At 37.6% G+C, this 144179-nt stretch overlaps 1 protein-coding gene across 1 annotated transcript; it reads left to right on the forward strand.

Annotated features, from left to right (window-relative positions):
* The first annotated feature begins 5283 nt into the window (after positions 1–5283).
* Positions 5284–102236, forward strand: TACR3 (tachykinin receptor 3). The gene is made up of 5 exons (XM_036764738.1): positions 5284–5855; positions 40752–40940; positions 44146–44296; positions 94952–95148; positions 101924–102236. The coding sequence occupies exons 1-5, from the start codon at positions 5284–5286 to the stop codon at positions 102234–102236; spliced, it is 1422 nt and encodes a 473-aa protein (XP_036620633.1).
* The last annotated feature ends 41943 nt before the right edge of the window (positions 102237–144179 follow it).

Consider the following 144179-nt stretch of genomic DNA (forward strand, 5'->3'; position numbering starts at 1 on the left):
CTTGTCAGAGTCATACAGACAGTATGTGTCTAAGGCAAAACTTGAACCCACACCCGCCTCACTGCCAGATCAGCTCTCTATCTACTGTGCCATACTGTCTCTCTCATCAAGAATACTCTTAAAATTTGAAGAGGTATAGTGGTTAGAATGTGGAGGTAAGGAATATTCCCTACCCTGGTCAGTCGACATCTAGAAAATCATATTGAGGTCTGGCCATCACATCATAAAAAGGAGCTATTACAAATTGGCATATATATATATATTCATATGTATTTATACACACACATATATACACATATATATATATACATATATATATATATATATATATATATATATATATATATATATATATATATATATATATAAAAGAAGAAAGTGCCCAGTAATCATAAGGAGGAACTGAAGCCATGATTGAAAGAACAGGAAATGTTTAGCCTAGAGAAAAGATGGGTAGGGGACATGATCATTTTATCCCAGTATTTGAATACAGTGTCATATGTAAGGGAGATTAGATTTCATCTGTGTCCATTGAGAATTATGAACAAAGAGAGGTAGGTAAGCAGATTTAGATTCAACATAAAGATGGTCAATTAGAGAATACTATAAATGGAATTACTAAGTTCTCTGGTATTGAAGTATTCAAGCAGAGTTTATGACTGTCATTTGTTGGATATATTATGGAAAAAAAGTCATAGAAAGTCAAACTAGATGACTTATAATGTCCTTCCAATTTCAAGACTCTATGATTTTAATATACTTTCAATAACATCTTCTATTGAAATAAAGTACCTATCTCTGCAAGCGATTCTTTTCTGAAATTTTGGGAAACATATTTCTCTGTGTCTTTGTTCCTTAGATCCTTTATCAATAAACCAATGATATCATTTTTTCTTCCAACTGAGATTTTTTTTAACTATTGAGATAATTGATTGGCACAACCTTTAAAAAATTGTTTGAAAGAACTATAATAGATATTATTATAATTTTAATTCCGTTTCTTAATGTTTTTAGAAATAACAAATACACACAACTCAGCAGTTTGTAAGTAGGGAGGAATAAACAGGGAAATTAAATCCAAATGTGAAAGAAATCATGCAGTTTCTCCTAGTCAGCCATAGGAAAAAAAGAAAATTCCAGTTCAATATGTATATTTTATATTCCAGAGGAACATAGGGTGAAATGGTGGGGGAACAAAGCATGAAATTCACTGGGAAGATTAAGTATAATGGTAAAATAATATGACTATCTAATTAGTCAATTAAGAAATTGCTCTTCTAGCCTACCAAAAAATGCATTGTACCATGAAACAAGTGATATTCACTATATATAATAGCAAATGCTCGTGATCTGCAAATCCCCTGTGGTTTCTTAAGGCAATACATTGATACTATTGACTGCAACAAGATGCCAGGAAAATCAACATCCCCTTGGTGAGAAAAAATAATTGATACACACAAATCTAATAGAGCATCTTTGTTTAGCAATTTGCAAGATCATTATCAGATATATTTTCTTTCAAACATAGGTTTGAAATAGAAGGTGAGATCACATTTACAAGACACAATTCACTCCCACAAATGGCCCACTTAAAAACCAAAACTTCAGTCCTTTTGTCACTTACATATTTTTTAAAGTACTTATCAAGTTTAATTAAAGGACTGGAACAGGACAATGTCCCCTTCATCCTATCCTCAAGATAGGCAGCTAGGTAAATAGAGTGCTGGGCCTGGAGTTAGGAAGACCTCAGTTCAAAGGAGATAAACATAGTCCTAGGCTTACGTATCACTTTTGAGGAGGATGGGGCACTCAACACATGCAGGATATGTGGGGGTCTGCCAGGAGCCATCCTAGGAGAGGTGTTGGATCTCCAACTGACCTGCCAGTACCCAAGAGCTAAGACGCTAGAGGTGGGAGGTGGACTATAAGATCCTCTCAGGACCAAAGAGATAATTGGGAGACAAACATATGCACTCATGCCTAGGCTTAGGTATCACTTGATGAGACTCTATGGTTCAAGGCATTGTTTTTTTATTTGCAAGGCATTCAGGGGCTTGCCCAGTAAAACACAGCTGGTAAGTTTTAAGTGTCTGAGGCTAGATATTTTTCTGAGGGGTTCAAGGAGTTATTGATCTAGTTGTCCACACTTTATATGTAGAAAGATTTTATGTATATAGGGAGAAGATCAGGAGAGTTCCTTGATTCATATAATGAATTTAATTTGGGTGCTGAGTGAAGTTAAGACTCAGATTGTATCTTCTTGACATAGACATATCCCTATGTGTCACCTGTAGGATAGATTTCACTGGTGAGATTGTCCTGAGAAATATGATCCTGGAATCTAGCACTCTCAAGCAAGAGCAGAGGAGAAGAGGATCATCTACGTGGTTCTCATAGCTGAAGGATCAGTAAGAGTCTACAGCCTTAACACGTGGGATCAAAAGAACTGAACTTGTACCTCTACTATCAACATGAATTATTCAAACTGCACAAATCCCCTGGGAAAGGAGATTGTCTGCCTAGCAAACCCAAGTTCATTTTCCTTTAAAGAGGAGTCCAAACTGTAAGATAGTGCTATACACCTTCATGATATTAGAACCCTGGGGAAAAGTGAAGTCCTCTAGAGAGGAAGGAAAACTATCATTTATGAATGAATGACTGAGTCCATTATGTTATTTTGCATTCTCTCTGACAGGGAGTAAACTGTTATGAATTGTATATGTTTTATTAACCTCAGTGCTTGTTTGAGGAAGAGGAGGTTTTTACTGTGTGAAGAAATTGAACTACAATATAGACCGAGGCTTCCCAGAGGCAACTCTGAGTGCCACAAGCCAAAGGGGAAAAGAGGAAAAGGAGAAAGACAGAAGAGGAGAAGGATAATTTAAGAAAAAGTAAGGATGAGATAATTTGCAGAACACATTCATGGAGATAAAATTAAAATTTCTCATACTTGTGAAAGATGATTAAAATTAAAATTATAACCAGTAGTAATTTATATGCACTGGCTGCTGTCAAACAAAAATATAGGAAAAAAAGGGAGGATACCTTTAACCTAGTCATATCACTAGAAGGGTGAGAAACAATCAGTAGTTAGGATAAGTGGTTTCTACTAAGCAAATGAAAAATCCCATCTTCATTGCTAATAGTAGCTAATAGTTGCCTTTAGAGTTATAATCCATTGGGCCAGTATATTTTAATGAGGGTCCTGCTAAAGTGGTTGTTGATAAGGTTTGTGAGTGCATGAAAGGTGCAAAGGGAAGGATCAGGAGAGTAATTGGCATGTTCTTAGGGATGTATTGCCTTGTCTTCATTCCTCTCTAGTTTGGAATCTTGACTCTCCACATGATTTACTCCATCACGTCAGAAATCTGGAAGCTCATTCCACTTTTGAACTACTTCGAATACTGGCCGTACCTTCTGTCTCTGTGCCTTCTCCCTCTCATTGTCTGGTTCGTCCTAGAATTTCCATTTTAAGGAGGATGTTCAGGCCAACCAGGTCTTCGTTCCTCTCCATCCTATATTTCTCACTGTCGACTTTCTCTACCCTCATTTCTTCTTCTCTGATCTTTTCAGCTTTCTTTTCTGTGTTGTCTTCCTCCACTAGAATATAAACTCCTTGAGGGCAGAGACTGTATTTATATTTCCAGAGTGTAACAAAATGCCTGGCATGTAGGAAGAGCTTGATAAATGTTTGTTGACGATTTTTCTTCACGTTTCGGTGTCTCCAAGATATTTTCTAGAACTATAAATTGCAGAGCATATGCGGATTAGTCTTAGGAGACAGATTGCTCCCAGATAGATCCCCACACAAAAGAACCACTGGTCTGGTTCAAAACAAACAAACAAAAACAGTAAACACCCACCAACAAAACTCTTCGTAGAAGAAAGCTGCTCTATTGACGTGGCCAGAAGTTGTAAGTTTGCTCGAGTAGCCCAGACTCTGACTGTGGGTAAAAGGCCTGAGTGTGTGCCCCTATTATCTCTTTGGTCCTGAGATCTCATATTCCGCCTCCCAGCTCTAGCCCCTTAGCTCCTGTATTTGGCTGCCCAGCTGGAGATCCAACACCTCTCCTAGGATGGCTCCTGGCACGTACCCGGCATGAGTTTAGTGCCCCACCCCCCTCACGGTGCCCAGCCAATCACCATTGGGCACGCCGAGTCCAAATGCCTGGAACTCCATCCTCCAGATAACCTCCGAAAGAAATCGAGCTTCAGGCTGCCCCTGCTCCTCGGCGCTAATGTTGGCTTTACTAAAGAATTCGGAACCTTTGATCTGAGTACCTATTTCCACGCAGTAGTTTCTTCAGCCTGACAGTGGAAGAAGTAGGGAGAAAGAAGTATACAGATCTCGAGGCTGGGAGAGTGGAAGGAACAGCCTTGGGAGGAGAGAGGGAAAAAAGGATTCTACTCTAAGCACAAAGTTTAATGCGCAATGCCACAGAAGACCACATAAGTCTGGGACTTGGGGGAATGCAGACTTCTCTTTCCACTCCCTGCAAGAGCCCCGATAAGACGCTTTAAAAATCACCCGGGAAGGCATTTGGCTAGAGACAATTTCCTAGAGCACGGAGTGCTTTGAATTGGTGCCTTCTATAGATAGGTACAGTGGGAGTACTAAAGAGTAACCAAAGCAGCCAAGAGCTGGAAGTGAATGACCCTCACAGCTTCAAGAGGGTTTTAAGAGAGCGAGGACCAAAGTCCCTCCAGCTCACCGGCACATCCCACCAAGCAGCAGGTAATGCATGAAAGGCGGGGACCGGGAGCCAACGGTTCAGCCTACGGAGCCTCAGGCCTCCCTTCTCTCTGACGTAGGCGAGAGCAGGTTCTGTCTATAAAGGGAATACAGGCTGCTGCAGCTCGGTTACTTCAACCCCAGGGCGAAAGATGACTTGAGCTGGACTCGATCCCACCCCAACCCCGGCCAAAAGGACGCTGACACCTTCCGCAATCTCCGTGGCTCCGTTAAACACTTTAAGAGCAACACACTCCTCCTCCCTCGCATCTAGCCTTCAACCTCCCCTCCTGCTCCTGTCCCTCCATCTCTCCGCCCCGAACTCTCCCGCGGCTGTAGAAGCGCGTTTTGCTGCCCATACGGCTCAGTTCTCAACACATCACTTTGCTTTCCAAGGGGTAGAATACGACGTTTGCATTGCTACCCTGGAAGGAGGAGAGAGAAGAGGAAAGAAGGAGGGAATCAGGAATAAGAGAAGTCTGAGAGGGTCCAAGGTTTGGTGGCAGGTGTGTGTGGGGGGGGAGAGTTGAGGCACCTCAGCAGCAATTGCGATGATGGCATCTCTCTCTGGATCTACAAACTGGACAGATGGGGGTGGTGGAGGCAGCACCACAGACTGGGGCAACCTGAGCTCTGCTGTCCCAGGAGCTCTGGAGGCAGCGGGAGTCTCAAGAGGCGACTGGATGCAACTGGTGGCGCAGGCGGGGAACCTCTCTTCATCCTTGCCGCCCCTGGATCTATTCGGGGGACCCTTGGCCACTACCTCCCCAGCGCCTTTGCAACCAACCGCAAATCTCACCAACCAGTTTGTGCAGCCGTCCTGGCGCATCGCGCTGTGGTCCCTGGCCTATGGCATGGTGGTGGCGGTGGCTGTCTTTGGGAACCTGATCGTAATCTGGATCATCCTGGCCCACAAACGCATGAGAACGGTAACCAACTACTTTCTAGTAAATCTGGCTTTCTCAGACGCCTCCATGGCCGCCTTCAACACCTTAGTCAACTTCATCTACGCTCTGCACAATGAATGGTACTTCGGGGCCAACTACTGTCGTTTCCACAACTTTTTCCCGATCACCGCCGTTTTCGCCAGCATCTACTCCATGACTGCCATTGCGGTGGACAGGTAAGAAGGAAGAAGGGAAGGGAGAGAGGTGAGGTGAGCAGGACCGTGAGCGAGAGTTCAAAAAGAGATTAGGTAACATCCAGGGAAGAAGCCTAGAGCTGGCAACCTGTTTGTAACAAAGGGCAGTTATTGGGGAGCGGAGCGGAGAAACCAAAGAGAGGGGGAAATGAGGGTTTTGAAAGCAAAAATACCAGCAGGTTGCATTCCCCCGGAAAGAAAGAGTTCCTTCTTTTGCTCTTTCTTTGCCAAAGATGAGGGTCCTGAATCGTAGCCCTCTTTCTTCTTCCAGTAGTCCTAGCTCTTAGGACCTTAGATCTCAAGCTGGGACTTCGAAGAACATACAATCCAATTCCCTTATTTCACAGATGAGCACGGAGCGCTGGGGAGCAAGATCACAGGTGGTGCCAGGCAATTTTTGAACGCTGATTCTTAGACTCCAGAATTATTTCTCTTTCCGCTGCACCATGCTGCCTTTTAGTCTCATTTTTCTCCCAAGTGCCTGTCACCAATCTGTACAGCAGTTCGTCTTCGCTAGCCTGGCTTGCAGTTATATAGAAGAACTCTCTCATTTATCTAGGCCACTAGAGGCTGAGGGAGTAGGTGGGCTGGGGAGCAATGAATATGACCTTGAATTCCTTCTCTACCTTTGTGGAATGGGTAGAGTTTAACCAAAATTTAATTATTAGCGCAAACCTAATCAATCTGGCTAACATTCCTTGGGCTGGTGCTTGGTGTTTCTTTTACCTGTTGCTGGTTTAAACTTTATTTGCTCTAGTCCTGGGACTCTGCCGGAACCTCTCCAACCTTCTTCCACACAGCATTCTGTGCTTGCAATATCTATAGCTTGGGTATTTAAAGCCCCCCCTCCTCTTTGCATGGCCCTCAGCCCAACCCCAGCTTGAGACTGGTGGCTCTTTCTCTGCTTCAGAAATCTTCCCTGCGTTTGGTGCAGGACCCACAGCAGAGCTCCAGGCAGAGAGAGAAAAGGCGTCGGAGAGGCTCAACACTGCCCCGCTCTCTCCCGCCCAACCCCTCCCTGGCCACAAGCGAGGAAGCATGCCCACAGGACTTGTCCTGCAGTTTTCCAACGCAATAACCTGCTCAGGGGTTTGGACTATCACGCCTTCTCTCTGTTTCTAGCTTATATCTTTTCTTTCTATCTGTCATGTACCATCTATCTCCTATTATCTATCTATCATCCATCTTCTACCTATCTCTTTCTCTTTTTATCACTTTCTTTTTTCTATCTCTCTATCTTGCAGGGACATCGTGGATAAAGAGCTAGAAGAACTGGGTTCAATCCCCCCTCTGACATACCAGTGTACAGTACTAGGAACATCACTCACCTTTTCCTAGGTCGTGGGGTGAGGAACCTGCCCCCTTGAGGCCGCACGTGGCCCTCTAGGTCCTCAAATGTGGCCCTTTGACTGAATCCAAACTTCACAGGACAAATCCCCTTAATAAAAAGATTTGTTCTGTAAAACTTGGACTCAGTCAAAAGGCCACACCCAAAGACCAAGAAGGCCACATGTAGCCTTGAGGCCACAGGTCCCCCATCCCCATCCCTGTCTAGGAGATGGGCAGCAAAACTCTGCACTTAGATAGGAGCAAAGGAAATGGATCACATGCTTGCCAGTCATAAAGACTGCATTGCTTCCTTATAAATTACGATACTTCTATTTGTAGAATACCTCTAACTTTTCAAAGCCCTTTCACATCATTAGTTCATTTCAGGGTAGGTAATGCCCTCTCCCAAGATGCTTAAGTTATTAATGTTACATAAGCACTGTCCCCTTTAAAAACAGCCACAATATAAAAAAATTAATCTCCATTCTCAGTATGAACACATCCAAGGAAAAGCAACTGTGAAATTTTTTTCTATCAATGGAAGTTGCTTGCACAAAGATTCAGTCCAACCTGAAGCATTATGGCTATATTAGGCAAATATTGTAGATGCATAAATGTATGGGTGTATAAATGTATACAGAGAGGGACTGCTTCTGTGATTTCTTTGATCTAGGAGACTCTACCAATGCAGGTCAGCAGCTTCTCTACAATTTACTTACCATCTTAGAGAGTTACTTAGACTAGCACTAACTTGAGAACAGCAACTTGCCCAGCATCCCAGTGGTGAGATTTGAACTGAGGTCTTTCCACTTTGGAGACCAGCTCTCTGATCACTATAGAAGTGTTGCCTCTCAATGTAATATATAAATATACAGAAATATGGATAAATATATTGATATATGATTTGAGTTGAAATAACTGTAACATCCATCTATCACCTACCTCTCTATCCTATTTAAGCTGAATGAACCCTAACATTCATCCGTGTGTCTATGTACATGTGTGTATCCATCATAAATCTTCAGTTATCTATCTGTTTCTTTTTCTATTATCTATCTTCTTTCTAACATTTATCTTCTCCCAGTCTATACAACTCTCTAAGATTTCAAAGTTACAGAGACCTGGATAGGTAGAGGGAATTTCCTCAAAGAGGTCCTCATAGCAGTGAAGTCATAGGTCTAGTCTAGTCTAGTCCCTAACCCACCCACACCCCAAACACACACATGTGGGCACGCGCGCACACACACGGACACACACACTGTTACACTGTTGTGTTTTCCAGTTTGGACATTCAGAGTGACATTGGCTAAATCACTCAGAAACTTAGGCCTGATATGTTTTACTTTCTTTCTGTGAAAGGGGATGAAAGAATTATTGTCCCTAAATCAGAGGGTTGTTTTGAGATTAAAAGGAAATCTTATGCTTCATTTATCCCACTCTTTCCATCACCTTACCTTCCCCATTTGAGAAGGAAATTAAGAACGGTTTTCCTGCATAATAGCTCTTTTCCTGGGGGCCACTCCCTCCCTCCCACTGTGTTGAAACAATAACCACCTTGCTCTTGGGGCCTTTTAAAAAACATCAATCAACAGAAGCTGCTAAGGATTAAACCAGAGGAACCAGGACTGCTTGCCACAGGCTGGGATAAGGAGAATGAATCAGAGTTTACTGCTCTGATCCTACAGTTGCCTCTTCTTTGGTCATATCTCTTATCTTTGCTTCCTTCCCACCCACTCCCCTCCATTGAGCTGGTTGCTAGTGCACTGAGCTTGGTCAGTAGAGAACTGTTAATTGCCAATAAACAGGTTCTGCCTTGGTAAATAGTGAATATTGGCTCCTTTGTGAATTGGTTGTACATTCCAAAGCATTTCCAATCTAATGGAGTAGTGAGTTGCTATTATAATTGCTTGTTATTCCTTAAGGTACTGGAGGGAAAAAGTTTTATTCCTTTAGTCAATTTTCCTGAGTGTCTCTGTCTCTCTCTGTCTCTCTCTGTCTCTCTCTGTCTCTCTCTGTCTCTCTCTGTCTCTCTCTGTCTCTCTCTCTCTCTCTCTCTCTCTCTCTCTTCCCCCTTCCCTTCCTCCCTCCCCTTCCCCCTTCCTCCTCCTCGCTCCTCCTTTAACCCCCTCTCTCATCACTTCTCTCTCCCTTCCTCCCTCCCCTCCCTTATCTCTCCCCTCAACCCTCTCGTTCTCTCTTCTTTTTCTCTACCTTGCTTCCTTTTCCTCCCTCTCCTACTCCTCTTCTTTCCCTCAATTTCCCTGTCTATGCTCATAGCACGTACTAATATGTACAGGTCTCACCTTCCTAACCAACCTATCCACTATTGTGTTTCCTGATTCCTTTATGACAATCAGAGCAATCTAGAAGGCAAGGAATAAGGAGAGTTGTTGGTCATTCTAGAGATCAGAATTATATGCTTATTGATAATAGATTTTTTGCTTTTGACAGCTTGCCCCACAATAGAAATAGATTCTACATCTTTGTGACTGGCTTGTGTTTTCAACAATTAGAAACTGAACCAAAGGTTTACTATGTCTAAGATCTTGGGGATTGATCCTGTGGGTTGAAGTATGATAATATTTGTGATTAATAAAGTCAAATGTTACTTTTAGCAAGTTGTTTCACAGAAACATTTTCTTCCGTAGTATAGTTTTGATCAGTCTCAGAATCTCTTTCTCAAAAATACATGCATTAGCTCCACATTGCCTCCTAATGAAGACTAAACACCTTATCCTGGCATTCACGGTCCGCCAAAATTTAGACCCAGCCTCCTTTTTTTTGTTTTCTCTCTTACTATTCTCCTAACATGCCATTATCCAAACATGCCAAGCACATTCCTATCTCAATGGCCTTACCATTCCTTCAGCCTGAGATATTTTTTCTAGCCATCTTCAATAATAAAAATCCCAGTCATCCTTCAAGTTCTGGCTTCATTACCAGTTCCTCTATATTGCCTTCTCCAATTGATCTAAAAGGAAATATTTCTTCCTTCCTCTAAAATAATATGACATTTGACATTTTTTGAGAATTTAATGCATTCTGCTCTATATTGTTATGTATGTAGCAGGTTGTTAGACTAAAGAACTTCTCATGGAGACGTACACTCTGACTCTTTGCTACAAGTGCTATCTCATTGGAAGGGGCTTGAATGCCTACCCAGCTCCTTGGGGAATGGTCAGTCCTATGTATATACATACATACATACACACATATACAAACACATACACATATATGTATACATATGTATACAAACCTTCTATGTGTATATTTATATCTACACATGCATGCACACATATACATGCATATATATACATACACAGACATATATACATATATACGTAGATATGTGTGTATCTTGATCTGCCGCAGATAATTTATGAGTCGAGAATTATAAGAGGCAGTATGCTCCTAGTGACCCTGACAACATAAGCCTGCCCCCACGTCCTTGATGACTACCTGCTGCTATTGTCATGAGCTTCATCCCACAATAGAACCTTCTTTTCCAAGGAACATAAACAAACCCCAGTCGTATCCATTGGCCAAATGAATTTGACCCTGGACTCATCACATAAAAGCTATATATCAAGGAGAAGAAGAGTGCGCTAACCAAGGTTTCAGGAGCTATGTTTTTGGGTTTCTAGTCTTTCTGAATAGCTATGAAATCCCAAATCAGTCACTTTGACAATACTGTCAAAGTATTTTCAAAGCTGGGGCAGCTAGATTTTTTTGTTGTTCTTCTGGACCTGTGGGCTCATTGGTAAAGGTATATATGAGTGATTAAATTCCCTCTACTGGTTCATCTACAACTGTTTTGCAACTGACATTTGTTTAGATTTTCCTGGGACATTGAGAGATTAAATGATTTCCCAGGTTCACAAAGCCAGTATGTGTCAGTGCTGGGAAGACAGCTCCAATGCTACCTTCTGTAAGAGGCCTCTCTCATTTCCCTCAGATACGAGTGCCCTGTCTTTGCTTTTTCTTTCTATATCAAGAGCTTAGCACAGTGCCTGTCACATATTATGTGCTTAAAAATTTTTTATTGATTGATTGGTTGATTGATTGAACCTGGGTTTTCCTGACTTTTCAGCCCTCAGAACATTTCCAGGTGGCTGGATATGTGAAAAAATAACAATGAATGAGATCCATTTGCTGGTTCTGACACTGCTCACTGAATTGGCAGATACTTGTTCCATTATGCTGTACTGATTGGAGGAGTAATTATGACATAGCTAGCCTCTACAGCATTAGCAGTTAGAGGCACCATCAAACTCCTCTCCTATCTAATTCCTTGTTTGAAATCTAGCATTTGTGCCAAAAGTTCTATTTCATAAAACTACTTAAGATGCTATTTTAACCACCCTACCAGATTTCCAGCAATTAAAAAGCCCCTGAGACTTTTTAAAAGGACCAAACCCTCCTAACCCCAAGCCCTTGTGAATAAATCTTTAAAGAAAGATGTTCAATATTTAGTAACAATAGAATAAAATGAAACAGAAAAGCTATATCAATGCAAATATCTGCCGATAATTACCTTGATTTTTCATTTAAACCCATTCAAAGTAGACTATTCCTCCATGAGGTGGATAACAGTACATAAGCATTATTACATGGGACAAAATTTAAATGACATGAGCTTTTAGGGTCCCTTTTAACTTTAAGATTATGTGATTCCATGACTGGAAAGTACATGTAACAAAGATAAGGAGAATATACTAAAGTAAATGTTAATGCATTTGGACTATTCCAAGTATGAAGTGGATAGTGGAGATGCTTTATAAAACATAGACATAAAGGTTCATTGTTGCATTAGCTTACATAATGCTGAGATCAATAGGTTATAGCAGAAGAACATAGTTGTGACTTTGTTGGCTAAGTTTTTGGACCATGAGAGTTTTTAGGAGTCATTTATTCATTCAACACATGTCAATTTAGTGCCCAATATATGTAAGACATTGCTTCAAAGAATATCATGACAAATTACACATGGTCCCTGCCCTCAGGTTATTTACAGTCATTACTATCTGTGTGTTTGTAGGAAAAGGAAGGATTATAGATTATTATTTCAATGATCTAAATACTAGCATGATATTTAGAAAGAGTTGATGTAGCTTCCAAATATGCCCAATTTAATTGTTAAAATAATAAAGGAACCATGTTCCCTGAAAGCCATTTACAAAATGATAGCCTAGCGAACTATATTATGCTTCCTATGTAATGGGGATGTTATGCTATATTATTATATGTTTTATATATATATATATATGTTATGTTACGCTATTTTATGTTATTTTGTGTCACATCAATTTATGTTGTTATAATTATGTGATTGAGATAGTAATGATTATGTAAGTTGGTCAGTTTCACCAGAATACGTTAATATCTATTCCTATACCATTTGAAGGAAAAATAGTTGTAACAGCAAGCAAAGTGGGACTTTTTGTTGTCTTTTGTTTTGGAGTGCTTCTCAGCACTAGGCCAATCAAGTGCCTTTGATTAAGTGGCCTTTTTTTGTAGGAAGGCCCACACCCTTTTTCTAGTTGGGTCAGGAGAAGTGTGAAACCCTCAAGGGGCCTGAAACCCTCAAGAGGTATGAAGCATTCTGACTCTGAAAAGGGTATATATACTCTGAGTTTAGCATTTTGCTTGGAGCTCACTCATTGGAAGAATGTCGGTGTAAGGGTATCCATTAAGGAGCTGCGCCACCCCCCCCACCCTGGCTTTGAAAAACCCAGATGTCAGTGCTTCTATCTCTGGTAACTATTTATATAATGTCTTGGTCACACAGCTAGAAATCATGTCTGTTGGTTTGTGTTTTTCTGCTCTGTTTATATCATTTCTGAATGTGTGTTGTCTGAAGTTCAGGGTGCTGGCTTTTTCCCCTTAAATAAGTGTATGGTGTATGCATGTTTAATTAAAGCAAGATTGTAAACCCCTTAAAGTTGCTTTCCTTAAAGAAGCAGATCAAAAACCTGTGTTAGCAGCCCTCCTGTGTGCTGCTATTATTGGCCTTACACCTCCACAGCAGCTACTAGCAGCATTGTTGTTACAATCATTCAATCTTTTTAAAGATATTTAGGAAATTTGGGAAACTGAAATCCCATTTTCAGGTCCCTAGGCTATCATTTTGTAAATGGCTTTCAGGGAACATGGTCCCTTCATTATTTTAACATTTAAATTGGGCATTTCTGGAGGCTACATTAACTCTTTCTAAATACCAGATTACGATTTAGGGCATTGAAATAATAATTTATTGTATGATACTTAGAAGGTGAAGTATTAATACAGTTTTCAATAATAAATTTAGTTACCTCATTGTTTGGAGAATCTAGCCCATTAACACAATTTATTTAACCTAAGAGATCTGAGTAAACATTCTCATGAGTCAAAGGCACACAAAAAAAATTATTCAACATTTGGTGCTTTGTGGAGAAAGTATTTCCCTTCCATGATTTTTAGTACATGAACAGTATTCAAAGCATCACTGCAGCTGGTGTTTCTATGAATTTATTATGCAGGCATAAAACAAAGAAGGCCTTAACCTTGGAATAAATCATCCAAAATATTTTGATATGGTTTAAATGATCATTTCAAATATTTTAAGCACAAAAATTTTCACCAACCACACACAAAAATATTAGCACCCCTCTTTGTCCTAAAATACAACTACTCTTTCATTCATTGTCACTTCCATTCTGGGAAGAATCATTGTCAATAAAATATATTATGTTATCATCCTTTGTTTTTTGTACCGTGTAGCCTAAGTCATTACTTAATCCAGGTAAAGGAATAGACTAACTTAAGTTACAATGTTATTTTCCTGATGACAATTAGGAACCACCAGAGCTGTCCAAGGTCACACAAGTTGGAAGTTTCTGAACCTGGATTTGAACTCAATGTTCTATAACTGTGCCACCTAGATACTACATACACACACACACACACACACACATTCAAGGTCAGCCCCCTTACAACTATGTCACACTGTCTCTAAATAATACATACATACATTTTATACATGTATGTACGTACGTATGTATGTATGTGTGTATTTTTAAGAGGGCTGGCCTTGAAGTCAGTAAAACATTACTTAAGCACCTGATGCCCTAGGGAACTAGCAATTCAGTAAACATTTATTAAGCACCTGATATGTGCCAGGTATTGTGCTAAGCACTGAAGATACAAAAAAGAGGCAAAAGATAGTCTGTGGCCTCAAGGAGCTTACAATCTAATTAGGGCAAGAGACTACAATCACAGTTTAATTCCCTATATGCATCAGTAAAGGGAGTTCCCTCACTGCTTGCTCCCTACAGCACTGGAGTTATGAATATGAACTATCACTTCAAATAACTATTTTAAATAAAAAAGTTTTCCAAAAGTGGAGGGTTTTAGGGACCCTGAAGTCAGAATCACCTGATGAAATCCTGCCTCTAACAAAAAGGGGTCTTTAACCTTCTGTTGTTGTTGTTTTTGTTCTTGTTATTTCATTTATATAGCTCTTTGGCAGTCTAGTGATGCCTCAGGATTCCTTAGAATAATGTGTTTAGATGGAGAAAATTAAAACATTGGCTTACAAGGGAAACCAATTATATTAAACTAGAGTTATCGTTAGGTGTGTGTCTATGTGTGTGCACACACACACATGTAGGTAGGCATCTAGATATGTATGTATATTTCACAGACCCCAGGTTAAGAACTTGGGTTAGCACATATTGTCCATGTGACCATAGGCAAATCACTTGACCTCTGAGTGCCCCCAACAACTCTCTAAAATTTTCATTTATAGGAGCTCAGAATGATTAAAGGCTTGTCCATGATCACACAGTTGAGGCAGGATTTGAATTCAAGCCATGAGATTAGAAGGTCAGTGTTCTATCACTAGCCAGCCAAGTGGCCCCTCCACAAATAACCCATGCGCCTATTTACCATTTTTGTTCAATACCTATTCAACACGTTACTCCATATTTGATCACAAACTAGGAAAACAATGACTGGAAGAATACTTCTATTCTCCAACCTGACTTTTAGAGAGGGTTTTAATGAAGAGTGAAATGGTTCAAATACAAGCATCCAAGGAAAAGTAACAAGGAAGACAAGGGCATGAGAAATTCAACTTTGGTAATAAGATTAGAACTATAATTATAATAGCTTAAATTATAATTATAACTATAATTATAATGGCTTAAATAATTAACTTACACTTGCTGAAGACAGGATTTTTGCTAGAAATTGGAGGAAGCCAGAGAATCCAAGAAATGGAGATGAGGAGGAAAAGAATTCAGGTTATGGGGAGAGCCAGGGAAAATGGCCAGAATTGCAAGATAAAGTGTCTTGTCCAAGGAACAACAAGAAAGTCAGTGTCATTGGATCAAAGAATACATGAGGGAGGAAGAGTTTCTTACTGAATCATGACAAGCAGATGTCATAGAGATATAATTTAGTGGAAGAATAACAAAATAAACAGTGTCAACATACAGCAAGTTAACTGAGGAGGAGAAAAAAAATCCAGAATCTCTGTTATATAATTTGCGTTGAGTTATTGAAAACATAAGTCATCCTTATGTAGAACTTTAAGGTTTATACACTACTTTTCACATACAAATCTTTTGGCGAAGGGAGTAAAAGTATTATTGATGACATTTTAAAGATGAAAAAACTGAGATTCAGAGAGGTCAACACACATATCGTAAACAGTTCGTGGATTTTCAGTGAATGTGTCCAAGCCAGTATCTGAATCCAGGTTATCCATAGACTCATAGATTTAGACCTGAAAGAGATCTTAGAGATTGCTGAGTCCAGTGGATTGAGAAAACTGAGGCCCAGAGAGAATAAATAATTTGTTCAATAGTCACACAGATAGCAAAGAGTAGAACTAACATTTAAATCCAAATCCTTTGACTCCAAATCCTGTGTGCTTACCCTCATGCTATATTACCTTTTTAATGGTGCTGGGGCTAAAAGTTTACTTAGAGAAGATAGGAGATGGCATTTTGGAAGAAAGAGTGAAGCAGGATAGAATGAGAAATAAATAATTTTGAGACATGTTGGAAATTAATAGATTATAGAATAAACCAGAAAATTAAGGTTCCACATTGGATTTACTTTTTTGTTCCCTTGTGTAAAGCAGTTACACACTTTTTATTCATACATTCTTTCATTTGGCAAATACCTATTAATTACCTACTATATGCAGTACGTGGTTAGACTCTGGTACTCTCTCACTCTCTCTCTTTCCACATGTGTGTATACATAGATATAGATATATGTGTATATGTATGCTGCTGTATACATATAGTCATCCATCCCTCCATCCATTTATATTTATTTGTTTGTAAAAAGACAAAAAAAATGGTCCCTCTCCCAAAATAGTCTAAAGGAAATAAAATTGGCCCAGAAATATTTATAATACAATTTTTATCTGATAAGTGTATAAGAAATGTCAAAAATACAATAATCCTTCCTGAACATTCCTCAAAGCTAAAATCCTGAACTCAGCCAATCCAAAAGACTGATTTGGTTATCAAGAAATATGATAAAGGAGACAAGGTACTTACTTGGCTGCTCCTAAATTCAGATACAAATTTAATGAATTGCTTTCTTGAATGATATTTAATGAATAACTTACTTGATGAATGATTTTTATTTAAACCCTGGAAAGGTCTGATTTATTGAGAGATAAATTAGTAGCTTTATTTATTATATAAATATAAATTTATTATATTTAATGAAAAAATTACTATGTGTTCAAGACTTTAAAATATCTATCAGTACTTAAATTATCTGAATTAAATATCTATCAGTATTTTTAAATTCTGTGTTTAAGCTGTTTCTCTTTGAGCCTTCTCCTTTTCTCTCAGAAGTTACAGCAATAAGGAAAAAGTTTCAGGTTCAACAGTAAGAATCTCTCCAATGATAAGAAATCTCTGCATACAGGAAATCAGAACTGCAGGGCACTATCTGAGAATTTTAATAGAAACAAAGTCATGTACAATACACAATTGCATAACTTATCTACCATTTAATGTTCCCTTATAGAAAATTCAGTCATTCACTAAATAGCTATTACACGCCTATTAGGTGCAAGGCTGTGGGCAAGATCTTGTATAGAATACAAAACTGCAAAAAACATGGTCCCAGAATGCAAGAACACATTCGACTAAGCTCAAATTGGAATGGATGTGGTGAAAGGATGTGGGGAAGAAATGATGATATATCTCTGCATGCACAGGAAACATCCTTCAAGTCAGCCATAAGGATGCAATGACTTCCCATGTAGGAGAGAAAAAGCAAAACTATATTGAAACAGGGTAATGATGCTCTCGCCTAAATTCTAGCTGCTCAATTTAGTCATTCTTTAAGGCTGTCCACCCTTTGGCAGGCTAGTTTACCCACCTATAAAATTATCACAACAAATGTCACTGTAACTAATGTCTATAAAGTTCCACAATCCATGAGTCTTATATAAACACACGTACACAATGTAACTATAATGAAAGTAAAAATTGTTTCATTGGAAGGATAATAGCTTATATCAAACAAATTTTCTATAAAGAAAACACTATTTATTCTTTCCATTAGAACTATCTCTGAAGCTATTGCTTGGGCCACTAAAGAAAATGAGTTTCTGACAAAGTATGGTATTACCTCTAGCTTCATAAAGCATAATCGTCACAAGCTGGCTTGAAAGACTTTTGATTCTTTCAAAAAAATCAAATCGATTCTCAAAGAATGTGACATAGCCATAACTAGGGCCAGCGCCTAAGGGGAGTGCCTAAATTGTCGTGTGTGATTTCAATAAGAATTATAATAAGAATATAGCCTGCCATGGGAACTGCATTATAGGAGTAGCACTGATTTGGATGTCTCAATTTAGCTATGTTTCTATAAAGTCTCTTTATCTTATAATCACTTCCACAGTAGATGAAGATCAGGATTGGACCTGTGATTTCATAGAGGGAGGATAGAAGGGAATAAGTATTTATTAAGCATCTACTGTGTTTTAAGAGGACAGCTACATGGTGTAGTAGATAGAGCACCAGGTTTGGAGTCAGAAAGATCTGAGTTTAAATCTGGCCTGAGATACTTACTATCTGTGTGGCCCTGGGCAAGTCACTTAACCCTTATTTGCCTCGGTTCCTCATCGATAAAATGGGGGCACACTGGAGAAGGAAATGGCAAACTACTCCAGTATCTTTGCCAAGAAAACCCCATGGACAAAAGTCCACTGGGTCATATAGAGTTGTATATGACTTCTTGTTGTTTGTCCTTTTTTTCTTGAAGGGGACCATAACATCAGGAAGGTGATGCCTTGACTTGCAACTGAATTGGATTTAAGTGATCGAGAGCTGTGCAAAGTCACCAGCCTCATTTTCTCCTCTGGAGCCTTCTAGGTCCAGTGGCCAGATATAGATCAGGAGAACTAGAGGTAGCCCTGGGAGCAGTGGGAGACCTTAGCCTTTTTAAGCTAAGGTCTTTAGTAGGTTTCAGTTTGACTGAGGCAACTCCCAATCAGTGATTAAGGCTAGGTAAAAAATTAGTCTGAGTGCTGGGGCTTCATAATACAATATCAGACGTGGAATTGTCCCTGCCCTTAGGAAGTTAACATTCTCTTCAGAGAAAACAGCATATACAGACAGAAGTACAAAATAATTTCTAGGGGAAGGGCCCAAATCAAATATGAAAGGAAGTTTATAATGATGAAATGGAGATTCCATGGGGCACAATGGAAGGATAGAGCATGATGGGATAGGGACGCAGAAGGGATCAATGGATAAGAAGGAGTAGCAAGTGGTGATTAGTGAAAGGAACTTCTGCCTAGGCAACCTATAACTCAGAGATCTCAATCTCTGGGATGTTGGGGATTCTGAATAGAAGTACAGGGTGATAGTCATGACTTTCCCAATGTAGTGGTAATGTAAATTTCATAATTAATCCCTGAGTAACAGGGGGAAAGTGGCAGTTGGTGCATTATGCACAATAGGGTAAATGTCAAGTCCCTGGTTCTTCTTGATGGCCAGAGAAGGGGTCAATGGACTCCTAGGGCTTGACTGGTTGCAAGAAAGTGAAGTAATATTCACCCTCCCAATTCTCAATCAGTTCAACTCCACTTAAAAGCTCCTTCCAATGTTGAGTAGATTGTCTCTCCCAGGGTATATATATGGGGGAAGGGGTAGGAACCTCAAGAGTGTCTTTGTTTCTAGACAAGTAGCTAGTGTCTAGGGTAGGGGTGACAGCATTACAAATTCTATAGTTATTTTGAGGTACAACTTGGAAATTGACATGCCTGGTCTTATCCTTCAACATACTTCTCCTACTTCATGGCGTTCCCATACTGATGTAAAAATGTTTAAGGTTTTAGTGTACTTCAAGGTTAATATGAACCAAAAATATATCACAGAAGTATGAAAAGCTAGGCTGTTTTATTGAAATTTGAAGCCCAGAATAAAGGAGGTGATGGTTGCCATACTCAGCTATGATCAGATCATCTGTATTAATAACTGTGACTTTACAGTGGCTTATTGGAGAAAAGAGCTCCAATCTGACCCTCCTGTCTGCTTTCCCTTTCATTTAGCAACAAAAGTTTTCTATGAGTGACTTTGTATTAAGCCAGTGAATATACCAGAGAAACAACATCTCACATGCAAAATTTACATGTCTGGATCAAGATGAAATTTGAGGCTTTGATGGGCTAATGCTTGGCTTTCTGCAAAATTGCTGGTATGTGGTATTGATTTGGGGCACTGGGCATTTTGAACTAAAGACATGATTTGCAATTCCACTGCTTATCGCACTGACATAAGTACCAATATCTGGGAATCACATCAAAGAAAAAAAAGCAGCAGCCAATAGGTGGAGGTATTGGCCCTTTCTTACATACAGAGGAAAACTGACCTTCTTCATGTGGGCTATGACATTGCCAACAGTTTTCTTCACTTCTCAATGTGGGTTAGGTCTTTGCAGCATCTTAACCAGTGGGAAGGTAATGTGTTTTACATTACCTCCAATCTGAATCTATATTTTGGGATCTTTTGAGCATTACATTTGTTGAAGGGGTATAAAAGGAGGAAAAAGGAACTAAAGAGAGATGAAGAGAGTCTGGTTCACTTCATGGCTAACCCTGCAAATGTATTCACTGGACAGAGATTAGGACCTTGAACTTGGGTCTGTTAGACTTTTGATCTGTGCAATCATAGAACCAAGAGCAATGAAGAAAAGTGTGAAGAAAGGTGCCATCAAGTTTTTCTAAGGCTTGAATTATTTAACTCTCTTAAACATTGACCCCAACTAGCCTCTAGGTTTTAAATAATGCTATCTAAGTGTGAGGGTGGGTGGGGAGAAAATGGACATTGACTTAGATATTTTATTCAGCATTTTATCTTTGGAGCATTTTGCTATTAGATGAATCAGCAGACAAGTATAGAAGGCTAAAAAATGCCAAACTCATGGAAAATCAAGCTAAAATGGATGCAAATAACAAACAATATGGGGGGCAATATAGTTTAACAGAAAGATCACTGGAGTAGAATGTAATAAGCTCTTTGAGGGGAAAGTATTTTTTGTGGTTTTGTTATTGTTTTGCTTTTTATCTTTTATCCCCAGCACCTTTTGTAGAATATTGACATCAAAGGTTGTTCATAGAAGATTGTTGTCTATTAAATTGAATTTGAGTCAGAGGACTTGAGTTCAAATCCTGGCTATGGCCCTTACTCCCTGGACTAGATAGCTCCAAAGGCTTTTCTTAGAGCTTCTAGCTTTCAACCCATAGCGGAGAGGAGAGGCATTCAAAACCATGTTATACAAGGATTATTTGCAGAAATTGAAGGTGTTTACCTTGGAGAAAAAGGAGATGACTGGGTCACCTGTTTGCTGTCTTCAAATATTTCAATTTGGAATTTTTGTGTAACTGAGTTTCCTGTCTTTGGAGGTATTCTACTAGATGAAGAAGCTAGATGTGCCTCTTTGGGGATGTTGCAGAGAGGAGTCATGCTTCAGGTAGGGATTTTATTAGATCTCTGAGGTCTCTTCCAACTCCAAAATTCTATGACCTTATGATTTCTTATTTACAATCTATATGGATAATATTCTTCTTGGTAGCAGAACTATACAGTTGTAGGTAATTTGATTCAAACATAGATCTATGACTAATCTCCCCAAAACTTGGTTGCGAGTTCCTTGAAGGTACAAAATATGTCTTTCTCTTCTAATATATTTCTATGATGCAAAAAAGATTTTGAGCCGAAGTGTAAAAATACCCCATTAATTCCCATTCATTATACAATACCCTATGCTAGCCTGACTTCTCTCAGGGCTGGCCTGCTCACACATACTTTGATGTCAAAGCTTATTTTTGTTGATATTTGCAAAGCTGGGCTATTCATAAGCAAGAACTTCCCAACAGCAAAATACTATTGCCAATATAACAGATTATAATGAAAGGTTGTTGAATCTCCTTCTGGGGAAACTTAAGAATTCTTCCATCTGTCTAGGGTGGTTTCAGTGAAGGTTATTTATAAGAAGAGGTATTAACCAGGACCGTGTTTCTACCATTAGATTATTGTAGGCAGGTGGTACAGATTTTAACAGATTGTATTTTCATTGTCATTTCAGTCTTGCTATTAGTTCCCAAAATGAACATTTATTTTTTCACTCATGTTTCAATAACAAGTTCAGTTTTTATTTTCTTATACACACTTCTTTGAGCCGATGACAAAGGGTAGAAGGTGATTCTGCTTCAGTTAACAATATATCTCTTCCAAATAATTCTTTTAATTTGCTCAGGCCTACAATTTTAGAACATGAATGGTTCCACTAAAGGTACTGCGTGCAGAATCTATTCTTTCTCCATTTCACAAGAGTAAAGAAGAATTTCCCACAGATTTTAGATACCACATACTCATTTCAGTAGGAGAAAAGGGCTTTAAAAAATCCTTTCAAAGATGAACTCAAGAATATCACATTTATATTAAGCTGAATACTGTTATTTTATCAGTAGATAGGCTCTATGAATAAGAAAAATATTTTCTTTAAAAAAAAAACTTGAGTTTCCAAATAAAGGAAAAAAAAGCAGTTTTGGTTATAGTCCACAAAAAAGTTACCATCTATTCAAACAAAGAATTAAGTTTCCATGCTGAACAGAACTTCTTAATTTCCATCAAGACAGCCCTTCTGAAATTCCAAAATACAAGACTACAAAATAATTCTAATTTTTAAATTTGCATCCATACAAGAAGGGCTGCAGCACAATGGCACTAGTCTAAAGATGTCCAATCAATTATAAACTTTTAACCCAGGAATCTTAAACCTTCATTACATTTAGCTTTTATCCTTAACTGTATTAAATACAGATATTTTCAAGGTTTCATCAAAAAAAGATTTAGATTATCTAACATTCAGAATGAGGACTACAAAATTTTTATCAAGAGGGATTAAAGTAATCCAATTTCAGCTACAAAAGAAAGGATTAAAGTGAATAGCTTTCCTTTGTAAGCTACTAGTGACAGCCAGCATTCCACAGCCTTGGATAATGATCAGCAGTGAACAATAAGTTAGACAAGACTCCTTGGAAACAAATCAGAGAAAACTACCATGTTAAGCTGCAGCAACTCATAAATGGAGCATAAATCTCAAAGATGAAAAGAGCTTTCGATTTCCAGACAGATGAGTAATCATATTCCAAATATCACAGAAATAACCACTTTTGTTTTTGACAGGGTTTTTTTTAGAGCATCCTACGCAATTCTAACTGGTTGATTAGTTTCAATCATACAATTGAAGCAGGTATAAACATTCTTGTTACAAAAAAATATTATCAAAGGCATGAATTACATTATAGTATAATGGAGGAAAAAATGTCAACTGAAACTAAATAACCCCCAATGATGTGGGCTTCCACACAAAAGTTCAAAATTGTTTTGTTTTTCCCAACATCAGAGTTTTTTCTCTAGATAAAAGATACTTAACCAGGGTCTACAAACTTTGGGGTATTGTATAAATATCTCATTCTTTCCAACTGGACTTTGAACATGTCAGAACATACATTGTTTTGGCTTGCAAGCTTTTCCTTCTCAGGCAATATAAAGCATTTATAATCTGTGTAAATAAGCTGATCAGTCTCTGGTTCATTTCAGGTCCTCCTTTTTGTGACTGGAGTTTCTTCTGTTTAACAGTTCACAGGGGTTTTTCTTTAACAATACCCACAGTGCAATTTCTTGAAGGAGTTGGGAAGCCTGTTATCCACATTTGGGGAAACCTAGATTAAACAAAAAAAGGAGAAAGGGAGGAAATTTAGGCAGATACTAGGAAGAAAGTCCCAGGAAACCAAGGAAATGAGGAGTTAAGGCTCTTTGGTACACAAATCAGAAGGCATTTTTGGTGATAAACAGTCCATAGTTCAAGATGTTTCCAAAACCAGGATATTCCAAGAGCTCCATACCCAAAGTTAGGAGAATCTCTGGAGACAGGTTTGTCTCAAAGAAAACCATAAAACAGGATGTATCTATAGTCTCATAACCTATAGACAGGATATTCTTTGAAGACAGGGACATCTCTTGAAGGTACATAAATCACTAAACGGCTCAGGGTCTGCTTCAAAGATGGTATGAGCTTCCAGCTGGGTTTTACTGCAAAGGGTTGTTGGTATGTCAAGCAGCCTTAGGCATCAGAAGTGTTCTGATTGATTAATTGTTGTGCTATTCCCTTGTCTGATTCCCCTTTGAAAAAGGGAAGTTCTAGCATATTTAATTGGATAGTACAAGCATTACAGAGCCCATCACAGTATCAAGTACTGAACAACATTTATTTTATTCACCACTGCAAATATAAAACATGCAAAGGACTCCTGGGAGCCTATCTACAAAAGCATTCAAATATTCCATTAGTCAGTCAATGAACATCTATTGAGCATCTGCTGTGTGCTGGCACTGTGCCTAGTTCTAGGGAAACAAAAAGGTAAAAGAGGGTCCCTTCCCCAGAGGAGTTTACAGCCTAATGGAGGAGACAAAATACAGACAAGTCATATATAGGATAAATTGGAAATAATCAATGAAGGGAAGGTGTTCGAATTAAGACAGATTATGGGATGGGAGGATGGGATTTTTGGCTGGAACTTAAAGGAAGCCAGGAGGCAGAGATGAGGAGGGAGAATATTCCAGTCATGAGGGATAGCCAGTGAAAATGCCTAGAGTAGAGAGGAGAGAGTCTTGTTTGAGGGACAACAGCAAAGAGGCCAGTGTGGCTGGGTCAGAGTATGTGGGGATGGTGAGATGTTAGGTAGAAGAAGACTGGAAAGGTGAAGGCAGGTAGGTAATGAAGGGTTTTGAATACCAAACAGAGGATTATTAGTCTCCTCCTGGAAGATGAATCCAATTCAAGGGTCTGCTGAGCAAGTGATCCCTATTCACCCTGCACATTGTTTGAGCAACTCACCCTAAGAGCATTGAGGTAAGGTCCAAATCTCTAGACTCCCTAAAGCATGGCTTTAATCCTTTAACTATAGGATTGTTCTCTTTCTTCTCCAAGGGATATGCTGTTGAGGAACTCTTCCACTAGGGGGCTGGCCTCTGAAAGCTAGAACTAAAGAACTTTGGAATTCAGGGTATGCTGTCTTAGTACAGACTTAGGAAAGTGTAGAATACTAAAAGCCAAGTATCAGGAAACTCGGAGCTCACCACAAGACAGCTAAATAAACCATGTTTATTGAGGGGAAAGTCTCACAGTATGAAGGACAGTCAGGGAAGATGGAAATGACATTCTACTGATGTCTCAGAGGGAAGGAGACACCTTCCCCAAATGAATAACGTCTGGTGGGGTTTTTTAGAGTTCTTATTTGGGTCTAGCAGTTCCAGGCATTGGTCAAATTGTATAAGGAGCCTGGATCCAGGGACTGATGAAAATTTGTGCTAATGGGGGAAGAAAGATGCCTGAAGAATTGGAGGCTAATTGATTTTCAAACAGCCTCCATGGGTATATACACATTGACTTCTTGTCTCCACCATTAGAATGTAAGCTTATTGTGAGTAAGGACTGTTTCACTCTTTGTGCTACATTATCTAACACAGTTCCTGGCACATAGTAAGAATTTAATAAATACTTGATTGATTGAACAAATGAGACTATCTTGAGAAAAATGTCATTGAAACTATAAAAATCATGGTTAGCTTTTAGGTAAATGTAGAACAAAGTACACAGTTACTAGATAATCTTTATGTTTCATCATACTTGATTAGTGAAGCATGTCATACAAATTTAGAAACAGTTCAGGTGAATGGCATGCAGCCACACTAGGATGTGTTAGAATGCTTTATTAATACTCACAACCAAGCCCAGGATAGAAGAGTATAGACAAATGAACAGTGATTGTGTCAGGGGTAGAGTCACATGCATCCTCCCTGCCTCCTGGATAGCATAAAGGGTGGTGGTCCTGAGGAGCCCTGGATATGCCCTTCCTTTAGAAGCCCATAAAAATGTTGGGACCATTGGTTTATAAGGCATTTTCAGACAAAGGGCCAACTGTGGTAGCTATTGTGTTTCAAGTGGGATGCTGGGGTCAAGAAATATGGACCAGTAAGAAAAGAAGTCTTTAAAAATCAATATTTCTGAGGGGCAGCAACCAGGCAGCCAATGCATTATTGTGAAATCCATAAGATGAGCAATTTATGGTACATTTATCTTGTCATGTCCTCCTGTAGCTTAATAATTGTGTCACTACACAGACTCAGCCAGACATCCCTAAACTCATCAAACAACAAGCTGGGGACTTCTCTAGCAGTTGTAACCTTTGCAATATAACAAGGACTCTTTTTTATTGTGGTAGCAAAAAATAATAATAATTTGGAAAAGGTGGTTATCTATCAGTTGGGAATGATCAAACAACCTGTAGTGAAGAAATATCATGAATATTATTGAGCCATGAGAAATAACAACGAATGAATGAAAAAGTATTTATTAAGTGATAAATACTATGCTAAGCATTAGGGATACAAATGCAAAAGTGAGACAGAATTTGCCCTAGAAGAGGTTATCCTCTGAAAGATGAAGGTAAAATAGATAGGTAGGTGGGTGGGTAGGTAGGTAGGTAGGTAGCCACAGGGATTGATAAATTGGAACCAATGGTCAGTTAACTAAGTTTTCTATGCCCATCCCAGGTGCAGTGACAATACTAATTATTTTTATGGTCAGAGTAAGAGTTGGAAAAGGATGTGGGGGAGGGAGGTGCAGCAAAGCTGGGATGCTGACAAGACATCATAGATGAATGACTAGATGGAATGTGAAATGTGGATTGGTTTGGGACTAGATTTAATAGATTATCCAGCTAGACAAGACTCAAGGCAGTTCCAAAACTGGATGGATTAATTCCCATAAGGATTGACAGCATGGTTTCTAACCAGAGAGTAATATTTTAGTGGGGCAGAAACAAGGCAGATGGCAGGTAAACAGCTGGATGGGATAAGAAATTTAAGAAATATGAGGAGACTTAGGAGTTATTGCAAAGCAAAGTAAGCAGGACTTAGAGATCCAAATATATAGCAACTGTAGCGATGTCAACTAAAAAACCATGAAAAGGCAGCCAATGTCTGATTGATCCCAATGACAAATCATTGTCCTAAAGAAAAAAAGAGGAAACACACTTTCCTCCTCTTGGTAGAGAGGTAGAGGATGATGGGTATGAAATGATGCCTATGCTGTCAGCACATGTATGTTCCTTTTGTTGGTTTTTGCTAATGCTTTTTTTGTTGTTGTTACAAAGGAGGGTTAGTACTGGGAGTGGGGTTGTGTATCAGAAAATGACTGTGATATAAAAGACAAGTCATCAATGGTGTTTCTTAAAGTGGTGTAGCTTTGAAGGCTCAGGGGCTGCCAGTAATTTGATTGGAGGTTTTGATGTCACTTTAGTAAAGTCGTGATGGGCTTGGCTAGGCTTTCCATGCTCACCTGCCATACCACCCCACAGAGAGCTTTGAACACACCTATTGGCCTGTCATCCAGGACACTTAGTTTTTTTCTTTCTTGAAGCTGGGTTTTATATCACATTTACACCAAACTCCTTCCCTTCCAAGTGAGCTTTCCCTTGTATCAAAGATTTTGAAAGAAAAAGATTTCCTAACAGTTCAACAAAGCCAACTAACACACAGAAGACAGATGATTAGATGCAAATAGCAGGACATTCAGGCCAGCGAAGAAGTACAGTCTAAAAGGCACCATAACTATGGTCACCCCTTCCAGCATATACCTCTGAGGAACTGTGACACTGATCTGAACCCATGCCTGCCTTCTCCCAGGAATGATTTCACCTTCTCAGTGTTATTGGATTAATTTAATTATAACTCATGCCTGATTACACCTAATGTAGTTAAGATAACTACATTCTTTTCTTGAAAGATATTGCATGCATGCTTATGTTGTAATGCATAAAAAATCTCCCTCCTAGTACAAATGAGCATGAGGCCCATATTATCTCAGCAGTTTCAAATTACTTTAAGTATGGTTGGGCAAAGTCTATAAAATTCTGTATTAATTAAAATATAGATGTCTGTTATGAAGAGTGATGTTCAAATTACTTCTAGTATCATCAAGATGGCAGAGCAGTAATTGTAAAAGTATTTCTTGTCACTGGTACCATCCTGCTACTAATAAGCAAGTCCCCTAGGTAAGAAGGTAAAAAAAAAAAGACAAACAAAAACATCCTTGTAACCATTAATCTGGAGTTACCTTGGCCATGCAGGTTGCCAATCATAGCTTCATTTTTAAGTTCTATATGTAGAAAAGTATGGTCCTTAAAACTAGATGTTATCCAGAATACACAGAAAGGACTAAATAGAGGCTTCTATCTTGCCTTTTTGGTTCTAGATTGAGAGCAGTGTGGAATTATAGATACTTGTCAATTTCAAATACACTATTAATGGCAGCTTGATTGATGGGTAGCTAGGTGGTGCCACAGTGCATAGAATGCTGGGCCTGGAGTCAGGAAGACTCATCATTCTGAGTGACACTTACTAGCTATGTGACTCAGAGCAAGTCACTTAACCTTGTTTGCTTCAGTTTCCTCATCTGTAAAATGAACAGGTGAAGGAAATGGCAAAGTACTTTAGTGTCTTTGCCAAGAAAACCCCAAATGAGGTCACAAAGAGTCAGACACACCTGATAAATGACTGAACGACAACAATGGAAGCTTGGTGTAGTGGATGGAGATGTAGCCTTAGAGTCAGAAACATCTGGACTCCAGTCCTGCCTCTGAGAATCAAGCCATAGTCAAAAAGCATTTGTTAGTCATTTAATACATTTGAGACATTGTATTAAGGACTGGGGACATTAGCCCTTGCCCTCACATTCTACTGGAGGAGACAACATACAACAATCATACTCATATAAGATAAACACTGTATAAGTGGGAGGTCATCTCAAAGGGAAGGCACTAGGGTGGAGGTGACCGCAAAAGGCCTCCTCCAGGACATAGGATTTTAGCTGAGGCTTGAAGAAAATAATGAGGTCAAAGGTGAGTCAGCAGAGTATAGGGGACAGTGAAAAGACATAGTGGGAGATGGAGTGTCATGTGCAAGGAATGGCTAGAAGGCCGGTGTCCCTGTGACACATACTGGCAATGTGACCTCCAGCAAGTCATTCAATTTTTCTGAGTACCAGGCAACCGTAAGCTAGCAGAATCGATATTAATCTGCATGGGTAAAGGGAGTCCATCACTTGGAGCTCCTCATACCAATAAAATCGCAGGCCCAGTGAAGACAAACAAACAGAAACAAAACACCTTATCCCACCTCCTGCTTAATGTGCATCCTAATGTCCTCAGTTTTCAGGTACATATTACTGCCCTTACCTGCCAGGTTTTGGTCTCAATGTCACATTGTCCCCCACCTCATCTAAGGCCTGCACAAGGAATCTCTGTCAAGAGTCTAGAGTTCTTAGCCTCAGGGAGGCCATTCTCTTACTGTTTCCTTGACTCCCAACCTCAGGGACAACCGCCTACATACATATATTACAGCAGGGTTTTTGAGGAGAGAATCAGATTTGGCTTAACATCCATTCAACTTAGAGTACTTTTGATCAAAACTTAAAAGGTTGTGAACTTACACTGTTCATATTCTCATGAGAAAGCCAGCTTTCAAGTCAATTTTAATATGTGATCAAAATATGAAGGGTAGGTGGGGGCAGGGAGCAGTGAAAAGGAGGGGAAAGGAGGTGGGGATGATAGAAGAGAGATGCTAGAAATCAAATTCTGGTTAATTGCAGCTAGAACAAGATTATTCAGTGTCAACAACAGAGAGTCAATATGGCTGCAGAAAAGTCATTTATTGTTTCATAATGCCTCATCAGTGTTAAGCCAGCTAACTTCAGATTTCACATCTTTTTTAAATTACTGAAATGTTAAAAGCATTAGGAAATTGCCACACTGCAGGCTATTTATGAATATTTTTTAATCACCTCTACCTCTGAGCCTAAAATTTGGAGGGAGAAATCATTTAAATCAGAAAATGGTAAGTTACTGTCATTTTTACAAAGTCACTTGTGATTACTATTGCTAATTACAATTTAAGAAAGGATTAAATTTCCTCTTTGAGGTTGCTACTGCTCTTAGCTTCGAGGCTTAATTTAAAGTTCTTGTGCAAATTAATTTCATTACCATAAACAGCAAGGGCATATGAGATTCTGCTACAATTTTACTAGAACTTGATGTCATCTCCTTCTAAAGGGATTACTATCTTTATACTTCTAAAAAGGGGGATTTGATTAAAACTGATAAAGAGTGATCAGTTTGATTCCATTTCCCTTTGGAGTTTGATGTCCTTTCCTTCTTTAGATTCAGTAATTTTAGAAAATATCTAAATCCAGTTTGGATTTGAACCATTTCATAAGGTTTGGGTTTTAAAAAAAACAAGCAAAAGTTTGGTTCTAATGGAACATCAGAAACAATATTTGGATTCACTTCATGGCTTAAAAAGTTAATTGATTCATCATAGTTTGAAGATCAAGAGGTCTAGAAAACAGAGACAACTTTTTTTTGTCCTAGGAGATAGGAAAAGGCAATTTATTTTTTTCAGTTGTTAAAGAAGGCCAAAAAACATTCTTCATGTCAAATCTGATGAATTCAAATTTCATGGATCATGGGCAACTACAGTAGTAGCCACTAATCTTTATGATGAGAAGGAAAATCACCAGGCTTCATTCTACATTGGGCGTTAGAGATTAAAACATTTTGTACAGGAGCCAGAAGCAAATGGGAACACAGTCAGGTCCTTATAATACAAACAAATGTGCTCTGCCTGGTTAGCCCTACCACCAGGAGCCTGCAAATGCATCATGAATTCAGAGAAGAAATGACAAGCAGCCAAAGAAAAGCATATTACAGTAATCTCACCTACAGGTTTTCCAGAGATATAAAAAAGTAAATGCATTGAGGAAGCTGAAGTTGACTTAATAATGGTAGCAACAGAGGAACTTGGCAAAAATTACCAAGTACAATGACGCAGAAAAGCAAAGAAGGTTCAGAGAAATGGAAGATAAGAGTTAATAAGAATAACTAAGATTTATACAGTATTTAACATGTACCAGTGTATTGGGGATCCTTGAAGAGTTTGGCCTTTGTTTCCTTTGATTAATTCAGTGTCTTTGATTGAGTCTTACTAGGTGCTAAGCCCCAGGCCCAAACCCCTATCTACTAGGTGCTAAGCCTATGTGGGTGTGAATTGGTTACTAAGGTGGGGCTCCAGGTGGGGTCAATGAAGGGAGGTGCTAACTCCAGAACCAATCATAGGAGCCTAAGTTCTGGTCGCTCAGATGACATTTGATGATGTCTGAAACCATATAACAAGGGAGAACAGAGCTATTTGCTTAGGGCTCTCACTCTTGGTGGTGCCCTGACGTGGAGATTCCAGGCAGCTGTAGCTAAGAGCCCTCCAGCTTGTAAACCCGGATGTTGGGACTTTGTTAAATTCTGGTAACTATGTATTGGGATTTGAATAAGACAAGGTCTGTCTGTTGATGTTTGTAATTTGTTTGTATTTGCTCTGAAGTTAATGGTGCTGGCTTTTTCCCCTGGACTAAGTGAATGATGTCTATATGCTGAATTAAAGTAAGCTTGTCAGCCCCTTAACGTTGCTTTCCTTAGTAAAGCAGATCAAAAGAACCTGGGCTTGCAGTGTTCTGTGAGCTGGTTGTTGCTGGTTTTACACTCCCACAGCTGCTGCTAGCCTCATTGTTGAAACAACCAGGCACCACGCTAAGTGCTTATTTTCTCATTCGATCCTCACAAACAGAATGAGAAGTAGATGCTATTATCATCCTCATTTTTACAGGTGAGGAAACAGACAGTCAGGGTTAAGTGATTTGCCCAAAGTCACACAGCAAATAATTGTCTGAAGCTAGATTTGAACTCAGGTCCAGGGATCAGTGCAGGGTTCTGTCTACTACAAAACCTAGCTGCCCCCCAAAAAGATATTTTAAAAAAGACATTATAATATCTTATAGGGAAACTAAAAGTAATTTTCAAGAAGGTCAAGGATGAGAACAAGTGAAAAGAAAATTGAACTTCTGTATGGACACTGCAAAGATGAGTTTAACTTTTTTTTAAATCTATCTCTATAAAAGAAAATGAACAATAACTCTGAAATACTCTTGGCAGCATTAGTTTGGAGAGAGAGGAACTTAGTTTTAATAGAGAATGGTCTGGTTAAAGATTATTTAAGCCTGTTGTGTTGGTGCAGGCCTATAATCCCCATGGAGGCTGAGGTTGGTGGATTGCTTAAGCTCTGGTGGTCTAAATAAGTCGCTAAATAAGAATTGGGTCTCCACACTAAGTCTAGAGCCAACAGAGGAAGGGAATAAGAATAAGCATTTATTAAACACCTATTATATGCTGAGCTCTGTGCTAAGCGCTTTAAAAATATCTCATTTCATCCACACAATAATCCTGGGAGGTTAGCGCTATCCTTATCCCCACTTTATAGCTGAGAAAAGTGAGGCAGACAAAATTTAAGTGACTTGCCCAGAATCAGATGGCTAGGAAGTATCTGAGGCCAGATACAAACTCAAGTCTTCCCACCTCCAGTACTCTATCTACTACTCCACCTGGCTGCTTATAGTGAATCTCTAGGGTAAGGGTGGGGAACCTGTGGCCTTCTAGGTCCTCCAGTGTGGCCTTTTGACTGAGTCCAAGTTTTATAGCACAAATAAATTCTTTTATTAAGGGGATTTGTTCTGTGAAGTTTGGATTCAGTCAAAGGGCAGCACTTGAGGACCTAGAAGGCCACATGTGGCCTCAAGGCTGCAGGTTCCCCACCCCTGCTCCAGGGAGTAGAGGACCACCAGGCTTCCTAAAAAGAGATGAAAAGATGCTGGGGAAAATATGGATCAAGTTATAGCTTCTGTGCTCATCAGATCAGTGCTGATCACAGGGCCTTGCAAGTGGCCCCTGCTCTTCAATCCTGGGAGAGATAGGGAGACCCAGTCTCAAAAAAAATACATAAATAAATAAAAACAAACATTTAAGCAAATTAGATTTTACTTACGGTAACAATTTTACTAAAGACAGAGACACTATGTTTATTAAGAATCTGAGGAATACTGGAGAGGAAATAAGGGTCTTTAAATGATTAACTAACAAGAAAGAGATACAGAGACAGAGACTGAAAGGCAGATTACATGTCTATAATATATTAAAATTTATATATATATAATATGTGCTACATATGTTTATATATTATGTGTTACATATAATATTTAAGTTTATATATGAAGAAAGATCCATTGAGTATGAGAGAGAAACATATCTGGTCCAGGGAGATTTACAAGTGAATTTTATTTAAGTATTTAAAAAACAAGTAAATCTATGCAACTCTAAGCCCTACATAGGGAAAAAAGAGAGGTTATCTTGAGTGAGATGTTCCCATGTCAATTTCCACTGTTCCACACTCATGTCTTCCAGAACAGTAGTGTTTGCCAGTCATCACGGAGCTGCCCATGCTCAGACAATCCAGAATGGAATCCCAGAAGATGCTCCATTTTGATCAGCAGTCACTATACTAAGGCACTTGTGTTTAAGTGCTTTGCTTCTCCATAGGGCTACCACTTCTCTGCCAAAGTCTCTTCAAGGTCAAAATCCACAGGAACTTGGGAACCTTTGAGAATGTCTGCCCATCTATAGACAGACACTCCTGTTTCACTAAGTCAACATGGTAATGTGTCTAGGGGAGAGAGGAGATCTGAACTGAGACAAAGATTACACTACAATAACTATTTGTAATAACTGAGAAGGAAGACACGAGAGTACCTTCCCTTTATGATTAGAACATGGTCCAGATTACCCAACAAGGGAGGGGTAAAGGAGAGAAAAAAGAGCTAAGGAATAATTCTTTTAGTTATTATTGATGAAAATCTAAAATAAAGTTGTAGCAAAGAGATTACAGCAATATATATCAGGTATTACTTATTATGACCATGTTCAATTTATACCTTGGATTCAATAGAATATAAAAAATTAGCATAATTTGTCACATAAACTGTAAAAACACTTATACTATTATATCAGTAAATAGAAAAATGCCTTTGACAAAATTATTTTTAAAAAACTCATTTATATTTAAAATGTTGAAAGAAAAGAACTTGACTTTAATATGAAAAACAAAATGCATCAAAACCCACAACATCACATTCTTTGCAATGAAGAAATACTTTGTTTTTCTATTATATATGTGGTTAAAGCAAGCATGCAAGTTTTTCCCAACATTATTTGATATCATTCTGAAAATGCTTGCCACTGCAATATAAGAGAGAAAAAGTAAAGGTAAGACATAAACACAGGCAAAGAGGAGGCAAAAATTGTAACTCTTTATAGGTGACATGATGAATACTTAGAAAATCACAACAAATCAGCATAGAAGCTAATAAAGATGATTAATAGTATCAATGAAGTAAAAAGATAGAAGATAAATCCACAAAACCTTTTTTTTTAAAAAAGGGAACGACAGATGAGAAATCCATTCAAAATGAGCACAAAATGCAGAAATATCTAGTAATAAAGTTCATAATGCACACAAAACCAGAACTTATACAAATATCACAACGAACTATTCCTTTCAGAAATAAAGGAGGATAGATCATTCACAAGATTTACAAATGTTTTGGGATTATGCCAACATAATGAAATGATGTTACTGGTCATTAATTTATAAATGTTACGTAATGCTATATAATATACAGATTGACAACCCCATGAAATTCACTACTCCAAGAAAGACCATAAAAATATAGCCCTAGCATTTGCTGTCACTAACCTAAGATTGTTTTTTCTGGAATTGTCTCATACTGTTTGACTTTTGAAACAACAATTCAGTTAATCTGCTATAGATGACATACTCTTCAAAACCAGAGAAGAAAACAGTTATACACACATGTGTGTGTATATATGTAAATATATTATATATACACAGACAAGACACACACATACACATATATATAGATATATGTATTATTAAATTTTCATTTTTCTTATTCTGAACTTAACCTAGACCAGATGAGTATCTCCATGTACAAAGTAGAGGATTGCACATGAAAACCATGAATATCTTTTAAGTACCTCTTGCTCTTATGTATATAATATGTAAATCATGTAATGTTAATGCTGTCCTATTTACATTTCCTTCTGTCTATCCTTCTGTTTAATTTATTTGCAATACCTCTAATGAAAAAAGAAAAAAAACAACAACCTTAAAGTTTATATGCATGGACAAGCAAAACAAATGCCTCATTCTGCAATGTGAGTCCATCACCACTCAGTCAGAAGGTAGTTAGCATACTTTATTATTTATCTTTGAGATGATGGTTACTCATCAGCATTCCTAAGTCTTTCAAAGTGGTTTTTCTTTACAATGTCATTGAATAAATTTTTCTCCAGGTTCTGCTTACTTCACTTTTTATCAGCTCATAAATGTCTTCTGAGTTTTCTCTGAATCCATTTTTTCATAATTTCTTAATAATATTCCATTATGTTCATATACCAAAGCCATTCCACCTTTGATGAGTATCTCCTTAGTTTCCTGTTCTTTGCTATTACAGAAAGAGCTGTTATCAATATTTTGTACATATTAAGTGAAAAAAACACTCTCCAAGACATAGAAGGAAAACTGTGAAAAGGGAACTTCTTCAGACTTGACTCTTGTTAATGAGAGGCTACTGAGGGCATAATTGGTCCTTTAGCCAACCGATCACTGTGCCCCATCAATTGCCATTGTCCAATGGCCAATACCATTAGGTTGATTGAGGAAGTCCTATTATGTTATCAGACTATTTTGGAAACTTATTCAGTATGTTGACAAGTTAAGTAATTGTTTTATACTTTCTTGTAGCTTATTTATGAAAATTCCATTAAGGAACTTCATCACTTTGATCATCAATTAACACACTATCATGTTATCAGGTTGTTTAGAAAGAAATTTTAACACTTCATTTACATTTTAAAAGTACTATTCTAATAATCATGTAGAGAGGTAAAAGAACCCAAACTGGGATGTTTGCAGTGGTGGTAGAAAAGAAGAAACATAGAAAGATGTATTGTGAAAATAGAAATGTGGGATTTGTAAACTGAATGGATGTAGGGGTTGAAGGAAAGAAGACAGTAAAACAAGATTCTGAAGTCTTATACTTGTTTTAAAAAGAATAAGTAAAGGGAAATAGTCTTTGATTTAGGCATTGACAGAGACATGACCTAGTAGTGTTCAGTAACTTTCATCATCTAGACATCTGCTTGAGCTCTCTCTGTGAGCTGCTAAAAACATCTTGATATGCCTTAAAGATAATTTTTTTCTTCAAAATGTGGAAGAATCGAGAGATGTTGTAAAATTTAGAATCATAAATTTAGAACTAGGAGAGAATGTAAGGCCATGAAGTAAAACTCCTTCATTCTACAAATGAAGCAATTAAGAGTCATAGAGATTAAATTACTTGCCTAGGGTCACACAGCTACTAAGTGTGTGAGGCAGGACTTGGACTCTTGTTCTTCTGACTCTTAAGTCCAGTATTCTACTAAGCATGTTACCTAGCTGCCCATAAGGGGAAATTATGCTCAGGGTCAGATTGTTACCAATGGCATGAATTGGCTGCTGGGATAGACATACAGGGAATTCCTGATGGGAAGTTACCCCTACATCTTAAAGTTTATGATGGAAAAGGAGAGGAAAGTAAAACACAATCTCTAAAATATTCACTCTGGAGTTTGGGAGAATATATTAAAAAGATCCAGAAGAAGGATAGGTAGAATCCTTTGGGCCAAAATTCTAGAAAAGAAGTCTTCCTGGGAAACTCCCAAGGATGAAATTATGAAGATATGATAGGAAATATTTTCTTATAAGGTAAAAAAGGAGCTCTCTTGAAGAGACCAATGTGAATGTGCAGATGACTCACCAACCAATTTATATTTTTAAAAGCTACGTAAAGAAGTTGAAAGAAAGGACAAGCACCACACAATCTTAACCAGTTCAATTATTCACTATCCCCGGTACTTGATATCCCTTTCCTGTCTGTTTTAGTTTAGTTCATTTAAAAGTATAGTATAATACCATAAGAATCATGTCAGGGATGTGAAAGCTTAAAATGTATTTGGAGTGTAAAAGAAAACAAATACGTATATAAAACTAATTTGGGGGAAAGGAGAATCAGAAAGAGGACGATTGCCCAGAGTGTATTGGAAAGTGATAACTAACATCTAGTAAAAGAAGATCTGTTCAATTGTTAATTTACTTATTTCTCAGACAAAGAATATTACCTTTGAACTCAAAAGGACAGAGCAAAAATAGCTAATAGGGAATTGCTATCCAGTATAAATAAGGAAAGAGTAAAAAAAGCTCCTAGTTTCATTTGACACTGAAAGACCTATCATTCATGATTGCTGAGCCATTGTCAAGAATATTTGAAAGAGCATGGTGATGGGGAGAAATGCCATGTCACTGAAGAAGGGCAAATATCCCAATTTTCAAAAAAGGAAAAAGCATAGAGATTTGAAAATTATCAAGCTTGACTGCAGTTTGGAGAGTGTCTAGAAAAGGAAACAGCAATGACAAAGAGACTTCAATAACAGGTCATACCAAAATAACCTTAAGTCCTTTTTTTGACAGTTTTCTAAATTGGTTGCTCAGAAGAATTTATAAATATATTTTGCCTAGGTTTAAGCAAAGAACTTAGTAAATCTCTCATGCTAGCATTGTGGAAAAGATGGAGTAATGTGGGCTAGACAATGCCATAATTAAATGGATTCAGAGGCAGCTGGGTGACAGGGGATAGAGTCCTGTCCCTGGAGTCAGGGAGACTTGAATTCAAATCTGGCCTGAGATGCTTATTAGCTGAGTGACCCTTGGCAAGTCACTTAACTTCTGCCTCAGTTTCCTCAACCTAAAATGAGAGTCAAAATAGAACCTACCTCCCAAGGTTGCTTTGAGGATCAAATGAGACAATATGTGTAAAACACTTAACAATGGCACATAGTAGGTATTTAATAAATACTTGTACCCTTGCCCTCCTTTTCCTCTTCCTTGGTTGAATGTCTTAATTCAAGAAATAGTTATTGAAAGTTTGATGTCAAACTTGTATAAATGAGTGTTGTAAACTAAAAATAAAAAAATTTTAAAAAGAAGTAGCTCTAAAGCTTAAAATTTAAAAGAAGAAAGTTTGATGTCAGCTTAGAAGGAAATAAGTAGGAAAGGGCTCTCAGGTACCTGTGCTTGGCCTGGTGCCATTTAACATTTTTAGCAATGACTTGAAGGCATCCTGATGCAAGCTAATCAAGTTTTCAAATTACATAACACTGAGAGGGCACTGAAAGGCAGAATAGAGATGCAAATAGGTTAGAACATTCTAGTGAATCAGAAAAGATGAAACTGAGTAGTAATAAATAAGCATTTTTATACTTAGGCTCAAAATATCAATTTTCCAAATACAAAATAACTAGACAATAACTTATCTTTAAAGATATCAGAGTTTTGGTGAATTTCAAGTTCAACATGAATCACAATATGATGTGTTAGCCAAAAAAAAGGGAATTAATTTCAGCAGAATGAAGGAGAGCACTGCTATTAGAAATGCTCAATCCTCACCTGGAGTCTTTTGTTTAGTCCAGGGAACCACATTTTACAAAGAACATTGATAAACTAAAGAAAATCCAGAATAATGAAGGGATTCAAGTTGACACCATATGAAGAAAGAAGCACAGATGTCAGATGTTTAGCTTGGAAAAAAGTCTTGGAGGACATGATGACTGTCTTCAAGTGTTTGAATTTATTTATTCAAATATTTGAATTCAATCTTGTTCTGTTTGTGCCCAGAAGGCAAAGTAGTTGAAAGTTGAAAGAGGCAATCTTGGGCAATCTTGGGCTTGATGTTGGGAAAGATTTAGTAATAATTAGACCTATCCATGAATAGAATTGGCTGACTTAAGAAGTAATGGGATCTCTTTCACCGAAGGTCTTCAGTCAAAGGTTGGATGACGATTAGTGAGGTAGTTTTTAGTGGGCTCCTTTTTGGAGCTGGACAAGATAAAAGACAATTGGACAAGATAAGATAGCCACTCGAGATCCCTTCCAGCCCTAAAATTCTGTGAATCTGTAATGTCCATATTATTTTGATCCAGTACCTAAAGATTGTGTTCTTATATTCAACCTGATTATGAGTATCAAGAAGATGAATACATATCCAGATTCAAGAAATAATCCATACCAGAAAGGAAGCCTGTTTTACTCAGGTATATTCTGTATAATTTGTGATTCATGATATAAACTTGGATCCTCAATGTACTCTGTTCTCTCTTAGTTTTCTGTTGTCAAAATCGAGGATATCTTTGATTTAGAAAGTGAATAGATGCCATTCACATTGTTTCAGGAGCATAAGCAATGTGGAATTGCTCTCAGGATGTAAGACTCAAAGGAAAAAAGAAAAAGAACCTATGTTCTAAAATAGTTATAGCACCATTTATGTGGTGGCAAAGAACTAGAAATTGAGGGGATGCCAATCAATTGGGGAACAGCTGAACAAGTTGTGGTATGTGATTATGATGGGATACTACTGTGCTATCAGAAATGATGAGCTCAAGGATCTTAGGAAAACATGGATAGACACAGAAAATAATGCAGAGAAAAATGAGCAGAACCAGGAGAACATTGTATATGGTAAAAGCAAAATTTTTAAGAACTACTTTGAGTGACTATGTTATTTTTACTACTATAAATTGCCAAATTAATTACAAAAGATGTATGAAGGAGGATGCTACCTTTATTCCAGAGAAAGAACTGATAAATAGAAGAATGTATGGAATGGTTTTACATAGTACACATATTTGTGTCTAACAGTAGCAATTTGGGGGGAGTGGAAAGGGAGGAAAATGAAAGTTAAATGATAACTTTATTATATATTTTAGAAGAATAGCAAGTTGTACATAATAGATTTGAGTTTCATGTATAATCATCTTTTTTCCCATTCTATTATGTTATGGAAATAATTGTTTTATTTAAGTTCAGAATAAAATATTTTTAAAAAAAGAAATATGTTTACCCATCACTATTGATTAGGTACCACATTTCTCTTATCAGATTGTCTAACATGACAAAACAGGAAAATGATAAATGCTGGAGAGGATGTAGGGAAAATTGGAACATTGTTACACTGTTGGTGAAGTTGTAAACTGATCCAGCCATTCTGGAGAGCAATTTGGAAATATGCCCAAAGGGCTATAAAAATGTGCATACCCTTAGACCCAGCAATACCACTTCTAGGGCTATATACCAAAGAGAACACACAAGTGGGAAATGGACCAGTACGTACAAAAATATTTATAGCAGCTCTTTTTGTGGTGGTAAAGAGTTGGAAATCAAGGGGATGCCCATCAGCTGGGGAATGGCTAAACAAATTGTGGTATGTAAATGTAAAGGAATACTATTGTGCTATAAAAAATGAGGAGCAGATGGACTTCATTATAATCTGAAAAGACTTATATGAACTGATGCTGAGTGAGGGGAGCAGAACCAGGAGATTGCAGGCACACAGTATCTGTAAGGATTAACTTTGATAGACTTGGCTCTTCTCATCAATGCAAGGTTCAAAGACAGTTACAAAAGACTCATGATGGAAAAAGCTATGCACATCCAGAGAAAGAATTATGGAGTCTGAATACAGATTGAGGCAAACTATTTGCTTTTTTTTTCCTTCTTTTTTGGTTTCATTTCTTCTTTCTCATGATTCATTCCATTGGTAATAATTCTTCTTTACAACCGGGCTATTATGTAAATAAGTCCAATGCAAAGGTATAAATAGCACCAATATTGGATTACATGCCATCTTGGGGGGGAGGGGGGAGGAGAAGGAGGGAGAGAAAATTTGGAACTCAAAAACTTGTGGAATTGAGTTGTAAACTAAAAATAAAAAATAAATTTTAAAAAAAGGAATAAATATGTTTACCCATCTTCTTTTTGTTTTTCAGCACAGAGAGAAGCTTAGTCACTGAACTTTGAACTTTTACTATATGAAACACATTTTACTAACAAGAATTTGATTTGTTCAAAACAGGTACATGGCCATTATACATCCCCTGAAACCCAGACTATCTGCAACTGCCACAAAAGTTGTCATTGGAAGCATTTGGATTCTGGCTTTCCTTCTTGCCCTTCCCCAGTGTCTTTACTCCAAAACAAGAGTGATGCCTGGTCGAACGCTTTGCTATGTACAATGGCCAAAAGGTCCAAAGCAGAATTTTACGTGAGTTAATTTCATCTTTTATCCTTCTTATAAATAAGATGAGGCTAGGAAAGACTCATGAAAGACATGGAATAGTAGGGTAGGCTTTAGAGTGCTTCATATTTCGGGTTTACATTTAAGAAAATCAAAAAGAGGAAATGTTCTTTTTTAAGGACTTGAATTTTAGACAATATATTCCATTGAATGATAAAGGGGATGAAAATATTCAGTTACACAATTCCTGGAAGTCTCAGATTTGAATTAACCCTCTGTTTTAACATATAAGGGGACCTGGGGGAAGTTGTAGGAATACTACCACTTGGTAGATGTTTTATTTTGTATTGCTACTTACCTTTACTCTTTCTGTGGTAGGAGTAAATGTTGTATACAGTAACATGCATGTGAGTATGTATAACAATATTTATATATCACTTAATTTCAACTGGAATTTCAGTATTTTCTCAACTAGAGTGATTTTTGCCTTTAGAAATAACAAATTATTCAACAATGATTGCCCTTTATTTATTTGTAATAATGCTGTCAACTGAATGCAGATTGAGGTATACTTTTTAAACTTCATTTTTCTTGGCTTTTTGAGGGGCAGGGAGGAGAGTCTGAGTTTTCTTTCACAACATAACTAATACGGAAATAAGTTTTGCATGACTGCATATGTATAACCCGTACCAAATTGCTTGCTTTCTCAATGAAGGGAGAGAAGAGGGAGAGAGAGGGAGAGGGAATTTGGAATTCAAAATTTTTTAAATGAATGTAAAAAAATTTTTTTAGATGTAATTGGGAAAAATAAAATATTTTTAAAAGAAAAATAATTTGGAATTTAAAAAATAATAATCCTGTCAATTAGTCTAGACCACCAAAAGATGCAATTGTAAGAAAAAAGTTAGGAAGATGTTTCAACAATTCAGCTAGCAGCTGTTGTGGGGACGAAAGACCAACACAAGTCCAACAACAAGAATACTGCCAGCACATGTTCTTTTGATCTGCTTTACTAAGGAAAGTAATGTTGAGGGGTTAACAATCTTATTTCAATCCAACATAAAAATATCATTCCCTTAGTTCAGGGGAAAAAGCCAGCACCCTGAACTGCATAGCAAACACAAACAATTACAAACATACATTATAAACAGACCAAATACAATTCATAGTTACAAAGAAGGCATCAACATCTGGGTTCACAAGCTGAAAGGCTTTTAACTACAGCTTCCAGAGTCTCCACATCAACGCTCCTCCAAGAAAAAGAGCCCCACACCCCTGCCCCCACAAATAGCTCTGTTCTCTCTTTTTATATACTCTTTAGCCATCATCAAACATCATCTGAGTGACCAGAACTTGGGCTCCTACTATTGGCTCTGGTCTTAGCAACTCCCCTTAGAACCCTGAGGGCTTCACACCCACATAGGCTTAGTACCTACTAGATAGGGGTTTGGGCCTGAGGCTTTGAACCTTGTAAGGCTCAATCAGAGACATTTAATTTATCATTCTAAAACAGTAAAAAGTCCCAACTTAATTGATATTACAGAAGATCTTAAGAAAAATTAGATAACAATAATTCATATTCAGTACACTAACCTTCAGAGCCCTTACTTTAATGATGTTAGCCCTTCATTTTTTAAATGTCAGCCACATGTCAATAGGATTATCAGGTGATCCTCAACCCACATATGTATATCATAGTAAGATAATAGAAGCTAATAGATTACATTTTCTCCCATCATACTCATCCCATCTATTTACGAGGACTTTTAAAATAAAAGGTCCCAGAACAGTTAAGGATGCTTCTTTCTATCTCTACCATCTAGAAATGGTTTGAGAAGCAAACAAATTTAGAAAGGAGGCAGCTCAGGCTGATAGACCATAGGATTTTCTCTTGCATTAGGAATTGTCCATGTAACTTCATCATTTTGTTTAGAATTGCTGTGAATTTTTCTCTTTCTATTTTTAAAAATAATTTATGCTGTCCTATTTTCCTCTATGAGAGTAACAGGTGTATACACCTAAACAACTTAAGGATGTAGTTCTGCTGGCTTGCTAAAAGACAAGTCAGTTATACTCTGACTTTAACAAGGGGTATAAACAATTGGTTCAAAATTGTTTCAGCAGATGGAAAATGAAGACTGATGGATCTATTTATGATATCTGAACCTATATATAATATTTGTATATTTATAAATATATGTATTTAGATAATATATATTTATTATATTATTTGTATTTAAGAATCGATTTATAATAACTGTTTTGATATATCTGACAGAAAGAGCAAAGTCCCAACCCACTTCAAAAAGGAAATGTGACAACTAGTTAGTTCCTTTTATTTCACATGGGCATAGTAAAAATTAATTGTGTTAATTCATTCATGTAGCTCTGGAGGACTAACTTTGCCATTCATTCAATAAGTACTTATTATGTGCAGGGCATTCTTTTAGTCACTGGGAACAAAAAGACAAAAAATAAAACAAGCTTTACCCTCAAGAAGCTTACATTCTATTAAGGTGAGGGTGGGGGGAGGCACTACATGCATGGAAAGATAAAGACAAAATAGAAAGTTTCTTCTAGTGAGAGGGCAGTAGCAACTAGGGGATCAGTCTGCGTAAGATGACACCAGCTGACCTTTGAAGAAGTTAGGAGGGATGGAGGAAGGAGCAAATGAATTCTAGGCATGGCCTGTATAAGGCATGGAGGTAAAAGATGGAATACCATATATGGAGAACAGCAAACAAGACAGTTTGTCATCTTCAGGTCATATGCTTCTTTCAGTTTTCATTACCTCACACTGTTAAGTGGCACAATGGATAGAGCACTGGGTCTATAATCAAGAAGCCTGCTCTCTTTCCATGAGTTCAAATCTGGCCTCAGACACTTATTAGATGTGTGACCCTTGACACTTAACCCTGCTTGTCTCAGTTCCTCATCTGTAAAATGAGCTAGAGAAGGAAATGGCAAATTGCTCCAGTATCTCTGCCAAGAAAACTCCAAATGAGGTCACAAAGAGTCAGACGCGACTGAAAAAATGACTCAACAGCAACAAAAACATTGTTTAGATTGCTTGGTGTGCATAGTGTTTTGTTTTGTTTTTAAATGAGAGAACAACATTCAGAGGATGAGGTCATAGCTTTTTTGAAGTTTTCCTCTTTGATTCATAGCCAGAGCCAATTCAACTATGTCTTTTCCTAGGGTGCTTTTATAACCTTTGTCTTTTCCATTGCAGGTACCATATTATTGTGACTGTGCTGGTGTATTGCTTCCCATTACTTGTCATGGGCATCACCTACACCATTGTGGGAATTACCCTCTGGGGAGGAGAGATCCCAGGTGACACATCAGACAGGTACCATGAGCAGCTCAAAGCCAAAAGAAAGGTACCACTGTTCCTTTTAACCTCTTGGCTAATTGCATGTTAATTCTCTCTTCCCCACCTCCCTTTTATTAAGGTGAATTCATCAACATGCTCCATGTCTAACTAGATTGAGAGGGGAGGAATACCTTGATTAAAATATCTTCTTCCAAGAATGCTTTCAAATAGATTCATTTCTAGTCAGCAGGTTTTAATTAGTTAAAAGTACATCAAGAAGAAACAAATTTGGCTCAGGTTACTCAGTGACTGAAGAATTTCTATGGCTCCCAAAGTAGGAAGAGATCTCCAAAAGTTATCTAGTCCTTTTCCTACCTCAAGCCTCATCCATCCCGAAGGCATCTTAGAGAAGTCTGTCCAAAGATAATGTGCTTCATGCTAATTGTGTGATTTATTATGCTATGCCTCCCCACCCCCCCCACCCTGAATTTTTATTGTTATTAAGTTGTTTCAGTCATGTCTGACTTTTTGTGACTCTACTTGAGGTTTTCTGGGAAAACATATTGGAGTGACTTGCAATTTCCTTCTCCAGCTCATTTTACAGATGAGGAAACTGAGACAAACAGAGTTAAGTGACATGCCCAGGGTCCCATAGCTAATAAGTATCTAAGGCCAGATTTGAACTCAGGAAGATAAGTGTTTCTGACTCCAAGGCCTATGTCCTAACCACTGCACCACTTAGCTGCCTGTGCCTCTACAGGCAGGAGAATCTAAATGGACATTTCACTTTTTTGTAATGCAAAACTCACCAATATTAACAACACAACATCATTATTATTATTAACTATTATTTACCATACATGGAAACCAATAAGATCTAAGGGCCACATTATTCTCAAATTATGTGCAAACAATGCTCATGCACTTTGGGGACCCAAAACCATCCTTAGTATTTTTGGTTTTAAGTGTTGTTTAGTCTACAGAAATTCTTCTACAAGTGCATATAATGTTATTTTACATATTTTACTTTTTTCTATCAGATCTAAAATTCCAGTGGTGTAGGGAACTCACTGTAATAAAATTCCCTCTGTTAACAAAGATCACAACCTACTCTTCACTTTATTATGTTAGAGATTTGCCTAGAGAACTGACTGTATCTGTGCCATAGCTGATAAATGTCAAAGGTAAAACTTGAACCCAGATCTTCCTGCCATTTAGTCCAGTTCTCTATTCACTACCCTTATCACTTCCCTTTCTCTATCTCTCTTTTTTTCTACCCGCAGAGAGCATAATAGTTCACGTACCTACTTCATGAGGTTATTGTGGGGAAAAAAGTGCATTGCAAATAATGCTATACAAATGAGATTATTATTATTATTATCATCATCATCATCATCTCATTCTTCTCATCTTTTTATGTTTTTTATTATTTATTGTTATATTTAGCATATAATACCTTAAATCTCACAAGTTGTTTTTCCCACAAGAACCCATATAGTAGAAGTGCAAGTGACCCTGGGCAAGTCACTAAAACTGTCTGCTTCAATTTCCTTCTCTGTAAAATAGGGATTAGTAAATAGTAGCATCTAACTCTCAGAGTTGTTGTGAGGATAGCATGAAATGATGTTTGTAAAGCGCTTTACAAACCTTAAAGCTCTAAATAAATGCTAGCTATTATTGTTCTTGTTCTTCCCCTGGTTCTGCTTACTTCCTTTTATATCAGTTCATATAAATCTTCTCACGATGTTCTGAATTTTCATAGCCATTTTTCTTATAAAATGGTAATATTCCGTGTATAGTCATGAACCACAATTTATTTAGCCATTCCCCAATCAATGGGCATCTATTTTATATTCAGTTCTTCATTATGACAAAAATAGCTGCTAAATCTTTTTTTTCTTCTTACCATTGATTATCTTGGAGTATTTACTTAGTAGTGGGGATCCCTGGACTTAAGGGCATCGATATTTTGTCACTTTGTTCATATAATTCCAAATTGGTTTATAGAATGGCTCCATCAATTCATAGCTCCAGCAATAGAGCCCTATCCTTCCTTCTGTCTTTGACATTTTTGCAGTATGTGACTAACCGTAGGAACTCTGGATCAGAGGTTATTGACATTTTAGACATTGGTGACTTATTTTTTTTAATCTAAGAATGTTGAGTTGGCCTACATCTTTACACAGACACTGTTGTTTTTATGTTGTGTCAAATTTTCCTCCAAGCATCAAGTTTCATAGTAAGAGTTTAAAAGGCATTTTTAGGGAATGATTTTAAGGTTTAAATCAGGGACAGAAGCCAGTCTTTGGGACATGGGTTTTATTTGAAAGCACTAACACTACCATGCCTCTGTCCTCCTACTGATAGGTAGTAGGCACTACCATGCCTACTGTCCATTTACTGATTAGCAAGTTATAACTAAAGTGAAATATTCTCCTTGTGCCCTCAGAAATTAAAATAATTCAATTTAAAAATGAATATAAAAATAACATCAAGTCCCCCATTCTTATATAATATCTTCCTTTCTTGTGCCTGCATTCCTTTCATTCCTTCATGCCTCAGCTTTTTTTTTTCACATGCTACTAGCTTTTTTTTGGAAGGTCAGCTTTCCAAGACCAGCTCAGTTATCAGCCTAGCTGCTCAGATTTTACAGAGTATTTTTGGACTTCTCCAGTGGGCTTAGCTCCCTTAATAATAGTTATTTGTGTACATATCTCCTCAATTACCTACCCATAGAATGTAAGCTGTCTGAAGGCAGGAATTGTTTTTTTTTTTTTTTGCCTACAGCACTTGGCACACAGTAGCTGTTTAATAAATGTCTGTTGAATAATGGAAGTGTTTGTTGATGTCTAACCCCACATCCACTATCTGGATATCTTACCTAAACTCAGTATCTCCTTAAACCGAAGATATTTTTCTAAGTTTTCAGATGAAGAAATTAAAGCTATCTTTAGTCATATGAAAAAAATGCTATGAATCACTATTGATAGGGGAAATGCAAATTAAAACAACTCTGTGGCACCACCTCACACTTATCAGATTGGTTCATATGCCAGAAAAGGGAAATAATAAATTTTGGAGGTGATGTGGAAAAATTGGAACACTAATGTTTGTTGATGGAGTTGTGAACTGATCCAACCATTCTGAAGAAATTTGGAGCTATGCCTAAAAGACTATAAAAGGGGGAAAGGACCCACATGTACAAAAATATTTATGGCAGCTCTTTTGTGGTGGCCAAGAAATGGAAATTGAGGGGATGCCCATCAGTTGAGGAATGGCTGAACAAGTTGTGATATATGAATATAATGGAATACTAATGTTCTATAAGAAATACTGAGCAGCCAGATTTCAGAAAAACCTGGAAAGATTTACCTGAACTGATGCTGAGTGAAGTGAGCAGAACCAGGAGAACATTGGACACAGTAGTAGCAACATTGTGGGATGATTAACTATAATAGACTGAGTTCTTCTCAGCAAGGCAATAATCCAAGACAATTCCAAAAGACTCATGATACAAAATGCTAATGACATCCAGAGAAAGAACTATGGAGTCGGAATACAGATCAAAGCGTACTATTTTCACTTTTTTTGTTTTTTGTTTCTTCTTTTTTCTTTCTTGTGGTTTTCCCCTTTTGTTCTGATTCTTCTTTCATAATGTGACTAATGTTTAGCATGTTTCTACATGTAGAACCTATATCAGATTGCTTGCTGTCTTGGGGAGGGAGAAGTGGAAGGAAGGAGGGAGAAAAATTTGGAACTCAAAACCCTATAAAAATGAATGTTGTAATTGAAAAATATTATTTAAAAATAGTTTTCTGCCTACAACTGGCAATTTAAAAATAGTTGTTAATCAATCATCTTTGCATCAGGGCTAGCATAGTCTCTTTCATGCAGTAGTTGCTTAAGAGGTGTTTGCTGAATCAAATTGAACCAGTAAACTTCTCCCCTTGTGTGGTATAGAGATTAGAATGCTGGAGATGGAGTCAAGAAGACTCTACTTACTGGCTGTGTGACCCTGGGAAAGTCATTTAACTTCTTTATAAAATGAGGGGTTTGGTCTCCACGGCATTTAATGTCCTGGAGCTCTAAATCTGTGATCCTATGACCTGTGTACCAAAGAAAAGTGATTACTTTAAGAATAATCTTAAAACTATAGTTGCTGTTTCCAGAACCTATGGTTGTTAGGTCAGCTCCATTTTAAGGAGCTGAAGATGGTTCAAATATTCATCAAACATCCTGATAGGAAATGCTGAATATTTAACAACTGGACATAAAGTACAACTTGGAAATTATAACACTATTATGCTTTGAGGAATGTCCTGGGCGTGACCTCATTTGTCCAGGCAGTTTATCTATCAACACTCAGACACTAATGTAAAAGGGACTAAGGAGTCTAGACAAGGAAACTGCATGAATACAAAACTGCTACCACAGTTACCGAAAGGGAGGAAAAGGGCCAAAAGCAAAAGCTTATTTCACAGTGTTCAATTTGCCTACTTTACTTAATAAATAAGATCTCCCAAAGTTTCCCCAGTGGACATGGTCATCAGTGAGGCTAAAAAAAAGATTTAGTGTCAAGATTATTTATTAAAATGTTTAAAATTACGTGTTATAATTTGGAATATATATATATATATACACTCACGTATGCAAATACAGATAGAGTTTTAAAAGAATGGACTTATTTGCAATTTTACAGAATATTTTATGGTTATAATAGGCTTTAATAATAGCTCATTTATATAACACTTTGCAGTACAAAACATTTTCCTTACAATAATCCTATGAGGTAGATGGTCCAAGTATTGTTTTCTTCATTTTGCTTAGAATCCATGCATTCTGATTCTAGGTCAAAAGCATATGTACTTTCTATCATGACACACTTCCTGCGAATACATTTTTAAGTATAACATTTATAAAGGGTATAGCACCAACCACTGACTCCCTTTAGGCTATATCTCTTCTTGGGTTGCTTGACTCACTCACCTCTCCTATAGCCATGATAGAAGTTTGCAGTGCTCCTCAAGGAAAAGGGTTACACTGCTACAATTCACTCCCACTTTCAGGGTCCTGGTGGTAGCTTCAATGTGAGGGAAATACACATTTACATTCATTACCATAGCTCATGAGCCCCCACCAGTGACTTTCCCATTTTTACAAATTAGTAAAAATAACACCATTAATGCTCACTCTTGAAATATTTACTAAGCAAAAAGGCTAAAGCAAACATAATCATAAAATGAGATTTACTCAATAGAAGGAAAAACGATATTAATTAAAACAACCATCTCTTCATTCCCTTACTAATGCAAATAATATCTACAGCTCTAAGGAAACATGAACATTTATAAACTCAGCAATGAGATTCTTAAGTAGGGAAACCCACATTCATGGAACAAATCATGAATCTGGACTGTGGCATAGATATCTGTTGCTTGCAATCAGTTCTTTTAAATAGCAGAACTTTCTTCCAGTCAGATCAGTTCCCTTCATCAATAGCAGAGTGTATAGTCAATTGTTCTTAGCTTCTGTCAGCCTCTCAGCACCACTGGCTTCTCAGATCCATAGGCTTCAATGTTCTTTCTCCTCATGTCTCATTCTCTGTGTGCATACTCTCCCATCAGCTTCACTGATCTTTTACCCTCTCTTAGTTTTTCTGTTCTGACTTATCTGAATCTGACTTCTCATTTACTTTCTTTACTGAAGTCAGCTCTTTTTGCATAGTTATCTATCTCTAGCTTAGGTCAAGCAACCCCAAATTCCATATTTCTGTCAGATACGATAGAAGTAGTCCATATACCATAGCCTACAAAAAGTTCTCTGATTTAGAGTTTCCCACCAGTAACCTTCAAAGTTACATTCAGATGAGCTGCTGGGAAAAAATACATGGCAGTCATCTACCATCAATCAGTACCTGTCCCTCTGAGGTGCTATGCTGTCCTCAGGTCCTCTCATAACTTTTTATCTGAGGAGCTGCTTTTCTCTCAGGTTCTCTCAGTACTGTGTTCCACAAAGAATGTCCCTTTTCTGCCTTGTTCAACAAGTAAAAGGTCCACATAAGAAAAGGGACAGTAACTTACATTTCCCTACTACCAAATATTTTTATTCTTTGCAAATCAGAAATCTGAATAACAAAGGTTATGCAAATATAACATAATTGATAATACCTCAAATATTTCATATGATCAACATATTTTCTGTTAGCTCAATATAAATTTCTTTTCATCCAAGACACTATATACATTATATATGTGCGTTTACACATATTTTGCAATTTTAAAGATTCTCATTCTTGACAGTACACACATAATGGCACACATATGGCAATAATACATATTGCCTCCCCGCTCTCTATATGTGTGTATAGTGTGTATGTATACACATACATATATATAATAAGCATAATACATATATTATGAAAATCACATAAAGCATATATGTCACAATTTTATAAACAGCTAAAAACATACCTTTCAATAACAACATTGAATGGTATAAAACAGAGCAAACTGTAGTTGCATGTATTGTATATATTCAGTTAAAGAATTGTTTGGCTGTATGAGTAATTGGCTCTCTTATTTTGTTTGGTGTATTGTATATGTCTAATCACTGGTTCAATAGTTTTGACATTCTTACCTTGAGTTCTAAAATTTCTAGATGGTTTATTATTAATATAATGCAATGGTAAGCCTGATTTTCTAAGTGATCTAAGCTGGTTGTCATTGTCCCCCGTTGGTGTACTCTGATCACTTCTTTAATTGAGATAAATAGGGGTTGCTTTTGGATTTAATACTCCCTCATCACCTGAACTACTATTCCCCTAAGACTGTGATATATCTGACGAAACTATATGAAACTCTACCAACCCACAATCACATCTTCGTCTGAACTGGAGTCTTCCTCAGTTCTAGACATAGGGTTTGGGGAGTTTTGGTAGAATGGAGAACCACATGTTTTTATTTGCTTTATTTGATAGACTTCTCTTGGGCCCTTTTCTACCTTTATTATCTTACATGCTTTGCAATCCAATGATTGGCCTCATGGCTGTTTCTCACATTAGACCCCCCCATCCGCCAACTATGAGAGTTTTCTTTGACTAACCTCCATACCCAGAATTCCTTACCTCCTCATCTATACCTCCTAGCTTCCCTGCCTTCCTTAAGTCTCACCTAAAATCCCACCTATTATAAGAAGCCTTTCTGAGTCCTCTTTAATCTTAGTGCCTTCCCTCTCAAATTATCCTCAATTTATCATGTAAATATACTTTGCTTGTACATAGTTATTTGTATGCTGTCTCTGTCATTGAGACATGTGAGCTTTTTGAGAGCAAATATTGTTTTTATCAGTTTGTTTGTTTGTTTTTGCCTTTCTTTATACCCCAAATGAATAGCACAGTGCCTGCAACATGGTAGGTATCTAATAAATGCTAGTCAACTAACTGTTTGATGGCTTTCTTGGAAACAAGTTTATTTATTTTATTTACCCAATCCTGGGTTGCTTCTTTAAGGCAGAACATGTTTTTGACCAATTGGATTATTGATCACATTCAACTTTTGGTTCACTTCACTTTGTAATTTTCTCTTTAGCTGACATAACTGACTCTTAAGCATGTGCATATGTACATCCTACTCTGATGCCTAATCATAGCACGGAAATGACCTGAATTCTTAAAGACTGCTTTTAGAGAACAAGCTGTGGTTCTTGGGGTCTGTGAACTTGTATAGATGCATGTATATGTGTGTATGTGTGCATATATCATACAGACAGACATACAGATAGATAGAAACAGACAGATAGAAAGACAGGCAGGCAGAAAGACAGGCAGGGAGAAAGACAGACAGACAGACAGACAGATAGACAGGTAGACAGACACAGACAGGAAGACAGACACACAGATAGACAGACAGACAGAGAGATAGATAGACAGACAGAAAGACAGACAGTCATACAGATAGATGGATAGATAGGTAGACAGACACAGACAGATAGATAGATAGACACAGATAGAAAAACAGATAGAGGGAGAGATAGAAAGACAGAGAGATAGATAGGCAGAAAGACAGGCAGACAGAAAGACAGACAGATAGATACATAGATAGACAGAGAGATGGATGGATAGATAGAACCAATGCAAAAATTTCCCACATCACTATAGGACAAATTTCTATCTTAAACAAGTGAAAAATAGATAACCTCAGAAATCTTTAACTTCATGTCTTCTTAAAGTGTGATAAATATGTTCTTTGCTCTATCAATTCTGTAATGTGGAACTGTTGTTCAGGGCACCAAATATAAGAATATTAAAATGCATAACATTTTCTAAATCACATTTATAATGTTCTGTAGCTTTTTTATTTACTCTCCTAGCTGATATGAAAAAATAATTTAAACAAACCTTGTGACTAAATCCTTTAGATTATGCAAGTAAGCAAAAAAAAGTCTGTTTCCAAACTAAAAATATCTGATACAACTTATTTCCAGAAATTACAATGAAGAAATTGGAATGTATTATAATAATTAGTTGTTTTTTCTCATCCCTTCAAAATGGGGGGAAGATTCTGCACCTTATATAATGCATTTGCCCCCCAAAACAGAGGACTTTGAAAACTGAAACAAAATTCCTCAACATCTGGTGCTGTTTTAGCTTTATTTAAAGGTGGAAAAAGCTTGTCCTTTTACAGGTCCTGGGCAAGATTATATGAGGATGCCAGAGTCCTAAATGCTAGAGAGATGGTGAAAGAGCATGTTATTGAAACTCTCCACTATTCACATCCCCCACATATTCAAATGCATCTTGCTTTATGACAAAAGGTTGAACTATAGCTAAGGTCAGGAGGATGACTCCAAAGCTGTTTCTGCAAAGCTATTTGAGAATCTAAATGGAGTGAGGCTACATGGCATAGAGAACAGAATGCTGGACTTGTAGTTGGGGGTACCAGGGTTTCTAATGCTGCCTCTTACATTTACTAGCTGGGTGACCTGGGCAAGTCACTTAAATTCTTGGGGCCTTAGTTTCCTCATTGGTGAAAGGAAGATGTTTTTAGATTAAATGGTGTCAAAGGCCTCTTTCAGCTCTGAGCCTTCATGCCACAACACTACTCCTTGACTTTCAGTCCCATTCTTCCCTGAATACACACACACACACGTATATGTATACACACATATACATATACACACATGTACACATATACACATGTAAACATACACATATATGTATATATACATACATACACACACACACACACACACACATATATATATATATATATATATAAGAGCAACCAGACGCTAGATGGTCATCTAGGTAGAAGACACCTAATGGGGGGAGGGAGTGGGGCTGTGGAAAGAGGCTAAGAAGAGTTACATCAAAGTGTAAAGATGTCAAAATACTTAACATTATAAGTCTAGTAAGCCATGTTGCTCCACTTTTGTTTGTTTTAGTTTGTGTGTGTGTGTGTATATGTGTGTGAAACTTTATCCCTTAGGGTAAATCAGATTTAATCAAATTCCTAACCAAATAAATCCCTTTTCATCTTAATAAAGCCTCTTTCATTTTATTCTGTAAAACCAAAGAGTACACTGGACATTCAGTGAGTTGTTGTTGTTCACTCATTTCAGTCTTGTTCACTTCTTTGTGTCACTACCCAGTGAGTTACAATTACTGTATCTAAAGCTGAATTCGTCTTTTCTCTGAACCCCATTTCTTCTGATAGCATATTCCAGATCAAAACTTCCTTGTCCCTTTAGATTCCTTGTTCTCCTTTTTCTGCATTTGTTAACCAAGTCCTTTAGAGTCTAATTGTAATATTCCTCAAATTCACACCTTCCTTCCAATTCCTACTGTGGCCTGACTAGTTTAGGTCCTTACCTCCACTCATCTGGTCTATGAATCAATCCACAAGCCTTTATTAAGTGACTTCTACATCCCAGGCACTGACCTGGGTATAGGAGGTAAAGAAACACACACACACACACACACACACACACACACACAGGTCCTGTTCTCAAGGAACTTATATTCCACTGAGATGGGAGGTGAGGAAAGCAACATGAACACTAACAGAAACCAAATATAAACAAAATAAATGTAATATCATTTGAGTAACAAGTATGACAGTCAGTGTAAGCACACCAACAATTGAAAGGATCAGGCACAGCCTCTTGAAGGATATGACAGGATGTGATAAGTCTTGGAGGAAGATAGAGATCCCAAGAAGCAAAGGTAAGAAGAGAGAGCATTCCAGGCAGAGAAGACAGGCTGTGCAAAGGACAAATTATAATAGATTTGTTTATCTACTGCTCCAGTTAGACTCAGAGCTTGTTGTGGGAAGGCATCATGACGTTCCTCCCTGACAGGCTAGCACACTGTCTTGAAATGTCTGTTGAATTAAACCAAATGATTCACAGTTTTCTTTGTACTATAGGTATGCATCAATACTGACTAATAGAGTTCACATAGATAGATTACTAGATGAACCAGTATCTTTTTCTAGATAACATTTCTTGACTTAGCTGTACTGTGAGTTTGTTTTGGGGAAGACCCCAGCAGGGGGTTGGGGAGGTTTTGGGATGGCGAGGCTCCATGTGGTGATATTTGTATGGAATGTTTTACTGCTGTGATAGATTGGATAAACGGCTTGTGGGATATGGTTCTCTGGTGTCCACCTTCTTTGCGGAGAGTCTCGTATACTTTACGATACAGAACCACATAGGCATTTTGACAATTATCATCTACGTTGTTACTATTGCCTTCCTGATACATTATTTGCATCTGATGTAATGGTTGAGAAAATATGCTCTCCTCTTCCCCCTCCTCATCAGGTCCCTCTGCCCATCATTGCAATCTCGATGCCACTCCCCCGGCTCTAGCTGAAAAGCATCCAAACTCTTATAGGTTGATGGCATCTTCTGACTGCTGGTATGGGGAATGGTCTACCACCACATACCTATAGGCTTATTCTACAAACTATCTTCATTCTTCTTCTCAGACATCTATGCAGGGCAGTTGGTAGACCACGAGACCTAGGGACAGGAAGATCAGCATTCTGATCCTGCCTCAGACACTTACAAGTGTCCGTCTGCTTCAAATTCCTCAACTGTAAAATGTTAATGATGATAGCATCCACCTCCCAGATTTTTGTGAGAATGAAACAAGATGATATTTGTAAAGCACTTTTCAAACCTTAAATTACTATATAAACGCTATCTATTGTTATTAGTCTTTACTCACCACTCAACAATGCATTTAATTGCTTATCTCTCATAGTTAAACACAAATCAGTCCTTTTATCCCATTGGCAACTTTTGCCTCAACAAAATTGTTTTCCCTCTTCCTTTTTCTCTCCTTTGTTGCTCCTGGGAGTAAAATCATGACCTTAAATCTGAGAGGAGGCCTAGTGCTAGCTAGGCATGTACCAAGGGAAAGGGAAAGCATAAAGTCAGAAGCAACATCTCATGTAATAAAGAAGTGGTGACATCAGTCTCTGGAGCCCCCAAATCCCCTTCATAACATTCACAAACATCTCTAACTATCTCTTCATATTTTAATTTAACCTGCTTCTCCTTAAGCTCTAGCATTTCAAATGAATAATAAGCTGCTTGTTATTCAATGTCATTCTCCCTCTGTTTTGTTTACCACTATCACTGTAATTATGAGTAGCTTAGTGGATAAAGTGCTGAACATGTAGTCCTGGAATCCACGGCTGAAAGAGCCCTTGGAGGACATCTGGTCTAAACCCCTAACTTTACAGATAGGGAAACTGAGGACAAAGGAGGTTGATGACATGCTTATTGGCCACATGAGTAATAAGGAGCAGAACCAAGATTCCAACTGAAGTCCTGGAATTCTAAAGTCAACACTCTTTCCACTGCGCATTTCTGGATCACTCTGATTGCATAAATAATTTAGACACTTACTAGCTGTGTGACTTTGGGCAGGTCATATGAACCCATTGAACCTCAGTTTCTTCATCTATAAAATAAAAAGGGTGCACTTGATGACCTTCGAGGTCCCTTCAAATCTTCAATCAATGATCTAACCTTTGACACTTACTATCTGTGAAACAGTGTACAAGGAACTTAACTTCCCTGTGACCCAACCTACCTGAGACTATAAATTATACACAAGCAGTTTGTGATTTGTTCCCGTGGAAGGAACACTCCCCACCCTAATCCCACCTCAGTGTTGAACAATGGGCTCTCAAAAACATGTACACATGATACTCTTTTAAGTTCAATCTGTGCTGGTCACATTCTCTCCATCACTTTCTGAAGTCTAGACCATCAACAAAATAATAAATCAAGCCCTGATTTATAGTGATTGCCCATTTCCAAGGTGTAAATGCTCATCCTGAAATTTTAACAATTAGCTCAGGAGCCTTTCAAGCTGGCTTTAGAAAGCTCCTGTCTCACATTGACAAAACCAGAAGTACTTGACTTTTGATGTATTGTAATTATATTGTTTATTACAAATTTGTTATTTCAGTTAAATAGATTTTGGGGGCTTACTCAGTAATCTAACCAATATTTATAATATAATTTCTATAGGAAAATGTATCAACACTTCTAAACTATCAACCTAACATGGGAACTTTTGGAACACAATTGATTTCTAAGTTGAAGTTAGCATGTACTTAAAAATTCAGAGAAATGGAGGGAGGGAGAAAGGGATGGAGGGAGAGAGGGAGGAAGGAAGGAAGGAAGGAAGGAAGGAAGGGAGGGAGGGAGGAGGAAAAGTAAGAAGGAAAGGAGGAAGGAAGAGAAGAAGGGAGGAGGGAAGGGAGAGGGGAAGGGAGGAGGGAAGGGAGGAAAGAAGGAAGGAAGGAAGGAAGGAAGGAAGGAAGGAAGGAAGGAAGGAAGGAAGAAAGGAAGGAAAAAAGGAAGGAAGGAAGGAAGGGAAGGGGAGGGGAGGGGATGGGAGGAAAGGGAAAAGTCTTGTTGAATCAGAAGAAAAATATGAATGTTGGTGTCAGAATACTGGCCTTTGATCCTGGGCAAGTGATTTAACCACTCAGTGCCCCCAGGAAACTATTTAGTATCACAAATTGCAGAGCTAGTACCAATTTGCTTTGGCAGAGGAAGTTTCCTCATAGAGAGCTCCCTAAAGTGATGAGATTTTGGGAATGTAATGGTTCAAAAGACAAAAAAGACCTGGGTTCCAATCTCACTTCTGATGCTTATTACCTGTGTAACCCTCAGCTAGTCACAGAACCTCTCTGGGCCTGGATTTTTTCTATAAAATGAAAGAGTTAGAGTAGATGGCCTTTGATGCTCCCTCCAGTTCTAGAGCTATGATCTTATGGTTCAAAAAAATTCACTTTCAATAAGCTGAGTATTTTAGCAGTTTCTAGCTTCTTTTGACAGTATAAACAAAATGCATGATGAGAGTTACTCCTAAATTTCCCTTTAAACAGACATGTCACTAACAACAAAACATATATGTAAGATTAGATTTACTTCACTTAAAACAATTCCATTCATATAATTCCTTACATATTAGAGTTTAAGAGCTGGATATGACATGAGAGACCATGTAGTTCAACCCCTCATTTTATAGATGAGAAGACTGAGGACCAAACTGAGGTCAATATTGCTCATGAGTTAGTGGCAGAGTTAGGAGTAGCATCTATGTGGTTTGTTTCTCATTTCCTTGCTCTGACCATTGAGCAACACTACCTCTGAAGCAACTGGGCAGGTCTAAATATGGAGGAAGGGAAAGGAAAGGAGTAAGCATTTTTATAGTATCTACTACTGTGCTAAGCATTTTATAACAATCCTTTCATTTGATCCTTATAACAACCATGGGAGGTAGGTACTATTATTATTATCTCCATTTTGTAGTTGAGGAAACTGAGGCAAATGGAGGGTAAGCAATCTGTCCAAGGTCACACCTCTAGTGAATGTCTGAAGCTGTATTTGAACTCAGATCTTCTGATTCCAGGCCCATCACTGTAGCCAGTGCTGTAGCTAGCTGCCTAAATATGCCTGATTTGGAACCAAATATAAATATTTTTGCCCAAGCATAGAAAATCCATTTTATACATTTGGCAACATATCACAAATAAATCACATGTTTATGTGTATTAAACTGCTCTGTGCTCTCCAGAGTCACAAATGTCACAGGCACTCAATAAAAGCAAGCTACAAATCAATCCATGCTGAGTACCCAGCCTGCATGCCAGATGAGCTGGGCATCTTAGACAAGAAAAGAGAGATCATGATTCCAATTTTACTTTCAAAGACCTTAACGTCTCTCTTGTGGACATAAAACACATAGGCAGGGAAAAATTAAAGGCAGAATGGTGAAATGTCAAATGAATGATAGAAGTAGTACAGAATGCAGGAATTCAGAGAAGTTGGGGGCATTTTCATGAAAGACAAAACTTGAATACATATTAAATAATATTTGGACAGATGAAGTGAGCTGATAGAGCAATTTTTAAAATCTGAGAGCTATGTGCAGGTTGCCACAGCTGAAAAAATCATCACCCAGTGGTCAGGCAGGTGATGGGTCTATCCACCCATTGCTAGGATGGTCCTCTGATGGCAGGCACAGTTCATCATCAGGGTCATACTTGAAGCTTTTCCATCATAGTAGGACCTAAAAGAGCTTGCATTTCACTGCCAAGGCTTTTGAGGATGCAGAGTCCTGCAATATAACTTTTGAAATAGGAAAAATATTCAAGGCCAAAAGACTTGAGCTTGAATCTCACCTCAGAAACTTGGGAGCTGTGTGACACTGTGAGCAAGTCATTTGGCCATTCTGAGTCTTACCATCCTCATCTGTAAAATGGGGGTGGGAATAGCAACTATGTCACTGGCTTCTGCTAGTAACCAAAATCAGATGAGATAACTAGAAAATGCTTTGCAAAAGTTAAGGTGGTATATGAATGTAGTGTGAGCAATGATGATATGACAGTGGTCAAGATAATAAGGATATATCATTAAAAGGGATAACAGAGGGGCATCCATTATGCTGCACTCATTCCCATAGAATTTTTAATATTTAATTTAATTTTGTATCATGAACCTGGTCTAAATGCAAATGTGTATTATAAAAGAAAAACAAAAAATTATATTGTATGTAAAACTGGGGTTTCATTATGTACTTTTTTGTCTTCCTAAGTGTATATTAAATATTGAAGTAACATGATTGCTTTGTGTTCCCTTCTGAACATTTTGCTTTCCTCTGTGCATTTTAAAACTTTTGTTCTTTTTTATCCTTATCACTACTCATGACTTCAGCCAACAGAATGAATGAAAGAATTTAAAAACATTTACTAAGTGTGCATTATATAAGCCTTGTGCTAAGCTTTGGGAGCAAAAAAAAAAAAGTGAGAGTCCCTGCTCTCAAGGAACTCATAATCTCATTGAGGAAGACAGCACTTAAGAGACAGTTTAGCTTCAGTATGTGTAGAGAGACACAGAACTCCAAATGGTGCATTGACAGGCAGATGGTAAGGCCCAAAGTACATTGGAAGGACAGATGGCTGGGCTTAGGCAGCTCCAAGTTGTAAGTAGAGTCAAGAAAAGTGATTCACTGCATCAGTATGGCTAAAAATGCACATGCCATTCTATACCCCTTTTCTGTCATGTCTCTGCCAAAAGGCAGAAGGCATACTTCATCATCAGTCTTTTGAAATTAAAATTATTCAATGCATTAATCAAAGTCTTTTTCAAAAAGTGTTTTCCTTTAAGTTATTGTGGTTGCTGTGCTTATTATTTTCCTAGTTCTATTCATTTCACTCTGCATTAGATTATGTTTGTTTTCTTTAGTGTATATTAAATTTAACTCAGACTATCCCAAAAGTCTTAGTGATGTTTTAAGCATTAACAAGCTTAAAACTGCAGTAAGACTTTTGAGATTCCCTGTATATGATAGTAACATGATTGTCCTAGGTCTCTCTGAATTCATCACACTTGTCATTTCCTTTAGAACAAAAATATTCCATCATATTAATATACCACAATTTGTTCAGCTATTTACCAGTTGTTGGCTGCTCTCTGTGTTTCCAGTTCTTTAATACAGCAATAAGTGCTGTAATAAATTTTTTACATATGGGTTCTTTGACTTTTCCTTTGACATCTTTGAATTATGTACCTAATGGTTGGTGTTTGATAGAATGTTAAAAGACCTCAAACAAGGCTTTTTAACCTTTTGAGGGGGTTATGGATTCCCTTTGCAGTCTAAGGAAGCTGATGTTTCACTTCTCAGTAAAATGGTTATAAATGCATAAAATAAAATACATAAAATGACAAAGGAAACCAAAGGTTAGTGAAAATAAAGATGTTATTCTTTCCCATCTAAGGTCACAAAACCCTGGAAATCTATCCACAGATCAGAGGTCAAGAATTTGTGACTTAGAGGAAGATTTGTGGAAGGATCTAGACATGGATCACACAAAATTAGGTGACATAGATGAGCTGTGATGTACATAATCACAATCACTAAAGCCCAGTAGTGGATAGTTTACAGGAGGGAGGGAAAGAAAGCAGAAAAACAATTAGAATGCTGTTGTCATCACCTGGTCGTGAGGCTGTAAGTGCTTGGGCTCCAGTGATGAAATAGGGAAAGAGTGGAAGTGACAAGTGTGAACAAAATATGTAACAGAACTTGACCAATTGAATATGGGGTGGGGGGAGGGATTTGAGAAAAGGTGAAGCCAAAGGAAACCAGAGATTGCTAACCTGGGTGACTGGGAAATATAGTTCTCTGAAAGAAAAAGAGAAGTCATCAGGGTGAGCTGTTGGAAAAAAAAGAGAATGAGTTCAGTTTTTTACACCAATAAAAAAAAAATTTGAGGGGAGATTTCTTTTTTTCCGATCTAATGTATTTTTAAAATTTCTTTTATTTTTACAAGTGTTCATGGTATCTCCTTTCAACTTCCTCTTCCCAAATAGAACACTGGAAATAAAAAACTAAGAGATTTCTAATTAAGCAGTTGATGATATGAGACTGGAGTAAGTATTTACTTATACTGATAGATAACAGGGAGCGAATATTCCCCTCAATTGTTATTGGACAGATAGTCAGTCAATATGCATTTCTTAAGCACGTTCTATATTCCAAAAACTGTGCAAAGCACTGAAGATTCTAAAAATAAAACAGGCAAAAGATAGTCTCTGCTCTCAGCTCATAGTCTAATGTGGGAGACAATGGAAAATAACTGCATACAAACAAGATACATAAAGGATAAACTGGAGATAATAAAGAGAAGGTGCTAGCATTAAGAACAATTTCTGGCTATTATTTTCTACAGCTCAAGCGGAAAGGGACAAAATGACACAATTTATTCTTATCATGACTAGCATACAACACCTAATACCAGATAAATATAATATCCTTTACAAAAGATGGATTAACAAATAACTAACAGCTCATGACATTATTCCTATACTTTTGGAACAATAATTGGATGGTCTGTTTCTCAGTTCTGAGCCCCATTAAGCTTATCATCTACTATGGTTTAATTTTACCTGCAAAAATCACTCTAGTTGGGGCACCTAGGTGTCACAGTGAGTAGAGCACCAGCCCTGGAGTCAGAAGGATCTGAGTTCAAATCTGGCCTCAGACACTTGACACACTAGCTGTGTGACCTTGGGCAAGTCACTTAACTGGCACAGTGGATAGAGCGCCAAGCCTGGAATCAGGAAAATTCATATTCTTGAGTTCAAATCTGGCCTCAGACTCTTACTAGCTGTATGACCCTTGGCTATTCACTTAACCTTATTTGCTTTAGTTTCTTCATCTGTAAAATGAATTGGAGAAGAAAATGGCAAACTATTCCAGTATTTTTGCAAAAAAAAAAACTCTAAATGGGGTCATAAAGAGTTACAAACAATTAAAACAACAAAAAATAGTGGTTGCTATTTTTTTCTCCACTTTTCCAAAAGTCCTGTCATCATAGATTAGAGGAGATCTTTGGTTATCAAAAGCCAACCAGTGGCAATGCAAGCTCTGGAATGCCTTAACATGAAGTACATCCCTATTAACCATCTGTCAATTAACAAACATTAATAAATAAACAAGTATTAATAAAAGCATTCATAATGTGCTTGTAGATACAAATACAAAAAGGGAGACAGGCTCTGCCCTCAAAGAGCTTACACTCTACTGATCAACCCAGCTAAGCTTAATCAGGCTCATTATTAAATGATTGGCCCCCAGATGATAAACCCTCTAAGGGTAGCAACTTGTGAAACCATGTACTAAAGAAAGGAATGTTTGCAAATCTGTGTTAATAGAGTAATCAGCCAAATTAATGAAATCATAGTTTTGTTTTATTTTAAGTGAAAACCTGGAATTACTAAAAGGAGGACTATATTTCAGCTACTAACTCTTAGCAACTTTGTATGTTCCCTTTGAATTATTTTTCAGTTACTAGTAATGGATTAGTGGTAATCCAGCCACAACCTCTTGCAGTTTTCCTTTGACTCAAAGCATCCATTTACAAGACAACTGGCTAAAACCAATGGAGAATTCCATAGTGAAGGAACAGAACAAGAATAATTAAAATTAGTTATTTTAAGAATTGAACACTTAACTTTTCAAAACTAACTTGTTCCTACTTGGTGGTTAGTATCTATTTTTTTTCGTTATTTTTCAGCCTAATTTTTTTCTATGCCATTCAAACATTATGAGAATCAGTGTAGTATGATGGCTAGAGCTGGCTTCAAAGCCAGTATTCAAGTTCTACCTCTGACACACACTATCTGTATGACCCAGGGCATGGTTCTTAACCTCCCAGTGCTCTAAGTAGCTTTCTAAGCCTTCATAGAAGGGGCCAACATGCAATTGTAGAAGGAGGCTCCTCATCCAGGAATTCTCAATACTTATGATTCCCTAATCCTATACAAATGAGTAATAATTTGTTACATACTATACTTCTTATGTCTCTCTCTGCATGTTTGAGTTGCAGAGTGATGCCAGGTTATACCAGGGTTCTTCATCATTTCCTCATTGATGTATAATAATATCTTTGAAAAATAGAAGCCATTATCTTATTTTATCAAAAAACTCTCTAACTCAATTGTCCATAATGAAAGCAATGGCATATCCCAGTTGGTTTAATCATTATATGCTTCAGTGGTGCTTTCATTGCTCCTTCTCATTAAACATCTTGAGATATCCCATTCTTCCAAAATTATTTTCATATTCCTCTGCTGATAAGTTCTTGGACCTAGAAAGATTGGTCATTACTGTTCTCTTTGTGCACAGAATTTTTATTCTTCTTTGTTCCTAGACTTTGAAGCAAGTTTCAATACTATTATTAGTCTGATGTAATGACTATCAGACTTGGTTTAATATATTTTAGCATTTTATCAGATAGAAACTTCCATGAGCACTCTTTTTCCCCTTTCAAAGGATTACCATCCACTTTCATTGTGCTGTCCATCTCCTGACTATCCTGTTCCCATCTCTTCAAGCCCCCAAGTTCCACAATGACTTATTTTTTTAACTACAGGTTTAAATCATTTCAGCTCTCTGATTTGTCATTTGTGATATGTGAGTGATTATTCCAATCAATCTTCGTTTTCTATGTAAGGACATATTAAAAATAAGCTTGACATTATAGGCAGGGATCGAATTAAAGAGAATGGCATAAGAAATGATGAAGGGAAGGGGAAAGGTGAATTAAAATAAGACCAAATTATAATTGTGCCAGGCAGCAGAGTCCCCAGTGAAGAATTTGAAGTTTAAGCAATCACCGTAGCTAAATAAACATTCATTACCTCAACCAAGGTCGATCAAATCTGTTGTGTTTTGATTCTGATCCTTTCTCTCTCTTCTGGAAAGAAAACCAAAGAGAAAACATCAAGTTTATGAAGTTTAGCCAAAGTGGTAATGATGTATTCATAAATAATATTTTATTCATGCTTGCCATGAAACCATAGAAATAATGTGTATTTTCTCCTCCATCTGAAATGAAAATTTCAGAACTTCTTTGATAGAGGAGAAAGTGAGTTGGTTAACTGGTTTTGCTTCCACTCTTGTGAGAGGCTGCACAAGGCCTTAGCAGGTGCTAAGTTGCTCACCTTTTGATAATTTTGATAATGCATAGGAATGAATCCCATGTTAAAATGCAGGGGATTACTTCATCTCATGTCATACAGGTTAGTTTTACTGAACCTTTTTCCTCCTCTTTTTTGGTCTTTGTTATTAGGGATGACTCTCTGGGAAAAAAGAAAAGGGAAAGGGGTAAGTCAGGAAATGTAGGTGATGCAAAAACAAAAAGCTATCAGTGGAAATCACCTGGAAAAGGCAATGACAATGTCATATATCAATACCCCAAATTAGGTAATGCTAATTTGAAAAATAATAATAGCTACCATTTATATGGTGCTGAGTATGTTCCACTTTATAATTGTCATCTTGTTTGATCCTCACAAGAACCTAGGAGGTATGTGCTATGATTGTCCCCATTTTACAGTTGAAGAAACTGAGGCAGACAGAAGTTAGTGGACCTGCTCAGGTTCAAACAAATGTCTAAGCCCTTATTTGGACTCAGGTCTTCCTGACTCTGGGCCTTAAGCTCTTTCTCCTATACCAACTGAGGAGGTAAAAATTACAATAAAATTAGCAACAGTCAGAATTATAATTTTCTTTTTTTATATAATTATTTTATCATCTTTATTTGTCACTTTATTGTCATAGATAAATTTCTTCATCCATATGAAACTCAGGTTCCTCATCTATAAAATGGGGGAGTTAGACTGTCTGACCTTCAGTTTTTAAGTAGGACCTAACTTTCAAGAAAGAGAAAGGAAGGGCATATGAATATATTAAGTACCTATATGTGCCAGGCACTGTGCCAAGCATATTACAAATATTATCCCATTTAATCTTCACAAGTGGGCATTATTATGATCTTCATTTTACACTTGAGGAAACTGAAGCAAACAGAGGTTAAGTGACCTGCCCAGGGACACAGCTAGTAAATGTGAGGCTTTCCTTGACTCCAAATCCAACGTTCTATCCACAGTGCTACCTAGCTCTGATAAAAAAAAACTGTAATATAAAATATCAAACTTAAAAGAAAAAATATATTTAGGATTTCAATTTGCATTGCCAAAAGAATGACAATAGACTTAATATTAGCCAAATTAGTATTTTTTTAATTCTGAACTTAAACCCTCCCCCCTGCCAAAACAAAAAAGCATTCTCATGAATATAGCAGAATGCAAAAAGAAGATTCCATATAAAAACCATCAATCTCCATTTCATACCACTTGATTTTTCTTTGCATACATTCATATGTCTTCCAAGGTTTGTTTGTTTTTTTTCAACCAGATTGTTTTCATGATTACCATGTTATAATATAATTTGAGATCAGATACTTCCTAGACTACCTTCTTTCACTTTTTTTCTTTGATTTTCTTGATATTTTTAAAAGTTTGTTCTTCCAGATGAACTTTGTTATTATTTTTCTAGCTCTATAAAATAATTTTTGGTAGTTCAGTATGACACTGATTAAGTCAGTCAATTAATATAGGTAAAATTGTCATTTTTATCATATTGGTTCAGCCTTCCATGAGCAATTAATGTTGTTAAGATCTATCTTTATTTGTGTGAACTGTTTTGTAATTTTGTTCATATAATTCCTAATTTTGTCTTAGCAATTAGACTCCCAAGTATTTTATATTGTCTTCAGTTATTTTAAAATAGAATTTCTCATTCTATTTCTTCCTGCTGAATTTTGTTGGCAATATACAGAAATGCTGGTGATTGATGTTGATTTATTTTTTATCCTGCAACTTTTCTAAAGTTGTTAATGGTTTCAATTAGTTTTTTTAATTGATTCTTTAGAGTTTGCTATCATCTGCAAAATTAGTGGTTTTGTTTCCTCATTACATATCCTAATTCTTTCTATTATTGTTCTTGCCTTATGGCTATAAATAGTATTTGTAGTACAATACTGAACAATAGCAGTGGTAATGGAAATCCTTGCTTTGCCCCTGATCTTACTAGAAAGGCTACAAGCTTATCTCTGTTACATATAATGTTTGCTGATGGTTTTACATACATACTACTTATTTTAAGGAAAAGTCAATTTATTCTTATGCTGCCTACTGTTTTTAGTAGGATTGAATGTTGTATTTTATCAAAAGCTTTTTCTGAATTTATTGAGATAAACAAGTGGTTTTTGCTGGTTTTGTTATTGATATGGTCAATTATGCTAATAGTTTTTCTATTATTGAACCAGCTCTACATTCCTGATATGAATCCCACCTGGTCATAATGTATAATCTTGTGATAGATTGCTGTAATCTCCTTGCTAGTATTGTATTTAAAATGTTTGCATCAATATCCATTAAAGAAATGTCTATAGTTTTCTTTCTCTGATTTTTCACTTTCTGGTTTAGATATCAACAACAAATTTGTGTCATAAAAGGAATTTGGTAGGATTCCTTCTTTTCCTATTTTTCCAAATAGTTTTGGAATAGTATTGGAATTTATTGTTCATTAAATGTTTCATAGAATTCGCTTGTGAATCTATCTGGTTTAAGGGATTTTTTTTCCTTAAGAAGCCCATTTATGGCTTTTCCATTTCTTTTTTCTATTATAGAGTTATGTAAGTGTTCTGTTTCATCTTCTCTTAGTCTGGGCAGTTGATATCTATGTAAATATTCATCCATTTCACTTAGATTATTAGATTTATTGGCATATAACTGGACAAAATAGCTCCCAATAATTATTTTAATTTCCTCTTCTTTGGTGGTGCATTCAGCCTTTTCATTTTTGATACTAGTAATTTGTTTTTATTTTTTATTTTTTTTTAAAAATCAACTTTACCAATGGTTTGTATATTTTATTATTTTTTCATAAAACCAGCTCCTAGTTTTATTTAATAGTCCAATGTTTTGCATATTTTTTACTTTCAATTTTATAAAACTCTCCTTTGATTTTCAGGATTTCCAAGTTGGTACTTAATTGGGGATTTTTGATTTGTTCTTTTTCTAGTGTTTTTTAGTTGCATGCCCAATTCATTGATCTGCTTTTTCTCTACTTTATTGTTGTAAGCATTTAGAGATATAAATTTCCCCTACATACTGTATGGGCTGCATCCCACAAATTTTGATACATTGTCTCATTGTTGTCATTCTCTTTAATGAAATTACTGTTTTTATGTTTCTTCTTTTGTCCATTCATTCTTTAGGAATAGGTTATTTAGTTTCCAATTACTTTTTAATCTATTTTGACAGCCTTTATTGAATTCAATTTTCCTTGCACTATGGTGTGAAAAGGGATACATTTAATATTTCTGTTTTTCTGTACTTTTTGAGAGGGTTTTATGTCCTAATGTGCAGATGAGTGAAAGGCATATTTCTTTCTATTTTTATTCAGTTTTCTCCAGATTCTCCATATCATAGATATGATAGATAACTCTTCTGAAGTTCTTTTCATCTCTTTAACTTCTTTCTCATTTATTTGTAGTTAGATTTACCTAGCTCTGGAAGGGAGAAAGTTGAGGTCCCCCACTAGTATAGTTTTATGTTCTATTTTCTCTTATAACTCACTTAACTTTTCCTTTAAGAATTTGGGTGCTATGTGATTCAGTGCATATATGTTTAGTATTGATATTACTTCATTGTCTATGGTATCTTTAGCAAAATGTAGTTTTCCTATTTATCTCTTTTAATTAGATCCATTTTTGTTTTTGCTTGGTCTAAGATCATGATTGCTACCCCTGCCATTTCTACCTCAGCTGAGGCATAATAGATTCTACTCCAGCCCCTTGTTTTTTACCCTGTGTGTCTCTGCTTCAAGTATGTTTCTGATAAATAACATATTGTTGGACTCTTGTTTCTAATCCATTCTGTTATCTGCTTACATTTTATGCATGAGTACATCCCATTCACATTCATGATTATGGTTACTAACTCTGTGGTTACCTCCATGCTATTTTCCCCTATTTTGTTCTGTCTCTCTCTCTGTCTCTGTTCTCTCTCCCTCTGCTTCTCTCTCTCTCTCTCTCTCTCTCTCTCTCTCTCTCTCTCTCTCTCTCTCTCTCTCTCTCTCTCTCTCTCTCTCTCTCTCTCTCTCTCTCTCTCTCTCCCCTTTCTCTCTCCCTTATCTCTCCTCACAATTCTGTTTTACTTCTAACCACTGCCTCTCTCAATTTTGCCCTCCCTTCTGTCAGCCACTTCTCTTACCTGCTTCCCCTGCCCCACTTCCCTATGGCTAAAATAGATTTCCATACCCAACTGAGTGTGTATGTTATTCCCTCTTTGAACCAAATCTGATCAGAATAAGGTTAAAGTATTTCCTGCCACCACTATTCCATTTTCCCCTACACTGTAAAAACTCTTCCTTGTGCATCTCTTTGATGAGAGATAATTTCCCCTTCTTCCTCTTCCTTTTCCCTTCTCCCAATTAGGGCAGTTAGGAGTATACAGAGGGAACAGGTGTGAGTTGACTATGATAGGATAATCTCAAAACAATTAAGAAGTGAGAAAGAGGGATGAGCTGGGAAAAGGTGGGCCTGTACTCAGAGCAGTATCTATTGAATAGGAAGCCTGCTCCTTAATTTATCTTTGGGAAAGAGTGAGTAACACAGGATAAATGGGTGTGAATGGGGTGTGATATGCATCCCAAACTTTACTACATTATATCCACCACCCTTAACCCACTTTTTTTTCAAACTTCCATTATTTTATTTTATTTTATTTTATTTATTTAATATATTTAGTTTTCAGCATTGATTTTCACAATAGTTTGAATTATGAATTCTCTCCCCATTTCCACCCTCCCACCCACTCCAAGACAGTGTACACTCTGGTTGTCCTGCTCCCCAGCCAGCCCCTGCCTCTGTCACCCCACTCCCCTCCCATCCCCCTCTCCCCTCTTCTCTTGTAGGGCAAGACAAATCTCTATACCCCATTGCCTGCACATCCCACTTCCCAGTTGCATGCAAAAACTTTTTATTTTTTTCTTTTTGAACATCTATTTTCCAAACTCCTAGTTCCAAATTCTCTCCCCTCCTCTCTCCCCTCCCACGCTCACCAAGAAGGCAAGCAATTCAACAGAGGCCACATGTAAAACCCCTCCACAATACTCATGCTGTGAAAGACCAACCACACCTTGCTCCCTCCCAACCTATCCCCCTCCATTGAATCTTCTCCTCTGACCCTGTCCCCCCTTGAAAGTGCTTGTCCCTGATCACCTCCTCCTCCATCTGCCCTCCCCTCCATCATCCCCCCTCTCTTATCCCCTTCCTCCTTCTTTCCTGCGGGGTAAGATACCCAATTGAGTGTGCATGGTATTCCCTCCCCAGGTCAAATCCTTCCCACAGAACCACCCTTTCTTGCCACTTCCATGCAAGATAACCCACCCCACTCTCCCTCTCCCTTTCCCAATACACTCCTCTCCCATCCCCCAACTTGACTCTATTCTTCTAGATATCATCCCTACATACTCAACCCACCCTGTGCCCTCCGTCCATACATATACATATATATATATATATAAAATATATATATATATACCTACATATATATATACATAGACACACACATATGTGTGTATGTGTATATATATATACACACATACACATATATATACACATATGTATATTCCTTTCAGCTACTATGATACGGAGGTCTCATGAATCATACACATCATCTTTCCACGTAGTAATGTAAACAAAACAGTTCAACTTTAGTAAGTACCTTATGATTTCTCTTTTCTATTTACCTTTTCATGCTTCTCTTGATTCTTATGGTTGAAAATCAAACTTTTTTATTCAGATCTGGACTTTTCACTGAGAAAGTTTGAAAGTCCTCTATTTTGTTGAAAATCTATATTTTGCCTTGGATCATGATACTCAGTTTTACTGGGTAGGTGATTCTTGGTTTTAATCCTAGCTCCATTGACTTCTGGAATACCATATTCCAAGCCCTTTGGTCCCTTAATGTGGAAGCTGCTAGATCCTGTGTTAGCCTGATTGTTTTTCCACAATACTCATATTGTTTCTTTCTGGCTGCTTGCAGTATTTTCTCCTTGACCTGGGAGCTCTGGAATTTGGCAACAATATTCGTAGGAGTATTCTTTTTGGGATCTTTTTGAGAAGGCAATCTGTGGATTCTTTCAATTTCTATTTTGCCCTGTGGCTCTAGAATATCAGGGCAGTTCTCCTTGACAATTTCTTGAAAGATGATATCTAGGCTCTTTTTTCAATCATGGCTTTCAGGTAGTCCAATGATTTTTAAATTCTCTCTCCTGGATCTGTTTTCCAGGTCATTGGTTTTTCCAAGGAGATATTTTACATTGTCTTCCACTTTTTCATTCCTTTGGTTCTGTTTTATAATATCCTGATTTCTCATAAAGTCACTAGCTTCCACTTGCTCCAATCTAATTTTTAAAGTAGTATTTTCTTCAGTGGTCTTTTGGACCTCCTTTTCCATTTGGCTAATTCTGCCTTTCAAGGCATTCTTCTCCTCATTGGTTTTTTGGAGCTCTTTTGTCATTTGAGTTAGTCTATTTTTTAAGGTGTTGTTTTCTTCAATATTTTTTTTCAGTATTTTTTGGGTCTCCTTTAGCAATTCATTGACTTTTTTTCCATGATTTTCTCGCATCATTCTATTTCTCGTCTCAATTTTTCCTCTACTTCTCTAACTTGCTTTTCCAAATCCTTTTTGAGCTCTTCCATGACCTGAGACCAGTTCATGCTTTTCTTGGAGGCTTTTGATGTAGGCTCTTTGACTTTGTTGACTTCTTCTGGCTGTATGTTTTGTCTTCTTTGTCACCAAAGAAAGATTCCAAAGTCTGAGACTGAATCTTTGTGTGTTTTCATTGCCTGGCCATGTTTCCAGCCAACTTACTTGATCCTTGAGTTTTTTGTTGGGGTATGACTGCTTGTAGAGTAAAAAGTACTTTGTTCCAAGCTTGCGGGGATGCGCCGTTGATTTCAGAACTATTTCTATACAGCCAGCTCTGCCACACCAGCACTCCTCCTCCCCCAAGAACTGCCAACCCGGACCTGATGCAAATCTTAAGTAGGCTCTGCACTCCCCGGGGTGGTGGCCGTGAACTCTTTTCACTCTATCCCCTGCAGCTTTTCCCACTAACCTTCTCTGTTGTCTTTGGTGTTTGTGGGTTGAGAAGTCTGGTAACTGCCACAGCTCACTGATTCAGGGCGCTAGGGCCTGTTCCACCCAGCTCCTGGTCTGGCTGGTCTTACCGCTGCCCACACTGGGCTCAGCTCCCATCCACTCCATTTGATACACCTTATCCAGTGGCCATCCAGGCTGTCCTGGGCAGGATCCCTGCTTCCCTCTGCTATTTGTGGGTGCTGCAGTTCTAGAATTTGTTCATAGCTATTTTTTATAGGTTTTTGGAGGGACCTGGTGGGGAGCTCAAGCAAGTCCCTGCTTTCCAGCCACCATCTTGGCTCTGCCCCCCCCCACTTCCATTTTTTCTTCAAGAGCAACACCTTCCTTTCCAGTCTCTCAAGTTTTTAACTTTCTGTTATCCTTGATTCTATAGCTAAAAGTAATCTTAGTCTTGACAGTATGTAGACCAACCTCTTTTCTGGATATTTACTCTTTCCCCTCCTTTGTTGAAAATGTTGTCCATATAGCTATTATAAAAACTCTCGTATCTATACATTGAAAACAATTTTAACCTATTTAAAACTTCTAACAAGTTTCAGAGGGTTTTGAGCCACCTTATTAAAAATGCAAAAATACATCTTCTGATTAGTTTGCAAGGACAACAGATTGCTGTTAGCCAAATTTCAACAAAAGTAAGTGGATGGGATTTAAAAGTATTATGAATTCAGAAGTACAACTAAGGATGAATTCCTTCCATTTGGATATATGTATTTATGAGAAGTATTTTTTTCAACTATGACAACCATTACAACCAAATATCAAAATAACTTTAGCTTATAACTGGACCTCCAAATTGCCATATCACAAAGTGTTAAACCAAGATTTTCAAGAAATATAGAGTATGCTCAACTACAATACTCTCAATAAACATGTCATTGTTAACAATATCTAAGAGAGAACAAGGTTTTATGTACGATTAATTAATTAAAATATTTCATCATTATTCTATCTGGCATGCTATGGTCCATGAGGTCAGAAAACATCAGACACAACTGAAGAACTGAACAATCAAACAACAATAATAACAAATCTTCTCACTGCAATCTCTCTCTAGCCTCTGCTCCAATAAGAAAAAAAATATTTTGGGTGAAAACCTAACATGTGTGTGCATGTCTTCATGCCCCACATATCCTCTTAGGAAAGAGGATCTTAGCAGAATAAAGGCAACTAGCACCACAAAGTAATGGAAATGAACACAAAACCAACCTTCATCAGAGCAAATACCAGGCCCTTCTATAGGAAGTTTTCTTAACCTGCTGAATTTTTTTAATAATTTGATAACCACATTTCTACACAATTGGTTTTCTTTTCCTATGATCCTATGTATTTTTATTTTATGTATTTATAAACATCATTCTGATAATGGGTCCACAATCTTCTCCTGACTGTCAAAAGGGTTCATAATGCAAAAATAAAATGTTCAAAAGGCTCTCTTCTACAGCTATCTATGCTGATTGGAAAGTTGAGTATGAGGGTAATACGTCTCTTTTTAAGGAGAATTCTCCAAAGGAAAGTGAAAACCAAAGGCTGATCCTAATCCTATATAAGGGCTGGTAATCTAAATAAAACTGGATTTTGTGTCATTTTTAAGATGAGGTTTCATGGACAAGTGGAAAGGTTCCATGGCTAAGTAAACATTAATGTTTTCCTTATTAGGATTCCATGTTCACTTGAGGATGAGTGACACATTCTTCATCTCCCAATTGTTGTCTACTTTCTCTGTATTTTGAGGGTCCAGGCTTCCATGACCATAAATTGAAACCACTAGAGTTCTATCTATGTTCCATCATCCATTCAAGATGCTACAACGCCATGGAGAGGACTGTATATTGTATTCCAAAGCAAAGGCAGTAATTTTTTTACTTTGAAAATAAATCCATTTGCCTCCATTTGGGGATCCCATGTCCCTCCACAGAAAAGGAGAGGTTGCTACCCATAGTCCCAATGTTTTATGTTATTTTTGTATTTCTTTCTTGGCCTTTGGCAATGCTTTCAGTGGCCCCCATTACTTCCTGCTCAGGACTCACCTGAACCAATTTGTGTCCTGGGAGAGTCTTAACTTCAAAGTGAAGTTTTTGAAAGTCAAGCTTTTTTTGAATTCTCTGCCTTGTTATACTCGACTGAAGAGTAAAAGTCTAAATAAAATCTCCAATGATCTACCAGTAAATATTTAACAACCAGCTCTTCAAAAATTGTGACATACCTTTAACTTTAATCTACATTATTGACATTTCCTCCATCACTTTCTTAAGTCTGAATAATCAACAAAACAAATAAAGCCCTACTTTGTAGCATTTCCTGATTTCTGAACTGTAAAAGCTCACACTGAAAATTTGCAGTGGTAGAAGCCAGAGAAAACTGGTTCTAGCATATCCCCTAAAACTGTCTAAAACAAAGTTTAGGGGCAGGGGCCAAGATGGTGGCTGGAAAGCAGGGAATTGCTTAAGCTCTCCCCCAATCCCTCCAAAAACCTGTAAAAAATGGCTCTGTACAAATTCTACAGCTGCAGAACCCACAAAAATAGCAGAGGGAAGCAGGTCTCCAGTCCAGGACAGCCTGGATGGTTACTAGAAAGGGCCTATCACACTATGCTGGGAACGGAGCCCAGCCCAGCATGAGCTGCATCAGGACCAACCTGATCAGGAGTTGGGAGTCGGTGGAGCAGGCCTGAGGACCATAAATCATTAAGCTGTGGCAGTTATACAAGTTCTCAACCCACAAATACCAAAGACCACAGAGCAGGTTAATGGGAAAACTGCTAGACAAGGGTGAGAGCAGTCCAGCCCCAGTCCTAGGGGTGATGGATGTGGCATGGCAGTGGCAGCAGCAGCAGCAGGAAGCTCTTGTGGTTGCTTCCAGAGCTCCAGCATCAGCTGCTTCTGGAGTCTGTGACTCACACCATGGGAGGAAATTATAAAACAGAACCAAAGGAGTGAAGAAATGGAAGACAAGGTGAAATATCTCATTGGAAAAGGCACTGACCTGGAAAATAGGTCCAGGAGAGATAATTTAAAAATTATTGGACTACCTGACAGCCATGATCAAAAAGAAGAGCCTAGACATCATCTTTCAAGAAATTATGGAGGAAAACTGCCCTGATATTCTAGAGCCATTGGGTAAAATAGAAATTGAAAGAATCCACTAATTGCCTCTTGAAAAAGATCCCAAAAAAGAAAACTCCTAGGAATATTGTCACCAAATTCCAGAGTTCCCAGATCAAGGAGAACATACTGCAAGCAGCCAGAAAGAAACAATTTGAGTATTGTGAAACACAATTAGGATAATACAAGATCTAGCAGCTTCTACATTAAGGGATCAAAGGGCTTGGAGTATGATATTCCAGAGGTCAAAGGAGCTAGGATTAAAACCAAGAATCACCTACACAGGAAAACTGAGTGTAATGCTCCAAGGCAAAATATGGATTTTCAATAAAATAGAATCAAGAGAAGCATGAAAAGATAAACAGGAAAGAGAAATCATAAGGGATGTACTAAAGTTGAACTATTTTGTTTACATTCATAAATGGGAAGATGATGTGTGTAACTTATGAGATACTTTCTCAGTATTAGGGTAGTAAATATATGTGAGTATATATATATACATATATATATGTATATATACATATATATTATGTAATATATATAGACGAGACAGAGGACACAGGGTGAATTGAATATGAAGGGAAGATATCTAAAAGAATAAAATTAAATTAAAGGATGAGAGAGGAATATATTGAGAGAGGAAGAAAGGGAGAGATAGAATGGGGTAAATTATCTCACATAAAAATGGCAAGAAGAGGGAAGAGAAGAGGAGGCAGGTGAGGGGGAATGAGTAAATCTTGCTCTCATCAGATTTGACTTGAGAAGAGAGTAACATACACACTCAATTGCGTATCTTACCCCATAGGAAAGTAGGGGAAAGGGAATAAAAACGGGGGGTGATAGAAGGGCAGACAGATAGGTGGAGGAGGTAATCAGAAACAAATACTTTCAGAAAGGGACAGGGTCAAGGGAGAAAACTGAATAAAGGGGGACAGGATAGGATGGAGGAAAATATAGTTAGTCTTTCACAACATGATTATTGTGGAAGTGATTTACATAATGATACATGTGGGGCCTATGTTGAATTCCATGCCTTCTTAGAGAGGATGGGTGGGAAGACAAGAGGGGAGGGAATTTGGAACTCAAAGTTTTAAAAGCAGATGCTCAAAAAAAGTTGTTTTTGCATGCAACTGGGAAATAAGATATATAGGGAATGGGGCATAGAAATATATCCTGCTCTACAAGAAAGTAAGAGGAAAAGGGATGGGGAAGGTGAGTGGGGTGAGAGAAGGGAGGGCTGACTGGGGAATGAGGCAATCAGAATATATGCCATCTTGGAGTGGGGGGGAGGGTAGAAATGGGGAGAAAATTTGTAACTCAAAATCTTGTGGAAAACAGTGTTGAAAACTAAAATATTAAATAATAAAATATAAAAAAACAGGAAAAAATAAAACAAAGCTTAGACATTACTCATGTCTAAGGTCTTCCTTAGAAGGAATTATTAATAGGATTCCTTCTAAAAATGTACTCTGTTTTATTGTGTTTTTATATAACTGTAAGTAAGGTGGATTTTAGTGTGCATAAAGTGGATTTTTGTTATTCTTTCTTAGAGTTTAGTTTCCCAGGATCCACAGCCATAGTAACCTCTGTTTCCCAGGCTCATGACTTGTAAACATCTCCACCATGCTTGTGCCATTATATAATGACATATAATATAAAAATTTGGGCTTAAAATTGTAAATATCCACTGTGACTGTGCATTGAGATATAATGGTGAGATAATGTAAAATTGTGAAGCTGTTGTTGGCAACATGCCCTCTTTGTCTGTTGCCCTATAAAGCAGGTGGGCACCAGTCAGTGAGTGGGGAACCCTTAGGGTTGAATGCACAAGGTGGAATGCTGTGTGTGCCTTGATTAGCCCCCATCAAGGTTTGGGGGAAAGCTGTGTTTACCTCAACTAGCCCCTACTGAGGCTTGAGGGGATTTAGGGGAGTGCATAAGCTGCCTGTCTCCATTGTCCCCATCAAGATACAGGGGCAGTTGCCCCCACTTCTTGTCAGACCCTATAAGAAGGGCGATTAGGGAATGCTGTAGGAGCTGGTGCTCCCATCATCAGCAAACCCTCTTGAGATGACTAGACTAGAATAAAGTAAGATTATTAACCCTTCTGAAGCTGTCTTCCTGTCTTTCCTGTCTGACCAGATCAAGAGTGAACATGTGCTAGCAGCCCTCCTATGTGTTTGCCTGTCTTACAATAACTCAGGGTTCAAAGTAGGTATGAGGTATAGAAATAACTGAACACACAAAGGACTCATAAATTCTCACAAATACTTCAAGCAAAATGATCATCCGTCACCACTATTATATTTCCCATGAGATAACACATTGGGACGGTCAAACTGATATTTGGTATATAACTTGGTTGTGTATTTGAGCAATTCAAAGAATCCAGGCCTTATGACTAGACAGATATGGCTCTTCAGTCCTTGCTGGCTCAGAATGAACCTGCTTAAGGTCATGTCTCCCTTTGAAATCAGTGTCACTGCAAGAAGCACCTTCTGCCAAAAAGCCAACATTGCCTCAGAAACCCCTGACATCTCAAACTCATATAATTACCAACAGCATTGGAAACTTCCGTTTCTCAGATTGCTACTCAGGGAAAGAAACACAAAACAGAAGAGGCAAGTGTGGACAGTCTCAGGATCACCTAATCCAAACAAAGGTTCTCATTGCCATTTGCTAAAGTTGTAGCTATCATTGTTCCTGGGTGGAGGAAGAAAGGATTCCCTGCCCCCCAACCCATTCCCTTGGAAGTTCAAGGGAAAGCTGACACTATACCTCTCCCAAGAGAAGGCAGTACAAAGAAAGAAAGTTGGAGCCTTTCTACAATGGGGAAGTTCATTCAAAAGAGTGAATATCTCTTGATGCTTAGTGGTCATTCCTCTTTGACACAACTTCCAATGATGGGCACAATCAAGGGACCAGTTAGAAATTGCCACATCATCTCAATAGAATACAGTGCCTATCTTCAGTGATTGACCAATGCCCATGTCCAACACCTATTGTTTATGTAGGAGGGCCCACATTAATTGCCTCTTTAGATACTGTACTAAAGATACAAAAGAAAAAAATTCCTTACAAATGTACATAGATAGGGTGATATATATGTTAGGACATGGACAGTAGGACAGAGAAAAGGAGGAATTTTCTATCAAATGGAGTTTTTGCACATTAGAATAAGTTTCTGAGGAAGTTTATAGCATCTGCCTCAGGGAGAATTTAAACAACAAAATATATTCTGTGTCTCTAGTCTCTGGATAGAAGTTAGGAAGGACCATAGAGGTCATACAAGCCACAACCATTGGTATTCACTTTCCCCAAAGGCTCATACAAGACCTAAACCACTACTGCAATGATTTGTGGATTTGTCCACATGAATTATCTGTGTGAGACAAATTTTAGTTTGAAAATAGCCACTTGGCCCATATACTTGGGATCATAGGCTAAAAGAGGAGCACAGGTTTACAGTTGTAATGACTTTAAAGTTCTAATTCAACTCCATTTAATATAGGAAAAAACTGAAGCCCTGATAACTAACTTGTCCAAGGTCACATGGTCTATTGCTCTACCCACTATATACAAGAATCAATAAACATCTTTTGAGTCCCTAGTCTTAGTCCTGTACTGTCAACAATTCAAAAAGCATTTAATAAATGATGACTATGTGCCAAGCACTGAACTATGTTAAGTGTTATAGAAAATATAAATAAGCCATAGTTTCATATGCTCATAGTTTCAGAGCTAGAAGAAACCTCAGGGTATATAGTTTAACCCTCTCATTTTACTGTTGGAGAAACTGACCAGTAGGTAAATGAAAGAACTTGACCAAGGTCACACAGGTAGTAAGGGATAGAGTTAGTACTTAAACCCAGGCCCTCTTACTACAAATACAAGGTTCTCTTTCCCCAATATCATGCTATTTGTGCCAGCTATATAGAAAAGATTTCTGGTTTCATTTTTTAAAATGTCCTATGCATCCCTGAGAGGAGAGCATGGAAGGAGGCACAAATGATTTATTTTGGTACCACATCATCATCATCATCATCATCATCATCATCGCTAGTATTTATATAGTCCCTACTATGTGCCAGACACTGTGCTAAGTGCTTTGCAAATATTATCTCATTTGACCCTCACAATAACCTTGGGAGGTAGGTGTTATTTTTCGAGAATACTTTTGGTAGAACCCTTCCTAAAGAGAGATGGAGAAACTCATAAAGTCCCTGAAAATGATTTTGTCTTCATGATGTCTTTGCTTTTTTGTTTCATTTCTAAAATGTATTCACTCTCAGCTTCTTCCAGGATTGCTCTTAGGTAGTGGATCAAATGTATACAGAGGAAAGTCAGACACCAAGCTAAATATTATTTCTCAAAGTTCGTACTTCTCAAGTTCTTCTTCCCCTGATGCCACTTTTCTTATGACTCACATTTTTTAAAACAATTGAAGACCATCATTTCTTTCCTAGATATCATTATTTGAGTACTCTTTTCTTTTGCTTTAGAGACTTTCAAGAAGACTGAGAATATCTCTGGTGTATCTCATTCTTTTCATTCACATTTTGCACAGGACATTTCCTCTTAGTTTTACCTTAATTTATTGCTTCAAGGACTTCCAGTTTCATCAGAGTGGGTGCCTCTTCCATTGACAGATAGGCATCACTCTACAGAGTTCTTAACTCTTTGCAAGTTTCTGAGTCTAAGAAAAAATAATCATTATCTGATAGCTCTGTTTTGATGCTCATTGTTACAACAATGAGAGGGCAATGAGTTGCTGAGTTTAGGTGAACAGCCTCAAGTTAGATTTTGAAATGGAGCTTAATGAAAAAATAAAAGGCAAGATTTATATATTCAAGGACTGGTCTCTTGGAACTTTAGTCTCTTGGAAGTGCTCTCAAGGTCATGGCTAAATAGTAGCCAAAGAATTGGTCCCTTTTGGTAGATGGAATGTGAAAACTAATTCATACATCTTCTGAAGTAAGGTGGGTTCCTTGTTTGGCAATAATAGAAAAAACAACCACTTGATCAATTACATGTTTTCACTTTTCCACTGTTTGTTCAAACAATTTCTATTCCTTCTGGAGTCAACAGAAAACTAATGGACATATTGCCTTCAGAAATATTAACAGCAAACTAAAACTAATGGCCTTTTTATACCAAATATATTTTAGATAAAGAGTTTTCAAAAGGAGTCAGGGAAATGACTTAAAGAAAAGATTTTCATTAGGAAGAATCATTAAAACAACTGATTGCTCTTCAGTTCTGAGTCTTTCACAAGCATCTAACATTCCCTGGCTTGCAGGTTTGACCATATGTCATGTTATAGACATTTAGTTTATGTGGTTTAATTTTAGGAGTACAAGGAAGGACCTCCCACTCCCAAAATAATCTCCTTGTCTACTCTATGATGTTTAAACTTCCTTTAATAGGATACAGCAGTCTTTTTCAGTCCTAATTAGAGCTAAAGCTTAATATACGGGTACCCCTGAGGGAAGAAATTCATTGACTTACATCCATGTTATAGCATACATTAGATAGAATATATGTTTGCCTAACTGGAGAGTAAATTTAGATGGGGAAATGTTTGCTGGAAGGACTGTCCACTAATTAAATGATAGAAAGCAAAGCTAAAGACACTAGGGGAGCTTCATCTACTTTACAATTCTTCCTTGGGGTGACTCTTGTCACCATACTGAGTAAATTATTAATCAGTCAGCAAGCAATTAATTGCTTATTATGGGCCAGACATTGTGGCAATGTCAGTTTAGTGGCTAAACCCTGGGGATACAAAAAAGGCAAATATGTATACCCTATGCTCAAGGAACTCACATTTTAATGAGAGAGACACCATGTAAAAAACCATGCACGTATACAATATATATAGAATAAATTGAAGGTAACCTCCAAGGAAGGCAACAAGTAGTCAAATTCTCTTTCAAGATTAAGGCATAATCAGGAATTTTTGAACCTTGGAATGAGGCAGGAAAGATGCCTTCAAATGGAGAAAAAGTGGGTCCAGAGATCCTAGGACATTGGCAGGAGGGGTAGTAAAAAGAGCTCATTCCTTCAAGTCATTGGGTACTTTCTATCCCACAAGCATCTACCAAATGTTTTCTCTGTGTTAGGTACTGGAGATACAATGAAAACCAAGCAGTCCCTGCCTCTAAGGAGTTTACATTCTACTGTAGGGGAAGAGGAAAAGAACACACAATACAGCATAATTTGAGGAAGGAAGGAGCATCAGTGGCTAGGAGGACCAGAAAGTTCCTATACACTTGCCACATAGAGTATATGAGATGAGCCTCAGAGGAATTCTGAGAGGCAGAGGTGAGGAGAGAGAGAGCACCCCAAACCTGAGGGAAGTCTTTTCAAAGGCAAGAAAATAGGAGATGGGATGCTGAGTTCTAGTAAAAGCAAGTAGAGCAGTTTTTCTGAAATGCAATGTATAGAAGAGCAGAATAGAATAAAATAAGCCTGAAAAAGAGAACCATTTTTTAGTAGATAAGTAGTTAAAGTACATGGCAGAAAAATAAAAAGCAGTCCTCAAAAGAACTATAAAGCATAGCTATTGCCTCAATTATTATGTTAATTCCGGTACAATGCTATTGTTAAATGTCGTTAAAAAGGCATTGGCCATAAGTATTTTTAATCAAGATAAATATGGAAAATTTCCTACTAGGCAATGCTATTATTCTTTTTATTCTCCTATGTTTAGGAACTATGTCCTATTTTTCTAGGAGTTCTCATAAAATGGTTTAAATGAAAAGGTTTTGACAATTATTTTGACCTTTTACCCATTGTTAGCATGCTTGACAATTGTGTTTAGTTGTTCTTTTGCTCATTATCCTAGCTTTGCTCTGAGATCAAATTGTCTGATGGAAAAGGGGAAAGCTCTTAATTTTATTCTTTGAATGAACAAAAACTTGAGCAAAATCCCAAAAGGTCCTCTGATGTGGGTCTTTTCTTTTTTTAAAGAATACCATACACTCAAAAGTCCAATTTGTCCAGGTTGGAACAAAAACAGCAAAGAAAGATAATCAAGCATCATATCAATTCATAATGCATTTATACCCAGATGCAAATGGTTGCCAGTGTAGTAAACAAAAATTGAGTTTGTACATTACCTGTCAGTATACTAACGACTCCAATAGGGATCATTTAACAGGACTTTTCTCTCAGCTCTCCAAGCCTATGCCAATTCAATTCAAGCTCTTGTAGGAGCTGCCAAGCTGTAAAATCTTTGAGTTCAGTCTTGGTGACTAGCTCCATAATGGAATACTAATTACTAGTTCAAAAAAATGGGCAATAGCTAGTCATGCATGTACTAGTAAATATTTAATGACCAGCTCTCAGTGGGTGGAGGAATGTATATGTGATACACTTTTAAGTTTAAATTGTTCTATTAACATTTTCTCCATCACAAAACAATAAATTAACCCTAATTTGTAGCATTTGCCAATTTCAAGGTATAAATGTTCATATTGAAAATTTAACAATTCTGTAAGACAGTATAAGCCGACTCCAGGACACTCTCGGCTCACAGCAGGGTATACCCTCCAAAGAGGGTAAAGATTAGAATTGAGACTAGCTTTCTGATTTCATTGATACAAGAAATTCATGAGTGAGGAAACTCTCACTACCAATGTAGATCGACACCTTCTCTGCAAGTCATCATCTTCAAGAGTGGTCTAGTGGCATGCTCAAGATCACAAAGCCAGCCTGTGTCAGAGGAAGGACTTGAATCCAGATCTATTCCCTATAGCATGTTGCCTCTCTTCATAGCCCATAGAACAGAAAAAAAGCACAAAATAAAAATCTATGACCCTATTACCCCTTAGTGCTGTGTGGCCCCTTTCTAGCTAGTAGCATAGAGCAAAAGAAGGCATATGGAGCTAAGAATCACAATTGTTGCAAACACTAATTTTCATATAGAGTGTTTTATGAATATTAATATAATGCTAACTTTGTCCACTAACTGATGAGTTAAGGTACTACTGGAAGAACTAAACCTAAAACACATTAAATTTATGCTATCAATAAAGCTAGAAAACATAAAGGAAATTCAATAGAAGCTGATAGGCCCCCCTTTTTGGGAAAAGCAAGCAAACAATGTGCTTTTATTGTGTATTCAAAGGCAATAAGAACTATCATTTCATGGGGCAGTTGGTCATCTCACTTTGCAGTGTTCACAATAAGCATAAACAAACTTACCATAGTGAATATCACTGCAGCTGATGCTTTAAGATCTACTAGTAGAGAATGAAGATGTCATGCTTCAAACTGCATCAAGGTTTTCTTTAGTGAGGAGGAGGGACTACAAAACCTGTGTTGGAAAATATGCTTTGTGATCGAGAAATGAAATTAGACCAATGGTATATAAACTATTCCCTTCCAAGCAATGATGATGTGGTTCCACAAATGTTACAAAAGAAAAACCATGCAGGTAATGGTCATAGGAAGAAGGCTTGAAGTGATGATTGGTTACTCCATGCCAAGGTAGCCACTTGTTTGCCTGACAGAAACAATTGGGAAATCTAATGAATTCCCAGAATGTGTGTGTGTGTGTGTGTGTGTGTGTGTGTGTGTGTGCATACTGTGTATGGTGTCTGTGTGTATATACATACAGAGAGGTTTTTATTTGTATCTCCAGTGCTTAGCACTATGCCAGGCATATAGGAGATGCTTAACATACATTTAATGTATGTTTTTTGGAGTGAGAGAGAGAGAGAGAGAGAGAGAGAGAGAGAGAGACAGAGAGACAGAGAGAGAGGCAGAGAGATCCCTTGAGTCTCACAAATTTTATCAGAAAATAAAAGACAGGAATGGAAAATTGTCCTCAAATATCTGCAAATATGAAATACTATTAGTAGAAATAAATAATAATTCACTGGACACATCCAAGAAGAAAGCGAACAATAAAAACCATGGCCTCATAATCTACTTAGAAATAAAATCTACTTAGAAATAAAAAAAAAGAAATTGGAAGAAATTGGAAGAAACTGGAAACTAGAAACTGGAAACTCTAACACAATTAACCAAACTCAACCTCAGATCTTTCTGAAACTTGATAGAATGGAACTCATGACTAGAATATGGCCAAGGAAATGCATACCTTATTAAAACAGACTAGGATAGATGAAAGGGACAGCGAAGGAGCATTTTATATTGAAAAGACTCAATCATGTTGGGAAATAGTATAGATAATTTGACAGAGACTCAGTGGAGAAAGAAAAAAAGTCATATTATTCTTAGAGTATATATACTATAGGCCACCTCTACATCAAGATGAAATAGGTGAAGAATTTGGGAAACATGGGATTTTGGCATGATATAGCAGTGACGTGGAAGTTCGGCTCTCACAAAAGACGAGAAGCTAATTAAATTTTTAGTATGTATTAACAATAATTTCATTCTTCAAGAGGTGAAGGAAGTAGCAAGAAGAACTGCTGGTCTAAATTAGATTCTGATCAGGAACAAGGAACTAGTTGTTGAAATAGATATAATAAGACCCTTGGGAGGATGTGGTAGATAGAATTTGTGACAGAGAAAATAAAAAGGATGCTGGACCTATTCTAAGAATAATACCAAATTTGGGAAAATTAGTTTCAGAGTTTAGGGAAAGGTTGGGAATAATCCCAAGGTCCAGAATCTACAGAGGATACCTACCCAAGAAGGATATGAAGAGTGGAAAAAGGGATTTTGATGCCACAAAATAATTATGATGTTAAAGAAAAGGTAAACATTCTAAAGAGATTCATATGAATGCCCAGGGCACTCATTAATCAACTTACATTTTCAAAGAACACATATAGAAAATGGAAAAAAGGAGATGCTATTGAATACAAAAGGGTGGCACATTTCTGTGACAAAAGCAACAGAATCACCAGTGCTACCTGGCAGGAAGACATAAAGATGACAAAAAGGACTTTTAGTGAGAAAAGAGAAGGAACAAATAAAGGGTAAGACTGATGCTAAGGAAGGTACAGTGGCCCCTTCACGTGGACTAATTTTGTGATGAAAAGGGTCAGAAAACATGTTTTTACTTAAAAAAAGTTTTATCAACTAGCAAAGGATGATTTAAGATTCTGCTCTTCTCACAGATGAACAATTTGATCTCTGAAAAAATTGAAATGAACTTTGGTTTAAGAGAAAATACTAAAATATGTTTGAAAAAAAGTTTTCAGGCAGGATTTGAATAGTTTAGGACAGAAAAACTGTGACTCAAATCACTTTGCAATGGATATGAGATAATACCTCATTTGTATTTGAATAATTTATTGGTTTAAAGAGACAAGAAATAATTTTATTATCATTAATTTTTATTATTTATTATTTTAGTCATTTAGTTTTATTGTTCATTTTGTTAATCTTATCAATATTGTTTTATTATCAATAATTTATTACTGAAAGTTGGTAAATATTAATTATGAAGAAACAGTTTTGAGGACACAAAATGTGATGGAGGATAATGGTGCCTCAACTGATTTGCATAGAACTGTTTTAACACAACAGAATAAAACTAACAAAATGAAAAGTCATATATCTGTTTAGTGAGTATAGGATAATTAAGCAAGGACTGTTAATTTCACATGAGGAGATGTGATGAGTTTGTACCTTATAAGTGAAACTTGAGTCCCTGAGCAGTAGGAGTCTGAATTAAGCCACTGAAAAGTAGGAGGCGGAGGCTGAGAAGTTATTGTGGTGAAGAGACTGAAAAAGTCAGGAGAGGAAGATTTCACAGGGGATTGAAAAGTAGTTTTGTGTTTCTTAAGAACTCTTTTGAGAACTCAGAAGCTAAAGTAGTCAGCTATGGAGAAGAGTTTAGCTGTTAGTTCCTGGTTGGCTGAATAAAGTTTGGGGTTCTAGTCATTGCCCTTTGATGTAACCTAATAAGAGAGGTGAAGGCTTGACCAGTGGGCTAATTGTGCACTGCAACACTCTGCTCAACTTCTGAAATAAGGGCACTAACCCAGAGAGAGCACAAGGCATTTATGTGACCCAGAAATCTTTGAATATTGCACCTTTCAAGTGTTAATGTTCTCCAGAGTTTTCTGATATATGGTCTTCTTTGTTATATATTCAAATTGATTTATCACAAAACAAATCACTATCTATGTGCCATAGACAGTAGAGTTCTCAAGAATTAAAATATGTGCATTTATAAAAAGAAATATTAAAGCATATCCTTTGTCATGCCTTGTTGCAATTTGTGCCTTATGAAGATAGCTACCTTGCCTCCTCCTAGGCTTGGCTTGGCACTAATGAATCATTTCAAGTGATGCCATCTGATTCCTCCTTTATTCATATACTGCTTTTTAAATAAACTTTCATCATTTCAGTCTTATCAAAATGGAGTCATGGCCATTATTATGCAAATAGTCCAAGGAAAAGGAAGAAAATAAAATAAAAGAAAAAAAATAAGATAATAAAGGAATCAGTAATGTAAAAGGCACCAAGAAAGATAAAAAATACATATCAAGATAATATTCAATCCCCAAGTTCTCAGACTCTGAGAATTTATATCAATTAATCTAAATTTGATCCTTTTATTTATCAGATAATCTTATGAAAGACTGGATCTTCAAATTAGATTATTTTATAGGAAGCAATTTCTAAACAAGGAAAAGAAGCCATTTAGAAAGATATGTTAGTATTGGAACAAACTCCATCTCTCTCTTAATCTAATGTCAAACTCCATTCCCATTGTGCATTTATTACAGAATAATTTGTGTTATATTGTTCTCTGCATATGCCCTATCCTCCTTACTAAACTGTAAGCTTCCTGAAGGCAGGAACCATGTACTATTTATTTTTGCATCATTAACCACTAGCACAGGAAAGAGCTAGTAAATGCGTGTTGTGTAAATGAATGACCAAATAAATATCTTGAAGATCTCTTGGTGAAAAAAAAATTAGTACTTGAGAACTTAGAAACACAATGACTTGAAGTGTAGTAGTTCCAATCAGGTGTCACATTCTCAGAGAATAAAAAATTATATTCTACTCTTGAACAATAGTAATACTGAAATTAGATAATAATTAGAATGTTTCCTATTCATAACAAAATAAAAAGTGATGTGGTAATCCAATACAACCTCATATTTCAAAAAAAAATTATATATAACATTTTGAAATAGATGTAGATGTTTCACAATTTACATTCTGAGTTTTGGTTAAGGGTTAAAATGATTTATAACTTTTCCTTTCTTTAGTACATAATATAGTTCTTTTTCAAGTACCATAATATATACATTGTGTGTTTTTTAAATGTTTTTTAACATTTGCATATTGTTTTCTTTCATTAGAACAAGAGCTCCTTGAGAGCAGGGACCATTTGGTTGCCTTTCTTTGAATATCCAGTGCTCAGCTCAGTGCCGGGTGCACAGTGCCGGGTACATAATAAGCATTTATTAACTGTTCGTTGATTGACTATCTATTAATTCCGCTACTCACAACTCTCCTCCTTCTTGTGGTTGCCAAAAGGTTCCAGGATATGCCAAGCACAGTTTCAGTTGGAATCAAAAATACTCCTTTCGGGAAATCCTAGATTATGGTTGAAGATCTCTGGATGAAAAAAAATTAGTACTTCAGGACTTAGAAACACAATGACTTGAAGTGTACTAGTTCCCATCAGGTGTCACATTCTGAAAGAATAAAAAATTACATGCTACTCTTGAACAATAGCAATACTGAAATTAGACTAATAATTAAAAGGTTTCCTATTCGTAACAAGGTGAAAAGTGATGCGGTAATCCAATACAACAGCATATTTCCAAAAACAAGAAATATAAATTAAATATAACATTTTGAAATAGATATAGATGTTTCACAATTTATATTCTGAGTAGGCTAACATATATTTGAGCTTGTCAGCCTTGTGCCCTGGAAAGCTTTGGAATGCAATGAAGATGGGTCTTCCAAGTGGCCTTGGAAAAATGACAAATATGGGGAATTCAGAGAAACATGGGGAAACTTGTATGAATTGTTCAGAAGCAGAGAAAGCAGAACCCCTCAAAAATATATAATGACTACAACAATGGAAACAAAAATGACACTAAAATGCAACAGAATTCAGCTTAAATGCAATGACAAATACTGTCTATGTTATGCATTCCCTTCTCTCCAATGGAATGCAGCCTCCTTGAAGGCAGGGACTATTTCTGCACCTCTGCTTCCTCATTTGTAAAATGGGAATGATAACATTTGTATTTCTTTTTTAAATTTTTTTGAGGGGGGAAGGCAGGGCAATTGGGGTTAAGTGACTTGCCCAAGGTCACATGGCTAGTAAGTGTGTCAAGTGTCTGAGGACAAATTGGAACTCAGGTTCTCCTGACTCCAGGGCTGGTGCTCTACTCACTGCACCACCTAGCTGCCCCAATATTTGTGTTTCTTACTACACAGGATTGTTACAAAGATCATATAAGATAATACAGGCCAAACCAAAGCACTGATCCTTTGTCATATTGGCTGGAACTAAGCATTGTCACAACGCTGCAGATACCTAGGAAAAGATACATTTGGAGACATACACTCTGCCCTAGCTGCTTCCCTGCTGGTCATTGCCCAAGGAAAAAGATATGATGACTGAACACATTAGGGAAGCAGGAAAGCCCTGGCCATGTTCACAAGGCTCATTGGAGTCTCATTTTCATTCCGTAAATGTTCCAGACTGCACAAAAGTCACCAAGGTATGCCCATGAAATAAAATCTACTGGCGTAGAAATCCTCTCTCTCTCTTCCTCTGTAAATATCAAGGTAATAGCATAGTATCATGGCAAGAACACCAAATATGGAGCCAGACTAATGCTGATCACAGTAGTGCTAATGGTCTCTCCCCATCACGATTCTTTTTTTCCATGTTTCTCATAGCTGGGAAGGAGTCATAACTTCACCTTCCTACATGGATGTAGGGGACAATGGTTCACATCAGTAAGGGAGTAAACATCTTTCCTCCCTTCATTTTCATGGAGTATTTGTTGCCAATGTCCCTATAAGCTTCTCTCTTTGATATGCTGTCTTTCCTGGTGCCAATCTTTCCACATAGCTCTAGGCATGCACTTCATATGTCATTGCTCCATGTCCATCATTCTCTGTCCAGGGCTCTTCCTTTTTGCTCTTTTCTCAAAGGGCTGGTTGTTGCCAATAACCATTCTAGTTATACCTAATACCACAATGACCCAAGCTGTGCTCTGGAAATCCTGCCAGGAGAGTCTGCTGACTCTTCCATCTTACTTTTGCTGCATCCCCACTTAGAGACTTGAATATAAATTTTAACGTCTAATCTGCCCAGAGATTCTCTTCTCTCTATTAAACAAACTTTTTCTTGTTCATATCATGAACACTAGTGGTCAGCTTCTCTTCCTAGGTCAGCTCGTCTGCCAAACCTTCTAACAGTTTTCTGCCTTCTTATTCATCTACTCTCTTGGAAAGTTTTGTCTTGTTTTTTCTCTCTAGAGCAGGGATTTTAACCTAGGATGCCACTGAGGTTCTGCTGATAGATTTCAGAAGCTCTGTGAAGATAGGGAAGGATATGTTTATTTTCACTAACCACTAACTAAAATTACCATTTCCTTCAATTAAGAATTTTTTTAAAAAAATTCTTCGCCAGACTGCTGAAAAGGCCTATGACACAAAAAAGGTTAAGAACACCTGATGTAGAAAGGTATGCACTAATTCACTGATAAGCTGAACATTTTATAATTTCTGAAGGCCAAAAATTAGTCAGGACTTCCCATTTCTCATTGGAAACAACAGCTGCAAGTGGTACCTGCATACCTTGGGGCACTTCTTAGAATGTAGAATTCAAATAGAAATCTGGCAATCAACCCTAGTTTAAGTGAAATTCTGTGATTTTCCATGCAAGTGACTATCAGAGGAGTCCTGATGAAAAGAAGAAATAGACATGTGTTTATATTAAGAATCATTCCCCGTAGAGGATATTTCAGAACTTTCCCAGTCACTTCAAGGTCTTCATTCTACCTGTATAGACATTACTCTTTGAAGATAACTCACTTTCTTGCTTTTCATGAAAAGGTACAAGCCACCATCAGACATGACCTCCCCCTACTTCCCTCCTCTCTTTTCGAATTTTCTCTATATTTTAATGTATTCTCTTCTTTCAGGAAGAGTTGTATTTCATTCTTAACAAAGGTAACCCCTTGTGACTGCAGCTTTTATTCTATCCTCTAGAACTTTGTTCCTCCACTTGCCCCCTTTCTCTTTCTATCTCTTTGTCTCTTGATATCACTTTCTGTCTCTGTCTTTCTGTCAATCTCTGTCTCCTCGCTCCATCTCTCCTATCTCTCTATCTCCCTCTGTCTCCCTCGGTCACTCCATTGCTCTGTCTCTCTGTATGTCTCTCTCTGTCTCTCTCTCTATGCCTCTCCAGTCTCTCTGTCTCTGTCTATCACTGTCTCTCTCCTCTGTGTTTCTATTTGTCTTTCTATCTCTGTCTGTCTCTGTCTCTCTGTCTCTGTCTCTCTCTCTCTCTCTCTCTGTCTCTCTCTCTCTCTCTCTCTCTCTCTCTCTCTCTCTCTCTCTCCTTTCTACACTCACCAGTTAACATTCACTCTTCAGTTCCTTAAAATGTATACTTTATCCTCACCACTGCTTGAACTATTCTTTCAAGGGTCAACTTCTTGATTTCAAAATGATTTTCTTCCTCCCTGACTCCTCACCTGCATTAGACACCACTCACCAACATCTCCTTTATGAAACTCTCCTGGGCTTCCGCAATGGTGTCCTTTTCTCATTCTCCTCCTACATCTTTGGCCATTCCTTCTCTATGCAAAGCTTCTCTGGTCAAAACTCATTATATACCATGAATGAATGACTAATGAATGAATGATAAAGTAAATATTAACTATTAAGCATATACTAACTACTATTTAGCACTCTACTAAGAGCTGGGGGCACAAATAAAAGTAAGCAAAATAGTCCCTGCCCTCAAAGAGCTTATATTGTAACAGTGGAAGATAACATAAAAAGTGGGGAGAGAAAGGGTATGGTATATATGTGGCAACATGATACGGAAGCTGCAGGTGTACTGTGGAGGTATGGTTCCTGGCCAAAGGAAGAAAAAAAGGCAAAGCTCACCCAAGGACAAAAGTTCTTGAGGAAAGGGAATGAGAGGGTGGCCCAAATTCAGGCATCATGTTTTTATAGTGCCCTTTGGGCAAGAAATAAGCCTCCAACACTTTATATACCCAGATATCTGGTAGGTCCTAGAGATCATAGGATCATAAAGCTAGAGCTAATGAGAACCTCAGAGACCCATAGTGCAGATGAGGCAACTGAGGGCAGAGACTAACTTGCCAGGGAGTAAGCAGAAGAACTAGGATTTCAACTCTGGCTCCAACATCTGTTGTGTGTTTTGCAGTACCTCAGAGGTGCTATCCATTGGAAGAAACCCAGTTTTTCTAGTCCTACATTATTGAAGATTATCAGGCTCCTAGGAGGTCATATTGGTCTCAGTACTATTCCCATAGGCTCTTAGCTGTTTAGGGGGAGAAGGAACCAACCAAGACAAATACCACCCCCCATCATACCTATTTTGAAACTGATAACTGCCCCCACCCCAGTGATCAGAAAACTGGAAATAATTCCCAAGAGCCCTCTCATTGAAGGTCTAGGATCTCTAAAGGAAAAATGCACCCCTTGTCTTTTTTGATTTAGCTATTGCATCTTACTTAATCTCTCTGGCCTATTTTATTTGACCCAGACTTCAAGCATTCACCCACATTAATTCAAAGTGATAGGTGGGAACTGCTGCCAGCATTGTAGCCTGACCTGTCTAGGAATCAGATCAAAGGTTTTCTCTACTTCTCCAGCAAAAATGGCCTCCAGCTTATTTTAGTCATGATATGACCCATAAATTATTCCTGGTTGTGTGTGTGTTGGAGTGTATTATAAAGTTCTGAAAGAAGGCCATCCCTTTTATAGACCTGGTATTTCTTTTGACATGTCCCGTCTGCAGCTTCCCCCACTTAACTGCCAAAGCAATAAATGAGCTCTGTACTCAAGATTGGAAGAACAAAATGAGAGAGTATTGCTATACAAAATGATAGCAAATGGATCCCTGAGTGTCCTCCCAGGTGTCTGGAGTGTTGTTGGCAGGGCTTGGTTCCTATATGACAAAGGATCAGCATTTGGGTGAAGATAGAATGTGGGATAAGACCTTCCAGAGTTGGCTATGGATGGAACTGGTTTGGAGATTCTACTCCATCACCATAACAGTGTTGTTTGAAAGTTGATCTGTAACAGGAAGGAGGGGAGGGATGGGGATTTTGGGATGGTAGTGGATTAAAGATGCCTGGGGAAGAATTGGCCACCCTTACTTGGGGCTAACTTAAGTTTCGTCAGTTCACTTGCCTAGAAAATGCTGATGTATTAGGGCTTCAGGCACATCACATCCATGCTAAATATCAAACAATAGTGTTCATTTATTAGTAGTTTATGATCTACCTACCTACCTACCTTGACGAGTATTGTCATATGTGATCTTCATAACAACACTGTGAGGCAAGAGGCACTAATACTGTAAGGGCAAGAAAAGTGGGACTTTTTGTTGTCTTTTGTTTTGAAGTGCTTCTCAGCACTAAGGCAATCAAAAGCCTTTGATTGAGTCTTGCCTTTGTTTGTAAAAAGACCCACACCTTTTTGCTAGTTTAGGTCACCAGAGGTGTGAAGCCCTCAAGATGTATGAAGTGCTCTGACCCTGAAGAAATGTATATATACTCTGAGGTTAGCATTTTGTTTGGGGTTCACTCATTGGAAAAGTGCTGGTGTGGAGACTCTGGGTAGCCATTAAGGAGCCCCCTGGCTTTGAAAAACCCAGATGTTGGTGCTTCTCTCTCTGGTAATTATGTATGTAATGTCTTGGTCAGATAGCTAGAAGCCTGTCTGTTGATTTGTGTTATTTTGCTCTGTTTATATTTCTCTGTTTGTAATTTCTGTTTGTCTTTGCTCTGAAGTTCAAGGTGCTAACTTTTTCCCCTGAATCAAGTGAATGGTATATGTATGTTTAATTAAAGTAAGATTATTAACCCCTTAAAGTTGCCTTCCTTAGAAAAGCAGATCAAAGAACCTGTGCTAGCAGCCCTCCTGTGTGCTGGTGTTGCTGGTCTTACACAGACACAGTAACGGCAAATAGAATTGTTGTTACAAGCATCCTCATTCCTATTTTACAGATAAAGAAGTTGAGGTACAGGAACAGTCACCACCCTCAAGAAGGATGCATTCCATTGGGGAAGGGGGAAGAGTAACATGGATGAGACTGATCATTGCATTGAGTCTGAGCTCAATAGCCTTTTAATATAATTTTTATTTACATCCCTCTCACCCCAATCCTGTCTTTTCAATGATTTTGGTATGTGCCTAAATTTTCTTATGTATGAACAACATCCCTTCAGCATTCAACAAGTATTTATTAATGGGAACTACTATGTACTATACTTGGTGCTGAGGATATAGATATAATAATGAAACTATCCCTTTACTTTGTGGTGGGGAGTGGTGGGAGGGAGCCATGATTAAAAATAAGTAAATAAAAAACATGTAAATAAATACGTGTTAATATTTGTAAAAATGTATGTAAATAAATAAAAAATAAGCAAACAAAAGTATGTAAAAATTAAATAGAAAGTTATTTGGGGCCTAACTTGGACTATCAGTACCTCACGGTAAAAGTAAGATTTGAATTGAACCTTCAAAGAAGCTGGAGAGAATTGTGAGGAAGGAATGTATTCTAGACACTGGGAACAATTTGTACAAAGACATATTTTAATAAAGCCAGTTATAATAAAATATCTATTGTATGTAGAAGAATAGCATGTAGTAAGCCTGGGAAGGAAGATAGTGAAGGAATTTAAATGACAAACAGAAGCATTTGTATTTTACAAAACATCTTAAGGCTTCTCCAGTCACCTCCTTCTTATAGAAGGGACCAGGGTAGAACTTTGCCTGGGAGACACTCAGAGTGCACAACACCTAGATGATAATTGACTCGAAAGAGCAGCCAGAGCAGTTATAAATATGAACTATAACATACATGGAAATCATAAGGGAATGTGAGCTATTAATATGATAACAAAGATAGACACAAACATTTGAAAGCATGAAATAGGTTTAATATGTACAGAAAATTTCAGTGCAACCTCCCACCTCTGAAACAGAGGGTCTACAGTGAAACTCAAATTCACAAGCCTTTACTCCTTATGGCTACAGTTGACATTCCATATGCTATTGACCCGAATTTTCAGCTCCAATGGTCAAATCTCCATCAGTTCAATGTCAGTCACCTGCTTAGTGGAGAGATCAAACCCTTAGGGATGCTCTGCCTTCAATCTGATTTTCTTTTTGCACTAGTTGTCTGTCTCTAGAATCATACCTCTATGACTCTAACCTCTATCAGATCCATCTGAATCTTAAGATCAAGGGACAAGTTCACTAGTTGGATAATTTATTTGCATAGTTCCAAGTCCTACCACCAATCCCTCCCATCCTCAAATCATTTCTAAGTTGAGACCTCTACTGACTTGGATTCTAGACTAATTTCAAGTAATTTTCAAATTCATTTTGCTCCACATATAGTAAATACTTTAATATTCTAATATTTCTAGATTTTCAAAGAAAGACTAAATTAACCCTATTCCTCTTATTTAATAAACAAGAGGCACGTTAACTCTGATATTAAGAAGGCACAGTAGAAAGAGCACTGGTTCTAGTGTCACATGACCTGGGTTCAAATCCTGCCTAGGACACTATCTGTGTGACCTTGGGCAAGTTACCTCCCCGTCAAAATATACAAAGTCACTTACTACCTGTGTGACCTTGTGTAAATTGCTTAATCTCCCTGGACCTCAGTTTCCCCAACTCTACAGTAAGAGACAGTTCAAAAAATCAGATGTACAGCTGGGAGAGGAATAAATGTTGGCTAGCCTAGGACCCTCCCCCAATATGGAGGCCCTGGGTGGAACTCATCAGTGGGGGAAGGGAGCCAGAGAAGGATCTTCTAGGGTAAGACTGAAGTTGAGGCATGGTGTTGAAGTCCGGAGAAGCTTCAACTCACTTTTAGGAAAAAATGTTCTGTATGTCATTGATGTGCCTGATAGTAGTTATTAAAATCTGATATTCATTTCAATTCAACAACTCTTTACTGATTGTATATTATGTATAAGAGTACTATGACAACTTAAAAGGAACAAGTCTATGAAACTGTTATATACCTGTCTGATGGTTTTTATGAACATTTCTTAGAAATTTCCTGATGGAGAGTTGTGGATTCAAATAAGGGAGACAGATATAGATATAGATATAGATATAGATATAGATATAGATATAGATGATATAGATATAGACATAGACATAGATCAATATAGAGATAGATATAGGTATAGATATAGACATAGACATAGACACAGATATAGATATAGATATAGATGATGGATGTAATGTATGTGTATACACACACTTATATGTACATATATACACACAATCTTCTCTCTCCTCTGTAGGTCGTAAAAATGATGATTATTGTTGTGGGGACATTTGCCATCTGCTGGCTTCCCTATCACATATATTTCATCATTACTGGCATATACCAGCACTTGAATCGATGGAAATACATCCAGCAAATCTACCTGGCTATCTTTTGGCTGGCCATGAGTTCCACCATGTACAATCCAATTATCTATTGCTGTCTCAATAAGAGGTAAGGATGAAATGAACAAATGTATGAATATAACTTTATTATGAATTTTGTATACAAATACATTGAGTTCTTCTTCATTCATGATGTAAATTTCCAATAGGAGAGAAAGAGGAGTAAAGGATTACTTGTAGATGCTTTTAAAATTTCTTGCCATTTTGGCAATAGAAGGAAATACATTGTTTTAAGAATTGCATTTTAATCAGCCAAATAAGCATTTATTAAGCACCTACCTATCTTGTGCTAGTCATTGGGAATACAAAAATAAGAATGAAAATAGTCCCTGCCATCATGGTATTTATAATCTAGGGGGGAGAGACAGCAAATATATACAGATATACATAAAATAGATACAAGGTGACTGACTTTCTTTAAAGGTTCTGATTCATCTGATCTTCAAAATTTGGCCCATAATTTGGTCTTCAGCAGAAAGTTTGTCAGACAAAGAACTATGCGTTCAATTTTTTTAAGAGGTGAATTAACATTTTTAAACATAAAATTACATACATTACCAATTAGAGGAATAATAGTGAATTCTCTTTTTTCTTTAGCGTTACTCACTTGTTCCTCCCCCCACCCCCCACCCCAGGAGTCTTCCTAACTCCAGTTATGTTTGGGAAATATGTTTTTTTGTTTAACTTAAGAGTGTTAGAATTCACAGTCAAATTTAGAATGCATCTCAAAATAAATTAGAAAGAAGTTGTTTCCGTTGGCACCATTACCTGCAATTTTCTCTTCTTTGGCAGGCTTGACTCACTGAACGGCCCCTACTATATATACTTCTGCCAAGTTGTTCATTTCGAATCTCACTTCTAGCCATTTCTTCTTTTCTTCTAGCCAAATAAACCATGTTGTTTATGATACACTGTTTGCATATTTTAAAATAAACCGAGAAGAAAATGTTAGCTGACTTTTTAAAAGATTTTTCCTTATAGAAACTAAAGTCTATTGGATGGCTTTATATGAAATTTTAATTCCTTCTCAGAAACTAAGCAACACTAATTCAAAAGCAGTAAGACTTCAAAGAAGAAAAAAGTATCTTTAAAAAATAATTGCAAAGAAACATGCTTTGAATGAGACATGCTTATTGAATCTTGGAATATGAGTCTTTGAAGCAAGAGGCCACTAAAGATATCCCCCTTTATCTAAGCCATTGAAGACACAACTGTAGACTAGCGGTCTCCAAACTTTTTTGATCACACCCCTTTAAGAAAAAAAAATTGAGTATGTATACCTCTAATATATTTGTATTTACTTATAAATTTTATGTGTATACTACTGTACTAATAATTATACATTTTATGAAACTTACACAAAATAGGGATTTTGAAGGGATGAAATAAAGTAGAAATAATAGTTTACATTAGATCGAATAGGGAGCTATTTGGAGTTTGTTGAGTAGGGAATGGATATGGGCAACTCTTTTCTTCGGGAAAATCTCTTTGGTGCTATGTGGAGGATGGATTGTGTTGCAGAGAGACTGGTGAAGCAAGGAGACCATTTGGGAGGCTATTATAATAGTCACGTGAAGGTATGCCCCACTCAAAAGGAAAATGTGAGAGGCAGAGTTCTTACTCACCAGCTCCTGTCAAAGTTCAGAGATTGACCTCAGTGGTCAGTAGGTTTTTCTTTTCACCTTGTTAATTATTCTCATTACTTTTCTCCAAACCCTTTCAGAGTTTTTCCTTCAAGTTGTGGAAGCCTAACTTTGGAAATAGTACTCTAATAAGGATCTTGCTGATTCTATGTACAGGGAACATTTTCCTTTTAATTCCTACATCCCAATAATATGATTTTATAAAAATCATATTGCTGTTGCTTTCAGCCTACCACACGTTATGACCCCTAAATACGTTAACTCTATTTGCAATAGTCATTCATTTCCTATATCCTGTGTTCTTACTTGAATATATAATAGACAATATGTGTTCAAATTCATATTTAATATGTGCCTATTATTTGAAAGAAAGAGTACTAAACACTAGGAATTCAAACATTAAAAACAGCACAGTGTTTTTTCTAAAGGAGAAGGGGAAGTTAGGTGGCACAATAAAGAGAGCACCAGGCCTGGAGTCAAAAAGACCTGAGTTCAAATCCAGCTTCAGATACTTACTAGCTGTGTGACCCTCGGCAAGTCACTTAACCCTGTTGGCCTCAGTTTCCTCATCTGTAAAATAGCTACAGAAGGAAATGGCAAACCACTCTAGTATCTTTGCCAAGAAAACCCCAAATAGGGTCATGAAATGACTGAATGACAACAATCTAATTGGAAGGCCTTCCAAAGGCCTTGAAAATAACCAAGCATTTGCTTTTATAATAGTACCTACCTAATACAGTAGTTGTAAGAATCAAATGAAATAATGAATGTAAAGCACTTTGTAATTTTAAAGCACTATAATGTTAATTGCTGCTGTATCTTTCTATGTATTTTATCTTTATTGTTTCTGTGAAGTGATAAAATTGAATCTAATCCAGACATTCAAGTTTATTTTTTAATAAAATTTAAAGAAATTAAATTTATTGTAGTACTCCTTTCTATTATAAATTTTTTTTCAGAGAAAAGAACTGCATTTGTACCTTCCTATAGTATAGATTAAACCCTAGATACTCAGACACAGCTTTTATTAATTTTCTTTGAAATCTGTGATTGTAAGAAAAATATAAATGTGTTCACAACTGACAGCTATTTACCTTCCATTAGCCAGTAAAACAGAAAGGGTTAGAAGTACTCATCACAGATGAATAGATAGGAGGGAACAGCACAGGTCGGATCTAATCATTTTGAGAAATTAATCTCAATAGCTGAACGTCTTTTGTCACTCAATTTGCATTTGGAATTTATTTCTTCAACAAATATTGAGTGTACACCATTTGCCATGAGTGCACTATGCACTATGGGAAGACAAAAATTAAACAAGACATATTCTCTGCCCTCAGATAAGCAGGAAAGATTCACAGGATCATATGACCCTTGACTTGGAAATGGAAGGGAGCTCAGAAATCATGTAGTTCAACCCTCATTTTTTAAAGAAGAGAAAAGGGCCTATATAGGTTAAGTGACTTGGCCAAAGTCACTTAGGGAGTAAGTGGCAGAAATAGGATTCAAACCTAGTTCTTCTTAATCTTGGTCCAGTACTCTTTCCACTATACTCCAATGCCTTACAGGGACATTGGCAGTGGTAGCATATATGTGCCTGCCCTAGAGACATATATGCTGAGAGAGTCCCACTCTCACCTAGGTACCTAGGTGATGCAGTGAATAGAGTGCTGGACCTGGAGTCAGGAAGACCCTGGGCAAGTCAAGTTAAATTCAATTTGCCTCAGTTTCCTCAAACTATGAAATGAGGACAATAATAGCACCTATCCAGTAGGACTGTCATAAGGAACAAACGAGATAAAGTTTGTAGACGTGTAGCCCAATACCTGGCACATAGTAAATGCTTATTTCCTTCCTTCTCTAACCCAACTAACTGGTCATCCTGGGCTGGTGACCTTGTGAATAAAATACAAAGAAGTTTACAATAAAATGGTAATACCTACTTCAGCAAAAGCAGCAAACATTTATCCCAATATTGATTTATTCCATCCAACTTCTACACTTACCGACAGTATTCTAGGACTGGTTGATTCCCTTAGTAGAATTATAGCCTTATACACTCTAGAGTCTAGAGATTATGGGATTTTAAGTATGTAATTCTACGAACCACTCTTGTTACATTTGCCTGAAATCTATATTTGCCTGGAGTGTTGCAAATCTAATCAAAAGGGCTATAACCTGGAAAAGAGTTGAGGACAGAAAATTGCCTACGTATATCCACCAAGGAAGACACCATTGAGAGCAGCTATGATCTAAGAATTAAAATCAACAACCAAATGTTACAACATCAAAGAAAGGAGCTGGCAATAAAATCCACAGCCTCAGGTGACTGCACATAGCTGCCCAAATTATGGCTTAGAAAACAAAACAAAGCAAAACAAAAAGCTGAAGTAATGATCCTTATGCAAAGAGTCAAATTTGACCTCATGGGTATTACCGAAATTTGGTTAGATGAGGTCTGTGCCTAGAATACATATTGAGTGTCCTATTCAAAAGCTATGGGATAGACAAATGAGAGAAGCAGAATAATACTGCATATTAAGAAAACATAATTATGTGATAAAATCCAGGAACTGAAACTAAGTGAAATTCAGTGAAAGGACTGATTTTCTTTTTTAATACTTAATTTACAGTTAGAATTTATTCTTTCAACAAATATTCACTGAGTGCAGACAGCATTGAGAGGGGAGACCAACAGAGTTGAAACAAGATGGAAATTATCATTGGAGCATATTACTGACCACCAGAACAGCAAAAAAGGGAGGAATTAGATGAGAGTCTCAGCAAAGAGATCACAAGCCCGGTGTGAAGTCCAGGGAATAGTGATGCAAAACTTCAGTTATCCATACATCTGCTGGACCTCACTTCCTGCCAAAAGCAGAGTTGCTAATAATTTCTTGTCTTAATGATGGTTCCTTTCTTCAAAAGATGGAGGAATCAATAAAGGGATGTCTTTTTCAAGATCTGATTCCCACTGAAAAAGAGGACATTGTTTCTAGGGTAAGATAGGAACCTTGGAGAAAATCGACCATTCTATTTCGAAATGTGACAGAGAAGAAAACCTGGAATAGTCAGATGTGAAGAACTAGAATTTTGAGAAAGCAAACTTCAAAGATTTCTGAGAAAAGACAGGTAGGATCCCATGGACTGAAATTCTATAGGCGAACCCAGCCAAGGAGAATCTCAAGAATGAAATTCTGAATCAATCAACAAGCATTTATTAAATGCCTGCTATACTAGTCACTGTGCTATGGGCTGGAGATATTTTAAAAAATGAAAAACAAAAAAGGAAACTTTTCCTGTATTCAGTGAGTATACACTCTATTCTAATGATCCAATGAATGCACATGGAAATCACCAACTAAATTAGGAATTCTTTTGAGCTATATGAGAGATGAAAGCAGGGAAGGGTAGAGGAAGATGAGTACAAAAACTTGGCATAAGCCTGTAAAAATAGTGTCAGGAGTGCTAAAGCTCAACATGAACTAAGATTGGCAAGGACATTGAAAGGGTACTAAAGAGGAGGAGGGGAAAGGTCGGAGGACAAACGAAAGGGCTACAAATATGTGGGGACAGTGATGATCACTCATGGCAGAAGAAAAGCAGAGTTGTTCAGTTGTTATTGTACAAGTTTCGTCTGCCAAGAAGAATAGTTGGACTGGAAAGAACACAACAAAAACATCTTGATAGGAAGTTCGGTGGCCAATTCAAGAAGATAGTAGGAGGAGAGCTAGATAAATCTGAGTCACCAGGACCAGAAACATTATATCCAAGGGAACAGCAAATGTAGATGTAATTGCTAAACCAATGATCCAGCCCCAATGAGTATTAAAAAAATAATGGTGAACAAGAAATGTACCTCAGGATTGGAGAAGGGAAAATGACATTTTTTTAATGGCTAAAAGAACAGATTCTGAAAACTATAGGCCAATGAGCTTGACATCTTAGAATCCATTATTTAAGAATGGTTAAATAGGAAAAGAATATTAATAAAATAAATAATATATAAAATATGTAATATTATTATATCATAATAAAAAGGAATAATAATTTTAAATGGTAATAATAGTAATAGTTGCTAGAATTTACATGGTATTTTAAAGTTTTTAAAGCACTTTACATTTGTTGCTAACTTAATTCTCTTAATACAGCAGAGGAAACCAAGGTAAACAGAAGTGAAGTGATATGCCCAAGGTCACATAGCAACTAAATGTTTGAGGCTGAATTTTAACTCAGATCTACCTGACTTTGGGCCCGGTGCTCTATCCACTGTGCCACAAGCTGCCTTATATATTGGGGCTTGGAGTAAGGAAGATATGAATTCAAATCCAGTCTAAAACACTAACTAGGTATGTTACCTAGACAAACCATTTAAACTTCAATCTCAGTTTCTCATTTGCAAAATGAGGATAATAGTAGCACCCAACTCTCAGGGATTGTAAGGATCAGATGAGTTAATATTTTTGAAGTACTTTGCAAGTTTTAAAATGCTACATTAATGCTAATAATTACTATTTTATCCTTAAGTCCAGGGGTTGATAACTTTTTTAAATGTCATGTTCTATCATGGACCACTTTGGCAGCTTGGCAAAGCCTTATATCCCTTCTCAGTATACCATTTTTAATTGCATAAAATAAAATACATAAAGATTACAATTATACAAAGCAAACCAATTATGTTTTAAAAAAACATTATGAAAATATTTTCAAAAATAAGTTCATGGACCCTTGGGTAATAGGGAATCATTGAAGGTTTTGAGAAAGAAAATTTGCATTTTATTAATTTTTTGTTGTTTACTTGTTTCAGTCACATCTGACTCTTTGTGATCCTATTTGAAGTTTTCTTGGCAAAGATACTGAAGTGGTTTGTCATGTCCTTCTCCAGCTCATTTTATTCATATATAAGTTCAACAGAGACTCACAAAAACTTGGATTTTTCATAATACTAAAAATTCACGAACCATTGTTAGAATTCTTCTAAAATATCTACTTCTTTCTTAAATGAATCTGTATGTATTTATTCTGGTGCTTTAAAAAAGTAAATTAAAAATAAGAAGGAGTCTCATTGGCTGATGCCAGCATAGGCCATGACAGATTTTCTAAAAGGTTTTAACATCAGAAGCTTTATGAAGTTACACCATTATTACAAGTCTCTTACCCACTTTGTTTTCTTCTTTTCAGATTCCGAGCTGGTTTTAAGAGGGCTTTCCGTTGGTGTCCTTTCATTGAAATGTCCACTTATGATGAGCTAGAACTTAAGGTCACCAGGTTTCACCCCACCCAACAAAGCAGCCTGTATACTGTATCCAGGATGGAGTCCATGACCGTGGTGTTTGACCCAAATGATGACCCCAACTCTAAATCTGCACGAAAGAAGAAGGCAGCTTCAAGAGACACCAGCTTCAACGGGTGTTCCAGCAGGAATTCCAAATCAGCTTCTACCACCTCTAGCTTTATAACCTCCCCTTATGTGTCTACAGATGAATATTCCTAAAACCCTCAGCTGTTAGTAAAAGTTTCATGAAAGGCAGGATTGTGGTAAAAAGAGGCCATGTGTGCCTGTCTTAGACCCATGTATTTCTTGAGTCCCAACAACAAAAAAGTGTCTATATACAATCATGCTTCAGTGTATGTGTTGGCCGCAAAGGCTACAATGGTTCCATAACAGAATTTGCTGTGAGGAAAAGGTTGAGGCTTTTTTGTACATATGACTTCTTCCAATATAAGGATCTCATCTCACATGCAAGAACATCGCTTAATCTGTTTAAAACAACCTATGGCTTTTTTTTACAAAGTTAAAGCATCATTACATGACATTAACTTAACATGATTCTATTGGTTATTTGACTCTTCTGAAGTTTCAAGTGAATGGGTTTAAAAATTATCATAACAGAATGGGAATAAAATTTGTTCAAATTCAGCTTAGAAGTGAAGTTAAGTGAGTGATATGGATCAGAGCTAGAACACCTTCAGAAGCCATCTAGTGACTGTACAGAGGAGGAATCAGAAGCCCAAGGGATTAAATGATTTGCCAAGTTCACACAGATAGCAATCACCAGAGGCAGAATTCAAACCTGAGCCTTCCAACTCCAGAGTGTTCTTTTTTGTGTACTACATGGTTTCCCTGTAAACTGGCTTCTTTTACAACTCATTTTTAAAATTTCCAAAGTACTTTGCATCTACAACAACTCTCTGAAGTGGATAGCATGAAAACAAGCATCTTTTTTTTTTCTAAATGAGGAAGCTGTGGCTCAGGGTGATTAAGTAATTGCCATTGGTCACATAGCTAAGTGCCAGAACTATGATCCAAATCCAGTCTCCTTTATCCTAGACTAATGATGTCAAGCTCAAATAAGAACAGGGAGGCCACTAAACCAAGCATAAAGATCCCTATTAGTGCATATTGGCTTAGAAAACCACAGTCAGTATTATGTATGTTTTATTGTATTTTTTATTTATTTTGTACATATGAATGTCTCTTAATTACATTTAAATCTGATTTGGGTGGGCTACATGCTTGACATCTCTGTCTTAGATTAATATTCTTTCTACTATACCACATATTATCCACATAATATGCAAGTACTATCTAATAGTAATTAGATTGGAAATAGTTCTAGAAGAAAATTCAAAGCTACCCTTTAAAAGAAAGAAAAATGGTCCCATTATTTTGTCACATAGTCTAATTTACTTATCTTTGTTTCCTATTTTCTCTAAGAAAATGAATATCAAAAGAAAAAATGCATTCTCTCATTCACTCTTTTCTTAAAATGAAAAATTGAGAAGTCAAAATATGAGACAGAAATTTTAATAAATAGACATATCACTTTCCAAAAGATCAAAATTGATTATAAAATACAGAATGTGTCTCAGACTAGATCATAGCTTCTAATGAAACAACAAGGTGTCTCCAATCAGATTGGAGTTGAGTGGTTGAAAAAGCAAGGAGAGAGCTCTTTCACAAACTGTAGGCAGGGAAGCCCCATGTCATTATTAAAGGTACACTTTTTGACCCTCAAAATAAGGAAAAGCTCTCATGGGAAAAATTATGGCTATACCATCATAAGGATTTAAAAACAGATTCTGTTCACAGACTGAGAATCACAGAAGGCATAATCCACATATGAAAAGTGCACACATATGCAACCCCTTGGCAAAAATGTAATAAATGCTATTTGAGCTGAATGGGAGAATGATTATAAAGTCAGGCTAAAAGATATTAGAGTTGATATTAATATATGAGCAGAGAACTCATCCAAGTGAAAATGAATGCAATTTCCACACTGTGATCATTTATTAACCACTTAAATGCACACAAATGAGGACTGAGAAAAGGAAACAAAACAACCTGTCTCCCATACAGAGAAGTTTTCCTCTGCTAAGTGACTGAATTGGTACACAATCTAATTCTCATAGACAAAGATGAGAACTCCTTAAGAAGTACATATTTTCCTAGTTAAGAAATTATTTACAGACTTTTTTCCTGAAAACCATCACTGAACAGTGACAAATTTTTACTATAAATCTTTAAGAGCGCAATTTATCCATGGGATCCAATCTGATACTTTCTTCTATTTAAATAAAGGATACCACCATGCACTGGAACTAAATAAAGTTTAGAATGATTTAATCAATCAATGAGCATTTATTAGGCTCCTACTATATGATAGACACTGAGCTAAAAACTAGGGAAACAAAGTCAAAATGAAACAGTCCTTGCCCTCAAGGAGTTTATATTCTGTCAAGGTAGACAAATTGTACTTGTATTGGTATATAAAAAATAGATATGAGGTGGAGGAGAGCACTGGAAAGTAGTACTTTCCCCCCACAATCCAATTAGAACAAAGATTCTTAACCTTTTTTATGTCCTGGATCCCTCCAGCACTCTGGTGATGCCTAGGACCCAACAATGCATAAAATGCATAAATTAAATGCATAGAATAAAATACTCAAGGAATGAAGGATACCAATTATATTAAAAGTTATAAAAATGTTTTTTAAAAGTTCAGAGGCCCCAGATTAAGAAACCCTAAATTAGATTTCTGAAGTCCTTGTAAAATAATGATCTCTAGCATGTCAGCAAAGTTCAGTCTTTCCCTTTCTTCCCCTTGACCCAAGAGAAACAAGACCAAGAGGAATTAAGTGAGAGCAAGTCTTCCATAGCAAGCCTTGGCCTATTTCTCCAAGAACATTTGACTGATTTCAAAATTTCAATTCTTGTTTTGGAACAATATGAGCTAAAGCTATGAGTGAATTCTTTAAGTACTAAGAGCTTTAAATAGTTATATATTTGCACTAGAATTGGTTTCAATGCTCAACATTTTGTGATGGGGTAGATAGAATGTAGTTATTTCAGAACCGCTACTCACAGGTCCCAGGAGACAGGAAGTCTGTACCCATGTGCATGTTTCATAAGTAAGTTTATTATTCTTGTTTAAGTGTTTTAATTATTTGATTGGTGTAACTTTTTGAAATATTGTTGGTTTTATAAACATGGGGATATATGTCATGCTATGTAATATCTGGGGGGAAATATTTAATACTGAAAAATTGGAGGGTTCCTCTGCTCTTAAAGATCTAAATTATGTAGGCATTATTATCTTCTTAATGCTATGGGCACATGGCCAAAATGCTACTATGTGAAATACTAGCATACAGCATCGGGGACCGAAAGTCCTAAAATACCCATACTTCACATCTATACATTTGCCCAGCATGACTCAACCTTCACATAAGCTAAAAGAGCCCATTGGAAATTACCAGGAAGAGCTACGGTTAAAAAAAATGCCTTCTTTATTTCAAAGTAGAAGTGTAAATCCCTATCTACACCCAAGACCGTCTGCTTGGCTGTGGCACAAACCAGAAAGATTTGTTGTACCTTTTCCTCTTTGGCTATAGGGGACATCCAGCTCGAGTCTAATCCTGAAGATTTTCAGCAAGATTCACAAAGGAAAAGAAAAGATTAAAAGACAATTATGTGAAATGTGCTTGCTTTCATATGTATCACTCAATCTGTGCATTAATTTAAAAAAAATGAAAGTTCAAGCCTTTCCTTCCCTCTCTTACCCCCCACTTTTGCAAACTGTGTGGAGCCAGACAGGTAAGAGTACATTAGAACTCATTGTCACACGTGAAAATAAACCCCAACCTAATAGAAAAAAAACACTTTTAAAAAAATTCTGAGACTCAAATATTTGAAAGACAGTAGAAGAATTTATATCTAACAATCACTATAGCCACTTAAATGTTGAAGCTAAATGGGAACCTTCCAATGTTGGTTTCAGGCAGTGTCTGAAAGCATATTTTTTATGCTTTTTATGAATAAATCAGAAAAGGATCCTGAGTTTACTAGACTTGAACATTAGCATCCTACGAATGCCACTTTCATACACAAAACTCTAAGCAGGTTCAAAGGGGCCTCCACATTCAGAAGTCACATTTGATATTGGCAAGGGATGGCTTAGTATTAAGAACTAGAAAGATAAATTGAAGGTTAAAAATGAATACAGCCCAGATGACTTTACTTTCGTTTACTCTAAATTCCAACAGACACGCTTGAAAGACTTGGACTTAATTCAGGCCAAGCAATGTGCCACAATTGAATAAAATGAAGCAGAGAATAAAATACTAGAATAATAAGGTTGATGTAACATAGAAAATTATTCTGAATAAGGGCCAAACCTAATTGTTATATTGGATTACTTGTCAAGTATTATAATGTTTTGGTGAATGAATTGTGGGTGTAAGAAATTAATGTGCATAAGGTTTATATTGGTTAATAAAGTCTTTTTTATTGTGATAACCATTAAAAAGTATTGTGTCATGAATTGACATTTGTCACAAGATATTTAAAGTGAATTTAGTTTCTTCTTATTTTCTAAGAAGAAAATAAGGAGAAAAAAGATGGGGGAGAGGACAAGAGGGGGAGGAAGAAAGAGGGAAAGGAGGGAGAAAGACTAAAAACTTACTAATGACTTATTATTGACTAACACGAGAGCCAATCATGGGGTCCTCATGCTAGATACCATTTTATTGTAATGATTAGCTATTGATTAAAACTAGTAATAGACTAGTTGTTACTTATTGTTTAATCGTGTCTGATTGTTTGTGACCCCATTTGACGTTTTCTTGGCAAAGATAATGGCTAGGTTTACCATTTCCCTTGCCAGCTCATTTTACAGATGAGAAAACTGAGACAAATAGGGTTAAATGACTTACCCAGAGTGACACAGCTAGAAAGTGTCTGAGGCCAGATTTTAAGTCAGGAAGATGAATCTTGCTAATTCCAGGCAATGCCCTATCCACTGCGCCACCTCACTGTCAGTATTTTAACAAGGGTATAAAGAAAAGGATATATGATTACTGTTTCAAAAATTTTCAGTAACAAAGTAATAGCTAAAACACTTTCTGCACCAGAACAAATCCGTAGCTAAATTAAGTCAGAATCTCCAGATGTGTCCCATTGATGTTTATCGGCATGATCCTTTAAAGTTCATTGTCCTGCACCATATCATAAGATCATAGATCGAGATGAAAGTGACCATAGAGTTCATCTCATCTAACCCCATTTTGCAGATGAGGAAACTGAGGCCAGAAAGGTTTAATTGTAGCCCAAGTTCACAAACATAGTAAATAGCAAGACTAGGATTTCTACCCATATCCTCTACCTCTTTCCACAAGAAATTTTATATATGAACAAAGTTATCTCAATCTATTTTCCTCCTGTACTATCTATTAGTATAGGTATGGTATTACAAAACTTCCAAAGGTTTAAGCTTAAAACTGCACTGGGACTTTTGGGATATACATACATAGATGTAAATATACATATAAAAATCTATATAGATATAGATCTACAGATATATGTGTATGTATGTATGTGTATATTTTAAACTTATCAAATGTTTCTTCACTGAAGCCTTATTCTGCTGCCTTATTATAGCATGAATGGCCCCAAAAGCTAGGGCATCAGAGAAGGTCCTATTAAGCTAGAAAGGAATCAAGTACAGATCTATGGACAGGAAGTCTTTCTGTCACCTGCCAGCTACATGAAGAAAGTCTTATTATCAGAATTCTGGCCACCAGGTGACAAAGATACATAAGATCTACTTATAGTCTCCCTACTGAGGGATACAGTGGTTTTAATTGCTTCGTCAGTCAACAGGCATTTATTAATTACTTAAGAACTGTCCATGTCGGGAAAAAAAAACACTAATCTTACACATACTCAAGCATAGAATTATAAATGTCATGAAATCTCTATCAGAAAGGATGAATTTATTTTGTTTTCATTTTGTTTTGTTTTTTAAGACTGGATTTCCCTATCTCACCCAATGCTGAAAATGCAGTGGCTACTCATAAGCCTGACCCCGCCCATTGCTGATGAACACAGCAGCTTTGAACTTCATTTCTGACCTCGGTCATTAGACTCTTCCTGCACCTAGGGGATCACTTATGCTAGATTGAGTGCAGACGTATAATTAGCTTTCATCTCTACTGCAACTCAAACTCCCAAAATCAAGTGATCCACCAGCCTCAGCTTCCCTGGTGTCAGGAATTACAGATGCCACCATGTCCAGACACAAAGGTCATATTTCCCTAGTTTTGATTTGAGGGTTAAAATTTTTATGAAAAAGGGCAGGGATCGTCAAGGGTTAGAGAAGAGCAAAATGATATACTTACTTATGTTTCCCTCTAAAAGGACCTCAACTTGCATCTTTTCTACCATCTTTTCCCTCTGTCTCAGGTTTCATTTTGCAGCTCATTAATACTGATCTAAATCATTGTTTTGAGCTGTAGTTGGCCAGTCCAATAGCAAGACCAAGACAATATAGAGGCACATAAACACAAATGGGAAGTAGGAATTTTTACCTCTTGTAGGTGCAATATATTTACTTACATTGTCATTGATGGCTTAATTTGGTGGGAAAGGAGTGGAGAGGTGATAAACATATATTTCCTGGATCCACCAATATTCAAATTATAATAGCATGCTATAGGCTTCCTTAGTAACTTCCATTTGAAAATTCTAACCTTGAAGTGTGCAGAGAACTTAATTGTCCAAACTACAAAGAGAGGAGCAGAGTAGAGAGAAAAGAAAATAATAAGAAATTCATAAATATGATGAAAGAAGATTCAAAGATTTATAGTCAAACTAAAAAAATATTGGAAGAGGCACAATAAAGGGATAAGTGAATAGAGGAATAGAATAAAATGGGAGGGGGGAGGAAAATCTAGGTGTGAGTACATTCGGATTGGGGAAACCCAGATAAGAGCTTCTCTTGATGTACACATTAGAATACAAGCTCTCTGAAATCAGGGACTGTCTTTTTTACTTTTCTATTTACATCCCTAGTGCTTTGCTCATAGTAAGTATTTAATAAATTCTTTATTGATCATTCATTCATTTATTAAGCATATACTTTCTTCCGGACTCTATGCTATGAGGCCAATATTCCTTATTCCCCATTCTTCTCCAGCCTACACTTTGAATATCCTTTACCAAGTCCTTGTTTTTTATCCTGAAGCTCACTCCAGACCTGAAACTGACACATCGAAAGTACCCTCCACCCCTGTGGCCTCTTCCTCTGCTTGGATGGCTTCTTCTGGAAACTTCATCTAAGGAGGGTGCCCAGGCCAACCATGTCTCATTCTTCTCCAGGCTGGACTTTGGAAGTCCTCCAGCATGTCCTCTGGGTGTCTTAACTCTTCCTCTCTCCCCATTTCCTTCCCTTCCCTGCCATCTACATTTACCACAGTGGCTGGCACATTGTACATAATACAATAAAAAAATAAAAGTTTTTTGACTTGACTTGTTGACTTGGCTGAAAGAGAAGATGAAAAAAAGTAATGGGACATATATGGAAGTCGCTCAGCAAAGATTTATTAATGTCACCTGATCTGAAATAGAGCACACTCTTATTGAGAAGGTCACAACCTATTGGAGACAATGGGTATGTTGAAGAACACTCCAAAGTTCAAATTATATACTAAACTATATTCACTATGTACTTCAATATATACTTTAGCACAATAAGAATACATATGTTCTGAGATGACATAGACATTAGGTGAGTAAAAAGAAAGGGCAATGAGATTTTTTTATGGAGACGACTCTGACATGAAAATCGTGATAGACAGGCAACATTATCTTATACCATCAGAAGCATGAACAGTTCCGGTCTAGCCCACGATATCTAGAATGGCCACAAAGGGTTCTGGTTTAATTCTCAGAAATTTCTTATTATAGAAATTTTCAGAGGTGAGCAAGATAAGTTCTGGAGCTGACCTGTGAACTTGTATTTATTGCCAGATGAGCAGGACCAACCTGGATTCTTGAGTTCTCCCTGGAAAGTACTCAAATTCTAGGTTTTCATGAAATATATTCATGCTTCCTTCGGTCTATAGCAAGAACCCTCTAGACCTAGAAAAACTTTTGGTTCTTAATAATATAAAAAAGGCATGCTGAAAAACAGAAATCCATTCTGGTTGAGCTCTCCATCATGACAAAGAAATGTTACCTTAATACAATGTCACAATTAAAATGGCAAATAATTTCTTTTAAAAAATATTTTTAGTTTTCAACATTGATTTCCACAGGATTTTGAGTTACAGATTTTTCCCCATTTCTACCTCCCCCCCCCACTCCCAGGTGGCATATATTCTGATTGTCCCTTTTCCCAGTCTGCCCTCCTTTCTGTCACCCCTAGGGCAAGATAGATTTCTATACCCCATTGCATTACCCCATATTTCCCAGTTTCATGTAGAAAACAACTTTCTGAGCATTTGTTTTTAGAACTTTGAGTTCTAAATTCTCTCCCTTCTTCCCTTCCCACCCACCCACCTTGAGAAGGTAAACAATTCAACATAGACCACACATGTATCATTATGCAAAACACTTCCATAATAGTCATGTTGTGAAAGACTAGCTATATTTCCCTCCATCCTATCCTGTTCCCCTTTATTCAATTTTCTCCCTTGAGCAAATCTTTTCAAAATAAAGGGATTGTAATAACACTTCATTTTTTATAAGAATAACATGAGAATAAAAATATAAAAATCCAAGAAAATCCTGCTGAAATGGAAAATTATATCAACTTATACCCCTCTGGACATAGGTTAAAAAATATACCCCCATCTATTTGTGGCATCATAAACATTTTATGTTAGTATCTATCCAACACGCAATATGGCATAGTGGATGAAGAGCCAGCCTTGGAGTCAGGAAGATGTGGGGTTGAATATGATCTCTGACACATTATGCCTGTGTGACTACAAGACAAATCAATATCAATGAAATTTCTCTAAGATGAGAAGTTAAAGAGTTACTATTGATCTACAATGAGAGAAATCACAGATCGGGGAGGAGGGGGGAATGGATACATTCAGATTATGTCATTAAACAAATCCTATACAGGTCTTATTAATCACTTTCCATAAATCAATCAATAAACATTTATGAAGCTCCCACCATATGCCAAGAGGCACTGTGCTAAGTTCTGGGGATACAAAAAGAGGCAAAATGCAGTTCTTGCCCTCAAGGAGCTTACAATCTAATGTAGGAGAAAACAAGCAAACAAATATATACAAAGCAAGCTACACACAGGATAAATAGGAAGTAATTAATGGAAGGATGGGACTGGAATTCAGAGGAGTTGGGGAAATCTTCCTGGAGAAGGTAGGCTTTTTAGCTGGGACCTAAAGTAGGGATGTCAGTAGTCAGCAGAGGAGAGAGAACATTCAGGCATGAGGGACATCCAGAGATCCTAATCCTCCAAAATGTTGCTAGCCAATGCTCTTGGGACCCTTCTCTGATCCAGTTATTTCATTGGTATTGAGAACCCTGGATGAGGAATCTTCCATTACCAAAGCAGGTGGGTACCTTCTTTCCAAATTATAGTCTTAGAGAATTGACTAGAGCACTAAAAGAATAAGTGACTTGCCTAGAGTCCCATAGTCAGTATGTGCCAGTACAGGGATGTGACCCTGAGTCTTACTGGTTTTCAGGCCTAACTCTTCTGAGTAATTACAGATTTCCTCCAAGAAACTCTGCAGTATTTCCAGGCCTAATATAGCCACCCACAATGTCCAAGAGCATCTGAAATGCCTCATCATCCACAAATAAAATCTCTCTTCAATCTAGGCTCTTCACCAAATCTCCATCATAGTGGTAAACACTTTTGATGAGCATTTATCTCCTTGTTCTATGTCTCACCTCAATTATTTCTGTTATTATAGCTTTCAAGGAATCTTAAATGATTCTTGACATATGAATCGGAGCCAGCTTGTTGGAAAAGAGCCTCTAAAGTAGTATTTTGCTAGAGTGGATCAAATACTTCTCATAATCAACAAACAATAAGTGCAGTGAGACTTTACTGTCTCTATACCTTTCAGCCAATTATGAAATGGTAAAGGTATGGTCTATTGTGGAAAAAAACTTGTGAAAGCCTGTTTGTTCTCTATATGTAAAATACATTGCAAGCTTTTAAACACCTATATAAATGCTAACTATTATTGTTATCATGATTGCTAATATGAAGGAATCAAGGGCACCTTTATTTATGACCCTCAGTCAGTCAAATAACATTTTTGAGCAGGGGAGGCAAGTGATTTGCCCAGGGTCATGGAGCTAGTAAGTATCTGAGGCCAGATTTGAACTCTTGTCTTCCTGACTCCAGGACCAGTGTTCTATCCACTGTGCCACCTAGTTGCCCCATAACATTTATTTATTAAGTGCCCATTCTGTGTCAAGCATTATGCTAAGTGCTGGAGATACAATAAGAGGTAAAAAAATAGTCTCTACCCCTAAGGAACTTGCAGTCTATAAGGATTTTGCATACACGGGAAGGTAGACACATCAATTGATAGTTGTTCTTATTTCATTGGTATTAATAGAATTTTAGATTTTTCCCTATGATTTCCTTTAGTATCATCCCATCTTCTATATATTTTGCACATTGATCACTCAATGCCCTCTCAAGAGTGTTACCTCTATAACTGATCTCCTCCAAAATGGCTGTTTTCCTATCTTTGTTCTCTTTAGTACCATTTCTGTCTATGTTATAAGCACATCTGGAAGCATGATGTAAAGATTCAAATGTTGTAGTTCCACTGTTTTTCATGGCAAAAATATTTTTTCCTAGTAATCTTTGTAGATATTTTCCATTTTTCTTTCATTTGCTATTTTTCCATTTTCATCCATTAATGTCCCTTGGGTTGACTTTGACTAATTGGATCACTTGAAAAACTTTCTTTAAAATAAGTTATCCTGGGGGGCGGAGCCAAGATGGCGGCTGGTAAGCAGGAACTGGTGTGAGCTCCGTATCAAGTCCCTCCAAAAACCTATAAAAAATGGCTCTGAACCAATTCTAGAGTGGCAGAACCCACAAAACAGCGGAGGGAAGCAGGGCTCCAGCCCAGGACAGCCTGGATGGTCTCTGGGTGAGGTCTATTCCACACGAAGCTGGGAGCTGGGAACTGGGAACTGGGAACGGAGTGGAGCAGAGCCCAGCCTGAGCAGCGTGGAACAACCAAACTTGGAGTCGGGCAGATGGGGCCCCTAGCACCCTGAATATGTGAGCTGCGGCAGTTACCAGACCCCTCGACCCACAAACACCAAAGACAGCGGGGAAGATTAGTGGGAAAAGCTGCGGGAGTGGAAGGAGTTCATGGTTCGGCTTCCAGCCCCGGGGGCAGTGGAGGTGGGGCAGCTACAGCTGTTGTTACTTCCGGCTCCAGGCCCACCTGGTGGGAGGAATTAAGTGGCAGATCAGAGCAGGGGTGTACAGCCTGCCGAAGATCTAAGCCCAGGCCGGGTTGGGGGTTGGGGAAGGAGCAGTGCTGGTGTGGCGGAGCTGGCACCTCCCCCCCAAACGTGGAACATAGAACTCTCTAGTCTACAAGCAGTCATACCCCACTGAAAAACTCAAAGGTCAGGTTAGTTGGTTGGGAATATGGCCAGGCAGCAAAAACACACCGAGATTCAGTCTCAGACTTTGCATTCTTTCTTTGCTGACAAAGAAGACTAAAACATACAGCCAGAAGAAGTCAATAAAGTGCAAGAGCCTATACCAAAAGCCTCCAAGAAAAACATGAACTGGTCCCAGGCCATGGAAGAGCTCAAAAAGGATTTGGAAAAGCAAGTTAGAGAAGTAGAGGAAAAATTGGGAAGAGAAATGAGAAGGATGCAAGAAAACCATGAAAAACAAGTCAATGACTTGCTAAAGGAGACCCAAAAAAATACCGAAAAATGCACTGAAGAAAACAACACCGTAAAAGCAGACTAACTCAAATGGCAAAAGAGCTCCAAAAAGCCAATGAGGAGAAGAATGCCTTGAAAGGTAGAATTAGCCAAATGGAAAAGGAGGTCCAAAAGACCACTGAAGAAAATACGACTTTAAAAATTAGATTGGAGAAAGTGGAAGCTAGTGATTTTATGAGAAATCAAGATATTATAAAACAGAACCAAAGGAATGAAAAAATGGAAGATAATGTGAAATATCTCATTGGAAAAACCACTGACTTGAAAAATAGATACAGGAGAGATAACTTTAAAAATTATTGGACTACCTGAAAGCCATGATCAAAAAAGAGCCTAGATACCATCTTTCAAGAAATTATCAAGGAGAACTGCCCTGATATTCTAGAGCCACAGGGCAAAATAGAAATTGAAAGAATCCATCGATCGCCTCCTCAAATAGATTCCAAAACGAAATCTCCCAGGAATATTGTCGCCAAATTCCAGAGCTCCCAGATCAAGGAGAAAATATTGCAAGCAGCCAGAAAGAAACAATTTAAGTATTATGGAAACCCAATCAGAATAACCCAGGATCTGTTAGCCTCTACATTAAGAGATCGAAGGGCTTGGAATACGATATTCCGGAGGTCAATGGAGCTAGGATTAAAACCTAGAATCACCTACCCAGCAAAACTGAGTATCATGCTCCAAAGCAAAATATGGATTTTCAATAAAATAGAGGACTTTCAAGCTTTCTCAGTGAAAAGACCAGAACTGAATAGAAAATTTGACTTTCAAACACAAGAATCAAGAGAAGCATGAAAAGGTAATCAGAAAAGAACAAGAAAAGAAATTGCAAGGGACTTACTAAAGGTGAACTGTTTTGTTGACATTCCTACATGGAAAGATGATGTGTATGATTCATGAGACCTCAGTATTAGGGTAGCTGAAGGGAATATGCATACATATATGTTTATGTATATATATGGGTAAATGTGTATGTATGTATATATCTATGTGTGTATGTATATATACATATATATATATATATGAAGAGAGAGAGAGAGAGAGAGAGAGAGAGAGAAAGGGAGAGAGGGAGAGAGCGGACACAGGGTGAGTCGAAGATGAAGGGAAGAGATCTAAAAGAAATAAAATCAAATTAAGGGATGAGAGAGGAACATACTGACAGAGGGACATAAGGAGAGATAGAATGGGATGGATTATCTCCCATAAAGGTGGCAAGAGGAAGCAGTTCTGTGGGAGGAGGGGAGAGGGCAGATGAGGGGGGAATGAGTGAACATTGCTCTCATCAGATTTGGCCTAAGGAGGGAATACCATACATACCCAATTAGGAATCTTACCCCACAGGAAAGAAGAGGGAAGAAGATAAAAAAATGGGGGGGATGATGGAGGGGAGGGCATATGGGGGTGGAGGTAGTCAAAAACAAACACTTTCGAAAGGGGACAGAGTCAAGGGAGAAAATTCAATAAAGGGGGATGGGTTGGGAAGGAGCAAAATATAGTTAGTCTTTCACAACATGAGTATTGTGGAAGGGTTATACATAATGATACACATGTGGCCTATGTTGAATTGCTTGACTTCTTAGGGAGGGTGGGTGGGAAGGGAAGAGGGAAGAGAATTTGGAATTCAAAGTTTTAAAAACAGATGTTCAAAAACAAACAAAAATGTTTTTGCATGCAACAAGAAAATAAGATACACAGGCAATGGGGTGTAAAAATTTATCTTGCCCTACAAGAAAGGAAGGGAAAAGGGGATGGGAAGGGAGTGGGGTGACAGAAGGGTGGGCTGAATGGGGAACAGGGCAACCAGAATATACGTCATCTTGGAGTGGGGGGAGGGTAGAAATGGGGAGAAAATTTGTAATCCAAAGTCTTTGTGAAAATCAATGCTGAAAACTAAATATGTTAAATAAATTAAAAAAAATATTTGGAGGCCAAAAAAATAAATAAATAAATAAATGAAAAATAAGTTATCCTCTGCTACTTCACTCAAATTTATGAGACAATACCAGTCATAACTATCTTTCATTTTTCATGAGATTTTATAAATGAGTTTGTAGTTTAGCCCGATGTTTCCTTTAACTGTCATTTCTCTCCATTTGGCGAGCAAGTCGAGTGCTTGCTAAGATGTTTTTTATTCATTGGTCGTTTTATTTTAGTAATTGGTGTTCATCACTTAAACTTTTGTTATCAAATTATTGCAATTAGCATGAGTCATTTATTTTCTCCATGTTTCAATGCCAATTATTTTTTTTTCAATTGTTCAAGACTGAATGGTTTCGATCATATTCCATATTTCTTATTACTGATTTTTGTTCTGACAAGTCTAGCTGTATATATAGTTGACTCAGTGATAGTCCTCACATCAATAATAACTTTTCTCACCTGTTAAAATACAACCTATTTCAATTTGTGATGTTATTTGATGCTTAGAATGCCTGGTGCCTACTCATTCTTTTCTCAAAGTGTTTGTGATACAAAGATGTGAGGCTTCCATGCAGTCTATAAGTCTATGGTCTATCTCATGCCTTCTTCCTATACCATATTTGCCTAAGTATATTTCACTATCTTTAGCATTAGGAGGATGTTCACCCCAAGCATGTGAAGCATGTGAAGATTTCCCTCAACGGAATGGGCAGATGAGGACAATTTTCTCGAATGGCCACGGAAGTGACTGAAGCAGGCACTGTAGAGTTCTTAGAGCTTGGTCAGACATCAAAGACTACCAGGTTATCCACTGAGTCTCAGTCATCATGACTTTTGTCTTGTCACTGGACTTCAGTGAGTCAGGAGGCCAGAGTGAGGCTGATGACTTTGTGAAACTGCCTCACTTTAATCCAATTCACAAGCAAGTCAAGACATTACCCCATTCATCTTCTTCAAAAACGGACTGCCAACAACAACAACCTTTTCCTACTTTTGCATTAAAGTTACTAATTATGAGAATGTATGCTAATTTAATTTGATGAATCTTATTAAATTATTCATGGAACCTCTTCATCTTCAACAACTGATGTTAATGTATAAGCTGCAATTATTTTCATGGTGTTTTTTAATAAATTCTTATAATCAGATTTGCAATACAAGAGGGCTACCTATCCCATGAAATAAAGATTTTTCTTTGTTGCTTTTGGGTATACAATAAACCTAAATCCATTCTTTATCTCTTTGAGGACTACCTGTGATATATCCTTCTAATAGTTTTAGCTGCAATTTTATTTCTATTTTCATTTATAATGTGGTCAAGATTAATATAATTCAGGTTCTCTAGTAATATATACAATTGTTGCCAAATGGACAAAATTCTAATATCTAGACTACCAAAAATACAATTGAAAGAAATAGTCAGAAAACCATGTGATTAGGGATACTTTTTGTTCTCCTTTCCTACCGCTGTCTCTGTCACTGCAGAACCATAAAGGGGCCACACAAGACTGGGAGCCATTTTGTATTTTTCTTAGTTACATGAGCTGCCATGGCCAAAGACCAATCACTGAGTGGCCAGCCAAGATGATATATCTATACTGTATTAGGTTGTCCTCAGGAAGCAGCCTGGGTCCTGTCAGAGCCATACTTGAAGTCTTTCCAGCCTGGTAAAATCTGACAGAGCTTATGCTGGTATAAGCTTTGAGAACCAAAGGTCACTTCCACATCATGATGAGCCATCAGAATAGGACTTTATAAAGGCATTGGTGATTATTTGACTTTAACTTATATTGGGTCTAGGCAGCAGTTTCATGATTTTCTCTATCTCCTTTCAGCAGCATGTGAAGAGGAGTGAAGAAGCTGAATGGTGGGAGTAATCCAAAGCTGGGGGTTAGCAAGAAATGATCAATGATAGGAAAAAAATGGATTTAAGTGTAGAGAATAGTGTGGAGTGAACTGGAATAAAGTCAGGGAAGGAAGAAGGATGTATCCAGTGCAGGGATGATGGCCTGTGAAAGATATGAGGGGGTGAGGGATTAGAGGCTAGGGTGAGGATGAATAGCAGGGTGATGAATCATAAAGAATATGAAAAGATTAAATTATAAAAGATTATAATCAGATATGAACATTTCAGAGCTTATGAATATAATACTTGTGGGTAATGAAAAGATCAGTGGTATGACCGTATTTGTATGCAGCTGAGATGGAGTGAAGGACTAAGCCATGAGAAGTGAATAGATGAAGGAACTGGGAAAGAAGGGATTAGGAAGGAGAGAAAGTCTATATATGAATAAGTCACTGAACTCATTGAGAAAGGAATGTAAGTATCCTTTGGGTCAGTAGATAACAACTATTAGAATCTTAATTAAGTCATAATTATGGATTAAATGAATCTCAAAGGTGGAGACATTACTGAAAGATTGTGGTAAAGGGAGAGTTTGGAAGTGGCAAAGGAGAGCAAGGAATATTCTGACTCTTTCACCATGAGCAGTGAGTTGTAGAGTATGAAACTGGCTCTGGAAAGGCTGGTCTGGGATTTAGTGGCATTGAGACAGAGTCAGTTATCAGTAAATGCCAGAAGATGAAAGATGTGAAAAAAGAAAAAAAATTAAGATTAAAGCAAATTTGTTAATTTGAGGGCATATATTCCAGATATTCCTTTTCCAAGGAAAGGGTAGGGTAGATCTAGAGTGGGATATTGGAACAGTGGGCATGGGGGAAGGAATGGACAGGAAATGTAGAGTTGAAGGAGATAGGAGTGAATGGACCGTTGGGGATGGGGAACAGGATTTGTACATTGGCAGCTGGGAGTTCAAAATAACTAGGAAGATTGTGAAGGAGATGTAGGATGGTAACCACTAAAAAAACAAGTCCAATTAGTGTAGTGTCTTGGAAGACGAAGAGAGGTCAGTTGAAGATGTCAAGGTCCTCTCTCAAGGTTCAACCCTGTGGCAAATAGTGATGTTGTATCCTGCAAGGCTCAACCTCACAGCAAGCAAGATCTTGGGGGAGTCTAGTCAGAAGATAGCAGTGAGAAGCAGGTTTGGAGGAGGGAGGGTTGGTTTCTGATATACTGAGAATAGTCCTGGGGCAAAGACAGAGGCCAAAGGTGGTTGGGACAAAGAAATGAGTGGAGCTTTATACATTTTAGGATAAGTAGGGAGAATGGGGATTTCCAACGGCCAAAGTACACTACCAAAATACTCAGGTTTTGCTGCTGACAGATATGCACAATAATTACAGGAATTTGGTGAAGGGGTTTTGAGAACACTAACCTGCCTTTTGTTCTGAATTAAATAGTAGAGTATCACTCTATTTTAATCCATGTTTACAATAAAGCATATTGAAAGTAAAGGCCATTTTTATCTTAACTCCAAGTTTAATATTGACGGTTACTTATAATGTCAACTAGATTTTAAAGGTTAAAAGGTTTGGGCCAAGTAGGGGCAAACAATAGGATAATTAGGAATAATTAAAGTAATTTCTATCTAGATGAAATGTCATAATCACAGAGACAGTACACACACATACACACACACACACACACACATACACACACACACAACTTCCCTTGATTATCAAGTCCCTCATACATGGATGCATTCATCACTTACATAGTCACCCTTCTAATGAATCAAAAGCCATGGTTTTATAAATACAATGTGAAGACATCTTTTAGTGAGCTATATTTTAAAATTATAGTGGATACCATCTTGGGTTCATATTCAGAAGCCCACAATACCTGCCTTTAAATTATAGAGACTCGCACTAAGGAACCATAATAGGAGGAAAAATACTTGAAATATTATAGTATCTTCTAAGTCATAGATTCTTAACCTGGGATCAGTGAATTTTCAAGGAGTCAACAGACAGATTTGAGGGGATCTGTGAACTTAGATGGGGAAAAACTTCAATATAATTGATTTCCTTTCTTATCTTACATGTGTTATCTTATGTATTTAAAATTATTATTCTAAGAAAGAGTCAACAAGCTTCACAAGACTGCCAAAGGGGTCCATGACACACACAAAAAGGTTAAGAACCATTAAACTATCATTTAATAGTATTTTCTATACCTCTAACATAGAGACGTCTGACAAAAGATATTTCTTTTGAAGAGTCTCATTAAAAGTCTTCTTTCTTTTCTCAAAATCGGGGTCGTCCCAGACAATCCAGGCTGTATCTATTCTTCTCGTTTTTAATAAACTGCTGTTTTCAAATCCTCCCATGACATTTAATATCTGTGTGACTTTGGTAAGTCATTTCATCTCTTTCAGCCTCAGTCTCCTCATCTGTAAAATGGATCTGATGGCCTCTGGGGACCTTTCCAACTCTAGAGCTGTGATCTTTTGATCCTTTCTATCTACATTCATAGGAGCTGACCTTTTTGCTCCCTTTAACTTTCCAAAGAACAGATTTTCATATGAGTTGAATGCTTTGCAAAGCTTCCCTACATCCTAATGATAAATTATCCTGGGGTTAATTTGTGTTTGAAATACAATGGCAGCTGAACCCTCTCCATCCTCATCATTGGCACATCTCCCCTAACTGAAGGCAAAAGCAGCTGCTAATGAGATGTTGAACAGCATGGGGGTCAGGAAAGAGGATGTTCTTTGTCAATGAAAGAGGAACCTGGGCAGGGGAGATTCCATACTATTAGCAGCTATTTAAGCAGCAGGTTGGTAATCAGCTAAAAACATTTGACTCAGACTCTATGGTAAGTGCATGTCTACATTTTAAAATGCATAAGCCTGGGTTCAAGCCTGGAACATTTCCATAAGACTCTGCATTGAGGGCAGAATGATGTGAAGGGTGTGAGGGGCAGATGTAGCAAGCTTGGCTCTAGGAAATGGGACCTAAGAACATCCTGGAGTAAAAAGAAAGAAAGAAAGAAAGAAAGAAAGAAAGAAAGAAAGAAAGAAAGAAAGAAAGAAAGAAAGAGAGAGAGAGAGACAGAGAGAGAGAGAGAGAAAAGAAGGAAGAAAGGAAGGAAGGAAGGAAGGAAGGAAGGAAGGAAGGAAGGAAGGAAGGAAGGAAGGAAGGAAGGAAGGAAGGAAAGAAGGAAGGAAGGAAGGAGGAAGGAAAGAAGAAGGAAGGAAAGAAGGAAAGAAGGAAGGAAGAAGGAAGGAAGGAAGGAAGAGAAGGAAAGAAAGAAAAAGAAAAAAAGAAAGAAAGAGAAAGGAAGGAAGGAAGAGAAAGAGAGAAAGGAAGGAAGGAAGGAAAGAAGGAAGAAAAGAAAATCTATTTGCTAAATTTACTTCAATTCAAGCTTTGTTTTAGAGATTTTTAGGGATGTGCTAGAGCAAGTTCATACTGGTTAGAGAAAGCCAACTATTAAATTTTAAGCATAAGCATTTACACCTTAGAAATCAGCAAATGCTGTAAATCAGAGCATGATTGGTTGTTTTGTTGACTGTTCAGGATTAAGAAAGTGATGGAGAAAATGTTAACAATGCAGATTAAACTTAAAATTATGTTGTGCATATTTTTTCTGATGGTTGTTAAATATTTATCAGCACACCTTTGTTTAAAACCATATGGAAACTCAGAACTCAGAATTAGTTGTGAGTCAATATGTATGTTGCTATTGGAGGTCAAGGTTTGGAAGCCTGGAATTCCATCACGATTTGAGACAATGGGTTGACAGTGATTTGAGGATGATTTGTCCAGGTATGACACATTCCCAGAAAGAGTCTCCCATAAACTGATCCTTGACTCAATTATGGGAACATGGGGAGAGTGAAGGATTAAATCAGCATTCAGTGGTAGCACCAATACCCTCGCCCCTATCCCATCCCCAACCTATAGGTCTACTGAGAAGGACTGAGAACCAAACACTATGAAATAGTAAGGATGACAAATTTTGACAGATATGAACTATCTGAGTGACACAGCTCCAAACAGTTTATGCTTAGGAAGAGAGAATATTCATTATGGGGGTTGGGAGGGGGCAGTAGGAATGTTAAGGAGAACAGGACAGTGGACCCAGATCCAGAGATCAGCCTACAACTGAGAGTGGGTCAAAACATCTTCAGGCTTCATTATGAGAATATCAGGTCATGAGATACAAAGAACAGGGCAAAGAGAGCGGGGATATACTAGAGAGAACCCATTGGTGCCTAGTATATAGCATGGAATACCAACCAAAATAGAAAACAGTGGAGAGACCCACAAAGAAGCCAAAGGGTAGACAAAAGGGAGAAAAAAGGACAGATCCATCATGGTAATAACCCAAAGACAAATTTTATCAACTCAGATTTGTCTGGAAATGTCCCCAGGCACTACAGTTTCACATCACTGAAGAATTAAAGCTAATATAATAGTTTTGCCAACCATTATAAAATATTTAAATATGAAGGGTATTAGACTGAATAGTCTAATTCTACCTTTCCTACTTCTATCCCCTGTGCACCAAAGTCAATAGGCAGGGATTAACAAGAAAAGAGTTGGAGGACGTGGAATAGTCTCATTAAATTTCATTTTATTAGATTTGGCCCAATGTTCTAGCTTGCCCAAGATTTTTTGAAAATCCAGATTCATTCATCAAATATGTTAGCCATCCCTCCTAGGTTGGTGTTATCTGCAAATTTGATGGATGTACCATATATCCCCTTATCCAAGTGACTGATGAAGAAGCATAAGGTCAAGATCCCTAGGGTTCTCCATGGAAGACCTTCTTAGAAGATGACATTAAACTATGTACTAGTAAATACTCTTGCTCATTCAATCAGTTCTGAATTCACCTAATTATGCTGTTATCTAGCAATTATTTCTCCATATTTACCAAAATAATAGCATGATAAACTATCAAAATCTTACTTCACTATAGCCTTCCTTCTCAAAGAATTTTTTCCAATTAAATCATTTAGTCCAAATCATTACAAAAAATAAATGAGACAGTTCTCTACACCTCATTGCCTAATTTTCAATCAATACTCAGCACAGTAAAAATCAATAAATCTTCTTCTTCTCCGTATGCAATGGACTGGAATAGCAAATGGTTAACAATTGGCCTTATCATGAATTCATCCATGAATGAATATGTGAATGAATGAATGAATGAAAAAGCATTTATTAAGCATTTTCCAAAATACAGGTTTTTTTATCGTACCAAGTGTTTAGTGTGTGTGTGTGTGTATATATACATATATATATGTATATATATATGTATTAGCCCACTTAGCCCACATATATATGTATATGTATTGTGTATGTATGTATGTATATATATGTATATGTATGTACGTATGTACACATAAATGGAGGGGGAGGAAGAGACAGACAGACAGTCTCTGCTTTCCAGCAGTTTACTTTCAAATGGGGGAGGACAACCCCTAGAAGGGTGCCATGTCCAGGAAAGGCTGTTTTGTTCTGGGGAGGTGGAAGGGAACAGACATTAATGGTGGCATAAGAGTGGCAAAATGGCCTGCATGGAGGAGTAGATAGTATGTAAATCAGAAATATAGTCTGGTGTCTATGGCCAGCCAGCAGATATCGTGGGCTAAGTGGATTAATTTGTACATACTCAGTCACCAAACAACAGGGTTGGGCCTCAGTGTATAGGCTTCAAAAATGAATTAACTTCCTAGTTTACTGTTTTCTTTTTTATCTTCTTGAGAATCACAAGGTTGTCACTTCTGAAAAGGGAATGTTTTTTCCTTATAACATACCTACTAACCTGTGATCCAGTCTCCTTAACATTCTCCTTAGGACTATAATATCACAGCAATGGTTGCATTCCAGACCATGGTAGTACATTGCAGAGAGACAGATGGACCTGGAAAGCACTGTCAAAACGTGAGATGGTACTCATTATGATTCTTTAAGCTCTCTTAAGCAGTAGTTGAGAAGGTAGTGATGAATGAATGAATGTGTCTATTATTGTCCAACAGTGTAGTTCCTATGGACTCTTAGTATTACTTACCATAAGACCTTGGCCCAACTGCACACTGACTGCCTTGCCCCTTTCTGTTTACATACTACTTCCAGATGCTCTGGGACAACTCCCTTATAAGGCCATTTCAATGATTGGTGAGTCCCTGTCTGAAACCACATATCCTGAAAAGTCCCAGCCTTACTGCTCAAGCTCCAATAATGGCTCAATGTCTCTGCTGCCATACCTACATACAAGCTGCCTGGACCTCTACAGATGAAAATTAATATTCTTCAATAATTAACATACTCTTACCCAATCATACCCTCCCCATCCTACTGATTCTGACTGCCATTGTACAAACCCTGTTCCCCATCCCCCCACTGCTCACTCACTTATGCCCATCCACCTTAACCTGACCCCCCACAACACCCTACTCTAATAAAAGATTGTATTCTTGACAGTGTGATTCTGCTGTTCTCATCAGGCAAAAGAACTTTGCCTTTATTCCATTCAGAAAGTTGATTTTAGACTGTACTTAGGTATTATTTCTAACCAGCCTAATGCATTAAAAAATACTGTACTGCTTAATAACTTATATTCTGAAAAATAGATAGGAGCCATGAGCCTAGAGGTCCATGATCCAGGACATTCTAAAGATCCTTTATTAACTTCTGAGCGAGAAATAGTCTTCCTTCAATTTCGGTGGAAGTTTTACCGATGTTAAAGAAGTGCATATTTAGTTCTATGTGGTTTTAAAGCATTTTATGGAAACTTAGAAAATATATGTACCAAATTGAGTTGATACATAAAAACTACAGAAAGCAATTTTCTTTGTTACTTACTCTGCCCAACCATATTGGGTATGGCATGAAAATAAAATTTTTCATTTGGTAGCCCAGTGATTTGAGTTAGATAAAATTGATATAGTGCTCTGCAAAGCGTTTTTAAAGTATATTTTCACCACATCTTTTCTTTAAAAAAAAGTTCTTTTGACACAATGAGCCATCAATAATGCACTAAATGGTAACCTTGTGGCCATAAAGAGAGAGAGAAGAAAGAAAAATAAAAGCAATCTAATCTTAAAATATATTCTTATGAAGTCAGTATACATGGAAATAACAGTGATCATTATATTTTAAGCAAAATACATAAGGAGTCAAAAAGGCAATATCACACTGACCTTTATGAATAGGAATGGTTGTTATTTGCAAAACTAGACATGACCTCTTCATTTTATAGAAAGAAATTGGGGGGGGAGCTAACATGGCAGAGTGAAAACAGCTACCCACCAGAGCTCTCCCATAAATTCTGTTGGGTCCCTCTAAGAAGTGAAATTGAACAAATTTTGGGGAGGCAGAATCCACTGGGAGATAAAGTGTGCTGGATTTCCAGCCCAGGACGGGCCTGGAAGGTCAACAGGAAGGATCTGCTACACTCCTCTGGGAGAGCAAAAAATGTGCAGGCTACACCAGTGCAGATTCAGCCAGAGTGGAACAAAAGTGGGCCCACCGCCATTGAATTCAATAACCAGGAAATCAGCCAAGAAAAAGGCAACCACCAAGAACAAGAAGCAGAAAAATAAAGACCATTGAATCTTACTATGGGAACAGGGAAGATCAAAATATGAATTCAGAAGAGGACAGCATTGACACTATACCCAATTTGAAAGCTCAAAAGGGAATATGAACTGGTATCAAGCCCAAAAAGAATTCTTGGAAGAGCTCAAAAAGGAATTTAAAAACCAAATTAAAGAGGTAGAAGAAAAAAATTGACCAATGATTTTAAAAATACAAATGAAAAAATGAAAAAAAAATTCACTGAAGAGAATAATTTCTTTAAAAGTGAAATTGGCCAAATGGATAAGGAGGTACAGAGCTTATCTGGAGAAAATAACTCCTTAAAGGGAAAAATTGACCAAATGGAAAAGGAAGTACAAAAGCTAATTGAAGAGAATAATTCATTAAAAATTAGAATTGGGCAAATAGAAGCTAATGACTCTATGAGGCATCAAGAATCAGGCAAACAAAATTTAAAGAAAGAAAAAATAGAAGAAAATGTGAAATATCTCATTGGAAAAACAACTGACCTGGAAAATAGATCCAAAACAGAAAATATAAGAATTATTGGTCTACTGGAAAGCCATGATGAAAAAAAAGAGCCTGGACAGTATCTTCCAAGAAATTATCAAGGAAAATTTCCCTGAAGTCCTAGAACCAGAGGGCAAAATAGTCAGCAAAAGAATCCACAGATCACCTCCTGAAGGAGATTCTAAATTAAAGACGCCAAGGAATATTGTAGTCAAATTCCAGAATTATCAGGTTAAGGAGAAAATACTACAAGCAGTCCAAAAAAAAAGAAAAACAATTCAAAAGAAAGAAATTTTTGGCATCTACAATGTGAGTGCAATAAATGTTAGTAAACTTTTTTTTCACATAGCTACTCAGTAATACAAGATTTAATAAGACTTACCCTTTGGAATTTTTGAAATACACCCACTGATTAAATATTTATAATTCAAGAAAGAATGGAATTAACAAAAACAGCCCTATCAATTTATCTCAGTAAAAGTAAAATATACTGATAAGAGGTCTATGAGTAATAATGCTCTGTTTGGAAAAATATTACTGATATTAAGTGACAATGGGGCTAATGTGATATCTGTTTCTTAATTAAGCTTTATCTCAGAGATCCTCTTTCCTCTCTGTGATAAGGTGTATTTGTTGAAATGCACTCTGATTTTTCCCAAATATATTTTAAGATGTTTAGTGATGGTGTTCATGGGTAAATCCTATTGTAAGAATTCAGTTTTTTGTTCCCCCAAGATGGCACCAAAGGCAAAGAAGGAAGATGTTGCTGCTCCCCAAGACAGAAGCCAAATCCAAGGCCTTGAAGGCCAAGAAGGCAGTGATGAAGGGTGTCTGTAGCCACAAAAAGAAGATCCCAACATCCCCCACATTCCAATGACCCAAGACATTAAGACTTCTAAGGTTGCCCAATACCATCAGAAAAGTGCCCCTTGGGGCAGCTAGGTTGCACAGTGAGTAGAGCACTGGCCCTGAAGTCAGGAGGACCTGAGTTCAAATCTGACCTCAGACACTTAAGACACTTACCTTGGGCAAGTCGCTTAACTAATTGCCCTGCCTTTCCCCCTGCAAAAAAAAGAAAGAAAGGAAAGTGTCCCTCAGAGAAACAAGCTTGATCACTATGCCATCATTAAGTTCCCCTTGACCACTGAAGCTGCGAGGAAGAAGATTGAGGACAACACCCTAGTCTTCATTGTGGACATCAGATCAAGCAGGCAGTAAAGAAGCTGTATGACACTGATGTGGCCAAAGTCAATACACTGATCTGCCCTGATGGAGAGAAGAAGGCTTATGTCTGACTTGCTCCAGCCTATGATGCTTTAGATGTTGCCAACAAAATTGGAATCATCTAAACTGTGTCCAGCTATTCTGCTCCACCTACAATAAAGTTTTCAGGTATAAAAAAGATTTAAATTTTACCCTCAGAATTTTTCAATAAATACCTCTACATACAACCCCCTCAAAAAAATAGATCCTAGCCCTTCCACTGTGCTCTCTAGAATATCTGGTTCGTAATTAACAAGTTTGCTTCCATTTTAAACTACTGCTTTTTTTCCTCTCCTTCCGTATTTTGGCACTCTTTGAGATCTGGTCCCTCCTGATAATATGGCATCCCTAACTACATTTTCTAGCACTATTTATACCTTCATGCCCTCCCCTCCCCTCACCAACTCAGTAGCCATGGTGGGGGAGTTGGAATATTCCTTACTCCCTATTGCCACTTTCAGACTCTCCGTCTACCACCATCACTCAGTAATCTCTCCTCCTTTGAGAAACATTCAATCCATATTTATCACTCAATCAAGATTCTAGTGGCTGTTGTTAACCAACCTCCAGGGTGTAGTTTCATCCTCAGTGGGTGCAGTGACTAGATCACATGTGCTTTTTCTCCTCAATATTTTCTCTACTATTAGGGGACTCCAATATGCATACTTATACTCTAACACCCTAACTTCCCTTATCCTTAACTTGCTTATTTCCCATGACCTAGTCCTCCACTCTACTTCAGTTACACACAGAGATGGTCATATCCGTCAACTTGTCATAACCCACAAATATTTAATTTTTATGTTTATAAACTCTGAAATTCCAATGCATAGTCTTTTCTCATTCTACCTCACTCTCTGCTTTACAGTCTTTCAGTTCTTTCTGTAATGGCAAGCAAAATGGGATTTTTGATGGATTGAATGTGCATTGTTTTAGACAATCAGAGGCTTGTACGTGCACTGAGTTCTAGCCAATCAGATGTGCATGAATTCAGCTAATCAGAGATCTGAGTTCCAGCCAATCAGATGCCAGCTAGAATTGTATATAAGGAGAGTCCAGAGTATGAGAGAAGCATGGAGAGGGCATTGAAGAGAAGACATCAAGAGAGAGCTGCCAGCATCGAGAAGAGAAGAGATGAAGAAGAATGATCTGTGAGCACTGAGCTGGGAGGAAACCTAAAAAAGCTGGGAGGAGACTTCTAGAGCAGAGAGGAGATCTCTGAGATCAAGGAAACCTTTGATGGCAGAAACTTGCTGAAGGAGCCTCTGAATTTTGAAGGCTGGTGGAGGCAAGTGAAGCTGTAGGGCAGAGACCTGCCCATTGGAAGGAGGCTTAGCTTAAGCCCCTTCTGAGAGCTGTTAAAAATGAACTGATCTATTAACACAGAGAATCTGTACTTTGGAGGTGAATTGAGATGATGGTGTTGGTGGTATATGTTGCTGCCCTGTTACACTTCATTTTCCCAGAAACAGAAGGTGTGAGCAGGAACCCCTGGAGCCTGCTGTTTGGCAGGATCTTGGAGTGGAGCAGTTCTTGTGAGCTGAGACCTGGTGTAGGAGCAGAGAGATTCCTATGTGTGAATCCAGTCAAGAGTTAGGAGCAATCAGCCTACAGAGGAAGAGCCATGGGACTTGGAAGTCAACCTCAGGTCAAGATGAAAGAGGACTTTACTTGGATGCTTGTTCTAGTTCTTCTCAGCACTAAGGTAGTCAAGTGCCTTTGATTGAGTTAAGAGTCTTTGATGACCTGCTTAAGTCACAACAAAGGCTAAGTCACATGAGCTTGAGTCACATGGTTGTGATCCCTCTGACCCTGAAGAAGTGTATGGATATACTCTAAGGTTAGCATTTTGTTTTGGGGGCTCACTCACTGCTAGAGTGCTGTGTGATTTGACCAGACAAGACTCTAGGTAACCATTAAGGAGCCCCCTGGCTTTGAAAAACCCAGATGTTGGTGCTTCTCTCTCTGATAACTGTATATGTAATGTCTTGGACAGACAGCTAGAAGTCTGTCTGCTGATTTGTGTTATTTTGCTTGTAATTTCTGTTTGTGTTTTCTCTGAAGTTCAGGGTGCTGACTTTTTCCCCTGAACTAAGTGAACGATATATGTATATTTAATCAAAGTGAGACTGTAAACCCCTTAAAGTTGCTTTCCTTAGAAAAATCAGATCAAAGAACTTGTGCTAGCCGCCCTCCTGTGTGCTGGTGTTGTTGGTCTTACACAGCCACAGTAGTGGCAAGTAACATTGTTGTTACACTGTACCAGGCCATCACACCTGTGCTGGCTACAATTTCCTCCCTTCCCCATATTGACCCCTTAGTGAAACAGGTCAACTCTATCCGCTTTGCAGTGTACATGGGGTATTCAGGGAGGACTTGTGCCTCTAGTAGGAGGGCTTGCTTAGCTTTTTTCAAGGCTTCTCAACCACATCTGGTATCCGCTTTTTGTTTATCACCCAACTCTCAGCTGTGATTCCAATGTAGCACAGGCATTGGCCACACTCTGGTAAATCTGACTCGGGAGATGGGCTAAACTAATTTGAGGGTAATTGATAGGCCTCAAACCATCAGTGAATTATAGGGATGTCTACTCCAAGTATGCGAAGACTTCTCCTGGCACAATGGACAGATGAGGATAATTTGCTCCAATCCCCACAAAGGTGGCTGAAGCAGGTACTGTGGAGCACTTAGATCTTGGTCAGACATCAAAGACACCAAGGTCATCCACTGTATCCCAAGCCATTGCAAGTCATCTTAACTTTTTTCTTGCGAATGGACTTCGATGACTCTGGAAGAGAGAGTGAGGTTGATGATGTGCAACTCTACTCACTCAAATCCAATTCATGTCCAAGTCAAGAAGTTACCTCTTCAATAATGAAGGACAAACAACAACATCCTCTTTGCTCCAATGCCTTGCCCCTTTTCCTGCAGCTAACATTGCCCTGCCACATTCCAGCCTTGGATCACCCATCACTGCCTTTACTCCTACTCATGTGTTGCTAAACTAAGCTAGAGAAAATCATGAAATTGTGTTGACTGAATCCATTCAGCCTTCATTGTAAATTGCAAGGCAATTTATACTTCCCTTATTAATTCACTATCCTAACAACCACAGTAGTTCTTCTTAAACATGGGTGGGGAACCAGCAGCCTCAAGGCTACATATACCCCTCTAGGTCCTCAAGTGTGGCCCTTTGACTGCATCTAAATTTTACGGGAAAAAATTGGATTAGTCAAAGTGTCACACATGAGGACCTAGAGGACCACGTGTGGCTTCAAGGCCACAGGTTCCCTACCCCTACTCTAAACCTTTCCATCCCTCCTCAAACCTCCCGGGATTCCGCCTCCATCACCTTCTCAATTGAGAACTTTGTCTCATACTTCACTGAAATATTGAGGTTATTAAAGAGAGATTAATAAAAATGAAAATACGAAAACTATTGAACTAATAAATAAAACAGAGCTGGCTTTATGAAAAAAACAATAAAATAGATAAACCTTTGGTTAATTTGATTTTAAAAAGAAAGAAGAAAAACAAATTATCAGTATTAAAAATGAAAAGGGTAACTATCACCAATGAAGAGGAAATTAAAGCAACAGTTAGGAGTTATTTTGTCCAACTGTATGCCAATAAATCTGTTAATCTGAGTGAAATGAATGAACATTTACAAAAATAAATTGCCCAGATTAACAGAAGATAAAACACTTAAATAACCGCATTTTAGAAAAAAAAATTAACAAGCCATCAATGAACTCCCTAAGAAAAAACTTCCAGGACCAGGGGGATTTACAAGTGAATTCTACCAAACATTTAAAGAACAATAAATTCTAATACTATATAAATTATTTAGAAAAATAGATGGAGTCCTACCAAACTTCTTTTATGACACAAATGTGGTGCTGATACCTAAACCAGGAAAAGTCAAAACAGAGAAAGAAAATTACAGACCAATTTCCTTAATGAATATTGATGCAAAAAATTAAATAAAATATTAGCAAAGAGATTACAGCAATTTATCATCAGGATAATACACTATGACTAGGTGGGATTTATACAGGGAATGCAGGGCTGGTAAAAGAGGCCATTCTTTGCCTCTTTTCTTATCTCACCTTAATCACTGAATGGGTGCTGCCTCAGTCAAACTGAGACATATTAAAGACATTAGTTTAAAAAGATCAAGGTCTCCTACTACATCTTGAGCCATATCCTGTTGTCCTGATCTATATCTTGCCACTGGGCCCAGATGGCTCCAGAGGAATAAGTGAGTCGGGTGACTTTGCATAGCCCTCCCTCACTTGAATCCAATTCACTTACAAGTCATGGCATCACCTTCCTGATATCATGGTCCTCTTTGAGAACAAAGGACAAACAACAACCTGTAAGTAATATGAGTGGCCCCACTGGGGACCCAATAGGCATTTTTCAGATGATAAAATTAAAACTATCTATAGTTACATGAAAAAATTATCTAAATAACTATTGATTAGAGAAATGAAAATTTAAACAACTCTGAGGTACCACCTCACACATATCATATTGGCTAATATGACAGAAAAGAAAAATAATAAATGTTGGCAATGTGGGAAAATTAGGACAGTGATGCATTATTGGTGGACTTGCAAAGTGATCCAACTATTCTGGAATTTTGGAACTGTGCACAAAACAGCAATTAAACTGTGCATACCCTTTGATCCAGCAATACCACTACTAGGTCTGCATCCCAAACAGATCATAAAAAAGGGAAATGATCTGCATGAATAAAAATTATTTATAGCATCTCTTTTTGTGATGGCAAAGAATTGGAAATTGAGGGGATGCCCATCAATTGAGGGATGGCTGAACAAGTTGTGGTATATGAATGTGATGGAATACTATTGTGCTATAAGAAATGATGAGCAGACAGATTTCAGAAAAACCTGGAAAGACTTACATGAACTGATGCTAAGTGAAGTGAGCAGAACCAGGAGAACATTGTGCATAGCAATAGCAACATTGTTCGATGACCAACTAGGATAGGCTTAGCTCTTCTCAGCAATACAATGATCTAAGACAATTTCGAAATATTCGTAATGAAAAGTGATATCCATATCCAGAGAAAGAACTATGGAGTCTGAATGCAAATTAAAGCATATTATTTCACTTTTTTGTTTTTTTGTGGCTTTTCCCTTTTATTCCATTTCTTCTTTCACAATATGACTAATGCAGAAATATGTTTAACATAATTTCACATTATATTCTATATCAAATTGCTTGCCAGTCTTCATCATTCAACTGAAACTACTCTCTCCAATTTTGCCAGATCTAGTGCCTTTTTTCAGTACTCATCCTTCTTGACCTCTCTGTATCCTTCAAACTGTTAATCACCCTCTTCTCCTTCATACGCTCTTCTTTCTAGGTTTTCATGACACTGTTCTCTCCTGGTTCTTGTTCTACCTATCCTCAGTCTCCTTTGATGGACCTTCATGCAAGCAATGCCCATCAAATATGGTTGCCCCCAAAAGCTCTATCCTGGGCTCTCCTCTCTAGATACTATGTGATCTCATTAGTGCACATGGATATGGCTCTCATCTCTATGCAGGTGATTCTCATATTTGCTTCTCCAGCCCTAACCTCTCTGATGACCTCCAGTCTCACAGCTCCAATTGCATATTAGATATTTTGAACTGGACGTCTCATAAGTAACTAAATTCAATATGTCCAAAAGTGGAATTATCTTCTCTCCTTTTTTAACAACATTATTACCATCAAGGGCACCAACATCTTCTCATTTACCCAGGCTTGCAATCTTCATGAGTAACATAATCCTGCCCTTATGTCTGAAAGAGTTAGCAGGCTCCTCTAGCAGGATGCCATTTTCTCTCCCTTCTCACTCCTATTTGAAACCAGTCTCTTCTGAATGACCTATGCCATCAGTTTCCTCCATTGTTCCCTAGCTAGAGCACATTCTTAGTCTTTGAAACTTTGTGAGTGCCTACATGGGCATGTGATTTTGGCTTTGGTTTTATCAATTATTAAGCACTGATATTTTTTCTCCCTGAAGCCTTGCCACACCCTTGGAAAACACACACACATACACACATACATACATACATACATACTTACATACATATACACAAGCACACACAAATAAAACCTTTGTCCTGTAAGTTTTTCTTAAAGGTTTGTTGTTCTGTTGTGCTCCGAGAAGCAGGGAGATTTCAGAATAGACTAGTCATGATCTCCATAGATTCTGACAGACATAAAAAGGAAATGGCTGATTCATGTTTGCAGAAATTTCTTGGATCCTGGTGAGTAATGAGAATGATTTTTTAAGTGCAGATAGACAGGACAGACTTAGCAATAAAACAATAGGCTGAGAGATACACTGAAAGAAAAATGCATTGGGAGGGGTTAGAAAGAGGAGAGAGAAAGACAGAGACAGAGAGAGAGACAGAGAGAGATATCGAAAGAGACAGAGAAAGAGAAATGCAGTGAAAACAAAAGAGAAAACAGGACAATATACTGAGAGGATACAACACTGGCCAGGTAAGAACAGATTGTGGGGAGATGCTGGAAAAGTTAGTCACAAAAGTCACTGCCTAAGTGGAGAGTCCACTCTGAATCTGACCCTGAGCCATGCCACGAAGAATCCCTTTCTTGGAAGGACATTTCAGTGAGAAACAGAGGAAAAGCAACAAAACAAGCTGTTACTTCACATCTTTACCCCCCAGGGCTGGCTCAGTTTGAAGGGACCTTAAGAGTTCATCTCCTTCTTGTCTTCAAAAATACTTCACCAAAACCATTCTAATGTCAGAAAAACTTGGTTCCTTCAAATTTCATTGTGCTGTGGCTATAGATGAGGGCTGTGGTGAGAAGAACCACTCTAAATGCAAAGACTTCTAAATGCAAAGCTCAATAAAAAAAACACTATTGTTTTGGAAGTCACCTTGACCCTAAGTATCACAGCTTGAATGCAGACACTCTTGCTGTTCTCCTCAGGCTGAAAAACCCATCAGCCCATCTTAGCTTCAAAAAGAAGTCTCCTTCCTCTGCAAAGCTGGACTCCTCTGAGATTCTACCTGATAATTACTCACCAGGATCCAAGTAATTTTTGCAAACATGAATCAGCCTTTTCCTTTTAATGGCTGTTAAAGTGTACAGAGATCATGACCAGACTATTCTGAAATCCACCTGCTTCTGAAAATGCAACAGAGCAGCAAACCTTTAGGAAAACCTTACAGAACAAAGGTTTTATTTGTGTGTGTTTGTGTGTGTGTGTGTGTGTGTTTTCCAAGGGCAGGGGAAGGCTTGAGGGGGAAAATGCTTAATAATTGACAAAAACTTCAAAATTATTGTATGTACTAGTGACCTGAAATGCTATAGTAATAGCTACCTTTTATACAGCACTTACTATTTGGCTAACTGTGTTCTCATTTGAACAACCCCAGGAGGTACGTGCTGTTATTATTGATAAGTGTCTCATTTGGTTTCAATATTCAACATAGGCTACTAGAATACTCCAGCCCAGAATGATGATGTTGTTTGTTTTTGTTGTTCTTCATTTTCTAAAGGGACCAATGATGTCACAGGGTGATGTCTTGACTACTGCACGAATTGGATTTAAGTGAGGCAGAACTGCACAAAGTCGTGAGCCTCATTCGCTCTTCCAGAACCACTGGCAAGACAAAAGTCAAGGTGACTGGCAATGGCTCAGGATGCAGTGGATGACCTTGGTGTTTTCAATATCTGACCAAGCTCTATGTTCTCCTGCTTCATCCACCTTCATGACCATTGGAAAAAATTGTTCTCATCTCATCTCCATTCCACCAGGGAAAGTCTTCACATGTTGGGGTAGACACCCCTTAACTCACTGATGGGTTTGAAGCCCATCAGTCACCTTTAACCTAGTTTAGCCCATCTGCCAATGATGTGGCCATGTTGCACATGCTAAAGCTTCTTGGAGCCACAGGTGAGAGGTGAGTCCCAGGTAAACATCACAGGTAGATAATCAGCCCCGAAAAAATCTCAGCAAGTCCTAACACCAGAGGTGCTAGTCCTCCTTGGACATCCTATAAACCCCCAGGGAATTACCTTTACCAGAATAACATGATAATAGAAATCTAGGAACATCGGAAATTTATAGTCATAAAAATAACTCAGCAAGGCAGTTTTACTTCTTCCTTTTCACCACTAAACTCCTTGAGAAAGCCATCTGTAATCAACACCTCCATTTCTTCTCCTCTCATCCTCTCCTTGACTCTAGAGTCAGGATAGAGAGCAAGCCTTGAAGTCAGAAAGACATAGGTTCAAGCCCTGTGCAATCTATACAAGTCACTTAATTTCTCAGTGCCCCCTAGGCAACTAAGACTCTTGGTTGCATAGTTGGTGATGGTCTTCATTTGGGAGAGAGGAGAAGTTCTCTATATCAAAAAATTCAACAGGGGAAATTGGGCATATCTTGGCTGTCATTTGTCCTTTCCCATATTCTTTCACAGCTAGGCCCTTGCTTAAGTAAAAAAAAGCTTGGAATCTCGCCATCCTGGGATCCAGCATTCCTGCCTACCTATCCCATCAAAGGTAACAATTACCCCCCAATTCAAGAAGCTACTTCTACAGCTCTGAATAGTACTCTCCCTCCTCCCTTACCCCCACCTAATTACATATTTATTCAATGAAAGTTGGAATTTGGCATGTTGACAATGTATGAACTCTTTGGGGAAGGAATTTTGAGGGAAAATTCCAGGAATCCCCTCCAACCATCCACCTTTAGGAGTTCTCTCCAACCTTGGAAATGTAGAAAGATGAGGAATTAAAAATAGGGACTTTTCAGTGAGGTCTTGGTTTCTAAGGCTGGAGGAACAGATGAAAATGGGCTGGGAGCCTGCTTTCCTAGCTTAGAAATGACCCTCTATGACTTCATAGCTAAAAGTCAATGTGGAGAACACTTCATGCATCATTTCTTGGTCTTTGGGAGGAGTTGCTCTATTTTGCACCATTTCAAAAAAAGAAGCTCCAAAAGCCTAGGACTACTACTACCTCACTGTATAGAGTTGATTACTGGCATTTAGTTTTGTCCGTTCTATGAAACAGAATCGTGGAAATTACCTTTTTAAAAAAACTTTTTTTTATTTTTTAATTCTTTTTTTTACATCTTGAATTCCAAATTCTTTTCCTCCTTCCAGCCTCTTCCCTACCCACTAAGAAGGCAAGCAATATGATATCCATTATACATGTGAAGTCATGCAAAACATATCTCCATGTTAGCATGGACATTATCTTATTAGCAACAATATCTCCCAGTGGTTAGTGCATCTCATCATCTATGTATAAATCCCTGGATGGCATACTGCAAAAGTAAATGAACTTACCTGCAGCATTCAAAATTTCCCCTTTTGCTATAACCATATGGGTGATCTAGTGCTGGCTGGTGGAGAACATCTGTTTTCTTGGTGTTCATTGTTAAGCCAAAATTAGCACAAGTAGCAGAGAATCAATTCATACTTTGTTGCATGTCAGCTTCAGAGGCTAAATTGAGTGCAAAATCTTCTGTGAACCAAAAGTCACGCACCAACTTTCCCTCCATTTTAGTCTTGGCTTGTAGCCTTTTCAAGTTAAATAATTTACCATTAGTGCACTAACTGAACTTGATGTTCTTTTTCTCTTCATTGAAGGCATTCAACAACATCACAGAAAACAGCACGCTAAAAAGTATAGGAACAAGCAAACAGCCCTGCTTTACTCTTGGTAACTGGAAAAGCTTGAGAGCATTGTCCATTATCCAGAACCAGGCAAGTATGCTGTCATGAAATTGATGTACTATACTAATGAACTTCTCCAAGAAACCAAATTTTGCCATAATTTCCCATAAGCCTTCATGCCTGACAGAATCAAAGACCTTGGTTAGATTGACAAATGTTGTGTACAGACCTCCATTCTGCTCCTGGCTTCTCTCCTGGAGTTGTCAGGTATCAGCAAGCATCATATCAACCATTCCTCAGCCATTTCTAAAGCCGTACTGGCTCTCAGGTAAATGATCATCTTCCAGGTGAAAAACCAGTCTATTAAGGAGGACTCTGGCAAGAATTTTGATGGCAACGACTAAGAGAATGTCCCTGCAATTGTCACAAGACAATCCATTTCCCTTTCCTTTTTAGAGTTGGACAATGAAGGCATCCTTGAATTCCTGGGAGATAACCTCCTCTTGCCATATAACCCAAAAAATTTCTGTCAGCTTTTGTATTAGCAGTGGACCCCTGCTTTGAAACCTAAGCTGGAAAAGAATCAGCATCAGGCAATTTATCACATGAGAGGAACCTAATGACATTCAAAACCTCTTCTTCAGTTAGAAGTTTGTCTAGAGAGGGATTGACTTCAGCCTGAGGTAAATGGCCAATAGCTTCAACATTGCTTGATGACAGGCTGTTGAGAACACTATGGAAGTGTCCAGCCCATCTCTCTAGGATCATGTATTTATCACTAATCAATGTGGCTCTATCAGTACTGAGTAGTTGAAATGCACATATTTCTTTGGGCCATAAATAGCCTTCAGGACATCATAAAAATGCTTTGGATTGTTACTATCAACCTAAAACTGAATTTCCTCTGCCTTCTTTCTGATCCAATAATCCTGCATCTCTCTAAACTATCCTTGCACTTTTTATGGAGATAAACACTGTCTTTTTAAAGATGGATAAATATCCTGCTAATAAACCCCTTTTCCCATCTTTTATCAGCTTATGAAATTCTCCATCATTTTCATCAACCAATCTTGATATTTGCAAGTGCTTTGGCCCAAATGGGTAAATGCAGTGCTGTACACAAAATCTCTGAAAGCTGTCCACTTTTATCAACCATCTGTTGGCTCAGCTTTCCCTCCAAGTTAGCAATGAACTGCTCAGGCTTGAAGAAGTACTCTAATCTTTTGTCATTAAGTCTTCTGGTAGCAATCTTGCCTTGGGGCTATCACTTCGGTTGAATGCAAATGTTTAGCATGAAAAGGATGTCTTTGATTGGTCCAGCACTCTGTACCACACATGGCCTCCATCACTCTCACATCCTGTCTGTCTATTCTCCTTACAATGACATAGTCTTTTAAATGCCAATGTTTGCTTCTAGGATGCATCCAGGAAGTTTTATTTCATTTAGGTAAATGGAAGACAGTGTTAGTAATGAGGCCATGAGACGTACAAGTCTTCAGTAGTAAGTGAACATTGCTGTTCCTCTTTCTAACTCCTTTCCTCCCAAGGACTCCCCACCATGACTGATAGTCTGTGCCTACCCTAGAGTTGAAGTCACCCAGAATTATGTTTGTCCTCTTTTGGCACATAGATGATAAGGGTCTCTAGGTCTTCATAAAATTTTTCAGTGGCTTCTTTAGGTTTCAACATGGTGGGAGCTTATACACTGATGATGGTAGTGTGGTATTTTTCTGCAAGGGGCAATTATATTGTCATGAGTCTGTCATTGACTTTTTTGGGGAGGCATACAAGCTAGTTGACTAGAGTAGTTTTGATTGTAAAATCTATACCAGCTTACCATTGGCCCCCATCTCTGTGGCCATTCCAGAAAAAATGTGTATCCAGCTCTGACTTCGGTAAGCTGGTGTTCATTTGCCAGCTTTGTTTCATGCAGGTCTGCTATTTGGATGCAATACCAGATGAGTTATCTTGCGACAAGAGCTGTTCATCCAGGTCTACTGGATTTCATGTTGTCCAAAAGTGTACCAATGGTGAGGGACATCATCTTCACAAAAGTCTTCATACATTTCTATCACAGGGTTGGATCACTGCCTGCCAAGGCAAGCAGGCCAGGGTTGAGTGAAGCAGACAATTTTTAGGGCACTTTTCTAGCCCTTCGTCATGTCAGGAGGTAAGCAGTACAGTTCTTTAAAAAGGCTGTTAAGACTTCCAGGGGAATGCTAAATCCCGCTGCTGCTTCAGTCCTGTAAGAAAATGACTCTGTGACCTGGGCCACCTGTGTGTAAGGTTGTGACTACAGTGTATCCACCCACTTGCCTGTCACTCTTTTTGACTTTGATGTAGGTAAAAATGGTAAAATTGTATGGCTGATGTCTTCTGACTTGAGCATAAATTGGATTTAAGTGAGGCAGAGTTGCACAAAGTCATCAATCTCACTCTCTCTTCTTTATTCTTTGGAATCTAATGGCAAGATAAAAGTCAAGGTGACTGGCAATGACTCATGATGCAGTGGATGACCTTGGCATCTTCGATGTCTGACCAAGCTCTAAGTGTTCCACAGTACCTGCTTCAGCCACCTTCATGGACATTGGAACAAATTATTCTCATCTGCTCATTCTGCCAGGGAAAGTCTTCATATGCTTGGTGTAGACACACACATCCCCTAACTCACACATGGATTTGAGGCCCATCAGTTAGCCTTAACTTGGGTTAGCCCATCTCCCAAGTCAGTTTTACTGAGGTGTGGCTGATGCGCATGCTACATTTCTTGGAGTCACAGGTGAAAGTTGAGTGAATCAAGTGAAAACCAAAGGTGGAAAGCAGCCTTGAAAAGAATACTGTCTAAATCCAACTGCTTTTAGAAATCTATATTTTTTATTCAGAAAATTTGTATGCCCTGCCCCAAGTAACAATGATGCCCTATGGAGGCCCCAAATCACAGGATTTCAGAGTTGTAAGGGGCTTCAGCAGGTTTCTAGAAAGAATCTCCAATATGATGTACCCAACAAGCATTCAGATAGCCTCCAATAAGAAGGAACCCACCACCTCCTAAGGGAGCCCATTCCATTTGGGACAGATCAAATTATTAAGAGCCTTTTTCAAAAACGAAGCCTAAATTTGTCTCTATGCAAACTTTCACCTGTTGCTACCGGCTGAAGTAACCACTTTTGCTGTGACATGCATCTGTAATATCATTCCTGGATGCTATGGCTTGGTCTGTTGTCGTTAGTGAAAGTCTCTTACCAAGCCTGGGCCATGCACATCATGCACAGGGTCCCATATCATCTGAGGCCTGCAATAATGCAGGGAAAGCCCAGGGCAGATAGTAACTGTATATACCCTTGGTTCTTGGTCCTAGAGAATATGTGCTCTACAGCTAATCTTCATAGCTCTCCTGGTAGGCAAAGTCACCTCTGTTATTCAAGAGCCACTGAAGCAATGACAAACTCTTAGCACAGCCCCCACTGGTGAGATTCTAAGTATTAAACTATTTCAGTAAAAAGTAATTCCTTTAAGTCAGCAGACCACCAGTCTCTTCAGATCTGCTTGGGGACTCCAATGAGCTTCTTCCTCTCAAACTTTATGTAATTATAATGCCATGTAACCTTTCCCCAGCTAGCTCTTCCAATAGAAGACTATGCTTTCTGCAACCAGATTTCAACAAAACCAAGCCTAGTCTCACGGCAAAGCAAATGTATGGTCTGTTTCCCCTTCTGATATAAGAAAACTTAGGTCGACTCTCCTCCCTTGCTGCCCAGGTTTCTCCTCTTTTTTTTTTTTTTGGTTTTTTGGCAGGGCAATTGGGGTTAAGTGACTTGCCCAAGGTCACACAGCTAGTACCTGTGTGAAGTGTCTGAGGCCGAATTTGAACTCAGCTCCTCCCTACTCCAGAGCCGGTGCGCTACTCACTGCACCACCTACCTGCCCCGAGGTTTTTCCTCTTAAAGGCTGTTAACAGCACAAGAGAGAAATAAGCCTCTTTACACAGCAGTCAGATTTAGCTCTTTTCCTATGAGTTTCCAGGAGCTATAGTGGCTATTAGCCTTCAGCTGGCAATCTCCCTTGACAGTCTTGGTCAGCTATCCATACTCTCTTTTCCATAAGCAACTTTTCTCATCATGTCCATGACTTCTGACCCCAACAACTTCTGCACTCACCTTCTTCCTCTTTTGTCCTTTTCTGCTCCTCTCCTTGTGTCTTCTTCCTAAACATTCTTCTATGTATTTTATAATGCCTCCAATCAGTGCCTCTTTAAAAGCCGTGACAATTCTACTGATGGTACAAAATTCAACAATCCCATCTTTCAGACAGGCATGAAACTTTCCCCACAATCTACAAACAGTTACTTGATTTATTATTCTCAGTCATAACTTTAAGACTATGAAAATAACTGCATTCAAGTGGATTGATGGGTCACAATGCTCCACAGCCAAGGTCCAATTAATACTTTCATCTGAGGAGTAGCTCTCTATCTGGTTCTCAGGACAGTCTGTTTCTCATCAACATTTTATCAGAGGGCCTGTATCTTCTCAAATTGAGTTTATCCATGTTCTTATACAAATGTCCTCTTCCTATCCCTTTTGGCATCCACACACAAAAGGAGCATGGCCTTACAACACAAATAATGCTGAATTTGTAATCATAAAAGATAAGGTTCAAATTCTGCCCTTGACATTTCCTAGCTTTATGACCATAAGTAAAGCAATTAACCATTATAAACTCATTTCCTCATCTGAACAAGTGTTCCTACTTTACAGAGATTTGACATGATAATAATAATAGCTAAAATTATATTACATTCTAAGGTTTGAAAAGCACTTTACACCTAGAATGAAATGAGATAAGTTATATAAAGTTCTCTGGAAACTCTAAAGCCCTATGTATTGTTGCTGTTATATTTAGAATGGGTGAATAAGCCAAGCTTTTATAACAATTCTTTAGTGGACAAAAAGAGCATCTTGATGTTATAACACAAGGAGGAGCTTTCTGAGACCTACATCTAAGATGCAGCAAGCAGACTGACTGGGGACATGGTTTTTATGCTGTTTACTAGGACCATCATTAATATTATGTATGTAACTGGCAAAGTGCTGTGTGAAATCTGGTAGGTCTAGGATTATGCTGCTCTAAGTCAAATGATCCCCAGGGACAGAGGAAATATTGGGTCATGGGTTAAATTCAGGCTGAAAACCTCATAGCATTCCTCTACTTGGGCCCAATGTATCCCAACCCCTCCTAGAACCAATCTACAAGAGCATTTCCAAACAGCTTGCACTCCCTGGACTGGATTCCAACATGTCCTCAGAAAACTATCCCAACCTTTAAACTTCTTTTTTATGTGTGGTCTTCCCTCATTATGCTGTAAGCTGTAAGTAGGGACTCTGTTTTTCACTTTTGTAGCCTCAGCACTTAGCACAGTGCCTGGCACCTAGCTGGTTCTTAGTAATGTCTGTTGAGAAAAGGAAAATAACAAATAATAATAATGTTGTAATAATAATAAATGTTGGAGGAGATATAGGAAAATTGGGATAGTAATGCACTGTTGGTAGAGTTGTGAACTGATCCATCCATTCTGGAGAGCAATTTGGAACTATACCCAAAGAGCTATAAAACTATGCATACCCTTTGATCCAGTAATATCACTACTAGATCTGTATCCCAAAGAGATTTTTTAAAAAGAGGAAATAACCTATTTGTATAAAAATATTTATAGCAATTCTTTTTGTAGTGGCAAAGAATTGGAAATTGAGGAGATGTCCATCAACTGGAGAAAGGGGTTGAACTAGTTGTGGTATATGATTGTAATGGGATACTACTGTACTATAAGAAATGATGAGCAGGCTGTCTTCAGAAAAATTTGGAAAGATTTATATAAGTTTATACAAAATGAAATGAGCAGAACCAGGAGAACACTGTACACAGTAACAACTATGCTCTATGATGTTCACATGTGAACGACTTAGAGATTCTCAGCAATCCAAGACAATTCCAAAGGACTCATGATGAAAAAAATGCTATCCACTTTCAGAGTCTGAATGTGGATTGAATTTTCACTTTCTGTATTTTTTTCATAGTCCCCTACCTTTGACCTGTGTCTTCTTTTACAACATGACTAATATGGTAACAGGTTTTGCATGACTGAACATGTATAACCTATATCAAATTGCTTACTATCACAGTGATGGGGTAGGTGGGGTAGGAGGGAGAAAATTTGGAACTCAATTTTTTAATGAATGTTAAAAATTATCTTTACTTGTAATTGGGAGGGTAAATAAAATATTATTTCAAAAAATAAAAATAAATAAATAAATGTCTCTTGACTGCTGAGAGATATCTATCATGATCTCTTACCCCTGTTCTAGCTGACAGATCTGTGGATTAGCCAACTTAACTAGGCAGCTAGATGGCATAGTAGATAGAGTGTAGTAGATAGTCAATAGTAGATAGTAAATAAATACCTAGTATACAAGTAGTATATAGTATATAAATATATATTACATATATACCCTTTATATATATACATATACAGATATATACATATATATATATATATCCGTTATAGATATGTGTGTGTGTGTGTGTGTGTGTATAGTAAGCATGTAGTAAATAGTAGAAAGTAAAATCAGAAAGACTTGAGTGTAAAACCTGCCTCAAACACTTGCTAGCTCTATGGCCCTAGGCAAATCATTTAACCTCTCTCAGCCTCAGTTTCCTCATCTGTAAAATGGTGGAAATAATGACACTTCACAATATATGTGGTGAAGTTCAAATAAGATAAGCTATGCAAAGTGCTTTACAAACCTTAAAGCACTATAAAAATGTTATTATTGTTATCAATCAGGGGAAGTGAAACCTTTGCATATCGTCTACTAACAGGCTAATATTCACAATGCTTTGCAAACTTTGAAGTTCTATACAAATGGTAGCCATCATTATCATCCCCAAGTTTTGTATGCTATTTTTATTTAATAACTTAATGGGTCCCAAGCTGCTCCAAGGTTTCTGAAATCCTCACAGAGCCCACAATTCAATTCAGTGAATATTTGTTTAATGGCTATTATATTCGAAGGCACTGTGCTAGATAAAGAAGGAACCAGCTCTTGCCCTCAAGGGGCTTACATTCTACTGGAAGGAAAAAACATGGACATAAATAAGCAAATACAAAATAATACTAAGTTGAGAGGGGTCATAACATTTTTATATCCCGTAAGGAAGCTTGTAATATCCCCAGAACATCACTAACTGACCGTAACACTTCATTAGGAGCTGAGAACCACTAGAGGCTCTGTAGAAAGGCAGCTTCAGGACTTACACGAAACCTAGTTTAAATTTATATATAAATTTATATATA

Source organism: Trichosurus vulpecula, chromosome 6, assembly GCF_011100635.1.
Source record: "Trichosurus vulpecula isolate mTriVul1 chromosome 6, mTriVul1.pri, whole genome shotgun sequence".
NCBI lineage: Eukaryota > Metazoa > Chordata > Mammalia > Diprotodontia > Phalangeridae > Trichosurus > Trichosurus vulpecula.

Coding starts and splice junctions, on each gene's coding strand:
- TACR3 (XM_036764738.1), top strand. CDS start 5,284: ATGATGGCATCTCTCTCTGGATCTACAAACTGGACAGATGGGGGTGGT. Junction 40,941..44,145: donor GGTCCAAAGCAGAATTTTAC/GTGAGTTAATTT, acceptor TTTCCATTGCAG/GTACCATATTATTGTGACTG. Junction 95,149..101,923: donor TATTGCTGTCTCAATAAGAG/GTAAGGATGAAA, acceptor TCTTCTTTTCAG/ATTCCGAGCTGGTTTTAAGA.